This window comes from Agelaius tricolor, unplaced genomic scaffold (assembly GCF_023055355.1).
Source record: "Agelaius tricolor isolate 1412-34295 unplaced genomic scaffold, bAgeTri1.0.p SCAF_9, whole genome shotgun sequence".
NCBI classification, from domain to species: domain Eukaryota; kingdom Metazoa; phylum Chordata; class Aves; order Passeriformes; family Icteridae; genus Agelaius; species Agelaius tricolor.
In genome coordinates this window covers 24607966-24752144 of record NW_027269269.1, presented here as the reverse complement: position 1 = coordinate 24752144, position 144179 = coordinate 24607966, and the positions used below count along the sequence as shown (strand labels likewise).

The window sequence follows — 144179 nt, the reverse complement described above, 5'->3', positions numbered from 1 at the left end:
CTCATTCTGCTAACAGGGCATGCTAACCAAAGCAAGTGTTCTCACAGTAGTATCTGCATAAACATAGTTTAACAACTTAAAGTGCCTGTAGGACAGGAAAGGTCCAAAAAGACTTCTCTGGACATACCAGCATTTGAAAGATGATGCAGGTACTACTGAATTTGGGACTGGGTTTACACTTGTGTGTAAGGTTGTATTTACTGGTGTGTAAAGTTACATTTGAGCACCTCACATGGCCTCCTGATCCTCTCTCTAGTGCTTCAAAGCAGCTTTTTTTCTGAAGTTATCCTCCCCCATCCAATCAACTCCCAGTTTAAGATGGCACAGATTTCTTCTGCGTATAGAAATATCAGCTCCAGTTACCACGGATACTATTTTCTATAATGATTTCCAGGAGGTGTCATCTCCAAGGATGAATCCCTCTCCCAAAAGAGAAAAAAAGCAGCTAGATTTCTCTAGGATATCAAACAGCTACAAACCAGATTTTTCTAAGGCATCTCATAAAATAGATCTTGATGTTATAAAAGAGACAAGAGCACAGTCCTTATCCATACCTGGATCCCAGAGTGACTCAGACAAATGACACTGTTGATTCTTTCCTCCTTAGCCCCATTTTCATTACTGACATGTTGCTAGTAAGGAAATCAGAGGACTGTACAATAATGTATTCCTGTTGTTGGATTGAAAGTTTAAAAGCTTCCCCGTTTGATTAAGTAAATGCAGCAAGCAACGTGCAATCAAGGGCCAAAATATTCCTTGGCCTGCAGCCCAATAAATGAATCCTTAAGGAGCTGGCATCTCACTTCCACACAAATATAGCTCTCTGCTCATTACCAATCCAGTCTGAAATACTGGGGAAGGCTACAGGAAAACAGACACCTGGCAGATGCTAAGTTAGTTTCCTGCATATTGATTTATGCAGCGATACTTCTGAAATCACTAACAAGGGGAGCACAAGCTCTGCAGTGAGCAGCAGCCCCAAGGTGGGCCAGAGGTGCAGAGCAGAGCTCCTACAACAGCCTTGCAAGCCCTACAGGTAGGATAGCGAGATCTTCAGTGCCACAATAGCAACATGGGGTTTTGACTGACATCCACTTCACACCCATTGGCAGGCGGTCCTCCCCCACAGTGCAAAGGGGCTGGAGTCCATTTTTAACCTGCTTTTTCCCTTCCCCTGTTTGATGTTGAGAGATGGGCCCACAGCAAGGGCAGCTACTGTCCTTACAGAAGCCCAAAAGCTCCAGCCTACCTAGCTTTCCTCATCACTTGGGTCATATCTACAACAAGGCACATTAACCTTTTCCTGCATGGGATAGACCCCTTCCTTTATAGGCAAATTCCCTTTCTCTTCTATCATTCTGTCCTACAGTTTCAGCTTACCAGAAAGCGGGAACCCACACATCCCTCATAAGCAAATCTCTGGTGACCCTGGCATCCGAACCCCACATCATCTACAGCATCACTAGACATCTGCCTTTGCAATGCTTGTCCTGCCCTCTCAGCTTATATCTCCTTGGAATCAAACTTGGCCTCCACGAAGGAATGGCTGCAAAGACAGAAACTGGGACATTTATGGAAATAGTCATCAAGCATGAAAGCTTCAATAGTTCAATATTTCACTGGTGAGCAGGATTGCCTCCCAAAATAGTCTCAACATTATTCAGGTGTGCTCTTTCTCTTTCACACTGTACCTTTATTTCTGTACTTCTGTTTGTGTGCAGCACCAAGCACACTATGGCTGACATCAGGTTTGGTATTCCTAGGCTCTACAGTTGTAGAAATAAAGAATGTGATATGCCTAACTGAAGGTGTGATCCAGGCTATAAATTATACAGTCTTGTCAAAACTGAATTAATCATGTACCTTTCACCACTCAGCTGTACTCTACCCATTAATTCATCTCCACCAAATGTATTCTAGTGTTACAAATAACTCATCGGTTTCAAAGGCATTTCTCCCCAAACTATCCTCACTCAGGACAGACAAGATTCAGATTCAGCCTTGGGCAAGTGATGCTTTTCTAGGCATAAAAACCCTGTACAACAAAAACCCTCTCATCTTTAATGCCTGGTGGTTGTGAAGGGATAGAAATAGGAGCCTCATGTTATTAGGGAAGGGCAGCTCCCAGCTGCACAAAGGGGACACATGTCCTGAAAAGACTCGAGATTTTAATGCTATGACTTCTCTGCATAGAAATGCATTTGAGTAATTTTTAAATGGTTGCACAGATAATTCCCTTTGAATTCTACACAGTTGGATTCATTGAAATGGAGGCAACTTTGTTCACAGTAGTAGTATTGTTGTAGTTGTGAATTCTTTAGGCTGTAGCTGAGACAACATTTCTAGGGAAAGGAATTAATTTTTATTAGATCACTAAGAGATGAAAAAAAAATCAGATAATCTTTTGCAAAGCCTTCAAGATTAAAAATAAATCTTTGGATCTGAACATTAGGGAGGCAAGGAGGAAGAATTTTTCCAAACAACATTTTAAATTCACTACTATTATTCCAAGGTTGGGTTTTTTTTCCCCAGCAGTAGGCATGCAGTGGGCTAAAAGGTTATCAGGGCTTCTTCAAGATGAGCCACATAAACAACTTGTACTCCAGGATACATTAGCAACAACTCCCTTGTCAACTCATTCCAAAACAAAGCTTACCTGGCATGCAACTTGCTCCCATCCCCACACCACACCACAGCAAAGTCTTTCCAGCTGACAGCTGGCACCTGCAGTTCACTCTTAGATGAGAGAACAAGTAAGAACAAAAGAAAACTTTTGCTGCTGGAGTTTTGCAACTTTCTTTTGTTGGTTTGTTTTTTTTCCCTAGCTGTTTCTAAAAAAAAAGGAGAGAAAAAAAAAAGATAAAAATTAATTCAACAAGTGATGACATGAATAGAAGTATTATGAACTGAAGAGGCTGGAAGAAAAGCTAAAGCAGCAGAATGTCGCAGCTTCAGCTGGAAGGAAGCCAGGATTGCCAGCCCAAACTTCCTCAGCAGTTGGAAAGTACATAACATACACAGTTGAATGTTTCTCCAAAAGAGAACAAGCCCAGAACTCCCTAACCTTCAGAAGAAGCAAAATGGGCTGTTTCTTAGGGTTAGTAATGGCATGAAGAGCAACACTTGTTACAGTAACAATGTGCCATTAGGAGGGAAAGGCAAGAGGGCTTAATTTGGGAAGATCATTTAAGTGTGCCCGCAGGCAAACGGAGCCAAAAGCTTTTTGGCCTCTTCCAAACGTAAGATATTAGCAGTCACTGCTAACTTTGCATCCATTGGGATCTATGGGCATTTTAACACCACAAAGAAGGGAAGAAAATCTCTCATTCAATATCATCTTTGAGCTGAATTAAACTCTAGGAGGCCCACTGGAGACAGGCAAAGGTAGAGGCAAAAATCATTTCCCTCAGTGCTCTAGAGCTCAAAAAACTTTTTAGGCTAACTGGGAAAGCACTGCCCCAGTTTGGGGCTTAGACAGGTCTGCACAGGCTATTCAGATCAGTCACTAGTGAGTGTCAAATAGGCACAGTGAAACAAGGCAGAGCAAAGTTCCCATCAGCACATCGCAAGAGAAGGCACTTACCCGCCCTTTACAGAAGCAGATAGTGTAGTAAAGTTTATCTGGGATGGAAGAACATCAAAACCTATAAGAGTCAAGCCTTTTTTTAATTTACTTTTACTGCTTTTTAAGCAGACCTGCTGTCACCGGAGGATGACCCAACACAGTGCCACAACTGGCCCTGTTTATATAATAATAACCATCAGCAGGGCTGCAAAGGAAAACTTTGAGGCCCTGCCACTTGCCTCTATTAACAGCATTTCCTCATTTAGCTCTCACAAGTTTCCTAGCAACATCCTTGCATTGCACATTAACACATTCATTAGATTTTGCACAAGCACCTGTAGAATAGTCAGAGCTGAAAAACTTTGCTTTCATGCTGACTCAGAGGGGAAATCAATTTGCTTCAAGAAGCAAACCCTTTCAGGGCAGCAAAGGCTACCACCACGCTTATGACATGCTTGTGAAGCCTTGAAGCTCCTAGTGAAGGAAGAGCCCACTGCATTCAATTTCATTATTGGTATTTTCCATGTAGGAAAGCAAGGGATAATCCTCTCCCTGCAGCTTTCAAAGAAGGCAAATGTCGATACACAGCATAATGCTCTGAATAACACAGAAAGAAGTCCAAGCAGCCAGAGAGGCAGACTGCACAAAAGGTCAAAATGTACAATAATTCACTGCTACACAACCTGTGTCAAACTCTCCATGTGTCTAATACCTGCCTATTGAGGCAGATGGATGCTACCCTTTTTTCTCATTGCCTGTGACAGTGGCTTTCTTGCCCATAGCAGCTAGTTGACTGATTGACCCTCCCCAGCACCATCTCAATGAATCCATAATGCAGGAAGGACTTGTCCCAGTCTGCCAGGTGGGTTCAAATTTCACACTTTGTGCACCCACAGTGTCTGCACAGGGAAATGGGGATTCACCAAGTGCCCAGAGCAAAATCTCAGTAACTATCGGGAATGAGAAAATCATCCTTGTTAAATCTCACTTGCAGCAGTGACAGAGGGAAAAATAACACCCTGGGCTGGGGCAGGGCAGAAATCATGCCAAGTTCCTCATACCATTAATGTATACAAGCACCTCCCAGGAGTAGCAGCAGCATTTACCTACCACATTTGCTCTGTGAGCACCACAGAGCTGTGTGACTGACTTGGCCTGAAATGACTTGGAGGCTCCTAGACAAACAAGGAGCATTTGGGACATCCCTAAAGATGATCTGGAGGGTTTGGAGGTCACAATATTCCCAGTCCTCTTCACCCTGCACTCCCATTTCCCTTCTCTGCAGCAGTAAGTTGAACTGCAATTTTTCACTTGTCTGAAAAGTGATTTGAAGCACGCTTTGAAGCCCAGGTGTACCCCACATCCTGCCCTGATGAAGCTTCATGCACTGGAGACACACTGGTGTGAGAAAATTGCCTTGAGCCAAAATGCACACTTCGGGGACAGCACTTTGCTTTTGAGGCAAACACAGCCTCATCTTGCCTGCTGCCTAAAAAGTGGTCATGATAAGCATCCCAATTTCCTGCTGCCTTTCAAATGGGGTCCCCAGCCCTGGTAAAAGCTAATGCCGGTGTGCAGAGCTCCTCCAGACTCGGAGGGAAGCTGGTGCCCTGCAGGGCCATACCCTGTAGCAGGGAAGCGGCAGGGAGCTGGAGCAAAGCCACTGCTGGGAAGTGTGCATCTCTCTGATTAATGCTCTCAGGCTGCCTGTTGACAAAAGCAGCAAGAGGATTTGTAATGCCTAAGCTTATCATCATCACGCTCTGAGAAAATCCTTTGCTGAGAAGCAGCGTAAATAAGTAAAGTTTTACAAGTTAGTGGACTCTCTTAATTGAGTAGCCCTTGTAAATTAATAACATTGAAGTAAATGTGCAAAGACTTTGCTGACTTTCTAAAAGATGTCTAATAAGGTCCAGGTTTACTAAAGTGCCCAAAGGAGCAGGTCCCCAAACTTTTTTGTAATTTGTTGAGACACTAATGATAGTTAACTTCTAGTGGTTTATTCAAGAACATGAGTATGAGGACAGCAGAACCATCAGTAAGTCTTCCCTCCCAACACAGCCAAGCACCAATCCTTCTATTCCTACTATCTGCAGTCCTACAGGAAAGGGTGTGGGGGGCATCTCTCCTTCCTTCACATGGGTCCATTGAAAACCATCCTTGGAGCACCTTTCAGAGCCAAAGTGAAAAGCTCAGAGGTATCTTTGTGTACCACTGCTCCTGCCTGAGGGCTTCATATCTCACATCCTTCTATCCTGAGCAAATGTGTTTAATAGTTTAGTCCTGGTAGCTAAAACATGAAAAAATACTTTGTTTCCATTTCTCTTGTACTTTTTGCTTTGCTTTCTCCCATTCCAGATATTAACAGCTTGGTTTCCCTGAGAAGCTGTGGTTGGGTGAATAATGCAGACTGAATATATTTTTTTTATTTCTTTGAAGGAACTTTGTCTTTCTTTGTTCATGGACACTGACAGCAGTTCCTGCTACTGCATTGACTGTTTGAATCTATTAGGTCACCCCCACTGTATTTATTTTGACTTTAATGGCTGTGAATATTCACATGTCCTCAGTCATGCTGATCAGAGCTTGCCTACCCATAAAATTGTGCTGGTGTAACACACATTTAGTGGAAGCTCTCCCGACTTTGCTTGTACTCTACAGGATTGAGAAAAGCTTATGATGATCCAAGTTAAGTCTGTAAGGAAATTATGAATTAAAAAGCAGATGTAAAACACTTTTAGACTAACATGGGAGAGCTCAGGGAGAGGCTTGTGGTGCTTTAATTAAACCAGGGTAAGGCTGTGAGTGAGAAAGGCCTCAGGTAATGAAGAGGTGCCTTCCCTCAGGTTCAGCCATGCCAGTGGAAGAGCAGATGTACCTCAGTGTCATCAGAACGGCTGATGTGAGCTAAGCTTGAGGTTTGTGCACAGCTTGGATGAGGGAGGGAAACTTGAACAGCTTCCCCAGCAGATTGTGCTGGGCTGGCAACTTCCAACAGGGTAGCAGTGCCTGGGAGTTGGGACAGCCATCCTTTCAGCACCATGGGGCCCTTGTGTGCTTGTGTTAAAATGACTTAAACTGGCCATCCCTTTCTAAGTTGTGGACAGTTTTGGTCAATGAAATACACGTGATTTGTGGAAAAAAATACCAGAGCAGCCCTCACGTGGGCACCTCTCTCAGCATGAGACAGCCCCAGCTCAGGCAGTGGCCTATACATGGCAGAAGTGCATTCCCACTTCATGCAGCATGATCAGCACCATGCAAACACACATCCCTCTTCACACAGGGCTGGGAGGCTGCTTCCCATGCTCACAGCTCCTTAAGCTCTTCCAAAAAGGAAATGGATGCTAGGACCCATGGAGCAGTGATACCTACTGGGTTCTGGCCTCCTATAAATTCACTCACTCAGAAACTCACCACCCAGAGGGCAGGTAGACCTGCTGTTACCGCAGACAGCAAGCATTTTCTGCAGCCTGGTTACACTCAGTCCAGCAATCTCTAGGACTCTTGACTGGGACCTCTTGAAGGTGGTATAGCAAAGGAAAAATGAATGGACATGGGGACAGGGATTGATATCTGAGCCAGGCTTTTCATAGCCCCCAAATCCCATTCCCTTTGCCCTCTTACACATTGGATATGTGCAGTAAGCTCCAGATCAAGCAGAAAGTGAGAGAGAAGGGCTTGTTTCCAAAAAACCAAGTCTTCCACAACACAAAACAACATCCCTTTTTTCCCTGACCACAAGAGAGAAGAACAAGCAGTGCTGTGACCTTTTGAGGAGTATGGAGTAGGATGGGGATGAGGGACACAGTGCACAAGACCATGGCACTGTTCTCTCAGGGGTCAGCTGAGCTTTGGTGGACACACAGCCACCACAATGCACCAATTGCTGCAGATCAGAGGGGCTGTCACTGGCCAACAATAACTCAGCTTTCTTTTGCACAAATAGGTGCAGTGGACAAGAGACAGTGACTGTGTTGCTGCCTCCTACAACCTCCTGGCCTGGGTAACCTTGTGCCTAGACCAACCCCGGAGCTTCGAACTTGCTGGGGCAGGGTAAAGAACCTGATGGTGCCATCACAGCTACCAAAAGATCTGCTGCAGGCAGGTTGTTATCCCTTAAGGAGTGGCTTGGCCCTCACAAAACCATCCTTCTTTTTCCTCCTCTCTGCTCTTCTCTCTGAGTCCCTGGTCTCTTCTCTGCTTCTTGGTGCAGCACAGCTCATGATCCATTCCCCAGAGGAGTCCCAGAGGAGCACTCCTCCACTGAGCCCAGCATAGAAATCAGGAGTGAGACCTTCAACACCACAACAGGATGTGCAATCTATGTGTTCAAAACAGGAGAAAAATATCCCTTTTATCCTACCAGAAGCTAAACTTACTTCTGAGCTTCTCAAGCTAGAGACACCATGCCATGGCAAGGTCTTGTTCTTAATATTTAAATATGAGTAACATGCCCTTGGCAAGTAAGTGCCTGTCTCGTAGAACAAAGAGATTTTTTTGCCAATCATCAAGCAGAGGTGAAATTTTACTTGCATGCATCCCCAAGATAGCACAAAAAATGCTCCTGAACTTTGGGCCATATTTAAGTGTTAAAGCCAGCTCTCTGCAAGTGGAATTCTATTCCAGGTTCATGGCATTTGCACACTTACAAATTGATGTGCCACAGAAGAGCACAGAGGACATGATGTTAAAGGAAATACACACTCACAAAGCATCCACATTGTGCAGCTGCATTGTGCATTATTAGACTGGCTTCTCATTTTATTAAATCAGATCACTGCAGAAAAGAAAGAGCTCAGATGCGATGGTCTAAAGAAACATCAAATATGAAAGTTGCTTGTTTAAGAAAAAAAAAGCATGAAAGCTGCTGATAAATCCCACAAAATTGACTGGTATATGAAAACATTCAAGTAAGTAGATATAAAGGTGAAGGAAATGGTGAGAAACAGCGGCTAAGATGCTCATAGACAAAAAAAAAAAAATAAGATAAAGAAGCAACTCAGTAGTGCTTGTCTCCTCCCTGAGGAGCTCAAGAAAGCCCCAGAGCTCCTCACAGCCTTACGCTTCAGGTAACCAGGACCCTAAGCCAAGCCAGATCCCAGGGCTGTCCTAGTTCTCATGCAAGCCCAGCCATGCCACTTGCTGCTGGTTAGATCCCCTGCTTGGCTTGTTTGGGGAACAGGTCCTTGATGTCCTTTTGCTGGATCTTGGTGCAAGGCAACTGTGGCATGAGCAGGTGACACAGGTCAGACTCTTCTGCTCACAGCCATCCAGTCCCCCACAGCCCCTGCCAGGAAAGCAAATCAGATCTACCCAGGAAAGTGAGGCACCACGCTTCCCCAGTTTTCATGCTACCAGCTGGTCTAATTTCTCTTGACATTTCTTCTGTAACAGCAACTGCAATGTGTCAGGATTAATTAAGCCAAGCAGTGGGCAAGTCTCAAAGGAGAACACACATCTTCCATGACCTACCCCCACCTAAAAGCCAAGGAGTTTTTCCTGCCGTGGGGATGGAAGGGAAAAGGGAGAAGGAAGCAGGGATGGTGAGGTATCGTCCAGTGGAAGAAGCACAGTGAGCAGCTTGAACTGCTGGTTCAGATGAACACCAGCACAGCTACAGCACTCCAGCTCAGAGCAAGCACCTTGGGCCTGGTTATTTAGTCATTCAGACAGACCCCAGAAGATTTTGCAAGGTGTGCATCAGAGGTCTGGCACACAATTAAGGCTACTTCTCCCCAAATCTGAACATGGCACGGAGTTTGTTGGAAGATTGCCAGTGAGAAGGTCAGAGATGAGTGTGTGCCTGTGGTCTGGAGACAGGGCTGACCCTCCATTCACAGCCCAAATCCAAATGGTGGCCTAGCAGTGAGGAGCACAGCTATGCTTCCCAGTTTCAGGCTGGGAAGGAAGATGGATCCCCAGTATAACTAAAAAGCAACACATCTGGTAACAACACCACAAGACATTAAGTGCACAGCAGCTGCTTTTTGTGAAGTCAATGCTCCCTTCCTGGCTGTGGCCAGGAGAGGGGTTTGCACCAGAGCCTATGCAGCAGCAAAGGATGCTCCTCCCTCTGGATAGGTGCAATAGCAAAGCAGTGGCACAGTATGCAGCCATTTCCCGGGGGCCCCTTTTCCAGCTGGAAGGCAAGACATGGATCAGCCCCTCAGCTTAGTGGGTCTCAGTGGCAGTCATCTTGTCCACTAACAAGAGAATATGACACTTGGAAATGCTGGGATGTTCTCACTTCCCCTTCTTTTTAATTGCTTCTTTCAGCTCCAGCCCTGCTTCCACACCTTTCATGCTTCCAGTAGTCAGATGAGGAGCCATAGCTAGTCTCCTCTGTGCTTTCAGCATTAATTCACACAAGCTGAGCTCTGTCATTTTCATCAAGTGGTAGGTGGCTCAGTAATAAGAGACATTCCCACAATTATCATAATGTTTTCAGGCAGGAAAGGTATATTTTAGTTATAAAAAGAAGCTGTCTCAGTAACTGGTACTACACGTAAGATAGAGATGTCATAACATCCTTTACAGACATAATTACCTAAATACTAGTGTTGGTTGATTATCAGAAATCCTGATCCGTGAATCAGCCTTCCGCTCGACTCAGTCTGCGTGATGTTGTATGTCAGTGTCTGGATAACGGTGGAAATACTGCACTGAATGTCTTCTAATTTTAGCAACGATTTACATTTGTCCAAAATACTTTAACGACAGTATATTTATTATCATGCTCTTAAAATTAATCTCCTCATCAGAGACCACCAAGAGAGATTGCTGCATGACCAAGGAGGCTAACTATATATACAACAATGAAGAATACATTGCAAGACCTGAAACTTACTAGTTAAAATTGTTTATTAATAACTTTCAAGAATCTACTGGGAGAAAAACAGGATTGAGACACAATTCATTTACAGAAAAAATAATGTTATATAAGCACTGCACCATTGAGCCCACTTTACTAGGTAGTAATACCAGAACAACAATCTCTAAGCTGTGTTGTACAGATGTTACAATGCAGGGTGTTAAAGGGTTTGACCTTATTTGATATACTCTGCATTCTTCAAGTGCTAAGACAAAGTCTCAGATGAGATACTCCACCATACTTCCGCTCCTTTTCTATCAAAATAAGGAAAACTATTTGGTAGAAGGTACACCAATCAAGCCAGGTTGGGCACAGAAAATGATGTTTTTTTTCTATACATGCTGTTCTTGCAAACATCCAAAGCCATGGATTCTCTCTCTGAAACACTCTTGATGTATATTGGCCTATACATTATGAATACATATTATTATAAGGGTGTATACAACCCTTTCCAGTAAATCTCTCATGCTCAGACATCTCTAGATATACCTGGACTGCAAAATTCAAGCCTGGCTCCAAATCTAAGTCCTTCCCTGCCCCACCATGTCTGTCAGGTTCATAATGAAGAGGCACTATATCTCCAGAGACATGGCATAAAATTCTCAAGGTCACTGTTTGTCCTTAGGCATACTCCATCTGCATCCACACCCCACAGCTTACTGCACTTTAAGCCTGTCCACATTGTAAGTGGTTTTCTAATACCATCCATAATTTTGCACCCAGTTGGCATGTGGAAGGCTATATTAAGCCCAGACGATTAATGCTGTCTTTGCTAAGAAGCAAGAAAATAGTCTCTGTGCTATTATACTTTGTCAGCTTTCCCAAACACTTCAGGCAACTAATTCTGAGGACTTTTTGACTGAATAGACATAAAATACATCCTTCCCCTCCAGTTGCTTTTTAGCTGCTTTAGGTTAATTTTGTATTGCAATCTCAGCAGTCATTGGCAAGAGCGTGTTCTGCTACCCACCAGGCACTTGAGGAAATTTATGAAGACAGCCAGGTACCATTTCTTCTGGTCATCCTTGGTGGGTTTACATGCCAGCATATTGTATATGAACATCAAATTCCTCTTTGTCATGAGAAGCTCCCTGGATCTGTCCATGGGGAGCTGTTTTGGAGCAGATATAGTGGTCATTGCCTTCAACAGACACAGGAAGAAAATGTGGTCATCAGTACATATGAAGCTGGAGGGAGGCCACCTGGAAAGAAAACTCTAGGAAATCCATCAGAGCAAAGTCAGGAGAAGAAGTCATTTATAAGATAGACAGGGTGGGCAAAAAGGTTTCCCTTTTGCAAGGGGGAAGACATTTATATATACATTTATACATTCTTGACTTCTGGGATTAAATGTTTTGTGAAAATACCCTTCAGAAGACATTCCGACTCAAGACTCAGCTCCCAAACACTTTCTACATTCTTATGGTGTGAAATAAGGTGGAAGGACTGGTCTTAAACACTAAACTGATATTATTCCCAGGGAATTGGAGATTATTCTGTGGCATCCACCTTTTCCAGCTGCTTGCTTTTGTTATTGACTGACATGGTGCACACCAAGGTGAGGTTTGTAATTCAGGAGTGAGAAGAACTATGCATACTCACAGATAGTGTGAGATGTGGCTGTCTGGACTGTGGGTACCTGCATGTGACCTTGGGGCCAAATGTCTCCTTTCAGTCAACAGAAAAGGAGTCAATGCAGGCTGCAGACTCTGAAGAGCCACTCAACCCATCAGCTATGTCTACTGCGTCTAACAAGAGCAGCACAACTCTCCAATGCACCACCTGCATTGACTGGATCTCTGCTGATCTCTGCAGTGTCACAGCTTTCCACATACCCGCACTTTAGCAATGCAGTTGGAGGTAAATCTTGCTGTCAGTAAGAATTTTTGGAAATTCACTCACTGCCAGATTCTAAGTCACTGAATATTCAGTTGGCCTTGCCTTAATGTTGTGGTCTGCTTTTCTTGTAGCTTGCTCTAGCCTTAGGTATCTGCCTTCAAAGTGTCAATTGCAAACACAACATGCCCTGATATCAAATAGGTAGGTTATTCTTTTGCAGACTCAGATTGCCTTATAACATCATAATCAGTGAGACTTTAATTTCTCTGACTCATATCATCCAGGTAATGGGGCTTCAGCAATTTTGAACAAAAACCAGTCTGAGGGCAATCAATCAGATCATTGATTTCTATGCACAAAATGAGATGTTGCTCAACTGCAACATTTTGACTTCCACTAAGTAGGAGATGCAGTGGTACAGAAGTGAGAACTGAATGTTTAAACTCCTCACTGTAGATAAATTGTCTCAGCAGCATTTTTCCTGTCCACAGAGTTACCATCTCTTAACCAATAAGCACTTACTGTACAGACACTGCATTTTGCTGGCTGCCTTCCCACGAGATTTGTGAATAGGTAGTTCCAATGGTCCAAGCTCCTCACCTGGAACAGAGAGGGTGATGATGAAAGCTGCTTTCAAATCAGTTCAATCCCTCTGGGATCAAATGACATTTGGAGACAGAAGACCTTCTGTTACATCAGACAGAACGAACTTACCTGTTTTACTGTGGTTTACGATGTCAGTGCAGCCATGTGCAGAGCACAACCAACAAAACCACTGCACCACCATTTCACCAGGAATGCTAGAATCTGTGTTAGCTCCTTGGCACATGACCCTCAAAAAGGCCAGTGAATAGTGGAGGTTTAAATCTTATCTCTCTGCATCTGCTCTGAAGTTGCTGCTTTTTGTTATGGAGAGACCTAGCATCACACTTTCTACAGCATCCAAATGACTAAATTTTCCAGTACTGGACAATGAAATCTCTGATAAGGCTGAGTTGCCCATGCAGAAAACAAGTAAAGAACAGTAAAGATATCATTCTCTTGCTATGTAAGATATTCTAACATCAGAAGGGATAATGTCTTTCTCATTCCTGACACATTTTGAACTGGCAAAGAAGTCCAGGGACCCATCTCTCCTCTTGTTGGATGGATTGCAGGGCCAAATTCTCAGGTCAGGAGCTTAATGGTGGGAGCTCCTGGGGGATCAGGTATTTCATGCCTGAAGACTATTGCCTTCACCAGTCTCATAAATAACACAATAGGAACTTCAGTAAGATAGACTGTATCTTTTTCTTGAGGCACAAAATCACACACAGTTCCATGATTTATACAAATGCAGAGCAGCCATTTGCCTTGTAAGACAGATGAACATTATGGAGATCTTTTCTCACCTGTTGTTGAAAGCTGAAAGGCAATCTACTACACAATCAATAGTAAGGCTTTGCCAAAGAAGGAGGAAATAGTCTCTCCTCCATATCCTGACTGGAGAGGGCAATATACTGACAAGGTGGATTATGACAATGAAACACTGGAATAGCTGCTCAGGTGGGGAGGTGTGGAGCCTCTACCCCACAGATGCTTTGGGAAGTGGTTTTACATCTGTCAGGAAGGACACTAGTGAAGCTGTTGCCATCTTTTGAAGGAGAATTGATTAGCCTAACTTCCCAAAATCTGTGAAGGCCTACAGTTCAGTAAAAGCTACAGTATCTGGTCAGGAGCAAGGCCCCACAGGCAGGCATTGTTAAGCCAGGCCAGACAAGATGGTTGACACATTAATATGAGGCCCCCAGCTCACACTGCACTGACTTCTGCACTGCAAAACATCTGCAGAAGACAACAAGAATTCAGATATGAAGAAAAGCAGGACTTGTTCTTGATATTCAAATAGCAAGAAGCTCCTATGGTTTGGGCAGAAGAAAGCACTCTGTCTCATACAAAGACATTGCAAAATCCTTCACTTGAGTTACTTGATGCAAAATATCTCTGCTCATTCGTGCTGGAGCAGCTAAATTAAGTGTGTTGCTTTCTATAAATCCTTCCTGTTGTCAGTGGGTTGCCTTTTACTTATGGCCATTGTCCCTTTTGTTGCTACCAAGGAAAGAAACATAACAGAGAGCTTTTGTTTAATGAGCCATCACATTTAAACATCATTTGTCTCAGTTGTTTTCCTTTTCTCATCTACCTTTGCTCATTAAACTCCACCCTGCTTGGCTGTTAACAGCATAATCATGGGGAGCAATAGCATCACGAGATTCCTTGTACCAGCGTGATGCTGCTACCCCTGCTGCTTTCCCCCATTCACCAGCTCTGATGGGGCTGTGGTTGCCTAGCATTACAGCCAGGGTAGCAGCAGCTTCAGAGCCAGCTTACTCTGAAGGCTGAACAGCTGGAACTGTACTTCCCCATATGGAGCAAGGTTTCAGATGGATTTTCTTGGTGCTGCCTGTGACGTTCACCTTGTCCTTCTGCCCGTCTGTTGCAGCCAGTTGCCAGCCCCTTGCCTCTGCAGAGGTCAGAGGGCAAGGGAAAGGGCCATCAGTCTGCTCTGTACAGATGGCATGTCAGCTGTGGCAACATTCACTGGGGACAGGGACAAAAAAAGTGAGGCAGAAGAGTGGCATTTGTGCCCCTCTGCAGAGCTGCTGCAGGAGAGTCTACAGCATAAAGGTTCTCTTGTGCTTCTTTCCCTATCCAGGAACTTCAGCAATCCTAACCCAGGCAACCTAAGCCAAGCAAGCAGGGGAAGCAGTAACAGGGCAAGGCTTTGGGATAAGGGAGCTACTTGTTCCAGTCATTGTATGACTGCAGAGATCATAGCCAGAGCTAGAGTGAGCAAAGACAAACGTCATTTCCACAGTTCTTCATCTGTGTGCCAACATATGAGCCAAAAAATTCCCCTTACATCTCTGAACTTCTTTCTTAGTCAGTTTTGGGGAGGAAGGGTACACCCATTGACTCTTACCATGGCTCATTTTAGCATGAAGAACTGTAATGAAACTCAGACTCAGTCTGTTATTTACCTCTGGCTTACGCTGCAAACTCTTCTCAGCTGCCCAGCACAGGAACATTCGGATCCTGATGGATGCCACTAGGTATCTGTGAGGGTAGTACTAGGACCAGAAAGCTGCAGCAGTATCCTGCAGTACCTGTTGCTTGTCATGTTACCTGCAGGAAGGAATACGTGATGAGTTTAGCCTGCAGCTCACAGCAGCCAAGTCCAGGAACTGGTGGTGGGAGATACCAACTGTGGAGCTGTCACTCTTCTGCCTCATGGGCAAACAGCTGAGTCTGGAATAGCCATGAGTGGGACAGTGACCCCACAGTGCTAACACAGGCCTTGCTAACCCTGTCAGGAAGGCGGTCCTCAAAGAAAGCGTCCTTCCATCTGCATCACCATTAGCTGGCTCTATCACGTTTCTTGCCTATACCAGACAGATTGAGGGTTTGCATGGGATCTTATCAGAGGATAAATCAAAAACCTGAAGTTCATTAAAACAGGGAAGAGTGGATACAAGGAAGACATTTCTGAGAGCATATTGTAAGATCAAATCCCTGCAGAGACGGTCAAATTTGAATATTCTTCCCAGACCATTAGGAATACTCAGTCGACCCTGTAACCTGATGTTAACCCAGTGGAAAGGTTAACATCAACCTCAAATAAAGTCCACATGCCAGTCCTCCAGTCCTCAACCTTCCTGTGAGCTGAAGGCAGCCAGGACAGAAAATATTCACACATTTGGATGTGCAGATTCCCATTCTATATGAAGTCACTTGGTGCAAGCAACTCTGCCTTGACCCCTGGGTAACACTGAGCCCCTTTTCTTAGGCTGAATTGGCCATTACAACTACCAGGATCACAAGGAAAAGTATTCCTATGGCAGAATGAGGAACCAAGGGGCAGAACTTTTCTAATGGGTGGCAATTGTGCTTCTTTTTCAGCACCAAAATCACGCCACATATACATGCACACACAGTGCTGGGCCCATCTTTCTCAACTAGACAAGTTGTGGCTACTTTCTGCAGACAGCTCAGCCTCAGCAAGTCAGAGCTGAACACCTACTTTTCCAAGGCTTAACCCAGTGAGCACTGAGAATGGGGCTCAACCTCTTTCATAGTGCAAGACCACTCTAGACTTACAGAGAAGAAGAGTTGCAACTCCTCCATACTCACCTAATGTTGCTGATCTTCATCTCTCCTTTATGCACTCACCCAGATTGGAAAAAACTCTACCAGCCTTCTTAAATATTCGGTGTACCTTTCCTTCTCAGGAAAAAATGGCACTTTCATAACATCATGTCCAACTGGCACAGCACAGCTAATTTCTCTTTTATGAAGGGCTTGATCCAGAGCCAGTGCAGTCTCTCTTGCTCCTCTTTGATTCTTATTGTCCAGACCCAACTCATTCTTCTCAAGCTAAGCTCTTTATTCAGCAATACCCTCTATTTAGTCAGTGCAGGGAAATTTTACCAGTATAAACTAGGTTATGAGATTGAAAACTAAATAGTTTTACTGGTGAATATATGGATAGAAACTCCTTTGCCCCTTTGTTTTAGTGATGTTTTGGAAGAGGCTTAAATTAAACCAAAAAGTCATTTATTCTAAAAGAATGTCTGCAGGGGACATAAACCAATAGTGCCTTAATTATGCCTGTATGCTCATTTTGATTGCTTTAATGTTTCTAATTACAGTGTTAACACTTCTCCCATTTGACAAGCAGGGAAGACAATTTGGCTCAACCAAGGAAGCTGGAGCATGGGTTATGGGAGATGTACATCACCTTCCAGAATGGCTTGCTCCTGCCAGCTTGGAAAGAAAGGATGCTCTCATTGGCATTCTGTTATTTCAGCTTGTTCTTCCGTTGGGGCACTGATGGGGTAGTATTTCCAATGACAATGCAGTGGCAATGAAAATGCTGCTATTGCCACTTTTGGCAAGAAAACTTTGTGGACATTTTCAGAATCATAGAAAACACAGTTGAAAGAAACTGCAAAGAATGATCTCTGCTTTCCTTGTGGGAGAAGACAAGATTCAGTGTGTTCATCCAAACTTCTCTATAGGCAGAAGGCCTCGAGCCATTTATTCCTGTGCTTAATTACTGTACCATTAGTAAAGGCTTCTTAATGTCTAACGAGATCTTCCTTCTGCTTAAGCCAATTACATATTGTCCTATCCCCCTGGAGACACAGCACTGATTATTACTTCAAAGCATGTTAAGGCCAATACAAATTTAACAGCAAAGGCTGGATTGTGAGTATCTCAAGACTGAAACTTACATACCTTTGGATGAAAGCCATTGCCTGGACAATTTTTAAGGGGTCTCCATAGATAAGTGCTAAAAAACTTCACTACAGAAAATTTTAATCCAATTTGTTTAGATGGAAGAAAAGGATGGGAGCTTTTAACTATTGCCTGTAAAAACATGCTCTTCTTACATCCAGAAGAATGCTAATTCAGATCCCTTAATAAAATAATCTGAACTATAATGTAATTGGTAAGCAGTAGATGATATTTATATCTTAGTAAACTTAATCAATGTATTGAATGCAGGAAGGGCTTCTAGTCTCTCAGCTCTAAGATTGCACTGCCCAAGATTCAGACACAGCCCCATGATCAGACAAGGTTTTTGTCACCATGTTATTCACTGCTGAGCCAAGACAACCCATCTAAAACAGTAACAAGGGCAAGAGAAAGAAAAAAACCCACAGAATTCAATAAAGTAATGCTTCAGATAACTGTAATCACTCTCTTTGTAATCAGTTCCACCTCATTTTTAGTCTCAGATTTAGAGGTCAAGTCCTCTGAAGTCAACATTTCTTTCCTGGTTCATTATCTAATGCCCTCTTTGACCACATCCCAAGAAAGTTGCCAGTATCCATCCTGTCCGTTTCACCCATCATCCTAGATCACCTGTCTGCAGCATCTGGCTCCCCCTGCTCCCAGGAGAGCACATCTGGTCTGATTTCTGTAGGCACCGAGACTGGTCCAGGTTTTCCAGGAACAGTAGGTATTCAGAGCCACGTGCAGCATGCCCTTCTCCAATCCCTACAGATTAGAACATTCATGAAAGTTAAAATAAATTACCAAAGATGAGAAATGAGTGCATGGTAAAGCATGTTAAGCCCTGCATAAATATAGGGAGATAAAGAGACCTTTGCTTTGCTTTTGTTTAATTGTCACCATAGTAAACCATGGCCATTTTCCTTGTGTATCAGAGCCCCCACACAGAAGTTAAATGCACTTCAACTTCTGCACATTACCTCACACCTCACACTAATTTGTTGCAACTCCCCATGTAAACAAGCCCTCCGAGGACTGTTTTTTTCCTCTCTCATGTGATGGTTCACTTTGTCACAAAGTGAAATGCATTGGAGAAAACCATTTGCAGTGAATTTTCCCTCAGTTGTGCCTGGAGTGACATCTTTGTTGTGAATTGCTGCAAAGCTTCTCCCTCTGCCTAACCTTATCTGTTTTGCTTTTTTTCTCTTTCACACGCCTATATTAGAACAGCTTACAACTAGTAAAGAACCATCCCTCTACCAGGCAGAGAGGGAACTGCTGGCCTGGTCTACAGGTGAGGTGCAGAGATGATCTAGGGAGATTAACTGCTGGGCTAAGGATCACACAGGCTGTCTACATCTGAGCATAGAAAACATCTAAACCCAGACCTCTTCTGTCCCTGGAAATATATTTTCTTTAGTCAATGAGTTTCTTCAAACCTCAGGATCATGCCAATTTTGTGGGAAAGAAAAAACCAAAAATTACTGCCATCTGCATGACTCCCATCAGGGGACAAATCTTTCCCTCTCCCTCTCCCTCTTGTATTCCATCCTCCCTTTTTACTTAAGAGCAGTAGGAGACCTTCACATTAAGATACTGAACCCATCACAGTTAGAATAGACAAAGTGAAAAGGGAGGTGATGGAGGCTGAGACAATGTATTTTTAGTCATTTCGATGAATTATGGAGATGTGAAGCTGATAATTTATTGAAGAAGGGAAACGGGGGACTCTATGTAAATGTTTTCAGATGAATAATTAATGTGCCTTTCTAGCATCAGGGGGTCTTTAATTAAAGCCTCTGTTAAACAAGGGAAGGCAGACAGGCCTGGCTCCTTGCAGCAGCTAATTGCACCTTTCCCATGTACAGCTACAATTCAGAGACAAAGTATCATTTGCACAAATAAAGAAGGACAGATCCTACCTAGGGTGAGTGGTGGGAGGCTGTAGAGGCCAGCTGAGTGACCCCAGGGCTGAGGTGGTCTGCACCACATTTTAAATTAGCTTGGTATACAGGCCAAATAAGGGGGTGTGCGGAAGGGAGGGTGAAGAGGGTATTGTGGCCACAAGGCTTTGAGGAATGCAGAAAGCCCCTCACAACCATCTGTGGAATACAGCCTCTTCAAGAGGGACCTATTGCCAGGGTTATCCAGGGTCTTGCTGTCACTGCGTGATAGATTTGCCTTCCAAAATCCTGTTCCATATCATGCCTGCCTCCCTGTTCCAATGCCAGGAATGGGTTCACAGCAGAGAGGAACACAGCAATGAGGCACAGCTCGCAGGATGGAGCAAAAAGGCAAACTGGGGTCTTCTCAGTACCCAGCTGCTGTCCTTATGCCCAATATCCTCCGCAGGCACCACTCCCTCAGCTGAACTTCACGTCTGGACCCTTCATTCCTTCTGGGGTTTCACAGCTGATGGAGACAGGATTGGATGAAGGTTCCTTGTGGACTTCAGCCAGAACACACCATCCCCTCTCTCTCATGCCATGTGATAGTGAGACCAAATTTCAGCCCTCTGCCTTACAAGGACTGGGCCTCCCAGAAGGTCTGTGATTATTTTCCAAGAGAACGTATAAAACCATAATAGTTTCAGGAACTAGAATGAGACAATTAAGGAATTACAAAACCAGTCCCAGTTAATATTTCTGAGGACCTTCTAATACAATCCCAAATTTTACTTATTTAACTGCCATAGGAACAGCAGGGAAACTTCCAAACAGGGAAATAAGTCTTGTTTTCCTTGAGAATGTTATCTAAACTAGACACAGATTAATTCTTTTTGACACCTTGGCAAAGAAACAATCCCACTTTTTTCATTCATCTTTATCTCCAGTAACATTCCTGGTAACATTACAAATGAGGGAAAAATAGTCAGCTGAAACTTTATTTTTAACAGAAAGGGTTAAATCTAAGGTAGGCTAAACAGGTTCCCAAAGCAAATATTTCCAAGTAGAGAAGCTAATAACACTTCTCTTTCCTGCACTGCTGAAGGCTGGCCTGAAGGCGACCTTGAGGGGTTACCTAGTCTGTGCTGGTCATCTGTGAAGGAGGTTTGCTTATCCTGTTGCCCCCACTTTCTGAAGCCATACTTGAGGCACTCCCTTTCAGGAAACTTCGAGCAGAAAGACAATGTGGAAAACACCTCTTCAAGAAAAGTCTCACTTATTTCTGCAAACATCTTGGTTTTCAGGAAAGCCCCGAATCTTCGTTATTGAGAGTATGTGTCTTCTGTTTGCCCACACCAATGCTCTTGGTGAGGCAAACCAATGCCTGACATGCCTGCGAGCTCAGCGAAGATTTACTGACTGCTGTGCTTTGCGGAGGCAAGCGCTGCCAGAAGGTCCCGGAGGCTGCCGCACTCCGAGGCCCTGCGAGCAGCTACGAGGCTCTGCTGCTCTCTGCTGGGAAATGCGGGCAGAGCCCCAGCTGCAGGAAGGGCAGCGGGAAGAACTGCATTTGCCGGCACATAAACACTCAGAGCCACCTGTATAGGCACAGACACTGGGTACAGGTGTCTCCTCTTCAACATCGCTGCCAGAAGTACGCCCACACCAAAGTTTGCTGGTACAGGAGCAGTCTGGATGCAAATCCGCAGCCCCAGACACCTCTCTTCCACCTGCAGTCCAGCCCTCTATCTCATGCACGAGCTGGCTTTCTCCACTCTCTTGCACTAACACCTGCTCTCCTCCCACCCGTTTTTTTTTTCTCAAAACCCTCTGGATCGAGAGCAGAACAATTAACCCACCACTGAGGTAAGGAACCAACGTGCAGGGCAACCTCATGACCCCACAGAGTCCGATCAGGACACAGATGAGCAGAGATGTCTCTCCAAGGACCCCAGGCCTCTGCCTCACAGCCTGGGGGTTTTTTTTTGATCATTGTTCCGTGACCTGAAGCTGCTCTTTGTTCACCAGAGGTCAGGAAGGCTTTAACTATGTCTGGCCATACCTGTACAAAAGCACAGGTCAGATAGTTTTGGGGCTGCAGTGTACAGAGAACAACGAGGCCCTGGCTGTGGGTATCGACTGGGCTGCCGCAGTTCATGGATCATGTGGCAGGTGAGCTCCCTGCTCCGGCCACCAACTTCAGCCAGGGGGAAACCCCAGCTTTGGACAGCAAATCCCACACAAAGAAGAGGAACAAATCTCCCAGCATGGCGCTGACCGAGGCCCTCTGCCCCTTTAAGCAATGACATTTAAATTTGCTGATATGTTTCATCCCATGCATCTCATTACGATTTTCAAGCAGCGGATGAGGCGACCAGAATTTGAGATAGGCACTTTCAGGATTTGGCTATTATATACATATATTTACAGCTCAATAAAATAAGAAGAAATATTCAAAGTAAACAGACTATGGAAAGTGATTTCTTCCAACTCTCCACTGCAGACTTGCAAGAAACCAATCAAAGAGGCTCAAGAGTGGTTTGAGCATAATTTATTAACCCAAAAGGAGCCGCATTGTTAACCAACATTATTTATAGTGAGCAGCTCAACCATCTCTGCTGAACAACTGTGCAATACTGCAGGGACAAATGCAGTGAGTTACTACAGAGATAGGACAAAACCAGCAGCATGTCTTTGTTACAGCTGTTAGAAAAAGCGTCCCCAGGAGACAGACACTGAATCTCTAATGGCTATCTTATTTCTCTGACAATTTATTTAAGTTTTAACTTAACAGCAGGAATGATAGCCACAGTTACACAGTGACTCCCAATAAAGGAGTGTATTGCTAATCTGCAGCTGGTGTTTTCTTATTTATTTCAAAGTCTTTAAGTTCCAGACTTAGCATATGGTGCCATATAAATAATGATATAATAATATGCTTTTGCTTTCCATGTGCCTGTGTAGAAAAAAGCCATGTGATTTATCTTACATGAGCGTTGTATTTAAGGCATTATTTTGCTCAGAATTTTTAATGCATTTAAAATGCATCTTCTTTTTTTTTTAATCTGTTCTTTTGAAAGAATAAACAGAGCAGTGATGTTTATTTAATAGAGTCATTCATCTTACTTCCCTGTGCAAAATCCTAGCTTTCCAGACCCAGCAGCCAGATCCCTGCAGTAGGCAGTGGGGTTGGAAATGGAGAGATCTGCTGTTTACCAATGAGGCACAGATGAAAGGAACACATGGGGCTCGAGATTTACCCACAGCATGACACTATCTGAAACCAGCAGGCAGCTGAGAACTGCTTAGTTCCGTCCAGTAGAGGATAGAGAGGAGAAACCCATGGGAGAAGTCCTGCAGGGAGTCATGCTGCGGAGAACACAGCTCTGGGATGGCTCAGCGCACAACCACCGTAATACACAACTGATATCAAGATGCCTCCTTCAGATAAAACTGTATCAGCAGTTACAAAAAGCCGGCAGTCCCATGCTGTCTGGAACCATCACTGTCACATGGAGGAATGGGAGATGCAAGAAGGGATCAGAGAGGGAATGACCTGGCATCTCATGAGTGCAAACAGCAGTGCTCCAGTGCAAGAGGATCTGAGTGGTCAGCGTGGCTGAGGATATGGACAGCACTGTCATGAACCTGGCACTGGAGTAGTAAGGAAGCTGTTTCTCTTAAAAGGCCAATGGCATAACCTGAAAAACACACACAAAGTGAACTGCTCTGAATGGAAGTGACATCTGTAAGTTTAGAACAGCTTTTGAAGTCCTGTATCTCCCCTCCTCTCATCCCCATAAGCCCCCATGGCATTTTCAGCCAGTTGTTTCAAACCCAGCTCTTGTCAGACTGGAGCATGAACCAGAATATGTCAGAAACTTGTTACTGTGGTAACACAGCAGAGCTTTTATCTTTCTCCTTTCATCTCCTCTTTGGGGAAAACTGGCAGTCTGTTTATTTGCTTTTTCTGACGAAGTTCATCACACAGAACACAAACTGTCTGGATCTGTGTAACACTGAGGACAGGAGAAAGTACCTCTCACATCAATGTACATGGAAATATTCCTCTTGGCACTCTAATACCCTACCTCTTGCTTCCCTGCTTTTCTGCACAAGCTATTTGACATGTCCTTTTCCAGGACTGAGACCAGAACCAGACCCAGAGACAGGATGAGGGCCAGGGCCAGGCATCACCACCAGTGACATCCTGGCCCATATCAGGAATTGTGTGAGCAGCAGGACCAGGGCAGTGATTGTCCCCCTGTACTCAGCCCTGGGGAGCCCACTCCTCAAATCCTGTCTCTTCTGAATCGAGCCCACTTCTGGGGGCCTTCACTACAAGGCATTGAGGTGGTGGACAGAGTCCAGAGAAGGCAATGGAGCTGGTGAAGGGTTTGGAGCACAAGTCCTTTAAGGAGCGGCTGAGGGAGCTGGGGGATGCTCAGCCTGGAGGAAAGGAGGTTCAGGGGGTTTTATCCCTCTCTCCAACCACCTGTAAGCAGACTGTAGCCAGGTGGGGGTTGGTCTCTTCTGCCAGGCAACCAGCGATGGAAGAAAAGGATACAGTCTTAAGCTGTGCCAGGGGAGGCTTAGGTTAGACATTAGGAAGAATTTCTTCACAGAAAACATGATTAGACATTGGAATGGGCTGCCCAGGGAGGTGGTGGAGCTACCGTCCCTGGAAATGATTAAGCAAAGATCGGACATGGCACTTACTGCCATGGTCCAGCAGGCATCGTAGCGCTCGGTGATCAGCTGGACTCGTGGATCTTTTCCCACTGATGAACTCCGGGATTCCCGCCCCGCCGCCCTGGAACTCCGCCCCGGAACTCCGCCCTCACCCAAGATGGCCGCGCGGCCCTCAGCCGCCCGCGTGACGCCGGCCGCGCCGCGCGCCGAGGCACGTGACGGCCGTTACCCTGGCAACCGCCGCGGCTTCCCGCGCCCACCCACCCACCTCTCCCCCGGCTACGGCGAGTGGCGAGCGGCAGAAAGAGCCGGCGTAGGCGGGGGGCGAAGCGCCCCCTGCCCTTCCCTGCAGACCCGGGGGCAGGTGAGGGAGAGCCCCGGCCGGGAACTGCTCCCCCCGCTTCCCGGGCTGCACCGCCCGGCCCGGCCCGGCCTCCCACCGCCTCTCTTCTGCTCGGAGCGAACCCCGTTGTCAACAGGAACAGCGCCCTCCCTCCCAGTTCCAGGAGGGTGAGCGCAGCTGCTGCTCCCCCTCGGTCCTCCCCCAGCACCCCGCTTCAGGCAACATTGCAGCAGCCGGGACTCGGGATGGGAGAAAGAAACAGGGCCGGACTGCCCGCACTCAGTCACAGGTCTAGGGATGGGAGTGAGGGGCATGGACACAGCACAGTCCACGGCCAGCTGCTCAAGGGGTAGATGGGCAAGCCCAACCAAATTTCAGCTGCTGCTGTCAGGGAGCAAACCTGGAGGTGCACCAAGCAGGGAATGAGGCAGGAGCTGAGGGCAGCCACAGTGCAGGCAGCGCACACATCAGAGGGGTCACCAACAGTCACAGGCAAGGAAAGGTCATGGGTCAGGTCTGGGATCCATCCAAGGGACTTCCATAGACACAAAGCTACCTAGTATATACACTCAGAGTCACCCTAGGAAGACTAGTCAGCGAGGATCAGGCACAGATACAACTGCTGAATAGTTCAGTTCTGAAGGCTTGGGCCGAAGCTTAAGTAGATTTCCTGTGATCATGTAGAAGGTGCAGGTGGAGCCAGTCACAGAAATAAACCCTGTTAGTGCATGCTATAAGTGTACATATTACTCCATCTTCTGCAGCATATTTATTTGCAGAGGATGGAGTAATATGCTATGTCTAGTCTGTGGAGGTAGATGTTTTAAATACTCTTGTTCTTTATCTGCTAAATATTGTAGCAAGGGTTCGATCATCATTCAGAATCTGAAGTGGAGGAATCTGAGGACCACACACCCATAGTTGAATCCCCACCATCACTGGATGACTTACGTGGCGTGGAAACACCAGCATCTGCAGCCCAGCCGTCTGTAGTGGAATTGCCAGTACCTGCAGACCAGCTGGCTGTCAAGAAGCCACCACATTCTGAGCACCACTTCCAGCTCATTGTATAGTCTGCATCCAGGGAAATCTCACCTGAGATCAGATCACCTGTGGGTGAACTTCCAGGTTTCAAAGTCAAGATGCACACCTCTGAATCCACACAGGATGGCAGTAACACCGTTGAGGCTGTGTTGTCAGCAGCAGAGATTGCATTTGAATCATTGGAGAATCCAGAGGATTTTGGAGACCCCTATCAAGTTGCCATGAATTATGTGGAGGAACATAAAATTCTACAGATATTTCAGGTGAAATACATATTTCTTATCTTCTTCCAGAGGCTTACATGAGGAGCTTGGCCTAAAGTTAGCTTGAATCAAATTATCCCTTCCCCAGATCCCTCCTTGTCCTGTGCTGTCTTAAGTATTGACTTAAGAAAAAGCAGTAGAAAAGGACCCTAGATCATCTTTGGTGTCTGAAGAGATTCTTGCTTTTTAAAATGCAGATGGCATTGGAACAGGAAGTGCACCCATCTATCCAAAGATCAATAATTCTTTCCTCCTGTTTGTCTCTGTCTCAGGATATCACAGAAAAACTGCTGATCCACAAGCCTGATGACCCCTTGCAGTTCATATTGCTGGAGGTAGGATGCCTTGCTGGGGCTCTGTGGAGACAGGGTCAGCTTTGCAGAGCACACCAGAGTCATGGTCAGCCCAGGACTGTTTCCCTGACTGTGTGTCTGCTGTCCTGGGAGGAAGAAAAGCACAGGCAGCAGCAGAGGGCCTGGGGCACAAGGGACCATGTGTGTCCTGAGAGGAAGGAAAGGTATGGGAGGGTGGGGGAAGAATGGGGTGAGTGTGCCCTGGAATTACCTGAGAGGTGAGGGAAGCTTAATGACAGAGATCTCTGTGACCCTTCTCTAGCTGCCTCTATCCCAAACTGGGAGGGAGCACTTTTTCTGCCCACACCCCCCTATTCAAGAGAGCTGTCTCTGCTGATCCTGAAGGGTATTAAAACACAGGTAATTCAAAGTCAGTGAAGTAAGACAATAGTTGGGAGTGAGTTAGAAGTGTGGATTGCTTCTTGGGAGGAGGAGGAGAAGGTTAGAAGAAAGAAAGCAGAGAGAGGAAAAGAGTGCCTTCATTGCCCTCCAGTCAGTCAGGAGAGGCACTATCTTTGAAGTTTGCTGCTGCGTTCATGGTGCACTAAGCACAAAACCTCCAGAGGAATGGCAGGGTGGGTTCTGGGCATCAGTGGGAAAGCAAATAAGCTCCCAAGTGACTCTTTTCCTTTTCCTTTTGCCCAGGTGCAGTCTATGATAAATGCCAGGCAAGCAGAACCAGAGAAACTATCGGAATAGAACGAAGATGTGTAGGTGTTTGTAGAAGAGGGCTTGTGCACTCCTTTTGGCCCCCATTGACCTTGCTGTTGTGGTATTGCCACACCATGCCTTCACAGCACTGTGTAGTCATTAGCAATAACTTGGAAAATATCTGTTTGTCTGTCTCTTGCCTGGTTTCTCTGTTTTGTATGCTTGTGCTTCTCCTTGGGTTTAAATCCTGCATCCAAGTTTTGGTTTGGAATCACAGACTGAGATCTAAGTGTACATGGATCTGCATACACATATGGCACATCTTGAAGAGGCAGGTCTGCTGAACTTCTAGGAATATAAATGCATAAATCTCATATTTAGGCCAATCCACACTCTGCCTCTCTGTGCAGAGAAACCTCACAGCTCAGACAATGCAAGGACTAAAGCAAGTAGAGTTAAAAAGCAGCCCTGGACAACTCACAGCATTCTTTTCTCATGCTGCATTGGTGGCTTACTGTGTCCAGTTATGCAGCTGCACCAATGCCTATCTTGTACTTTGATAGTTTGTGTCTGGGCTTTCCCACTGCCCCCAGAGCTCCTCTAGTGCAAGATGCTGTCTCTCTGCCTCTTCATACAGCTGTCTCACCCTTAATCACCCCTGCTGGACACTGATCACTCTGCTTTTTGGGGTGGTCCTGCCTGTATCATTGTAAGTACAGTGTATAACCAGAACAGTAAAGCAACAGTTGCACACACCCTTTATGCTTTCAGGACACATTGTCTCTCAGGAATGTGGGAGGTGAATAAAAGCAAACAAACCAAAACCAAGCACTGCTAGCCCAGAGAATTAAGAGTCAAGGTACATTTCGCAAGCACATCCTTTGAACTGTGTTTGATTTTTGAAACAATTACAATTCTAATTTTCATACTATCCAAGTGTCTGCTTCTACCCTGTAAAAAATTTTTTTTTCTTTCTTTTTCTTGTCTCTTGCCTGACAATTATTGAAAATGCGCAACAGAGCATACTGTTACTTTGGCTTAATAGATTGTCTTATATGCAGATGTCAGAAAGGGTTTTTATGTCACTACAGGCTTTTCTCTTTTTTAGGCAAGTGCTCTAATTTCCTGATGAATGGTGGTGTATTCCCAAATGACTGTTTCTATGGCTATGAAAAGAGCACCATAAAAACTTACATCTATCTATTTTTAAAAAAACAATGTATGATGATTGGGTTGTGTGATTCTACACAACACAGCTTGGGCACCAAAAGTCTGGGAATAACAGAGGGGAAGTATTTGGCATAAAAATTCCATGTGTGAGATGAGTTTCATTTCTATCTGAATTTCTCAAAAAGGATCAGTTAACTCTTTAACATTAACAGTTATGTGATTCAAGATTGAAAACAGGTAAGCACCCCTGTCATTCATAGGGAAGGGAGTTTTTCAAGGTTATTGTGGGCCTAAAGATGGCTCAAGATTCAGATTAAATCTTCATTGGTTTTATAAAAATTTAATGTAGACTTAAGCATCTAGGTGCCACTGCAGCAGTGAGATACTTTTGAAATCCCTACTTATCTCCAGCAACTGGAAAAATCTGACAGTGAGAATCTGAGATTGATCTGCTTACAAATTCTTGACCAAAAATGTATCAGGCTGAAAAACAATGCATCCACACCCTGTCCTAATGTATCTCTGTGGAACAGGACATGTATGGAAGATGAAGATAGTGTTTGAAGCCTTCTCATCTCTATGGTCATTTGTCAGCACATTGTCCCAGGAGATGGAGAAGCTGACATGTCTTTGAATTTTGTTGTAGAGCAGGATTAGGATGCCTTGGGGTACAGCCTTCACTGTGTATTTCCTGCCTCTGTCATTTGGGTATTGCAGTTCCTTGTTGTCTTTTGCTTACAAAAAGCTTTTGACCTGTAATATGTTCTCAGACGATAAGTATATGCCTTCAACTTCATGTCAGCATTAAGGGAGTTATGCAAGGGAAGATCCTTAATTCCTCTCTCAGGTAGGTTAAAACGAGCAGTCTTCTTACAGGTGACAGAAGTTTTGCAAGAGAGGCTCTACCCTGTATTCCTCAGTAATCTCAGGGCCACAATTTTCCTTTGGTGGCCTGGCCACCTCATCTCATGCTAACAAAGTTACTGTATGGCAGCAAGAATTCCTCCCCAGTACACATAAGAGAGAGCATCTGTCTTGACTATTTCTCAGAAAAGAGAAACAGTGTTTTCTGTTCTTTTCTTTCTATTAAGGAGAGGTCCTTCTCCATTGAGGAGCAGTTTTCTAGAGATGAATGAGGCTGTACCCAGGACAAGCTCTGTGGGCCTGGAGTTGGCATGTGTAGATGGCATGAGACTGGGGAAGGCAGTGGGCCAAGGAAAATCCTTCAGCATTCAGAGTTTGGGGGGATATAATCTCTGAGCAAGGACTTAAATCAGAAATGTCACTTCCTTTACCTCAAGCCTCTTGGATGATCTAACTTTATTTTATAAAAACAAAAAAGCATCCTCTAAAATGTTTGCAAATTACAGTGTTTAAGGTAGTGTCACACAGCTGTATTTTTTGATCTACTTCAGTATTATTCTGAGAAATACACTCTAGCTCTAGAAAAAAATCTACTTCACATTAAGGCACTGCTGTTTGTATATAAGGCTTTTCTGTGCTGAAGAAAAGAAGAAAAGTTATATTTTAAATGAAAACTTTTACTGTAGCCTTAATTCCAGAGTGACTGTCCCTTTTCCACAATTTCTTTCCAAAACCATTGGATCCTTATTTCTTCTTTGTAAGTGGACATTTATCAACATGACATTAAACTGTCATTAAATTTCTTGCCTTGAGTGCTCAGAAGGAATTAGCAGTTCCTCGTGTGTAACCGAAACTCTTCCATATAAGTCCTTACAGCACACTAGTCACAGCACATTTGAATGCCCTCCAGAGTGCTAAGCAACGTGACTAACATCTGCTGTTTGCTCTTTCTCCTCTCCACAAGGGAAATGGCTGTGCACTGAAGTGCATTCTTCTAGAAAGGGTTGGTTTAGGGTTTTTACCACACCTGTGTATCTCTGTGTACTTCCAATGGATAAGTCATAAAGTGGAAGGTGTGGAAGTTGGAGGTAGTTTGTAGTTCCCATGGATGATTCCTCTGCAGTATGAGCTGGGTACTGAGAAAATGCATTCTTTTCAAGGGAGAGATTTTTTTGTTCATCCGTGGACAGGCACAGAGGTGCAACACCCATCTAATCTGCCAAATGGCATGGTCTGATGGTGCCCAGACTGTTTCTGTTGTGAACCTTGTGCTCCTCCAGAGGCAGGACACAGAGGAGCCAATCAGGAGGAAAGTGTAGTCCCTGTAAAATAGGTCTCTTGGACCAAAACATCAGTTTCTTTTTTCTGCCATCTCTGTATGGAACTTGAAAAGACTCAGCTGCCCCAAGCAATACTGAAATTGCCTGTGTACTGCTTCTAACCAATGGAGGAAAAAAAGTTGTAACAGCTGATTAAAAATCCTTTGAAAAGTTCACACAGCCTCTGCTCTTGTTCTTAGGTGCAGGGCACAGGCAAGATCTCCCTTCAATGGGCAGCTGCTTACAGCATGAGACATTTCATTGTGACTCACTGGATATGAATCACTGCTATATAACACCAACTTTAAGCTAGTTGAATGCCATTGATTTCAAAGTTTCACAATCATGTGGAACTCATAGTAGGCAGTAGCAACTGCTTTCATGTCTGAAATGGAAGAAAATAACCTCTGGGTAAAGTCCAACAAAGAGCTTAGCTAAAGAGAGCTCCTCCAGGCTGAAGACTGGAGAATGTGCTTGGAAAGAGAATATACTGAGGCAAATTGATCAAACCCTGTCTGACATGCCTCCAGGTTGTATTCCAGAGAAAGCTTCTCTTGACCATTCTTTCATCCAGATAAATGCAGGAAAAAATGAATAAACATTTCCTTAAGGTCAGGAATTATTATCCATGGCTGCATTCCTTTTTTGGGGACTGTCCTTATGGACAACACTGATGCAGCAGCATCACCAAAAGCTCACGGCCGCAGTTTGACATAGAATAATGAAAAGAAGAACTTCGAGTTCTTGAAGAGACGTGGATTGGATGAATATTCCTTCATCATCTCCTGGAGAAAGGCAGTGGCCTGGAATGTCACTGCAGAACAGATTAATTCAGGCAAAGCAGATGGAAGAGATTTCTGTATATATAATTCAACACTGGAAACTGACTGTGGACATCCCAGTAGTTGGTCTGTTTTAGAAATTCCTGGTATGAATGAATGGTGTGGCTCTTCTCCCTCAAGGCTATCATCTCAATTCCCCATGCAACTCCTCTCACAGATGGGAGTAGCTCACCCTCCTTTGTCACAGACCCTATTGTTCTCAAGCACTAGGAAGGAAATCTCCATGGCTTATTCATCCAGGAGTCTGGGGTAAACTATCTTCCAGGGCAGAAAAGAGGAAGAACTGCTGGTGTCATGTCATAAACTGCGCTGAAATAATACCAGGAAAGAAACAAACAATGAGATGGACTCATTTTCTTTTTGACTTTGTTACTTTGAGACCAAAATGAGCATCTTTGTCATTGTCATTAAAGAGGCAAGAGGTGGAGGGACATACAGCTGCACAGAGCCAGAGTTATGAAGGTGCACAGCTATCTACTGCAGTTCTCAAAATTAAAAGGGAAGCATTGTAGCTAAGGGAGGGCAACTCTCAGTTTACACTTGCCATGAAAACTTCACCATAAACTTAAAAGTCTTTAAGGCAAATACCTTATTTAGAATCTTGTGGTCCAACCTTAAAAATTATTATTAACTGGGAGACAGGATCCATGTTAGGGTTAGGGAGTTGGTAAGGAAAAGAGATGACCTCTGTCCTTCCTCCTTCCTGTTCCTCAGCTTAACTTCTAGCATAAAACAGGAAATGGGTGAATAAAGGATGTCTAATACTGCAGTTGTTTGTTAATGGAAAAAACAGATGTCATACCAGCCTTTGAAGAAAAACAGTTCCCACCTTGAGGAGCTTTTGGAGTTTAGACAGGTGAGTAGACATTAGAGGGAAGGCTGTATTGCATGCAGGCAAATGGTCAGAGACTCAAAGGTTTTTAACAGTGTCTCAAATTTACATAAACATCATGAACACAACAGTCTCTCTGAAGAGCAGATCGATTCCAGCTCAATCCCAGTATTGTTTATACTATATATATATATATATATATATATATATATTAAAGTATACCGTGGGTCTAGCATATTATCCTGCCTCCCTGCAAGGAGCTTCAGTGAAGGACAGCATTGCCAGTTTGCTGAAACCCCACAGTATTGAAAGCAAGCACTGCCCATTGGAGAACCCAGCTTTTGGCCCTTTTGTCTGAATCCTTGGTAGTGTAAGACAGCTATCTTGAGAGACTCCTTGACCATGATGTGATGCCATGATGAAAATATATGTTTGCCTTGGTGGATGGGAGCACACATGGGAGAAGTTTAGCAACAGCTCCCCACGTTTTGCCCCGTTAGATGATTAAATCTTTGTAAATGAAGAGCAAAACCCTTTAGAAAGGTAGAAGCTGAGCAAACATTTCCTAATTAGCTTCCATAGACCTCTTAGTAGTTGTTCTAAGCCTTCCTGGCTTTTCAGAAGTCACGTGTGGAAAAACAGTGTTGGAGTACCAGGTTAAAGAGCATCTTGAACTAAAAAATAAAACCAGAATAAAGCATAATCTTGCCGATGTGTGCCCATGAGAGGGCAGCACAGACCGGCTGAGCCTTTGCTAAAGGCTAGTCAGAGGCATGAGTTTACATCCCATGGAGGAGCTACAAGCAGAGGCAAAAAGATCTGTGTAGAAGGGCTAGAGGGCCTAAAGCACAAGCTCATCCATCGGCCACCTGAAACTGAAACCCAGGTGCAGCAGCTCGGTACAGGCTTGGCTGGGTCAGACCCCAGGTGCACGGCAGGGTCTGAATCTCACAGATTTCTCAGGGAAGTTTCCCGTTAGATACTGGAACCTTGAAAGAGCTTCAGTGGAAGAATTTTGGACAGTGCCAACAGTTCTGTTAAGGCAATGAGTCGGTGTGTGAGACATCAACCACACCCTTTCCAAGGCAGAGGCTGTCACCCCAGGAGCACTATAAACTTGCCCCAGGCGGGTGCTATTTATTTCCATCACGGTGTTGCACCAGCCAACACCCCTCTGCTGCTCCCGCTCCTCCCACTGCCAAGACTGCTGTGATGCAGCTCTAATTGATCGTCCTCCTTCTTTCTGCTGGGTGCTCCAGCCCTCTGGCAAGGTGGATGGTGGAAAAGCTGAGATAAGTGAGACATATGCTTGCAGCAAGTGTTTTGGAAACTGGGTACTGACAGGCAACCATATGTAGATGGCAGTGCTCCACTGCCAGCCCTTTGTGGCCTCCTGCATCAGATGCAGCTAATGCAGAGGAGGCAAGCAGTGGGTTTGGGAGGAATGAGGTATCCCCAAACACTCTTCAACAATAAGCTGGAATCAATGTGTACAAGTTTCTTTGGCACCTTGCAAACAAGCAGTAAACATTCCCAAACAAGATCGCTTCTTTGAAGCGTGTTGTGGCTCATGACTGACAGAGGGGATTTTGGAGGAGAGGTTTTTAACCATCAGCAAGAACAATGCAGTCACTAGATCCAGACAGAACAGCTTGTTCCCAGTCTGTTAGGGGAAACTCAACTGAACCAACAGTAGTAAAGGACCATCATAGTGCCAAGCCTGTTTGGGAGCAGGATTGCATCCTAATGGCTGTATTGACACTGACATATGCCACCTTTCAGAGGCCAGGTTTCATAACCAAGAGCAATACAGAGACACTGTCTAGCAGATCTTCCCTGGACAGCCTTTCAAAGAAGCTATCTAAAAGGCAAGCAGAAAATGTCTGCCTTCTGAAAAGTATTTTCTCCTGCCAAAGATCTCTGCAAATCCCAGGCAATCATTTGCCAAGGCATAATGAGATTTCTATCCTCCTATGAGCCTTGCCTGTGAGCTTCTCCCCTATAAAGACAGGCTGCCAGAGGTCAGGTTGTTCAGCTTGAAGAAGATAAGGCTTAGGGGAAACCTCATTGTAGCCTTCCAGTACAAGGGACTTATAAAAAGGAGGGAGAAGGACTTTTTTATATGAGCAGGTAGTGATAGGAGAAGAGGCAATAGCTTGAAACTGAAAGAGGGCAGGTTTAGATTACATGTTAGGAAAAAATTCTTTACTCAGAGGGTGGTGAGGCACTGGAACAAGTTGCCCAGAGAAATTGTGGATGCCCCATCCATGGAAGTGTTCAAGGCCAGGCTGGATGGGGCTCTGAGCAACTTAATCTAGTGAGTGGCATCCCTGCCCAGGGCAGGAGGGTCAGAACTAGATGATCTTTAAGGTCCCTTCCAACCCAAACCATTCTATGATTCCCTGATTCTATGGTTGCCTGTGGCCAGGCTCCACTTCAGAGTGGGCTGGTCTGCCCTCATCTGAAGATGAGATGCAAGAGAGCACCGTGTCCCTTTTACTGGCCCTTTTATGCCCTCAAGGGTGTTGGCTGTGGAGCGTCACTCTTGGGCTTGGCTCCCCTTCCCTGCCAGGAGAAACTACTGCTGGTGATAGGGGAGTCAGGGCAGAGCTTGACCTCTGCACTCTCCCATGCTCCTCCGTGCTTATTTTAGCTTCTGGTTCTTGTGTGTACAAAAATGTGACCTGTGGGTTGCTGAAAGACCTGGGTGAGATCAGCAGCTCTAAGATGCAAATCCTTTGGGTCTGGATTTTCCTCTGCAGAAACTGGCGTTGGGCATGTGTTGAGGGTCTCCTACAAATTCCCTTCGTAGTCAGCATAGTAAGAGACATCCTTAGGGTGAGATTTAGAGCCCAAATCTCTCTCAGTGAGTACAAGAAGGCACCCTGAGGGTGTCCTTTATTAAGTAGTAGCAGCCAATAAAGATTAATCTTTACAAGAATCCACTACTTCTCCATGCTTTTGGGTTGAGACCACTGAGGAGGGGAGCAAGAGCATCTGGTCTAATTGTCAGCAGTGGAGTACCAAAATTGAATTTGTTATTGCCTTTACCCACACATGCAAATATCACGATGAATACTAGCCCAAACCTCCCTGGGGAAGCAGTTCCCTGCCTGACCTCAGTTCTTTACCAGACAGCAGCTTTCTCCAAGTTGTTTGTCCTTTCTGCTTGCTCACATTCAGGAGAAACATTCTCTTCTGAAAAGCTGAAAGTACAAATTTTCATGCAATCTCATGATTGCAGTAGCTTGGGCTTTACACAACTACCCAAAATTGCAAGCTTTAATGATACTGAAATACAGATGTGGTTATGAGCTCATGAATAAAGCTACCCTACAAAATTGGAAAGATAAGGTGCATCCCTCTCCTAACCCAAAATATTTTAAAAAACCCAGTCCTTGAGAGTGTGCCCTATAAGCACTCTTCTTAGGAATGAAGAGTGCAATGCCATATTCATGGCTAAATGCAAAACCCCAGGATTGCCAGCATCACAGAGGTGCTTGTATCTGTGTTCTCTGTAACACTCTTTGCCAAGGTAGCTGAGGTTTCAGACAGAAGTTACTGACTGCAAAGTTACTGACTGCATTCCACATCATACTAAATATGTACATGTATATAAATATATACAGTTCTGCTTTTCAGCCTATATGTTTGCAGGTTTAGCTGGGGTGGCCAGCCCAGTGGCCCGGTGGTTTATCCTAACCCACTATAATTAGCCCGTGGCTGTTGCTCATGGTATGCCATTTGTCTCCCCACACTCAGCACTGTTTGGTAAACAATTTCAGAGACAGAGTTGCTCTCCCTGATCTCACTAGGTGGTGTTCACTTATTTATTCTCTGCACCCCTCCTCTCTTTTGAGGTTGAGAGGTATAGAAGTGGCAAAAAAGGGCAAAAATGTTGCCAAAAGGGGGAGGCAGCTGTAGCAAAAGACAGGACTCCACTGGGGAGGCGGGATGCGAGGCTGGCAGGAGGCCAGGCCAGCTGCAAACCCAAGAGGCACCGTGGACATCTGTCCCCCACCGCCTGCATCCTCACCCCCTGTGCAGGGGCACTGAGCTGGGAGAGGAGGCAGCCATTAGGAATTCCCTTCTACTCCGAGGAGGAGCTGGCTCCCAGCCATGGCACGTGGAGGGCTTGGGTGGCAGACACAAGCTTCAAACCCAAATCTGGCCCAGGGAAGGAAGGTCAAACTGCGGACTGGGAAGCAGCTGTTCACAGCCCTCCTGGGAATGCAGGAGCAAAGCTGGGTGGCAGGAATTGGGGCTGGGGCTACTGGGAGCAGTGCCCTCAAGAAGGAGGCTGCTGACCCAGCTGATGAGGTCGAGACTCTCCCAGGAAAGGTGGCAGCCTCTCCAATCATGGGCAGCCCCTCTGCAGCACGCTGCAAGAGGGATGCTTGGCTTTACTCTCAGCAGTGCTGCCATGAACTTGCCACCGTATACTGGAGAGGCAATCATTAAAAAAGTCCCCTCCCTGGGACAAACAGACAGTGTGTGTCAAGCTGAACCTGTGCATGGGAGCACAGGCTTGGCCAACACTGAAGCCACGCTGGTAGGGACAAGGGATTTCCCAAGCCTGGTCCCTCAGCTGTGAGCTTTGATCTCAATGTGCAACACCCCAAATGCAGTCAGGAGCTTCCTGCTCACGGATGGCAGCAGCTCTGTCATGACACTGGCATGAGGGGGTCACAGAGATGACTCATGGGAGTCTGCTACTTTGACCACAAGCTCCTTTTCCTCTCTGTATGCTCCCTCCCTCCCTAATTCCTCCCTCTCATATTATCTCAGCCTTAAATCATTATTTCCATGCTATGAAGAGAAGAAATTCAAAGGATTCAGGAAGGTGGGAAAGTATTCTGAGAGGTGAAGAGTGGAACCAACACACTGGAACTAACCATAACATCTAATCAGCCCTTCTCAGCAGCTTTGGGCATCCTCTAGCATGCCTTCCATACCAATTTTGAATAAACACAGCATACTTTATGACAGGCATGTTCTAACTTTGCCCTGTCACCCACTGACAATAACAAAATGATAGATCTCTTGAGAAATCCATTTTCCACCTCCATCTGAAAATAGGCCAGGCTGTGGCCTCAGCATCTGACCATCCCTGCAGATGAAACCCCAAATGGCAGCATGTCTTCACTCCCAAGTCCCACTTTGCCTTTAACTTACTCGCAGCAGAGGTGTGCACGTATGTGCACACATGTGGCTGGATACACAAAGTACACACGTGTATGGGTTTGTGCCTGTGCACATACACACGTCTGGTTCTGTGCAGGGTCTGCACACTCAGCAGTCTGGAGCTTTCCCATGTGCAAGAGCTTGCACAAATGTGTGGGTCTGGCTGTATAGAAGTGTTGGTCCATCTGAAATAGGCCAGCACAAACACAGTCCTACAGGGGAGGCTAAAACATACTGGAGGTATCCCTGTGGGAATGGGGGCTTTCCAGCCTGGCTTGTCAGCCCCACTGTGCTCCCTCCCCAGACAAGGTCTCTGTCTGACCCTCTGCTCTGCACAGGCATTCATGTAAACTCATAGTCTCACCTTGTTGGCACACACCAAAAGAAGTTCAAAGAAACAAACAAAACCCCCATTCCAAGCCTCTCCTTTCCTATATCAAATTTCTCTCCAGAGATCATAAAAAATATTCTTACCCAGATTCTAAACCACAGATTAGCAAACTGTAAGAGCCAAATGGTGACAGCAGCTGAAGGGTGACCACCGCCCAGTCCAGCCTGACCCACTCTTCCAGCCCAAACAAGGATTCACTCTAACAGCTTTTTGCAGTGCCCTGGACAGGGCTACAGAGCTGCAACTGCTCAGCTGCATCTGGGTTCTCTTCCAGCAGCTACTTTCAGTTCTGGTGATTGGCAAGACTATGAACTTCACTGCCAGCTTCCCCTTCCCTCTCCTCTCTTTCCTCGTTTTGTTTTCCCAAGACAGCATTTCCACAGTTGCAGCCTCTTTTCTCCTCCCAGCTGAGATGTGATGGAGTGTTTTACCATGGCAGACTTTTGTCTAATCACTGCCCCAAGATCAGCCCAACTGTGATGCTCAGGAGATGGATGCACTGCTTTTTCCCCTGCCAGCTGCTCTTGGTGTCCAACAACAATGATGTGAGCCTGCCTTCTTAGAGCCCAGGGCACCAGCTGGTGTGAAACACCTGGTCCCACCAGCATTGCCAAAATACGGGGTGGCAACTGCACCAAAATAGACTGCATGGGTTTTAGGGAGCAAAATTAGTGGGCAAGGAGGTCTGAGTCATTTAAGTCTAGACAAATCTGCATCTGTATTCTTGAGGACCCAAGGGACTATTTTCTTGTCCCTTTCTAGTAGATCAGGCTGGCTGCAATCGATGTGTCTCCTTTTGCTTATGGCTGTGGGACCTCATGGAACTGGAAATTCCAAAAGTACTGTCCTTTCTTCAGGGTTAAATCTCACACAGACCTCATGGGACAGCGGGATCTCTCTTCAGTTGTCTACAAGTACCAAGAAATCCATAAGACCCTTTAGTGAACCACTGCTCACTAATTTCAAACAAAATATTTGCCAGGATTGTCACCAATAGGAAGGACATATAGATGTTATTTTCGTGCTTGTTTTTTGACTTGTGATGGGCTCTAACATCATGGAACTCCCATTACCTTTCCCAAGCCTGTTATTTATTTGCCTGGTTTTTGCATCAGCAGATGAAGAACAAGTACAACCACCTGTGCTTTTGACAGATTTTGTTCAAGGCACCAGTAATGTGAATCTTGAATTTTGGCAAAGTTGTGCTGGAATGGGGGTGAGAGGGGAAGGTGAGAGACATTCCTTTTCTGTTGTTGTTCCTCAGCCTTAGCTGTTCTCAGTTCATCAGAGGCCAATTAATACATATATCTGTTCTTCATTTTGCTCTGTCTTAATAGGACTGACTACATGAAAAATCCAGAGTGCTCAAGGAAATGAAATATTCTCCCCACTTTTCATGTCATCCACAGTGTCCTGCAGAGTAGCCAACACTTACACTTCTGTTTCCAAAAAAAATCCCAAGCTGAATGAAATGCAAATGGATCCAACCCAAACAACTGGATCATTCCTGTGCTACATAATTAAATGAAAACATGAAAATTAATTTACTTTATTTTTCTATTCAATGCATTCTTCTTGTACCTACGTTCAAAGAGTGACCCAGCAATCCTTGTGTATTTACGTCCTTCCAACTTGCCCATCCTCTTTAAAGTTCAAGTGCCTCATATGAGTGACTCACTCATCCACCCTTTTGAGAGTATAAGAATAGAAATTCTTTAAAGCTTTGTGTTTTCAGCACAACGACATTCCGATATGATCTAAGAATCACAGAGACACCCTTCGGTCCCAGGAGGACTGGGGAACAGGTTTGGCTAGAAAAAAAAAAGTTTTCCTCATGTGATGGGCACCCCACCAATCACACAGCACGCTCCTCAGCAAACTGGGCTCTTTAAAGGGCAGCGGAGGTGGGAGAAAGGGGCCTTTTCAGCTTTGCAGGTGGGTTGGGATTTCTGCTGGAAGCATCACGAGAAGAGAGCGGTGAGTGCCTTGCTTTGGTCATGGTCTTCCTCTTAAAGAGGCATGCGAGCCAGAAGTGTCTATTAGGAGAAAAGACAGCTCTTATGTTTAATGCTTTTTTATTTTAGTCCCTGGACTGTGTTTGGTACGTGGGAGTCTGGTACCTGGATAAGGTTAAGTGCATGAAATTATTAAGTATTTCATTTTTCTTACCTCAGGCTGTGTCTTCTCTACGGCTATTTTAATTTGTTTCATATTTTTTCTCCTAAAGACTGGGGAGAAGGGAATGGAAAAATTAAATCTGTTGTAAATCTGAGTGTTAAAAGAAAAAAAAAGGAAAAATTGTTGTAGAGGAAGACAAATCTTGTAGTTCCCCCTCACTTGTGAAAATAGGAAAGTTAAAAAAACCTGCTTGTTTTGGCTGTGCTGAATTAATATAGGAGAGAGGAAAAACCTACCTCCCAGCTCTACTTACAAGGTAATTATGCTTGATGATGATTTACCAGCCACACAGGCTGTTCACACAGGCTTCATTTCATAGCAATCTCTTTGAAAGGAAACTTAATTAGTCTGTGACCCCTGCTTGATGCTGAGCTATGTTTTTGCTTTATTTTTCTCCTCTGGTAGCACAAAATAATTGTCTGCCTCTTCCATTTCTGAGTGTGGTTGACTCCTAGCACACAAGAAGTTCTCTGTCAGAGGTGGAGCACTGGGGAAAGTCCAGCAGGGCAGGAGGAGTGCATGAGTTTGTGTCCACTGGAGATGTTTGCTTTGAAATAAGTAAACAAATGATGAACTGACATTTGTAAAACATTCAGCTTCTTACAGTGGAGTTCAAGCGATTCATCATTAACATATTAAATTACTTCCTCTTAAAAACTGTGTAATTCTTGAGGTGTCCCAAGCCCTTGGTAAATACCTTCTTTTTAAGCCCCTTAGGGGAAAAATTTTCCATCATAACCAATTTAAAAAAACCCCAAAAGTAAGTGTATTGCTGATGCATCAGGGTCCGCAGGCGGTCTGGGTGTGGGCAGGGCTGTGGCTCACGGAGGCTTCCCATGGCACTGGCACTGGCCTTGGCACAGCATCTCTGGCAGCGGTTCCACCTGGGTGACTTCCCTCCATCAGCACCCCAGGGCTAGCCCGGGCACCTTGCTGCTGCCTGCAGAGACATGCTCTCCAGCTGGGCTGGGACAGGAGGGGAGGTGCCCAGGCTCCTGCCCCGGGGCTGTGCGGGCTGGGAGGAGGATTCTGCTGCTGAGCAGCCAGGTTTGCTCAGCTGAACTCGAGTGGGGCAGACCCCGTGAGTCACAAAACAAACGCATCCTTTGTCTCTGCCTCCTTGCACCAGGGCATGAGAATGCAACGCCCTGAGCAGGGACGCTGAGGGAAAGGGAGGTGGCAAGGGGTGATGCGAAGCCCCACCATGCAAGCCCCACCACCATGCTGAGAAACCTCCAGGAGCAGGATGTAAAGCCAATGATGCTCACAGGGATGTTTTGGGATGTCCTTTGTCACAGTGTTTGACAGCTAGCACAAAACACAAGGCAATCAAAATGCCACCTGGTTTGTGTTGGGCAATGCCAAGTGAATTCTTATCTATTGGGTTTTTTGGCTAGAGATGGAGTAGAGGCAGGCTAAGAACGGGAAATTAATCTGTAAGGCCACTGAAATCCTGTCCCAGTGATATATAGAAACAGGGTGTGGAGGCTTCAAAAGATTGACCAGCTCAGTATGTCTGAGGGGTGCACAACAGACCCTAAATTCCATTTGAATCTGGGAATTGTTGCCAGAAGAGTGTCCTTTCAAAGCCTGCATGAGGTTATCACCCAAAACACAAGGGCAGAAGCCAGCCTCTGCAGAAAGGAGCTTCTTTTTTGTCTCCCACGGTTGTGCTGAGGATCTCAGATGTACTGAGAGTAAAGGAAGTGAGGGGAGGTCAAGAAAGCTTCAAGGGCATGGAAATAATAGATTGTCTGCAGCTTGTGGGGTACCAGGGGGAGGCAAGGCTACTGCTTTTCCTGGGCTCTGGCAGGCTCAGCTGGACCCCCATGAGGGTTAGGAGTGTTTTGGGCATGTGAGGGGAGAGGAGGGGGGAGAAGTTACAACCGGTTGTACTGCTTGTGACCAGTGTGTCAGGAAGAGTAAGAAGTATGTGCTCAGGAGGGACACAGGGGTTTTTGGTACAACGAGATCAACAGACGCCTTTCCAAAACTGCTTAGAGCATGGAGCAAAGTCTGTGGCAGTGATAATTGAATACCTCAGACCTAGATAGGTCACACCTAAATTACAAGGTTTCTAGGATGTGCTGAGGAACACCAGGTCAAGGTTGAAATTCCAGGACCTGGCTGCCTTCTTAGTGGAAGTTTTGGATAAAGGTTGCAGGTGAAGCTCCAGTTTCCTCAGGGGTTTCCTTGAAGCCCCAGGAAACTGCATCTGTGTCATAAAACTAATTTTAACAAGCCCAAGAAGAAGGCTTCTCTACCTCCAAATGCATTTGTGCCTGTGGGCAGAGGCTGCTGGCAGCTGTGTCTCTGGGGCTTGGTGGAGGGCTGCCCACCACTGTCACACCCAGGGGTGCCTGTGAGTTGTCTCTGTGCACAGCCTGCCTCAGGCATGCCAGCCAAGCTTGCCTCATGCCTCTGTAGTCATGCACCTGTGCCTAGTGCTGTGCAATGCACTCTTGCTAAACACAGCTCACCTCTGAGGCATGAGGAGCAGTGGAAAGCTCTTGGTCTCCCACAGCTTTTCCTCTGGGACATGTTAGAGGATTGGCTCTCCAGCTGCCCAGCTCTTGTCATGGCCTTGGAGCACCTGCCTGGTCTCTCATTGCTGATGGTGATACTGGACCACCTGCAAGGGAGAGGAGGTCAGACAAGGGGTTGACCCATGTGGCACAGGTTAATAAAGTGGACACCAAGAAATGAGCTCTTTTGGCACCAATCGCTTGGAGGCAGAGGGATAATTCATAGAAATATGGCAACAGTGGGGTTTTTTAGGTCTACAGTACAACCTTTTTTCCTTCCCTTTTCCTCATCTTGGTCTCTCTGCTTCCCCCTGCACTGCAATCCCATTGAACTTAGTTAAGGTATGGGAGAACCCTAGGTTGTCTGGAAGCTTGCCATTTTCCCGCTGATACCTGTGGTGGTGACTCTGTCCAGCTTTCCTCACAACCATAGCAGCCTTGGAGGTGGGCTCACCCCAAGACAAGGGGCTTGCTTTCTCCAGCTAATGTAACTGCAATAATACCTGCCCAAGGGGAGACAGGAGTGAGCCAGGTTCTGCCTGCCAAGGAGGAGAAGAAAGCCAGCTTGTGGAGAGGCAAGAGTTTGGGCTGGATGGACTACAAGGTGTCAGTGCTGTTGCTACCCTGAACAGGGTAACACATTCAACCTTGCTTTATACAGTGCAACTGGAGCAGACCGACATTTCCATGTAGCAGTCAGAGTTCAAGTGCCTCTGTTCAAGTAGGAAAGAGTTCCTTGCTTTTTGGATTGCTGCCTGGCTTGCAATGTCCCTTAGATGGCAATAACTAAAAGGTTTTTTAACATCTCTGGAGTTTGCAGCACACAGGTCCATGAGCCAGGCAGTGGTCTCTTCAGCTCTCAGATGAGTGGGAGACCAGGATTCATCTTAGGTTGGGCAGACTCAGCAGTGTTGTATTACAGAACACATGGCTGAACATTGCTCAGATTTAACCTGCAAGACAGCCCCGGACACCTGGGTTTGTCAGGAAGTTTGGCAGGGACAGAGATTCAGGTTGACCTCGCGAGCCTGCCATTTTCAAATACAGAGCCATACAGTTTGATGTGTACTGGGTCTGGCTTCCAAACACCCAGCTGGGACTAAAAAGTCTTCTCAACTTAAAAATAATGGCCACATATTATTAAAAAATTCCTACACACGCTATCATACAAAAATACTTAGGCACTGCTGATATAATGGTGAGAGCACTGGGGATGTCTGCATGCCTAACCTTCAAACCACTGCAGAGAGAGTGGTACCAAGTGCTTGGTTTTTCATCTGTCACTGTTGGAGGTCCTGCATACCCCAAAAAGGGCAGCTAAGGAGCCAGGAGGTAGTATCTTTAGAGACATCTCACAATGTTCTGTTCCTCAGAAAGCTCCCCTTCCTTGACAGCTTTGTCTGCTCATATATTCCAACATCTTCTTTGAAGAACCAGGAAGTCAGTGGCCCCAGCAAAAGAGAGGCACAAGTGCAGGTACTCAGGCAGAAGAAGGACGTTCAAGCAGCTTTTGCTCAAGCTGGGCTCACCGCAGCCTTTCTTTCCTGGTTTATATTTTCTTAACCACCTGGTAAATGCAGTTGTCTCAGGGTTAGGGTTTTTTCCCCTTACCCTCTCCATGCACATATGCTCTATCCCTTTCAAAGAAAAACTTGGTGAGCTCTGGTGTCTGAGCTTCTTTCTCCAAGAGATCTCACACCTCTGACTGATGCCTTTATGCTGCTCTCTCTGGAAGGAGATGAATTTGATGCAGGGCACCTGACTCTAGACTGCAGGATATAAACACTCTTAGGAATTCAGTGGGAATGCCACTTGGCCTGGCTCCCATGAGCCAGCTGCAACCTGAGCTGTCCCTCCCTCCTTCTCTTCCTCCCTCACACCTGACTTGGGGCACTCAGCTCCCATTCCCAGCATGGGTGGGAGATGGGGCTGCTCGTAGCAAAGCCCTGTGCTGAAGGTGTATGTGGGATACAGCCAGAGCACCGTGGTTACCAGTTCAGTCCCATGGTGGTGCTGGTCAAAATGGCCCAGGATAGGAATAGGGGTGAAGTGAGGGTGCTGAATTTGTTCCCTCTCCATCCAGATGGAGCTGGTGTTTCTGGCCAGGCAGAAATGACACACCATGAGCGGAGGTTGTTGTGAGTGCTGTTGTGAGGATGAAAATCCTCATCAAAAGGGAGCTGAAGACACCAGCTGTCCCCAAAGTGGTCCCAGTCTTCTGTAGCTCCAATATCAGGGAGAGTTTGAGTTAGCAGATTAACACCTGGAGAGGTCCCCTCTGAAACTACTATAAAGCAAGGGATGGGAGGTGTACAGACAGGCTGGCAAGTTCTGTCTGTCCTTCTCCCCATGGATAATTTGTATTTCTGAGTGAAGCATATTGTACCGGTGATTTAACTGAAGACTGTATTTATTGTTTTCTAGGTTGCATGAAGAATTAAAGATGGCGAAAAGTGATGATTGTGTGCACATCTTGCAGGGTCTGTTAGTCTTTGGGAATGTGGTCATTGGGGTAAGTGAAGTGGAGCAAGTATGGGTGGAGGCTTCCTTCCAGTATGACACTTCTTAAAACAGCAGTTCTCCCTCTTCACTTGTGAGATCCACACATACGTGGTCCAGTAAAGCATGAGAGAAGAGGATAAGGAGAGCTGTCCTAATGATCAGTTGGGTGGGAAAGGGACAGCAGGAACAAATCCACAATACCAAGATGGGTGCTAGGGGAAAAGCCTTAGAACTGTCAGCAGGAGCAGACCAACATTTTTCCAGCCACCTCCCTCCATACAGTAATGGAATGGTTCTGTTCATTCTTTCTTAATATCCTCAAGTCCTGGGCCTGACCTCTCAGATCAAGGCTGGGTGAGATTTGCCTGCAATTCTTCTCTAAGTCCCAATACAAGAGATTGTAGAGCTGGGCAGAGGGAGTTGGGTAGCTCCCACTTGGCAGGAAGTTGAATTAAAGGAAAGCAGTCTACACCTGTTTCTGTCTTTGCTATTTCTTTGGGGAACCATGAACTAATGGGTTTCTTGTGCCTCCCAGATGTGCGGCATTGCCCTGACAGCAGAGTGTATCTATGTTGTGTCTAACCCCCATGGTGCCTACCCTCTGCTGAAAGCCACAGAAAACAGTGACATCCACGCTGCCGCCTGGATTGGCATCTTTGTTGGCCTTGCACTCTTTGCCCTGTCTATCCTTGGTATCATTGGAGTCATCAAGGCCAGCAGGACCTTGCTGTTGGTGGTAAGTGTAGCAAAATTTACTTTCCTACTGCTGCCAAACTGAACAAACGCTGCCTTAGAGTCCCTGGTCACCTTGGGAAACAACCAATGAGCAAAGACAGCTTTTATACTGATAAGGAGCCAAAGGTTCTTCTTGGTCATAGCTGTGGTGTCCCAGAAAGTGACTCCTGTGAAGACTCATGCCCAAGAAGCTCCTGAACCAGGCTGAGGGAATAAATGGAGATAGTAACAGTGAAGGTTTGACTGGCTTGACCCTGACCTTGCCCTGAAGCAATGTAGGAGCACTTGTGCAATCAGATATAGCTGGGATGTGGTTTAGATCCTTGTTTCTCCCCACCCCTTACTGGTTTTCAGCTGTCATGCACTATTCAGTTTAGGAGATGATAAGTAATGACTTCTGTACAAGGCATTAGTAAGTGTCAGGATACCAAATATGGGTGCAATGAAGAACATAAGACATCAGCAGGCAGGCAGAAATTACAGGGGAGGGGACAGAGCTTTGGAAAAGCCAAAACAATGTTAAGATGTGGACCATTCTCTGTACAATATCTTACTTAGTCATTTAGTATGGCAGTGGCAAAACTTAATTGGTGTTTGCATTAACGAGGGATAGAGATGAAAACTCTGAAATGAGCTCTCTTACTGTGGGGTTGCAGACTGTCTGTACAGGGAATATGCCAGAAAACAGCTGAGGAAACAGAATTCCCTTAACTCTGAATTTTGGTGCCTCAGCTGAAACCCAAGGCTCTGGTTTAGGATATATGAGAGGGTACAAGGGACAGAAGCTGAGGTAAGTAGGAAAAAAATGCTTTAAATCAGAGAAGAACATTATAAAATGTGGGACGAAGAGCAGATACATGAAATCTCCAAAGAAAATATGGAAACTGTCAAAGGAATTATACTGGAAAGGGAAACAAAAGAGTGAAAGAGACTATGAGAGGTGACCCTTGTAATCTGTTTCCATGAAAGATCTTTGCTCACAATGTAAGAGTGTTCAGGAAATCTGATGATGAAAAATCAGGGCAATCTGAATGATGCCCTAAGCTGCACCTTCCCTTTCCCCAAAGTACAATCTCTCCTGCTAGGAGTGAGCAGCTTCCTGCTGAAAAGCTTAGAGCTGGTAAGTGGAAGTGAAAGGAGGACACATGACACAAACATAGGTTGCTAATGGAACACAACAAAGAAAAGGACAAAGTATTTTCTGTGGAGGCAGGGTAGTCTTAATGCCATGAGGTTCTGATGAAATCTTGTCTGTGAGATGGAGAACAATTGCAGTCATTCACCTTCAAGAAAGCAGATTGCAGATTGGAACAAGTGCTGGGAAGGGCTATGAGAACATTCAGGCTGGGTGAGAGGGAATATGATAGCCTGGCCACCTTTGCATCAAGCAGGGTTTCTGGCTTAATCTTGAAAAAAATGCTGAACAGTTTCTCCAAGAACTAATTCTGCTCTTTCTCCCACAGTACATCATTCTGATGCTGATCACTTTTGCATTTGAAATGGCTTCTAGCATCACAGCAGCAACTCACCAAGACTCAGTGAGTATTTCTTTTCTCATGTATTCTTTTAACTTTGCTGGGAAACACAAGTTCTAGGGCACACAGTCACCCTGTTCAGTGTAGTAAATGTGATAATATGGTGTAAACTCACAGGACTACTGCTGAGCAGAAGACAACCCCACAAGGAAAAACTCCAACATTATTGTTCTAATCAAAGAAATAGCTTTGTTTTGAACATAGTTCTGTTATTTTTAACATTTTAAAATGTTTAACACCTTGTGGTTAAGGAAATAATAGCATGGGTCAGTTGAATCATCAATACAGTGTTTAGTCTTTCAGCTACCGACTGATTAATCTATCATACACAGAGAAGAAAATCTTCAGCTTTGCCCCAGGCAGTGTTACTGGTGAGGGAAAGATTACATGGATTATTTGAGATACTCTGGGGAGGGATATTATTTGTGGTGCTTTAGTTCCAACATACCAAATGCAATCCATAGCTTCTGCACAGCTCTTGTGATATACATCTAGTAGTGCCTGCTTGAGATCTTCATCTTTGTTGCTCCTGCTCCTCAAATCCAGCTCTTTATTCTCATATGTAAAACCAGAGGAGAAGCAACATTCCTGTTCTCCAGCAGGACTCTGAAACAAGAAAACAAACCCTCCCCAAATAAACCTGGATTTGCTTTACATGGCCACTTATTTACATAGTTTCTGCATTTTTCTCTGTTGTTTTGGTTTTGGTTTTTTTTCTGTAGCAGACTCCAAATGTCCTCCTGAAGCAAATGCTGGAGAGATATCAGAAGTCAGACCCAAACAATAACAGTGACAATGAGGTCACAAAGACATGGGATGAACTCATGCGTCAGGTAACAATACTGAAAAGTCACTAATTACTAAATGCTCTGCAAGCCTGGAATTTCAAGTCCTCCTTGGGGCTGCTGGATAATAAAGAGGATAGCACCTGCCTTGAACCTTAAAGAAAGTTCTGGCACACTCCCCCTTTAGCTCGTTTATCAGACGGCAGACTGTCAAAGGCAGGCACTTCAAAAATCTCCCCCATAAATCTGTGATTAATGCCTAACCAGTGTGCTGACATGTGCAGGGCTGTGACCTGGGCCCACAGAGACCTTTCCCTTCTGTGTCCCTGCAGAACCACTGCTGTGGGGTGAATGGCCCCTCCGACTGGCAGAATTACACGTCTGCCTTCCGCGACACGCACAGCGACGCCGACTACCCCTGGCCACGGGCATGCTGCGTGCTGGATGCAGAAGGGCTCCCTGTCAACCTTGATGGCTGCAAACTTGGAGTGTCTGGCTACTATAACAGCAATGTAAGATCGTCTCTGCTTTTTCCACTTAGCATACATCAGTGCCTTGCTGGAAGGGAAAGAAACTTTTCTCCTTCACAGTAAGCTACAGGTGTTCAGAAGCTTTCTGGAGGAGAAGAAATGCCTGTAGAGTCCTGGCTATGTTGCTGAACAGGACAGGAATTTTTTTTTAGGATAAAGTCTTTCCTGATGGAGAGAAAAATCTCCCAAGCCACTGGTAAGAAGTGACATCTCTAACATGTGGATGGACAGTAGCTAAATCAAACTTAGCCCAAATATGAGAGTATACAATATGAGTAGGCAAATCAGCAATTCTCCTCCTCAAGGAACCACTTTTCAGTAGACCATTATGTCCTATTCACTAGGCTGCTGGGTCATGAGCATCAGCTTCTGCACTAGCTTGCATTTCTAGAAGGCATTCAAGCTTCCAAATTTTCTTGACACTTCTTGATTCTGGAGGTCAATTCTGTGTCAACTGTGTTTGGTTATCTAAGTGTACTTGGCAAGTGATGGCACAGCAAGTCGTCCTTGAAGTGTGTGAAATGGGTCTACTTTGTGTTTGGAGCCAGAAACAGGTAGGTTATCTGCAAGTTGACAATAAGCCGTGTAGCTCTAGCTTGGTTTTTTGAGACCCTCTGAGCTACCCAAATTTCAGTAGGAGAGGAGCATGCCACCATGCCACCTCAGTCTCTCTCAGGGGTGGATAAGTTTGTCACCTTGCAGAGCAGGGTCATTGCTGGTGTTGAGTCATTCCCGGTTGTCTTTCAGGGTTGTTACGATGCTATGTCTGGGCCAGTGAACACACATGCCTGGGGTGTTGCCTGGTTTGGCTTTGCCATCCTCTGCTGGACTGTAAGTACTTAATATTTGCCTTTATTTCCTCTTCCCTTCTCTTCTCTTGCTATTCCACACCCAGCTGGGTGGAGGTGGATGACAGGACTGACGCATTTAAAATGTCCATAGTTTATCGTCATTCATTCATCACAAATCTGCCTGTAGCCTGCTCCACTAAGGGCTACATTTACAAGTTCCCCTTCATTCTGGCATCCAGAGGTGAGGAATTAGATGGCCTGCCAGCCTGCCATGGCCTGCTGCTACCTGCTGCCATCTCAGCAATACAACACAGCAAACAGAGCTTGCAGATGCTTCTTTGTGAAGGGTATTGGATCATCAAGATAGATAATTGAGCTTGTAGTTTGAAGATTTTGTATGAATGTATTCAGTACTCAGGCCTTAGCAGCTTCATGACAATCCCCAGTGAGCAGAGTGATAGTCAAATAGTTACAGCTGCATGTATCTTCTTTCTTAACTGTGTAGCTTCTGTGCAGATAAAAAACTTTAAGATCCTCTGCCTGAACGGGCTTTGATTTTTTGAGAATTTCTTTTACTCTCTCCTACCAGTAGGACTAAATGGGGCTGGAGGAGGTATGGAGAGCAGGAAATGGGGGGCAGAGAAACTTAATAGTGTTGTTGTTTCAGTTCTGTGTCCTCCTTGGCACCATGTTCTACTGGAGTGGAATTGAATACTGAAGGCCTGGTGTCCTCAGTGCTGTCCTGAAGAGCCATGTGAAACTGCATTTGTTTGTCTCCCACTCCATTCTCTTCAGGCCATGGAGGATTTGAAGTTTTCCCACTACCTCTCCCGTATATACTTTTACCCCTCCAAAAACTTGACACAAAGAACTGATGACTGCAGGAAAGAATCTTCTTATCCCTGCTTTGCCCCTTGTTCTGCAGCCTTAATGTCTCCTGCCTGAAGCACAATCCTTCTTTCACTGTGCAAGAAATCCTGGAGCATAAGATGAGGGGAAAAAAAGTGATCTGCTTTGTTCTCTGATGACATCAGAGAAGAAAATGTCCATTTACATTGGTCCAGAAAAATGTCGCTCTAAAATTAGTTTGAATGTAAATTATAACACTCCAGCAAGGGGTATGGGAGCAAAACTGTAACCTCCTGTGACCAATAAGGACAGATGCTGCAAGGGAAAAGACTGCAGATATCTCTGTTATATTCTACTGATCAACTTCTCTTGCTGGTCTCTGTCACCCTTGCCTTATTCTAAGGCAAATTCTTTGAGCATGTAAGTGTGTCAGCAATAAAAACATGTCACAGATAGACAGTCTGTTGCTAGTCAAGCCCAATAAAAGGCTAGCTTGTTCCTCAGCAGTATGCTGCCTATATGCAAGCCTACCTCCTGCCACTGATGAAACTACTGCATAGGCTCCTACCTTCAGAAGTGCCAGTCCAGGAAAAGCTCCACCTGCTAACAAGCAACTCCTTCAAAAAAGCTGTTATCTATTTTGCACAAGATTTCATACATCTAGGGGCTAGAATTTGTGCAGAACACAGGGGGGTTTTTGCTGTAGTTGCCTTTGCAAATGTGGCTGTTCCATGCTCCTAGTTTATTGTGCTTCTTGCCTTAGCTACCTGTGTGTAAATGGTCACACTCCCTGTGTCATTCCCCTTCCACATCCCTGGATCAGGTAGGACAAATGGCAAATAATGGCAGTGAGTAACTCTTGAGAAAAAATGCAAGGGAGGAGCTAGCTGAACCAAACCCAGTCCTTGCATCAGCACTGGCAGTTTCCACTCAGTTCAATAAAGGCTGTTTACTTTGGCCCAGACTGAGCTGGTGTCTTTCCTAGTGAATGCTTCAGTAGTTAAATGTATTGTGAGAAATGTGCTCATCTGTAGAGTGTTTTAGGGTGAAGCCACTTCCAAAGATGTACTGGTTCATGTCCTGATGCTTGCCATCTGCCTTGATTCTTTGTTTTTGTATATTCACCAAAATACTAATTAAAAAGAAATGGAAGTGAATTTTTTCTCTTGTTCAAGATTGTATCTTTGGGAAGGGAAATAATAAAGGTCTGTGTCTGGGACATGTGGGGCAGGACAATGACAGGCTGTAACATCCTGTAACAGAGATCTTGCTAAAGCACCAAGATGCAGCGTGCTACAGAAACTCAGCAGCCAAATAATTCCTTGCCAGAGTGCTGAGGGAGAGGAGGAGGCACATATAAGGGTGAAGAGACGAGGAAGAAAGGTTGGGTCCCTGCAACACAGAAGGAGCTTTCTGTATGACTGTGTCTTCAGAACTGTCAATCCTCACGGATCAGCCACTCCCCTGGTTCAGTGGTGTGGTGACGGTCTTGGAGACCCTGGACTCTGAAAAATTCCACAAGGAAATTAGTCTTCAGCACTTCTGTTGTGAGACTTGAGTAATGGATTGACCATGCCGACCATTTATGTCAGTGGTTAAGGTTTGGTTTTCTAGGGGGTGAGGGAGAGGTTTGGTGGTAGTGATGTCTTAGGTTTTAGCTTTCGTATTTTTCAGATTCTGTACTGCTTTAGTGTGTAGTTCTGAACTTCATATTAAGGGATGGTAAGCTCTCTTCACAGAATAGCTAGACAAAACAATTCTTTTCTAGCTTGGGACCAAGGACCACTGATCCAAATTTCAGGCCCAAGAGCATAAACTACAGTGGACTGAAGAGAGAAAAACAAGAAAAATGGGACTTCATAACCTAAAGCTATAGTTGGACAATTAACTCCAATATGCAAATGGACCAGAACTTATAAAAGTGAGAGACCCCATGACCAGTTGTCCATTTTTGTGACCATTTTGGTTCATTTTGGGTGTAGCCCTGGCTGGGTTCTTGTACTGCCCAAGGTGCATCCATTGAGGCCTTTTAATAAATACCTACTTTATTCTTTAACTCCATCTAGCCTCTCTTCTAGGTCAGCCTTCACAAGGCACCAGTAGGTTTGGGTGGTTTTGTGTTTATGCTGCCGAGAGCTACAGCAAAACCTAAATGTAAAGAAATCTAAAGAGAATCAGCATCTGCCAAAGTTAGGGAGCAATGGCAAAGACTAGGCTCTCTGCTACTTGCCAGAAACTGCAAATTCCTGCCAACTGCAACAGCAGAGAGGAGAAAAATGGAGCAGGAAGGACACAGCAGGCACAGAGACTCTGTCTTTCTCAGCTGAACACCTCCAATAACTCTTGGTTGTGGATAGCTACCCTCCTGCATAAGGGCCTCTTGCTTGAGTGTTTTCTGAAACTCAAGCAGCTCTGCAAATGGGTGAAACAACTGGGTATGGGACCTTCCAGAGGCTAGTAAGGCATCCTGAATATGGATGTCACTGGACATTCTGCCTGGAGAAAACTGTAGGACCACAGAAGCAGGTCAGATCAAATATTATTTTCCTCCTCTGGTCTTTTGCTTCAGACCTTTCTGCTCCATCTAAGCGTGTTGTGATTAAAGCATCACATTTAATATAGAGGAAAATGCTGCAGGATTTTGAAGGAGAAGAGAAACTGGCAATACTTTAAATAGACTATTGCAGTATTAACTGCTCCAACCAGTTGCAAATGATACCATTGACCTATTACATAAATGGCAGCTAAAGTCAATTCAGTTTGGGCTCTTCAAATTTGCTTTCTGCTTCTTAAGCCTTTCCCTCCCATTGCACTTTAGGATTTGTGTACTAAAAAAATAAAAGCTGTGACCAAGTGAACCAGGCAATGGTGGATCTGTGCAGAAGTTCCAAACATGCCACCGTGCATCCAGAAAAAGTCAGGTTTATCTGCCTGAACTAAGGGGGAAGGAGAGGATTAGACTGATGACAGAATGATGTTGATCAGGGTCATGAAAAATCCTGCTGAAAAATCAGAAAAATCTGTGCTTCTCAAGGTTTATTCCAGCCTCTGAAATTACCTGAGGTGCCAGGGAAAGGGTGAGGAAGGGATGGAGTCTGTGACAGGAATGGTGGTGACCAGGCTTAGGTGTCAACTGAGACTTGTAAAAAAATCCTGGTCATTCTCAGCTGTTTGGATTGTTTCCTGAAGGCATGGATGTATGTGGGCTTCAGAGCAGGCAATATGCATGTGAGCATGAGAACTGCTGGACTAAGACATCCTGCTAAGACACGATGAAGGAAGAAAATGCTGCAGGTGAAAGTCATTTGGTTTGTTTGCAGATTTGCTCTGTGTATTTATTCTCTACAGGTGTGAATATTCACAGTTCTGTCGTGGCAATAAAAACACACTTCAATTCTCTCATGGATCTACCAAATGTATTTTTAGATTACTAACTTACTGCAATACTCCCAGCTCTGAGAAATCAAGAGTCTCGCTGAGAAGCACCCTCTGTTCATAGCTGATGGAGCGCTGTGTCCTCCAATCCAAAAAGAATCCCAAATGCTGCCCTCCCACACACACAGAAATGTAACCTGCAGTTCTTCACACTGCTGAATGTTTGTTGCTGGCAGTACTGAAGGTGTCTGTTCCTTCAGGCAATGGGGCATTGTGGGGCTGCCTTTGTGTATTTTGTGCCTCAACCCTTATTTTTCCAACAAGTTTTCCTGCCCTTTCCTCCTTTCCCCTCACTTCTTCTGCATGAGACCTCTTTGCACAGACCCTTTCAGGCCCTGTTTTTCTTTACTTTGCTGGTTAATGTATGACATAAAATGGCCATTGTGTGCCATACTTATATCTGGCTACCTACCTCACTGGGAAAACTAGGAACCAGGCTGGCAGTGGTGTTCTGTATCTTCTGACCTGGATGATTTATTCCCTTTCCCGCTCACTGCCCTGGCATCTTAGTTTTTCACATTCCTTACAACAGAGACTCATGCCAAGCAAATGTTTATTGGGACCAATGACCTAAAACTAGCTCCTAAATGAATCCTCCTCCTCCCAAACCCTTGGCAGCCCTGCCCTCCTTGGCAACTGGGGAAATCCCCTGCAACGTGTGGTATGCTGGGAACCTCCTGCAAGAGCTCTCCCTGCCATCTCAGGCATCTTCAGGAGATCCTGCTTTGGGAGGAGTGGATTATGACTGCTGAGGGTTGATCCTCAACAGGAAAAAAGGTGAGGGTGTTTCTGACTTGCTTCTGAGGTGAAATTACATCACAGGCAAGGTCATGTGCAGTTCTTGCATGATCACCAGTTGAGATAAACCCTGCAAGAGAGACAAGGGATGAGCAGTGAGCTGCTCTGGCTACACAGGGCTGCTGCCCACTGTGAGCCAATGCAGGACTTCCCTGTTTTTCCCAAAGCAATGCTCACCTTTAGCAGGGTACTGTGGCTGGCACAGAGGCTGGACACTGTAAATCCAAGTCACCCTGTAAATAACCAGCCTAATCCTTTTATACTGTCTGACCCTTGATATTTAAAGTAAATTATCTCACAGTGAAAAAAAAAAAAAAGTAAAGCAGTTTGTGAGCACTATTTTTTCTGATTTCTTCTTCCTCATCCCTGTGAAGGAAGAGCAAAATAAAATGTTACCTGATATTCTTCAGACTGGTTCAACTTAATCCCATGGCTGTTGGATGTTGGGTTTTTTTTTCCTTTTTGGATTTTACTTATCTAGAAACTTCCTCAGTTGAATAATCATGGGTGTTATTCTCCTTTCTCCAGTTCTGGTTGTTCCCATGTTTGTGTGCCTTGTGGTTCTTTCTTAAGCAGCTACAAAGTTTTTTTTGAAGTCATTTCCTCTCACTGAATTCAAATAATTCCTGGTCTTTTCAGATAAGGAATTTAAATGACAGAGAAATGTACCCTCTGCAGCAGATGTGCTATGGAAGAAAACAGGTCCCATTTTAAGATGGATCTGGACCCAAATTGCGAACATAATTTCTAGGAGATGTCTAGGTTTGCAAAATGTAGCTCATCTCACACTGCAGTTTGCTAAAAAGACATACGAAAATATGTTTTATTATGGAGTGAGGCCAACATTCAAGTTTTAACACTCACACTGTGTCTAACTTCTGAGGGCATCAGGACTCTGGCAGATCTGAGCTTTGCAGATCCCATTCATTTCTAATCCTCAACACTGAAACTGTTCATCCTTTACCCTTGTGGTGAGGCACATTCTTTGAATAATTTACCCTGTCCAGATGGAAAATGAACTCAGAAATCTGAGTTCATCTCTCTATTCTTGGCTGTTATGATTCTGTTCTTTTTGTTGGTGGTGCCTTGTGCCAGTCTCCCTTCCCTTCCCTGCACTGCCTGCCTCCCCTTTGCTGCCAGCTGACCTTTAGCCCCATCCAGTGGGATACCAGTGGGATACCAGTGGGATGTCCTGCTGCCCTGAGCTGCTGGACTGCTGGGTTGCAGTGTGGATGTACAAGACACCAGTGTCATATGCTCCTTGGTGCTGGCTAAGGTTGATTCCTGGTGCTGGTTAAGGTTGATTCCAGGTTGGGAACTTGCTTAATCCTGGTTTTGGCTTAGCTGAAAGGATCCAAAATGTTGTGGCTGTGGCTTCCAATACAACCTACACAGGGAGTGCCCTGAGTCAGGCAGGCAAAAGAAACTGGCTGAAAGTGCAAGCACTGCCATGTGTTTAAGCACCCTGATTTAGAGCACAGTGCCAGTGCAGCAGGAGCAGGTCTGCAGTGTCCCTTTGGCCTAATTTCTAATTTTTGTAACCATGGGAATGCTGTGGGGCAGTCTGAGGTTCTCCCCTTGCCTTATGGCCAGGTCATTGTGAGACTCTGTGGCACAAAGAATGGGAAAATACTGGTTCTCATACAGCACTCATAATTGGCTCTGGCTAACAACAGTTCCAGAGTTCAACAAACATGGTTTTCTCTCTCAATTTGTATGCCAGTTGCCATGGTAAGCAGGAAGCACAACCCAGGCATTTTCCTAAAGGGAAACTGAAGTCATGAAGGAGATAGGAAAGGGAGTCAAGCCCTGAGTTCAGCTGCTGAGTAGGAAAAAAAATATTTCATTTAACCTGATGATTCATCTGCCTTTTAGGGAGAACAGTGATCAAGCTGCACTGCAGACACATCCACTGAGGATAAAAGCAAAAAACACTCCTTTTTTTTCCCCTCTCTTTGATCCCAGGATGGAATAAGGGACACATAATAACAAAATTCACTTCCATGCCACAGCTCAAAAATTGGCTCAATGAGAGCCAAGGAACTAAATTAATAATTTGTTTAAGTTCTTGCTTGTCCTTTACAAATCAACAGAAGTGCATATATGATGCACCAGCAGCCTTCATAGTAACTTCTCCTGCTCCAGCCTGGCTTCTGCTGCACAACAACTGGGATCACAAAGTTTTTTCATACTCTACTCTGCATTGCTCTGCATTATCAACGGCAAGGCAGAATTCTGCAGGAGATGTGCTAAATAGGAGGACATGGTTGCACATCACTGAAACTTCAGCCTGGCAGAACTAGCAATGGTAAGAGAAAAGATTATTTTACCCTTGAAAATTTTAAAGCATTTCAGATAACAGTAATTCCATAGAAATCTCCAAGTCCTCACTTCATTTTCAGAGCTGCAGTTGCTCTGCAGCTCCCATAACCTCCAATCAGAAAAGTGTGTGGTCAGGGCCTAACCTTCAGTCCCCACCATCAAAGCCCACACAAACACAGATCAGTGCCCTGGCCACTCACAAAACAAAAGAGGGGCTCAAACTCCGTGTCAGAGGACGACAAAAGCATTTGCACTGTATTCATAAACCAAATCCAGAAAAAAATGAAATGTTCCACAACATCACTAGGGCACAGATCTGTTTTTATAAAAACTCCAGTTTAATCTCATGGCTGAGACCTGGCAAAACATCTTTCTTTTGTGGCTGTTGTTTTCTTTCCTTTTTTTTTTAAACAATCACGAACAGAGGCAGGCAAGTCCACACAGAGGAAAAAAAGCTTAACAAAACTGCAATTCATCAGAGCTAGCAGGAAAAATAATCACAAAACCAGGGCCAGTGGGATGGAGACAGTCCTCTTCATAGTGTCCAGCTTCCAGCCCTTCTCTTGACCTGGCAGCAAATAACATTCAAAGGGGACTAGTGCCTGCAAGCACAAGATCCAAGGTCTGGACTGCTGTATGGAACCCTCAGAAAGTTCCTGCCTTCTGCCATCCTTCCTTTCTGGGGCTGTTAAAGTCCTACTCCATCTCCAGTCGAACTCGGTGGGAAGTTTTCCATTCCTTGCTTGGAGCAGAATTAGTAAGCCTTTACATCAGTTAGGAGCAAGCAAAGGTTAAACAAAATAGGGATCATCCCTAGAGACTTTTATTCTTTTTTTTTCCAGAGATGGAGAGAAGCAAAAAGGACAACTGCAAAACCTGGGCATGCCTGAAAGGTTGTATGTGCTTCAGTAGATTGTCTGCATTTTCAAGGCCTGGGGAGAAGCTTGTGGTGGAAAGCTAAATCAGCCCTTGAACTCTGGTCTCCCCTGGTCTTGTCCCTCCTTTCCCAGGACAAGATCCTTCTCAGGAAGGCACATTCAGGCCTTCTGCCCACCACAGATTAACCAGAACTAATTATCTACTCTGTGGGCAGAAAGCCAACTTGATCTCACACTCTCAGTGCTGCAAATGTAGCAGCAGAAAGCAGTTCCACACATCAGCCCAAGTTTCACAGATGTGTAAAATACTATTTAGGCAATTCCTTCATGTTAATTACATTTTCTTTTTTTAATACATTTACATAGAGTGATCTTTTATATATATATATAAGTAGATATATATATATATATAAAAATTTAAAATATTCACCATTACAGGTGTTTCAGATTCCATAAAGAAAGAAAAAAAAATATTTTGATTGCACCATTTGGACACTGGATGAGGGAAAATGTTGCAGACTTCACAGATGCTCCCTAATACAGACTTAAGTTCCTCTGAAGCTCTAAAGGTGAAACAATAAGTACTTCAGTCTTTCTACAGTGATAGCATGAGATGGACAGACCAAATCCCAGAGGACTGGGGTTTATAAGGTAAAATATAACCTTCATTTCTGTTTACTCTCCTGCCAGTGAGGCAGCTCCCACACAAGCTAACATTATCCATGTCCCTCCCTTCCATCAGGGATTCTCACCTTTGCCAGCTCAGCTATTTCACTCTGAGCTAGTTTAAGGGAAGCTGCACCAACCCTCTGACTACATGGGAAGAGTAAGTGAAATTTACTCACTCTTCTTCCACTTGTAAAAGCCGACAAGCAACACATGCTGGTGATATTTTGTCATGTCTGCCACTGGGGCCATCTGCAAAGTGGGCAATAGCCTTTACTTTTCACAGTCTCAGGAGAATTGAAATGTACTGCAGGGTCTCTGAAGTGATCCTTGTGCAGCTGCAGATGATGAGCCAGTCTTTTTAGGAAGGTCCTTTCAATAATACCAAGAAAAAAACAGCTTTGCTCACCTGGGCCAGACTCATCTCCCATAAATCCAATCTATCCTTCATCATAATGCTTCACAGATAAACAAAGGAAAAACAGAAGCAAAGCCCACAAACAAACAAACAAACAAACAAACAAATAAAAACAATAAAAAACAAACCCAAAACCAAGGAGAAAAAACACAAGAAAGAAGAAAATCCTTTCTTAAAGAAATCAGGTCTGACCCTGAAACTGACATTGGGGATAGCTTGGTAAAGCTGGATCTCAGGAAGCTCCTGCCACCCAGCCAGCACCATTCAGTGGGAGGTGGCATCTGTCTTCTGGCCCTGTCCAACTCCCAGGCTCTGGTCCTTCAAGCTGACTGCAGGTACCAGTATCAGCATGGGTCCATCATCAAAATTTACAGACTCTGCAAAGGCTGAATCTGGAGCTAACAGGGCACCTTGCAACTAAGAACATGCTTTCATCTCGGCAGGACCTGGGACTTTATTTTAAGTGCTGTGGATACATCAGCTGAAGGCTGGAGATGAAAGCGTAGATAAGCAATGGGATCAAGCTACAAAATTGAGATATCATTGCAGCATCTCTGCTTAATTAAAACCCAGGACCCAGATCTGAGTTCAAATTCTGAAATATCCTTAAAAGGTATAGTCTGGATACAGATCTTACTTGAGGCTGATCTTTAATATCAAGTAAAGATTTCTAATAATTTTCTCTTGCAGGAGTTTCACCACTTATGCCAAAAGCAGTATTACTTACTGGAATGCTGTTAAGAGTTGAGACAGTGTATTATATACAAATTGCCAGACCTCATTTCTTGTTCATAGATCAGCTTATATGAGAATAAGGAGGTGAAAAAAATGGTTGTAACATGCCAAGGTTTCATCACATTTTCTTTTCCTTCTGATGCATTACTTTGTGATCTTCTCCCATCTCCCTTCCAGCTGCCTTGGAAGTCAAAACTTCTAGGACCTGAGAGACTATAAGTCCTTGTCCAAAGCAAACTCTTTTGTTGATGCCAAAAAACTGGGCATCATTTCCACAACTTTTGCTTCCTCTAAAGCCTTACCACAATACCTCGTATCACACCTTCCCTTGGTCACTAACCCAGCCATGGTGATTAAAAGCTTTCTCATGAGGCAGTGCCATGTATATGCAGTGTGGAGCTGTGCTAACTATGAGGAGCATGAAGGACTGGAAATTCCCTACTTTTAATAAGAGGCTGCACAGGCATATTATGGTCTGGGAGTAGAATAATGCAATTCTCATGAAGCCGCATATTCTGGGCCTGCTGTCCACAGCTTGCCCAGGTAAAGCATAGGCTGCTGCCTGTGAAAGAACATGGACCCAAACAAGAACTCCAGGCTCTCATCTGGTTTAATAATTTCCTTCAACAAAACTAACAGCACAGACTTAGTTCTCTGCTCTGTTCCCATGTGGTACTGTACACAAATAAAGAGTGCAGTGGGGAGGATCAAAGACTGCAGCTCGTGACGAGGAAAAGCCCTCTTGTTTTTCACATTCCCTTTGGAAATGGAAGGAGAAAATTCTGCTTAAGATGTATTGCTTGCATTTGTGGGCCTATAACTTCTCAAAAATACTCTGGCATATCTCTCCTTTTGCAATCAAAGAGTTCAGAGAAAGTACTGCATGGGGGGGCTCAGGGCCCTCCAGGCACAATGGCACTAATGAAGTGACACAGTCTGTACAGACCAGGAGCTCATGGGGTGAGTTTACTAACCACTGGAAATTGCCAGTACTTCACAAAACAAAGCCCTAAACACACGTCTTTTGGGAAATTCTGGCTGACGCTCATTGTGGTGGCTATAGCACTTCCTAAGAGTTTACTGCTTAAACTATAGCCCATCACAGCCACCTGAGGGCCTGCAGACAGACATCTCCAGGAATGATGGCTCCTGCAAGCACATTACAGGGACAATCTCAGTGCTGGCAGCAACACCTGTGTTCCCATCTCCTCTCTAGTCACCAGTGACACGTAAATTGCAGAGACAGCACAGGCTGTACCTGACTTTGCCATCACCCACAGTCATAGATCAGGCAACAGATGAGCCTGTGGTGAATGCAGAGTTAGAGGCTTTATAAAGGAAGCTTTAATTCTATTCCCATGGCAGCTGTTGCATATCTGAACACATATTTGCCTGTAACATTAATGTTTCCTTCAGGAGAGAGTTTAATTCACTTCAAATCTCCCTCTCAGGACTTGTTCATGATCTGTTCTGCAGTCCCACAAATCATCCTCTTTACCATACTCTTAATCAATCTGAAAGCACTGAGGTCCAGGGAGGTGGCAAGGAGCCACACTCTCAAAGAAACAGTGTAAAATCATAGGAGAGGAAATTTAAATGGAGAAGAAGCACCTGGGGACATGCCACACAACGGCAAGGAAAGACCAAGGGTCAAAGATATGTCAGTCAGGGTACAAGAGGGCAATAGCCCAAGGATGTGGAGATAAGGAGATCCTCTTGCTTTTGTCTGCTGTTGGCAGTGTGGAGTTCAGCTAGAGACAGCTGCAGAGGTGTCATCTGGCTTTAAGCAATGATGAAAACAGTTGATACTGGCCCTCAGGGTGACCTTGCCTTGGCTTTCAGTGCTTTCAGCCTGAGGGGTCTCCACTGCTGGGCAGCCAGCTGCACACTCATTCCTCATCACACCCATCCTGTGTGCCCAGGGAAGGAGAGACTGAGCACTCAAACTCCTGAGCAAGACCTGGAAGACTGAAAGAACAACTAGGCCTTTCGTGTCTGGCTGCTTTCATTCCAGCCCTTGCACAGGCTGGAAATAGCACATCTCTGATGCAAGGAGAGAGCTGGAGGCAGCGTCTTCAGGTTGTGTGTGTGTTTATCACTGGAACACCCTTGGGTGCCTCACACCCTGTGTGATTTGCTCATGCCAGCTTCACCTTCCTCTTCAGCTATCCCCAGCCTCCTGCACTGTGTATTTACACTGTGTAAATCAGAAAGTCCTTCATTGGAGTCTGGGAAACAATGGTAGGAGTTCCCAAACATCTGGATTTACCTCCTCAGCAGATGTTGTGCCCCTGCACCCTGAGCTGCAGTGTTTTGTAACCATGTTTCCTCTCAGCCCTATATCAAAATTATACAGAGATTTACCTTTCCTTTTTTCCATAGGGAGGATGAGACTTTCACAGAGCTTGTTAGAGAACAGGTGTGAGAAATGCAAGTTCCCTGGGACTGGCTTACCATTAAAAAAAACCAGACAGTGAGGGACTAGGCAGGAGCAACAAGGGGAATGAAAAGCAAGATAAAGATACCATGACCTTCCATAGCAAAAGCCTTGCAGGAAACCATAAAAGATTCAGGTCCATCTTGCACAGAATAGTTTTAACAACAGCAAAATGGTAACAGAGTTGGTCTTGGACACTCCCATTCCAGCCATCACAGAAAAGGAATAGGAGGAGCAGCTGCTACTCAATCTGCCTCCCACTTCGTCCATCCAGGATCACAGAGCGCCTCTGGGGCTGGTAGAAGCAGCTGGTGGAGGTCTCCAGTCTCTGGCCATTCTTGGGGATGGTCATTTTGTTCCGCAGCGTCACCCCCGCGGAGTCGGACAGATCGCCACAAATGGGGCTCAGGGCGGTGCTCTGAGTGGGGCTCCTGATGGGCGACAACAACACCCTGGAGTCTGCTGAGGACGAGGGGTGGTCCATGATGGGGAAAGGGGGACTGAAGAGAATCAGACTCTGGGGCCTCCCGGGCCTAGATCTGTAGGAGGGTTTGGAGAACCCAGATGGCCTCTCTATCTTTGAAGACTGTGGGTTATCTCCAGCTGCCTCCCCGCCAGAGGTGCGCTTTCGGCGCAGAACAGGGGCATCCAGAGCAGGGTGGTGACTGGACTGAGACGGCTCCAGTGGAGAGCCTAGGCTGCTGTGCCAAGGGCAGGCTGAGTCCTTTTGAGCTGGGTCACTGTTTTCTTTCTCTGCTTTGGCTTTCTTCTCTGTCAGCGGGCTCTTGGGGGCCTCCAGATGGCTCCATGCCACCCGTGGAGCTGGCCTGATGGCCTGCTTGGCATCTGATTCCTTCTTCTCAGCAGCTGGAGCAGCATTCTGAGCCTGCAGGGGCTGGGGGATCTGGGTGTACTGAATCTTGGGTGGTATCACAGGCACTGCTCTAGCCTGGCACATCTTAATCATGAAGGAGGTCCTGACTGCTGACACGCTGACGGGGGCAGAGTTACGACGGCCGGTGGTGGCGTGGGCCACTGCCAGGTAGTCCAAGTCTAGATCCATGGGGGCATTGAAACGGGACCCCCAGGGAACACCCCTAGTGGCAGCAGGGCAGTGTGTCGGCAGGGACGGGACAGAATCGCTGCTCTTTACTTCCTTCTGCCCATACAGGAGGTTCCCAGGGGCAGATGGCATGGACAGGCTCTCAAATGTGAAGAAATCTGGGGCTGGGAGGAGTGAATCCAAGTTGAGGGATGAAGGCCTGGTCTTTATTTTGCGAGGTGTTTCTTCACCTTTATTACTCAGCTGTGACTCAGCGGCAGAACACAATGCTTTGGTGACAGTCTCTCCTCCCAGGGCAGTGTCCTGAGAGATGGAGAACTCCTCCTTTGTGTTCTTAGTCTGCAAAGAACTGCCTGGGCTATTTTGGTATGGCAAAGACAACTCAAGCTTTGGGCTCCAAGGGTTTTCTTTGCTCACATGCACTTTCTTTCCCTCTGTCTCCAAAAGAGGGACTCTGGAGGGTCCTGCTTTCTCACCTGGTGCTTTCTCCCTGATAAGGGGATACTCAGCTTTTGGAGGCTCTTCTGAAGGACTTGGGCTGTTCTCATCTTGCATCGCTTTGCCCAAAGCAGAGGGGGACATGGGTTGTGTTTTGGACAGCTCACAAGTCACTGAATGCAGGATGTCACCACAGGGCTGCTGCTGGTCAGGGGCATCTATGAAAGAGAACGGGGTGGCCCACAGACTCAGCACCGTGTCTTTGCTGTCCAGGGAGAGGCTGCGACTGAAGCGCGGCCTCAGAGAAAGGCTTGTCTCTGCCCTCTGCCTCTGTGGGTGAAACTCCTGGCTCATCTTCTCCTGAATGTCCTTAAAGGTGGGGGAATGGAGAGGGCTTGTAACCCACTGGTGATCCTCCCAAGGCTCCACAAGTTCTAAGCTCTGCACATTATCTGTCCAGGCATCCTCATCATCCTGGTCAGCAGCATCCTGGGTTCTGCTAACAGCATTGCCTTCCTTCCCCTCCTGGATTCCAGCTCCACTCAATGCCTCGGAGGAGAATGTGTCCCTTCCGTCAGTAGTCATTATCTCATGTTTCTCCCTCTCAGTCTGGACTCTGGTAAGACCATCCTTTTCCCTCTGGAGCTGGTAAGTGCCATCTTTTTCTTTCCCTGATTCTGGACATGCTCCTTTGGAACAAGATAATCCATCACTAGTGGCAATCTCACTAAATTCTGATTGACCATGAAGTGTCCAGTCCGGGATAGGAGTGAGACATTCACTCCTGCTCTCCCCCATTGACTGGTGGTTCTTTGGAGTGGCTGAGCCTGTTGGAAGAGTGCCCAGCTTGGGAAGGGCTGAAGCAGCACCCTCCTGTGCAACTTCATCAGACTGGCAGCTGGGGAGGCTGTCTCGTTGCTCCATGCCACTGGCACCAAATAAAGGCACCTGAGTTATCTGTGGTGCTCTGCTTTCAGATTTCTGCTCAGCAGGTGTTGGACTCTGCCCTGGGCCAGAGCAAAGACTATCTGTTTGTTCTGAAGAGGAGGATTCGGAAATTGGGCTTGTCTTGGGAACAGCTGCTGGCAAGAGCAAGAGCTCCTCTTCAGGTTCAATGATTTTCAGTTCCTGCTGTATCTCTGGCCACAGTGGTTCTAGAAGGGCATTCGATGGGTCCTCCTCAGTCTGAAAAACAAAGGAAATGCCATCACCTGGGAACTCACAACTTCCTAGTAAATACCCCTCCATTTTCCCCAAACAGCCCTCCTAGAATAGCCAGGCTCCTGGATGAGCACACTCATGGGTACAGAAACACAGACACACAGACTGCTACCAGTTCAAGGAAGAAAATGCATCTATAAACAAGTGGGTTTATGGAGGAGAAGGTCTGAGGTGCAGCCAAAAGGAGGCCTGGACAGACATACTGAAATATGTGAGCTGAATGAGTAGCTGGAATGTTCCAGCCCATTTCTCAGCAATTCCCATTCAGGCTCGCTTGGCCTTGCCAGAGAAAATGCATTCCCAAACTGCACACAAACTCGAATGAATAATCTATTCAAGGAGATACGCCAACAGATCTTTAAATAGCTGTCCAGAGATGAGTATCGCTGTAAGGAACTTGGTGAAAAGGCTTTGCCAGAGATACAGAGGAGGCAAAAAATAGTAAGAATTAAAAAAATAAAATTGTGTGTAGAGAATAGGAGTAAAAAGGACTGTTCAGGCTGTCCAGGACAAATGGGACAGCAAAAATAGAAGGGGAATTCAGAGACCACGGGTCAAAATGTTCAGACATCCGGACAATCTCACATCTGGAGAGTCTCAGAGCAGACAGATGGTACAGACTGAAATTCTACAGTTACAGGAAAAGATGACCAAAAGGGGACAGCAGGTAGTTACATAAAGGTAAATCGCCACATGGTGATTTCACAGAAGTGAAATAAATCAGTTCATGGCCAATTATTGGTGCTGCTTGGCCTAAGTTACAGACTGAGTTTTCACAACTACAGACACACAATGAAACTTTAAACAACCTCCCAGCCACCACCATGACATGGTCCCCCACCTTTCTCATGCCTTCTTCCTTACCACATCTCTTAGGCGTGATCCTTCTTCTGTCTTAGCCATCTCAACCTCCTGTTGGTCACTGCTGCCTCCTGAGGAGACATCCTTCATCTTGAGCTGTCCGTGCTCTGCTTTGTCTGCTGGGAGAGGTCCCTTATGGAACTCTGAAGCTGGTGTTTGTTCCAAGGTGGGACTCTGCTCTGAGGACTGCTGGGGGCTGCTGGTGCTGCTTGTGCAGCTGCCTTGCCCACATGTCTCCTGATTTCCTGCTGCTGGCTGTGGCGTTTCCAGGGACTCAGGTTTCCCACCTGCCACCAGCTCCTCAGGATGAGAGCCTGGATCAGAAACACAAACAAATGTAACTACTTGAGACTGAAACTTGTGCCCTGGGACAAAGCAGTGCTGCCAAGAGCCAACACCAACTAACAAAGCTAGGGAGCTCCCTCCAGGCACAACCAGATGTTTCTGGGAGGTCACCCACCTCCCCAGGCTCCTCACTGCAGTAAGCACCACCCTGACCTGCTATCAAGCCAACACCCACCCTGCTATGGGTTAGTTTCTTTCCTGCCACAAGCTCAAGCTGGAGAAACCTCCACACCACCAAGCTGCAGGGCACTTCCAGCAGCCCAGCTGAGGATCCATACTCCCCTCCTTAACACAACTTACCTCTGGGTGCTGCCAATGGCAGAGCTGGCCCTGGCTGTTTCTCCTTGTGCTCTGCTGCCTGCTCTGTCCTTGTGTGGGTCCCTGGCTCCAGAGCAGAGGGGCTCGTGCTCTCCACCAGAGAAGACAGCTCCTCTAGACTGGAAAGGGAATGCTTCTCCTTGGTGGGCAGGCGGCAGGGTGTGCTGTTGGTGCTGATGACTGCCGATACCCTCAGCGGGACAGAGACGGCAAATGGCTCCGAGATGTTCAGGGCTTTCCTCTGGTGATGAGGAGAGGCCTCCAAGGGAAAGAGGCTGCTTGGGAAACCTGACTTGGTGGCTGTTTCAGAGGTGTAGAACATGAGCACTCCTTTGGCTGAAGTCTGCTCATTTTCAGCATCCTCTGCTACCCGGAAAACCTTCAGCTGCTCCGGGGGTGACTTCACCTGCAGTGTCCGGGGAAGACCTCTCTCCCCACCCAGCTCTGAACTTCCTTTGGCCCCCATGGCAGATCCTTCCCGCTCCCACTCATTCTGCTTGCTGAGGTCATATGAGCTGCCTGTGCCTCCTGTCCGTATCTTGGTGGGAACAAAGAATCCTCCAGTAGTCACTGACCGTTTGAACCTGCTTTTGTCATCCTCCCCTAGAAACGGGAACAGAGGAGCAAGTCAGTGGGAAGCAAAGAACTAGCAAACAAACTTCCTCTGTGAGGAGCCCTCCTCAATCCCTCCCGGGATGAGTCCTGCCCTGCTGAACACTCACATTTATCCAGATAGATGAAGCCAAGTAGCACTGAAGGCTTTCTATGCTCTAGCCTAGGGCTTCCTTCAAAACAGGCAGGCAGCACAGGACTGAATGCTCTCCAGTGGAAGCCAGCTCAGGCTTTTATTAGACACCCTTCTCCATCCAATGCAGCCCAGTCTAGGGCTATCACATAGTGCCCACAATGCACACGCCAGCCTTTGTCACCTTTTTGTAAGCCTTTTTCACCTACAAATGGGATTTTTGTGCCCAGAATAACCAAGAAAGAAATCAAAGCAGTCCAACTGCCAAGAAAGGTGCAGCTAAACACAGAGGTAACTCTCAGGTGGATGCACTGAGATAACACAGGAAAGAATAAAAAATGCACGCACACAGAGGTGGGGACACACGTCAGCAGCCATGGCATAAGTACAGGAAGATACACAACCTGGTGAGATAGACACAGACTGCCCATCCATTGAGGGTGGTGAGACTCTGGAACAGGCTGTCCACAGCAGCTGTGGATACCCCATCCCTGGAAGTGTTCAAGGCTTGCTCAAGTGTCGGTACCACCTGGTGCAGTGGAAGGTGTCCCTGCCTGTGGCAGGGGTTTTGGAACTAGAAGATTTCTAAAGTCCCTTTCAACCCAAACTATTCTGTGATTCTGTGATCCATGCTGCTGAAAATGTAGAGCTGCAATCCTTCCCCCTTACAGTACAGGCAGGCTAGGGATGTCTCACCTTCCACTGGCAGGGAGCACAACGAGTCCATGCTCTTTGCAGGCCGGATAGTTGCTTTTTCTGTAGAAAAAGAGTTTTAGAAGCAGGTATCAGATCCTGTGGCTTTGCAGGCTTCAGGCCATAAAGATCAAAGGCTGCATACATATAGATAGGCATGCCAGGCAGACATTTTCCATTTCCAAGCATTCCCCCATGTATCTACACCACATGGCTTATTACCCACAACACTTGTCCACACAGCTGGGGATCTGCTAGTGCTGACAACAGCTTTGCACCTGCTGGACATGTGGAGAGCTATACTTAACCCAGCCAGACAACACCACCTCCACTCTGAAGCAGTTAAGCATCCCCAAAGCTGCCATGTGCCACTCCCCTCCCCAACTTAGTCAGCCTATTGGTTGTGGGGGACTTTTTAACTAAACAGACATAAATGCCTTATCACCTCTCATTCCTGATAGCAAATGTTGGGTTATTTTTACGTTGCACTCCCAGCTCTTTTGCTGATGTGAACATACCCTGCCTCCAGCAAGAACTCTGGGAAATTTCTGAGGGCAGTGAGAGACCTATTTTGCTGGCCATGCTCACTGGACTTGCTTGTCCAGAAACAAGCTGTCATTTGTTACTATACACTCTACAGGTCTGTTCCTGAGAGGGTTTGGAAGCTTGTAGCTGTTACTGCTGTGAAAAAGGAAGGGAGGTGGAGAAATGTAGCTGGCAAGGAAGACAAGTGAGTCTCTGGCAGCCCAGAAAGGGTCCATGGAGATCTGGAAAATGTCTGGAAGTAAAGTTTGCTGTTTACAGAGTTGCACAAAGTAGGTAAAGCAGAAAGTCAGCAGGCTTGTTGGACTTCATTTGTTTATATAATTGAGGCTTCTGGCTCTGACTCTCACAAGAGCATAGGAGAAACTCCAGCTACTTTTTACATTTATATGGCATCCTGGCTTTTTACTTTCATAGGACGTGATGTCTTGAGCGCTGTTTCGGCTTTCCAGGAGGAACAGAATTCAAGCTGGGGAACTGTGTAAGTCACATTTTATGTGACTTACAGATTTGTGTGCACAGACTCAAGCTATGCTAAAGCATGTGATGAGTTTCAGCAGCAACTTTGTCTGCTCCCTCACATGAGGCCGTAAGCAGAGAGCACTGAAAAATGTAACACAGGAGCACAGAAAGGCACTGCTTCAGTGCTGAAAACTCTGCACAAGGCTGTGCATCTGCGTGTCCTCCTGGTGAAAATGTCCAGCCCTCCGTCACTCAGCTCTGTCCTTGGAACAAGGCTCAGCCTCCACGATCACTGGGGCTGCCATCATTCCTGGGCCTCCTTGGGTTAGTGCTATTTTGGGACAGAGTATTCCTTATCAAAGTGAGAAGGCGATCCCGTGATCAATATAGGATAGAGAGCTATTTTGAAGTCTGTCACGGCCACACTGTGTGAGGCCATCTGTACATTCAAAATATGAGGAAGGCAGGGGTCCAAAAAGAGCTGGATCCAGCATTTGGCTTCACACTCATTTCTGATCCAACTACAGCCTCTCCTATATGTGGTGGTAGCTAATGATGCCAATATTAAATGTTTTATTTGAAGTTCTACAATGTTAGGCAGTGGTCCTCCAAACACCAGCTCCTGAAGTCATGAGGTTATATAAAGAAAAAATCCACTTTCATCTCCCTATAGAAAACAATTCCTTGACTTGGAGATACCAAAAAAAATCTGGAACATATAAACCCAAAACATTTCTTTATAAATTCAAAATAAAAGGGCATGCTTTCTTTTTAAGAATGTGATTACTTTTGAGTCAAGTTCATGATTTTTAGAGCTTGAGTCATCATTTCTTAACACTGAGAACTGGCACTGCCATGTGATTTTCTAGGAAGCAGAGTGTTTAAGAGATTGCAGCCCAGGAGAGGTTAGAACTTGGGATTACAGCCAGAAGAAAACACAACTTCTCTCTTGTAAATTCTGCAAAAGCAATGGCTTCCCTCAAAGTGCTGAGAGACAGAGCTGAAGGCACTCCTGGTGCCTCATTTTTCAAAAGACACTGAATGCAGTTGGTTCTTTAAAGTCCTTTAGTGTAAGGACAGCCTGGAAGGACAGCCTAGAAAGACAGCCATTCACCCAGTGCCACATAATGAGCCTCAGGAGACAGAGACTGGCTGGGCTGGAACAGTGGACTAATCCAAACCTACACATTTCCTAGTCCCCAGACTTGACAGCTGGACAACAGGAGCCTGTTTATCAGATGCCAACATGCAATATTTACTGTAGCTATCTGTCCAATCCTCCTGGAAGGGTGTTTCTTGCCATCACAGGAAAATGAGATGGGCATGAAACCAGGCAACAAGGAGAACCCCATTAGACTATCTCAAGCCTATGGCATTAGTGGCAAGTGGATACAGGCTGTCCCATGCTACCAACAACACAGGAGAAAGCCTCAGAGAGAAATATTCAGCTGTAAAGTGTGTTCTTACCAGAGAGCTTCTGTGCCCTTACAAAGACACTCCCATTTCGACTCAGTTTAGACTTTGATTCTGAGCCAGAACGGCCCAAATTAAATATTGACTTCCATTTCTTGGACTTGGTGGATAATTTCCTCCTGTAAGAAAAAAAGGCTCAGATGGTCACCAAACCTTAGAGACTTTTGCCTTTTTAATGCCCTCCAAAGGCCTCTGAGCTGTCTCCCCTCAACACTTTCTATTTTTTTCTTCTCACACCTCTTTTAACTCTAAAGCATGCAAAGCATAGCCATACAACCAACCCTTGTTGGCTGCATAGGTAGCAATCACGCTGTAAATGATTTATCTGTACTGCTGATTTAACTATTTCATGGATGGAAAGACACCTAAGCCTTCAGATAGTTAGTTCTGGCATCATGCTACAGCAACAGTGATTGAGCAATCAACCATGCTTGTCTCCAGAAAAGAGTGGTTTTCAAAGCTCAGACTATCCTGAAATAAAGCAAAAGAAATTGCTTTTTTAACAGGCTTTAATGACACAATGTATGATAAACTCCAGGGAACTGATGTAACTGGTACCATTTCTCAGTGCACAAAGTTATGCTTTAAAGACCATGTCTTATGACAAAAATAAAGGGATTCCTTAATGAGAACTAGCTATTAATGCTTCTCAGGCCAACCTTAATTTAATCACAGGTGTTATATATTCATGTGCAAGTATAATGTACTAACCAAACAGGAGGAGGTTTAAGGGAATTAAACCAATTTCTCATAACCCTCAGAAGAAGTGGGACACCAGTTCCCTGAGTCTCTTTGGAAATCCCAGCTTTTGCAGAAAGGAGCTTCTTGTCCTAATGCAATTTTTTCCTTGTATACATATTTCTTTGTGAAGATCTGTTTCACTTCATTCTCATTCTGACTCCTCCTTCAACCTCCCCATCTTTCAGAGCAAGAATTCTCTTAGCTCCCTGTGCTGCTCTCCATATTGGACTTTCTAACCCCATATTTCTACTTTTCTTTCTGATCAATACACAGAGAAGTACAAATCAGTCCTTCAAAGGGGATTAATATTTGGGGATAGGACTTCTCAAATGAGAAAGGAGAAGACACTCTAGAGGGACAAACATATTTTTGTCTTAAGCTGGTTATCCTCTTGCCAGTGTTCTCTTAGATGACTACTTTATGCTTCAATATATCAAGTGCCAATAAATATCTTTGTTCTGGTGCTTTCTGGGTCAGTAGATTAATGAGCTTCCTGCTGTAGAGGCTATAATCTATCTGAACCAGGCAGTAGAGTGGCCATATATTAACAGTTAGATAGACCAATAGATAAATACTTATTCTGGGCAGCTGTGCCGACAACTGCAGCAACCTCAGCTGCAATCAGACTCTTCTCCTGGCATAGACGTAGCTGGCATAGGTGCCACTATGTAAATGTCTCTCCATGCTGGGAGTGAAAATGAACCTTCCTGCTTGGCTGAAATTGCAGAGGAACCAGGAGAATGAAGAATCTGGAGCAGGTCAGTGGCACCAGGCATGCCCTGGACCAGCCACCAGCAGGTGGAACTCGTAGATGAGCTGTGCCCCAACGTGCTCCATGCTTATCCCCTGTTTAGCCAACTTCTGAGCTGGCACAAGGATGTAGACAACTCATTCCTCCTGCAGGAGGACTGTGAGGTTCTGCCCTGATGGAGAGAGGAGAGCTAGTGAAGCTATGAACCCAGCACCTGAAATACTTCTCAGGAGTAGCTCTGCCTCTTTTGAGGACACTGAATTTTCTTTGTGTAGTGGCAGTAGATTCAGATGAGTGCAGGTGTGGGGGTATCACATTAACAAAAGAATCATGCCCAATCACACTGGGGAACCTGCACTTTTCTGTTTGTGCTTTACACTCCTCTTGTCACTTACTTGCTGTCAGGAAGGTCAACAACTGTGTGGAAGAGGGACCCAATTACAGGAACAATTTCAGGCAAGCTGTTCTCTCTCCTCTCCTTCCGAGCAGGATGGGATGCAGACAGACTCCGTGCCTGGGCTTCTTCCAGGCTCACCAGTTTCATTGGCAGGGAGGCCGAGGGGAGGGTCAAACTTTTCACAACTGATGCGCTCTCTGAAAAACAAGAAAATACATTCCAGCCTGGGGTGAGGAGAAATAAGAGCAAGAGCTTCATGACTTTATTTAACTGGAACATCTCCTGTGGAGGGGGGAAAGAAGTGGCACGTGCAGGGAGAAAGGCTTTTTGTCAGATAAGCCTTTCAGCTCCCCAGCAACCTTATCCATCTGAGAACATTCCCAGCAGGGGCTATGCTTGCCAGCCAAAGGCTGTGTTGTGGGGATTTGCTTCCTCTGCTGCAGACACTTCTGTGTGAAGGAGGTGTCTCTGAAAACAACCAGGATTCACACATTCCCTTTACTCCTCCCTCACTCCCTTCCTCCATCTCACCCCCACCCTCCCTCAGTTTTGGAGCAGTTCACTCCCTGATCTCAATTTGGTTCTTTCTCTCACTTCCACATCTTTCTCCTTGTCTTGTTGCAGGATGGGGGATTGTTCTAAAAACCAGCATTACTTTAACTTTTTAATCCATTTCAGGGACACAGAAAGCAGTCTCACTAATAGCCCAAAGTGTCTGTTTGTGGGGGCAGGGGCAAAGCCATGTTAAGGTAAAGATGGGCAGAATGAACTGACACAGGGCTGCAGAGCAGAAAGGTGGATATTGCCTGAGTACTGAAGGTATCAGAAGTCTTTTGAGTGTGTAAAATGGGAAGGTGCATATTTCTGCAATTATGTGAGGTCACCGTGGATCCATGTTTTCTCACTTCCCAGTCTTTGCCAACAAAACCATCACTAAACAGCAAAATCAGCATCTCTGGAAACTATTGATGTCCCAGGAAAAAATACATCTCTTTTATAAAATGTCCACAGGAACAAGATAAAAGTTTTTGGAGCACAAGATTAATTTTTTTTTCCAGGAGTGCCTGGGAGTGTGACCTCTGACTTGGGTGGAAATAGTGGCCGCAGGGCAGGTATTGTTGGTATGAGGAATTGTAACTGGGGGAATCTGACAGAAGAGCTGAGACTGTGGCTGATGGACTTATAGAGAAAGTTTAGACCAATATTGAGAATCAATCAGGTGGTTCTTCCTTTTGGAGAAAGGGTTAAGCCACAGGCGATCATGCAAAGGATGAGACATAAGGCAACCTGAGAAAACACTAAAGGAGGCCAGTATTGAGAAAGAAAATGTTGAAGATAGGGATGAAGAAGACAAGAGTAATGCGATATTGGGCTCAAGGTGTCTTTGGGGAAGTCTGTGCTGATAGCAAGGGTTCTGTGCTTGTAATGTTAGTTGAAGGGAGAGATGAATGACATAGCAAGTGACACGGGAAGTGGCTCAGGGAGGTTGCTACCAATGTTCTCTGCAGAGCTGGCTTTCCTGTTGTTGTTGAAGATCTGATCCACGTGGTTCAGGATGAACTCGATCACCAACTGCTGCACTCGCACCTCCAGGAAAGCTGCATCCCCATTGCAGCCAACTGCCTCAATCTCCTTTGACCTGCATGAGCAAAGAGGGGTACCAGTAGTGAGCATTGCCACACACAGCCCCTGGCAAGGACAGACCAGATTTCTTCCTGCAAGCAAGGCAACTGGGATGATTTCCCCACTCTTGCTGTACCTCTTCCTCTCCTTCCCTCACAGGCCCTCATCTCCTCTTTGTCTTTTCACTCTTTTAAAAATTATTTTCTTTGATTTCTTTGCCATCTCTGCTACTTCCTTTCCTGAATGTGTTATTTTCCCCACATGGCTTTTACATTTTCAGCAGGTAAAACTGTGACTCAGTTCCATTCTTCTCTCTTTTTCCTATTTTAGCTATGTCAAGGCTGGGCCTGAAAGACAACACAGGAGCCTTCAAAGGCTGCTTCTACTTAGTGCTTCAATGACCTCTCAGTGAAATCCCTTAGACCCTGCTCAGGTCTTCCCCATGCCAATTTCTTCAATACTTCACCATGTGCCCTAATAGTCTCTTTTCTGCGCCCCCTGTGCTCCCACATTCTCAATCTTGCTCTCAGCAAAGGAATATTCCTTATCTTGACATGCCTAAGTGTTGCTGTGCTGAATTATCTTTGGGCAATGGATCCTTTGTAAAGTTAATGACTGGTGTGTTAGATAACAGCTTGGGGCATTGCCAAGAGGATAACCCTGTAAGGAGACTGCAGTTGCATTGCTTGCTCCTTTCTTTTCCTCCCTGGGACTTGTACTTATTAAAGATTGCAAAGGAAAAACAGACTTCATTTTTTTTTTTTTTGACAAGGACAGATGTTAGAATGAAAATGTCTCAGTAGTAAAGTCCCAATTTATGGTATTCAATAGAGTCAACATTTGATTCATTTTCCGAACCTGCTCTGGCATTTTTGGGATTCAGAAGGGTGAGATAACTCTTTAGAGCATGCTTTTCAGGCCTATATCTCTCTAGCCAACCTTCTCTGCCAGCCCAGGGCTACCCTGATGGCTCTGCCATCACCCCTCTCCTGCCCAGCTGCAGTCCTGCACTCTCCTTGCATAGTTCATTCCTCTAAATACAGGGGTATTGGATGGATGGAAAGGGAATTTTGACAAGATACAAAATATTTAATTTTTCTTTTCCATATGCTATTTTTCCTTGTTCTGCTTAGCTCTACAACATAGCAGCCAAACCCCTGCCTGCATCTAATCCAGGCTTCTTCACAGCAGAGTGCCAGGCATAACAAACATGAAAAACTAGCTGGTGGTCTTGAGATCTGACACTGGCTGCCATTTCAAGCCCAGCAAGCTCATCTCAATTTTGCACAAGCAGATCTGGGAACAGGTCTCTAATATTATTGCCCTGTTTTTCTCCCTTCTGATCCTTGCTGTCTCTCACTGCCCTGCTGCAGAAGCACTGGCACCATCAAAAATGTCATTAACATTCCCAAGTGATGAGTTAAGTCCCCATTTCTAAATCTATGCTAAACTTGCAAATAACAACTTTTTTTTAATAAGAAACACACAAACCCACAAGCTTCCTTGGACGCTGGCAGTAAAACCTTAGATTATTCAACCTGGAAGAAAAGCTGTTTGCTCTGCTATGCTCTTCCCTTTAGTTGCTCAGCTTTTCCGCATCTCTGCATTTCCCTCAGGTCATTAAGCTCAGATGCTGCCACTCCCCTTGGAACTCAGCATGGTGCTCTGGATTAGAGGAACCTCTACCGTACCTGAGGAGATTTGGAGCCCACACCAAGGCCAGGTTTCTGGTGTGCATGTTGGTCATGTTGCTGAAGGAGGCCAGGTGAGTCAGGTGCTTGATCAGGTATTCCAACGTCCTGCAGTGGTTTCACACAAAGAGAGAAAAATGTGTCACGTTACCAGGGCCTGCCTGCTGGGAGAGCGAGGCTCAGAGCTAGCCCTGTCCCCTCCCCAGGTGTCTGCAATGGCACCACAGAGCCCATGGGGCAGAGGAGACACAGCACCAGCATCTGCATGGGATGGCAGTCAATACCTGAACAGCTGAGCTCCAGCTGGGGCGGCCAAGGGTGGGGCATGAACCAAACTATCCTTAGCATGATGGGAGCAAAGAACACGGGAGATGGGTGGAAGAGGGAATGGCATGATGCAAAGGCTGAGCTCAAGCACCTCCAGCAGATCATCTTCTCCTTACCACACCCAGGACACTGCCCAAGGGTGCCACAGTGCTCATACTTGGAGAAGGAGGATGGTAAGACTGCAGCAGGGACACCTTGTTCTGTCTCTAACAAAGGTTTGTTCAATGATATTTAAATGCCCAGATAAATTGTTGCCAGATTTGGAAATGGTGAGTCAGCTTTTGGAAATTGATTTCTGGAAATGAATCCTAGAGCTATTTCAGGCACTATTCCCTGATGAGGGTGAGGTCACCAAGCTGATCCTCAGCACCTCTGTGGACACAATCTTACCTGTAATGTGATGGTGGGAGCTCCTGGATGACATTTTGAATTCGTGACAGCTGCTCGTCCTCGGGGAAGCGCGACACTGCTTCCTGCAGGGACACAAGGAAACAGTAGACCCTGGCAATGGACTCAGGGGAAAAGAAAGAGGGATAAGAAGGGTCACACAAGACACCCTGTCTCAGAGGGAATGCTCTCTTGTTACCCTGCAGAGCTATTGGAAGAAGAAGTTTCTTTGTGTCCCCAGCACAGCAGAGATTTCCTGCACTGTTATTCCATGTCTCAGCACACCATGCCCAGACATTCAGATATGGTGGTCAGTATTTATGGGAGAGGGGCAATCAAGGACTTAGACCTTCAATTACAAATTACAGGGGGTTTTTTGGTTTGTGTTGGTTTGTTTTGCTTTGCTTTTCATGGGGTATTTTTTTGATTCTTTTCACTTTTTTTAAATTGTGTAATGATGGATGAAATAAAAAGAGAGGAGAAAGAGAGAAGTGAAAATAATGGAAAAAGCAAAAAGCAATGACACCCCCAAAAATAACCTCTTAAAACATGTTTTTCAAGCTGTGTTATGAGAATACCTTGGATATACATGTTCTGTATTCTTCAAAATAAACAATATTTTGACTGTCATAACAACATAGCTGAGGGGATTATTTTTGTGGGTTTGCATCTTTCATGATGGAAGAAGCCATAGCAGAATCCCTGCCCAGCAGATTAATAAATTCTTATACTCAGGCTTAGACAGAATCAAAGTTATACATCTCAGTCTTGAGCAAATCTCTACAGACCAAGAGCTCAGAGAGCCATGAGGAGCTTTTGTCAGCATTCCTAGGAGTTCACTGCATTGACATTCATCTGTTCAGCTATTCCCTTTCAATATTTCTGCTGGGGGAGGACAAGCAGTTCAAACAGTGCACAACTGTCTGGGAACCTCCTCCTACCCACCCGACTGCCGCTGGAGTTTGGAGCAAGTTCAAAGGAAGATGCTGTGACCCACACAGCCAGTACAAGCTTTGCCTCCAGACAGATGTGAGCTCCACCATGGGAGGAAAGGAAGGAAGCAACCCTTCCCAAGCCATCCATCACTTAAACATCATGAACCTGAAATTACCAGCGACTGCCAGAGAAGCATCTTCCTGCAGTAGCCACTACAGCACCCCCCGTGACGATGCTACCACCGCTGCTTTTGTCACTGCCCTCTTCCCTGCAGATCACTTCTCACCTGCAACCAGCACCTAACCAAACACTGCCAGTTTCCAGGCCAGAGAAGTGATGGCAGATCAAAACAAGTGAGCTCACTAGTTAGGGATATATGAGATGCGCATGTATTTGGTTTGCCCAAACTAAAGGCAGGTTAACTCCTTCTAGTGATTTTACAAATGTCTATGTGTTGGAATGTTGGGGGACACAAGACAGATGATGGGCTTTGGACCTGGTTAACATAAGAGATTTGATAACAGGATGCCTTGGCAAAAGCAAACGGAACTTTGAAAATTAGACCTGGATTGCAAGAAGATTAAATCAAACGGGTTTACCAGAAAAAGAAAATCCCATTAAACTCTGCAAGCAAGACATGTTATTATGTGCATAAGTTTGTGTATGTGATTTTAACCTAATCATTGTAGTACACATTACTAATCTCCCTGAAATAGTATATAAGTATTTGTATCCCACAATAAAATCAGATTCTGATCACTGAGTCAGTCTCTCCGTCTCTCTCCATCGCCAATATCTATGGTGCCTTAAAAAAGAAGCCCAGAAATCTGAAGCATAAGAGCTCTTGTAATCTTAATACAAAGTTTCCAGTTGAATAGCCTTGTCCAAAAATGGAGACTGAGAGAAATAAAAACTTTAACTGGTGCACCTTAGATTTCAACTAGATTGTACAGAATATTTTCTCCCCTGGTGCATATTTTCATTCCCATATTCAACCTTCGGGTCTCAAAGACCTAATGATTAGACAGCAAGTGAATACCAGCTTCTCTGAGGTCATGACCTGTTCAGTCCTCCAAGCCACATGTCTGACCCACACATTTGTGACCTGAGGAGCCCTCCAAAACTGCAGATTACAGCAGCAGAATACAAAATTCAAGGAAAAACCAATAATTCAATTTCTTGCATATCTGTTCATCATGGTATGGATTTATGCCATTTAAGATTTTTTTTTAACTCCGCTAGTGATTCTGGGAGTCCACAATTCATGAGCCCTGGTTAACAAGTGGAATACAGTCCAGAGAGAGAAGGTAAGCTTGGCCTCCTAGAGCTGGTCCCTCTATGCCCAGGCTAGAACAAGCCAAGCAGAGTCAACTTATCTGTCCTGAGAAACAACCATCCATCACTAGGATACAAGATGGCAATCGTTTGGCAAAAATTCATAGCCAGTGAGGTCATGACTGGAATGTTACACCTGTGAACTTGACATAGTGATGACCAAAAGGACAACCCTTCCCTACTCATAAAGAATTTGACTTTCCTTAGACAGAAATCTCTGAATCACTGTGGTGACTCAAAGTGCAGCCTATCCCAGCTCGGAGCCAGCTCTGGCTCAGTCAGGCTGGGATTAGTATGTGTTCTTTATTCCAACCAGCACTCGTCTGCTGAGGTACAGCTGCCACTGTTCCCTGCTCAGACACCCCACGCACACACACGCTCCTAGGGGGTTTTCTGCTCCTTGGGGAATTGGTCTTTCTTCTTTCTTTCCTCCTAGTATCTGACTGTGCTTCCTGTCAGCTGGGTTACCAATTATAAATCCCTTCTGAGCAGGCTTACATGAATAATGGATTTTGTGGCTAAGTGGAAAAACTGAAAAGCCAGAGATTTAAAAAAACCAACCTTTTAGGTCAACCCAAAGTGATAACATTTTGGGAGGATGGCATAAGATTTTAGAAAACAACTGTTCAAGGCTGACCAAAAGCATCACACTCAAACATTAGTTACAGAAATGATAATTAAAATTTGGAACTATTTAACCCTTTTCTGAAAGACATTTTCTGTAAGTTAGATGTGTTGATGTAACATTGAAACATTTGCTTTAGAAAATACTTGTAAAAGAAACACTCAGACAGTTACAGAAATGTTTTCCCTTTTGTTTTTGAATAAAGCTATTTACCAAATGTATCTACTGAAAATCTGCAAGTCATCATCCCAAAACTTCACTTTTCAGCAAACATTCTTTCCTAAAAGAAGTTTCCATCTAAATCTTAATGTTTCCTTTAGAGCATTTTTTCTTCCATAAATCAGTAGTGATAGCCAGGAAGACACCGGCCAAATAGCTCCAACAAGAATGAGACTCATCAGTTACAGTGAATGGTTGAATGATACCCTGTATTTTCAAGATCCTATTCATCCTGACTGTCTCCAGCAATCCTACCTCATATCCTCAAAATCCTTATATCCTGAGGATACAGGTCAATTTTTCAAATCTGTTCAGGATTTTCCCTGAAGATTTGACTCTACATCACCTTGAAACAAAGACCAATCTTACTTAAAATTTGGAACAGCAAGACACCTGACATTACTGCACGGCTGTCAGGCAGCACAGCAAGCCACTCCCACCCCAAAATCCCCAGCAGAGTCATGTCCCTAACAGCTACCTGACTTCTTACAGCGAGTTCCTGCTTGGCTGGTCCCATCTGGCTTTGCCCCACAGCAAGCACCCCTTGCACTGACACCTCTTTCCAAAACAGGCAACAGGGAGACTTTGGAGAGCATCTCCTTGTGAGGACCCCATGGATCTCTCCCAGTGCCTCCTGTCCCACAGCAGTGTCATTTGGAAGTGCTTGATTCAGGATAGAGGCAACTCAGATAGCAACACCTGATTTTGCAGAACTTCTTCTCTGCAACATCTGACATTTTTGGCAATGGCTGTCACCTCCTCCTCCCAGCAAATGGGAAAGAGCAGGATGACAGAAATTCTTAACAAAGGACGGATGTTTCTAACACTGAGAAAACAATCTTTCCCATCCCCCACACCAGTTATCTTAAGAAGTTGGTAAATTCTTTTAGCTGGACGTGCATACCTTCAGCATGCAAGATTTCAGCCTCAATGATGGAATGTAAATTTGCTGGTGTCATAAAAAACTGAAAGTAGATTTAGAGAGCTAAGAAACACGCAGCTTTAATAACAAGCATAGCTTGCTGTGCCACCTTTTAATAAAATATTATCTGTCATCAAAATTAGCCAAGTCTCTTAAAAATTCAGGCTTTGTGGTCTTATATTTCTGCTCCCCCGCAGTCTGCTCCTAAGCTCCAACTGTATCCACATATAATCTATGGCTGTTTTCCAGAATCAAGTAACTACTCTTTGAATTGTAATCTCTTTAAACAAAGTTAGAGATTTCTGCTTGGCCAGCTGCCACTTTCCTCTGCCATTTGTATTTATAATGTCATCATGATGGACCCGATATGCCGTATCTGGCATAACCAGTATCCTCATCTGCAGCCCTACAAACAGTATGAAAAGTGTGACAGATGCAGAAATGTTGGTGCTTTACACATGGGCTGGGCAATCAATTTGTGCAGGTGTCAGGGACAGTTGGAGGGACAGGGATCAGGAAACCTCACCCCTGTGATTATGATCACAAGCCCAGGTGAGCCAGAAGACTCAGTGATGGACAGTAATGAGGAAAAGAAAGAGAATTAGTAGTGCTGGGAGGAGGTGCACAATGGGGATAAAAAGAGGCAGCAGAGAAGTAATGCTCAAAGTGAAAAAATGAGCAAGATGAAGGGGAGGAAACAGCAGACAAACTGAGAGAAATAAACATGAAATGGTGAAAAGAAACAAGGACAGGGAAAGAGAGCCAACACAAGATGAGAAGGGAAGAGCACTGAGAAGTGTTTATATGGATAGATGCACCAGAAGCCAGGACATTGGAGTGAATCCCAAACAGCTGTCATGGAGGAATCTGCAGCACATCCACACTGCTGGAGAGAACAAGAACAGCCAAGGGTCTTACCGTGAATTTCTTGTAGAGCTCATAAGTGAGGAGAGGGTTGGGCAGTTCCCTGAAGTACAGCTTGCAGAGTGACCCCACACAGTGGATGTCCTGGAGGTAAACTTCCCTTGTCAAATCTGGGCATTGGTCAGAAACAAACTCTTGTCTGAAACAATATGGAACCATAACAATATGGGTGAATAAGAGCTGTAGCAGGCCAGTACTCCACCCTCGTTTACAGCTAGAGAAAAAACAAATGGGAAAGCAGAGATGTCTCTTCAGGCTAGCCCAGATTGCGTCCCAAGTTCAGGGCCTGAGGTTTCAATTAGTCTCCATTATCCCAAATGCAGGGAGCAGACCTCAAACTGATATAAAGAGATTGCTTTGTCCCAAAGTGAGAGAGAGCAACTCAGTATTTGCACTGAGACCCTCCCTGCCTTTCCCATTAATAGATGCAGAGGGAGACATAAGTTTTTTTGAGCTAATCCCTAAAATGTTGTTTTCCCCTGTTAGCAACTTCAAAGACAGTTTATCTTCTGCATCAGTGTGGAGCTCTGTTGGCCACAGTCTGTACCTGAGGGACTAGCACCAAAAAGGTACTGAGCAATGTCCCTGACACTCCCAAACATTGCCCTTACCTCAACTTCTGTATGTTGGATGTCACTCCTGAGAGCCGGTAGATCCCATCCACGATGCCATGAGTCTCAATGAACTCCGCACAGCTCTTCAGCACATAAGGGACTACGAGAGGAGAGCAAAGCAAGATGTCCAGTGAATACACACTGACAGCTCCCACAAGTCACCACAGAGGAAACAGTTCCATGAAAAAACAGCAGAGGCTCTCTGTGGATGCAGGGAAGGGTACAGCAATGAAAGAAATACAGGGCAAATCAAAAATAGCCCCTGCAAAGTGGCCATGAGGATATGCTGTGGTTGTGCCATGCAACGCTCATTGACATGTGGCAATGACTGACCCTGAAGTCACAGTAACATAGCAGAAAGAAAGGTAGGGTTTCCCTCTCTTCATTTTTCTTCCAAAATAAAATAAAATAAGCTTTTTCATTCTAATTGAAAGCATGTGGTAAAGCTTGAGGTCCTGGGAACCTCCACCCTCCTCAGTATAGAGCTCCAGCCTTGCTGAATTGTGCCAAAAGGTCTCATTGGCTTGGATAAAAATCAGAGAAGCATTCACACTTCCATATAAGCCTACATACCCACAGTTTAGTGCTCATAAATCCCACTGAGGGGGTATAAAGTTCAAATATTGACTAGATCTGCACACTGACAAAACCTGACATCGGCTTCAAAAGAACTCCATCAGCATAACTAGACAAAGACTTAACCAGTCTTAAAGCTGAGAGGAGCCTGAGGCACAACATTTACATCCAGACTTGGACCCAAAGTATATGTTTATTTTTTCCCCATTATATAGGTATAAGAACCCCCCATTCTCTTGGTCAGATCAAGGCTCCCTGTCCCCAGTACTATAACAACCCAAGCTATAACAATAACAGTAAGAAAGCCCTTCCTTATTAGGTGCTAGAAACTACTGTGTATTTAATGCAATGCTTCACACAGCCATAGGCACAAAAGTCAGTAAATGCACAAGTCAAAAGTTCCCTGCTGTAATGCTGACTCTGCTGCACTGCACATTTCAAAAGCTGTATGGAGCGAAACCAGCTAAGCCATAGATTTAACCGGAAAGCCAGGCATAGCAATTACTGCATCTTTGTGACACCCCGGAGACAATGCCTCTGGCTGGACCTTCCCTAAGTCCTTCTGCTCAAAGTTCAGGACTATAATGACATATTAACATGTGCTTCATCAGATGGCATCCAAAGACAGCCCTCCAACGACAGCCTGAACAAAAACAGTTAATACATTATTATTTTTCTTTATTTTATTATTTCTCATGGGAGCCACTGAGGCCAGAGCCAGCTTATGGGTGGACCTGTCCTTGCCAAGCACTGCAGGACACAGGCTCTGATGAGAAGGGCTCCAAGCTTGCACCACCTCAGGGACACACTGCTACTGAGCCAGTCAGTCAGGGAAGGGCTGCACTTCTGCCTCCTGACTTGCTGAGGGAAGTAAAGAAGAAGTCCTTTCATGTGTCCCTTCTCTTGTCATTTGGCCAACCCAAACGCAGGCGTGCACAAAGTCCCAGTGATTACTTGGAAGCCTGAATGGTCCAAACAGACTAATTTTTCTCAGCCAAAGGAGCTTCTCCAAAACACCAGGGAAAAATTGACTTTATGGGTTTTTTGAGGAGGCACTCATAACATGGGTACATTGGTCATGGTGTGTCACACTCAAAGCCCTTGTGCTGATTTTCAAGACCCTCAAACTGTTGGGCAGAGCTCATGGCACAGGCCCTAAGCCTAAACAGTATTCATGAAACCATGGAATTGCAAAGAGAACAGCTGAAGTCTAGAGAGTGAAAGCTTTGTCCACAACAGTCACAGAGCTATGGTATTCTCTCCTCATGGACTTTGGAGGGGAAGGTGCAGCAGAGCCTTCCAGAAAGGAAAGAACCTGGGAAGCATTCCTTTCAGTGCATGCAACACCTACTTGCTATGTGCACTGAATGGTGTGGAAGGAGACAGAGCAAAAAAAAGAAGCACTAAATTTCTTTAATAATATTCCAAGAAAAGTCCAAGTGACACATCAAAAAAAGAGGACCTTCCTATCTCTGAGTAAGTCCTGATTAACTGCATTAGGGAACTCAGATCATATGATGAAGAGAATGCTAAAAAAAAAGAGAAAGATAAATTACTTCAGGCCTCATTTCCATTTCTGGAAAATCAGGCTTTAACATCTTTATGGCAGAAGCTATGCATACATGGCATATTAAAATTTCCTTCTTGGTAGGGGTCTTGGAATAAATGACATGTAACCAGCAAAAATGAAAGTTAGGCAGATCCATGTCCATCTCAGATCTGTCTGGGTGAGGGAATAGAAACCATTGAACTCCATGCAACCCAAAGAATTAGTTGAACAGAAAAAATATTTGATCACGACAGCCACATGACAAGGTTTGTCTAAAGGTTAACAGTCTTTCATGGAGACAAGCCTCATATGATGGTGCCTGGCTGCCAAAAAGTGGGGTACATGCACAAAGCATGCTTTATTAGATACTTTTTAAAACCTCAGTATTAAGAATAAGAAAACCAACTAAAAATGCAGATAGCGATGTTTGTTGTGACTAATTTGATCTCTTGAAAGTAAGACCTATTAAATCACACAGTTTTTTGGCTGAGTTCTAAGTTTCCTTGGAGTAAATTAGGTCAAGAGGCCTCAGGCAGGTAAGCAAACCCCCTATACAGAAGAAGAGAGGCTAGATCCGTCTGTTGAGGACGGGTAAGCAAAAAACACAGGCCTGAGGGGAACAATCTGTAGCAAAGGTATAAAATTCAACCCATTTTTAAAAGTAGGTGAAAACTGCACAGCAGAGACAATCTATAGATTGCAAATAGGCAATATACACTGAGCTCTGCCCGTATCTCTTACTGCAGCCCTGCATTTCTCCTTGCTTTTCCAACCCTGGGCTTCTCACATATCTCTGCCAGTGCCCTTCACTCATCATGTAGAAGATTTCCTGCCATACCAGGTCTTTGGCTCATAGGAAGAGAAACAGTCCATTATGCCAAAACTTGTGGCAGGTTTGTGATGTCAAAAAAAAAAATCCCATAGAGGACACTTTTCACTTGCAAGTGAAAATTACAGACTTCGACCTCAGATTCCTGGAGGTGAAGGGACTACATCGACTTCCTGCAAATCAAGCCCCTAAATGCAGCACTTGTATGGAACTGGAGCACAATAAATGTTTTCTTTGAGCAGGACCTGTAGCTCTGGCGTTCCTGAGCAGCTCTGATCTCTACAAAGCTTAGCCTTTTGGGCTTTTGGGAGTGGTGAGGTTAGTGCAGCAGTGAGCAGCTCTCTCCCACTTCCAGGAGTTTCTGAGCTGGTAGGATTATTTCAGACGTGGCTCCTGATGAACTGAGGCTGGGAACAACCCTGAATGGAGGAAGGTACAGGCTCTGGCATGTGCTTTACAACAGGTCTCTATCAGAGTCACAGGGCTGGGTGTCTCCCAAAGGAAGATCAGACGTGGATGGGGATTTGCAGCAGGGGCTGTACGTGCAGGCACAGAAAGGAGATGGGGGGCAGGGAGTCCAGTCTTGACACTCCTATAATTAACACTGTGCTGGAAGCTTAGGAGGCTTAGGAGCTGGAAGGGGCAGCTGGTGTCACACAGACCCTGCTTGTTCTGCCAGACAGCCAAACTGTCCTCATTTAAAACTACAATAGAAACCAGATGGAGGAGGACGAGAGAGCATGGAGCAAGGCACCAGTCAGAAGGGAAATTGAGTTATAAACACTCTGCACACAAAAGACAATACTTCTCTTCCCCTAGACAAAAATAAACCAGAAGGGCAGTCACAGTAACTCGTTCCACTCTCACTGGGTATCACCTCCAAGTTCAGTGTGCACCTTCACCAGGGTCTTTTCCAAGACAACAGCCATGCCACCTCCTTTACAGGTGTCTGCCAATCTCGCTGGGTCAGGCACCACTTCTCCTCCTTCTGATCCCCACAGCTCCCAGTGGCAGCAGTGGGCACTGAAATTCCCACCTCACTGCCCTGCTGGCTATCCCTTCTCCTGTCCCTTCCCAGCCATGGTGCTGCCACCCACCAAACCTCCCCACCAGCAAGCAAGGTGCCCATTCTTTGCCAGCCTGACAAAGGCTTCATCTGGCACTGGACTGAGCACTTTGGATCCCCAAGCAGCCCAAGCTGGAGAGGTCGCTAAGAAAAGAGGGAGTGACCCCATCCAGTGACCAGTGGGAGGATGGCATCCTGGCCTCCCACCAAAGCCAGCAAAGGGCAAGGAGGATGCTGGTCCAGAAGGAGATGCAGGCAATATCCTGTAGCTTTCAGTGCCACCTTCCAGAATAAACTCTGAGTGTCCGTGGGGTACAGAGGGACTCAGGGAGGAGGTTGCTGAGTCAAACACCCTACCCAGTCAGTGTGAATAGTGCCCAGTTAGACAGTAAGTCAGCTAACCTGGACTTGGCCATGTGGTCAGGGTGCACTGCACTGAGCTGGACTGAATAGCACACACACTGAATTTGCTACTTTATCCTTCTGTTATTTTCTCAGACTACTCCTTGTAAGGATAAGCACTGGTGACAGACATGCTCAGGGCCTCCTTGGTAGTTGGTTTCTGCCACATGGTGGAGGTTTTATGTCCTCTCTAATTTTATTTTAATTTTAGTTCAGCTATTGGGAGAATAAATGAAAACCTTTCATTTCACCTGGAACACCAACTTTTTGATTTTTGACTTGCAGGAAATAGTTTGGATTTTTTTTTCATGTCTCCCAACTATGAATCCTGCACCATAAAAAAAAAAGTTTTAGACATTTTTATTTCATTATAAATATGATGAAATAAAAATCATGGTTGATTTGTTATACTTATGTATAACAAAACCAAAATTTGGGTTTGTTATACATAAGTATTTTTTAAAATTGTCTTCAATTACCCTCAATAGTAGTGCATGCTTCATATCATGCTATGTCAATACCACAACAATAAAGGTCAAAAGTCTCCTGTTTCAATTTAAATGACTAAAATAGGAAATACTTCCTTTTAAAAAGTATTTCAGTCTGTACTGAGCAAGAGTTGTTATTTTGTACAAAATAATAATGAAACAGAACAAACTAGTATATTCAGTTGGCCTCCTAACCACAGGAAAGGAACAACATTGTACAAATGGCAACATACTTGATCATCAGTATCTCTGATATGATATTTTTCTGCATTTCCTGACTTTCTACTGTAAATCACGAGTTTTAAAGCTGATTCACTATATTTTTTTTTCTTTTTTGCTGACATGGCCCGAATTTCACTAGGCATAAGGTTGGTTGAGAAACAGACTTGAGAGCAGATGAAACAGTGCTCTCCTCCCTGCAGCTTACCCAAGCCCTGGTGCAGCACATCAGTCACAACACCAGATTTTCTCCCAGTGCATTGCCCGAACCAGTGGCAGCTAAGGATAAATCCTGCCTTTCCACTTTCCCTTCCGCTATCTCCTTGCCAGCAGCAGCCAGGGATGGAAGGGACCACAGCATCCAAAATCCATGCAGAGGGTCTCTCCTGCTCAGAGATTAAATTGGCAGAGCTGGGAAAGGGGATGGTTTGCCCTGTCAGGACATTAATGCTACAAGGACAAAGCTTCAGTTTCCAGGATGTCTGTGCATACTTTTCACCAGCACTAAATTCATTTTACAGAAAAAAAAAAAAAAAAAAAATTCCAGTGTTGAATTTGGCTGTTAGCTGTGGCCAAGCTGCCACAACCCCTCCAGACACACACACACCTGTATTTGAACAGCATGAGACAGTAAATAGCATCCAACAGGCTTAAAAACAAACCAGCTTGGTTTGTACAATTCACCTTGGCTTTTCTCCTTTAGTTGCCATAAACACAGTTTAAAAGGATGAATGGTTGGCACCAAGGTGATCCTGTCCACATGGACAGCACAATTTATTCACTGTGTAAGTCACACACTTCATGTGTTTTTTCCCCTCAGCTTCGGTGAGAAATGGCCCTGCAATGTCACAAAGGTTATCACAACAGTGCCATTCCCTGTGATGAAAGCACTGTCCTGTCACAGTTGTGATTTGGTGGGCAAAAATGTAGGAAAAACAGATCTCAAATCTGTCAGATGCTGCGAGCCATCACCCTCCATGGCCTGCGTGGGAAGTGGAAACACTGAGTGCTGTTTGGGATGTGCCCTTCTGATTTCAAGCACACACATTTCGACACAAGCTCCCTGCCTGGGAGTTTGAGTGAAGCCAATGGCACCACCATCAAGGATTTTTTTTTCCCCCATTGATATTGTACCCAGCTTACATCTAACATATCTAAATAAGACATGTAGGAACACCTGATTTTCAAGAGCAGATCTGACAACTGTGATGTTTGAAGCAGGAATGAAAAAGCCCTTGGCAGACCCAGCCAGCTTACAGACAGCACACATCAAAGAAAGCCTAAGAGAAAGCACTGCCAAAGCAGCCAGTGAATGCTGACTCTCAGCCCCGGCAGTCACTATGCCCCTCTGAAATGTGACTTCACCTTGACATAGCTGCAAATTCTGTCACGCAGGCACTTTTGAAAGAGGTTGTACTAAATACTAGAATAGTTTTGTTAGGAAAACATCCTGCTGAGAATTTCCTGCAAAAAAAGGACCAGATAACAGAACAGGATATCTCCACTCCTAGCTTTTATGACTCTGTGGTACAACCACCTCGGAAAACAGTGGCTCAGGTTCTGCATGGCAGGTCAATGAGCTGTGCACGTCCTCAGCTAACCATTCAAATCCTAACAACCCTGATCCACAGCAGATTAGGGTGGATATTGTACAGCATTTTGTTTACCACATCACAAGCAATCAGGATAAATAATTCTGGAGATGGGAGTAACTGGACAACTTATGCTGTGTCTGGGAATGGACTTGGGTATAAGTATAGAAAACATCAGAATAGGTGCATGTAATGAATTTGGAGCTGCATGTAGTGAATTGACCTCTGTCTTGGTAAATGCCTAGATACTGTGATGATAAGCAAGCTGTAAGACAGGAATTCTGCCATGGACCTCGATTCTGGTGACAGGTACTAAAACCAGTAACAAATCCAAAGGCTGCACCAGCTGATGGAGTGCAGGAGAAGGGCGATGCCAATGCTGCAGCTCAAGGGAGCTGGGAGAAGCAACTTGCCAGGGAAGAGCCCAGGTAAGTGTTGGGTGATGGGAAGGAAAGCCAGCAATGTAGGCTTCATCTGAAGTCTCTTGAGAGCCTACTGTCTTTCATCCAGATTGATAAACAAGCTCATGGCATGTTTTCTGTATCATGCTTTCCTTTCTTCTTCTGCTCTCCTCTTAAGCATAGAAATCCATGCCACGCTAATCCACTAACTTCTGGCAACAAAACTGCATGGACTCCATAAGTTCCTTCCTCCTCTCACCAGATTTTGATCTACATGTTTTCATTTACAAGAGCTTCAGAAGAAATTTAAAAATCAAGCACATCTTTTACTGGGCCTGCCACCTGATATAGACCTGCTCATTTTCTTACAGTCCCAAAATTACTCTGGAGGCAACCTGTAAGCTTTAACACATGCTCCTTGACTGTTGTAAGGGTGTAGAACCCAAAATCTCCCTTGACACTTTGAGATTCCTGCATGGGATTATTAGGATTCCAGAATCAGAGGAGCAGCAAATCAAGGGGATCAATGCTCCCTACCTGAGTGTCAGTGTTAGTTTGTCCCTTAGTTCTTTTCTACTTGGACTCTAGTGTGCTAGGCAATAGGGATTCCAGGTTTCTCTTTATAATACAGACTTTTGGGGCTGTTAGAAGGAAATTCTGAGTGCTTAGGTCTTGGTGTGCACCTGAAAAATACCAGTGACTAGGTAAACAGTTTTGAAGTCCTTTGTACTGTGCCCTTCACAAACACCATCTCCATACACTGAAATCTGTAGCAATCCTCAGAGGATATGGAATCTGCCTGCAGTTTCTGTGCTGCCCTGTAATGATCTCCTACTGCTTGACAGGTCGTTACTTCACTTTTGTAGTGATGGCATGGTGGTGACAAAGCAACTAATTCCCAAATAAATGCTATTGGAAGGCTGCAGAAGAGACAGGATGAAGCAAGGAACTGGGCTATTATCTCAGGAACACCCTTGCTACAGCAAAGTGGGCTGCTCTGCAGTTCACTCTGCTATTCTTTTCCAGGAAATTTCTGGAATGTGCAATTTTCCTTCAAATGTGCAAGGAGAGGATGGAGGTCCACCAGCACTCATGGTTCTCCTTCCATGCTTGCCACACATTCATACATGACAGCCACTCCCAAGCTTTAAAGCACACATCCAGCTGTGCCAGCTAACTCAGGATGTCAGTGCCAATGAGCTCAGGTGTGTAAAAGGGAGAACAGGGGCCCATCACCCCACTGAGAGCCCAGGTTATCATTCAGTAGCAAGGTACAAACTAACAGAGAAGCTGGTCCTGGACCAAGCTCTCATGTGAAAGAAAAATGGCTGAATCTCACAGAACTTACTTATATCTTCTCCCTTCTTTTTCTTTTGCCCTCTGTCACACTGACGGACTGATGCAGACTGACACTAGGTTATGCAGCAATGTTCTTTCACTCAGGCCTCTCCCTGATCTTGCCTCTAGGGCTCTCCTAGTCAGGAGTGGTACAGCAATTTCCAGAGGTTATTCCAAATGGGCTGTTTTACAGACAGTCAACAACTTAGGGCAAAGAGCAGGAGAAATTGCTGAGGATCATTACATATCACGGGCAGACAGATGAGGAGCCTGAATGCAAACCCATAACGGCTGCAAATGAGAAGTGAAAGGCAAATGAAAACAGACTTTTGCTAAAAAGTAAATAAGGCTTTATGATGTCAGTCTGATTGAAAACAAACATGCAAAGGCACTAGCAATAATCAAGCATTATAATTTGTAGCCAAGCAGCATCAAATCCATTCCATCTTTGCTCAGTTGCTGAGCATATATTTAGACTGAGTGCTTTCATTGCCAGGTTGCCTGGGCCTGACCCAAAGAAACACACTTATACAAAAAAATCCCATTGGACTCATCAGTATGTTCCACAAAAGAAAATAAGATCAATTTGTTCTACACCCTCTCACCTTTTACTGTGACATGCAAATACTAGCAAAGGAGGTATACAAATGATAGAAGCATTTTCACCAGCTTTACAGGAGCACAAAATGATGGTGTGAGTTTCAGCACAGAGTGGAGAATTAAGACTTCTGCTGGCAGTGGAAGGTCACCTAGAAATGCTCCCCTCAACCCTGCTCAGAGGAGGCTGAAAACAGGTCAGTATTTCTTTGGAGAGGATTAAGATGTGGGTGACTGGGATTGATGATGTTTTTCAGGTGAAACAAGGTGCTGTTCTACCCATCCTAAGTCATGCCCTAGGATTACGATCACAACAGTCTGTGGGCTCAGTTTCCGGGTCTGAGAAACATGGGGAAAATTCTGCCAGAAGCAGCATCTGATCAGACACACATAACTCTACACAAAAATAAATGCATATATCAGCAAATAAATGTGTATACAGACATATACAGAAGTAAATATATTTTTACACATACAGCTATATTTGTTTATGTATGTATGTGTGTGCATGTGTGAGGTTTCGTGTGCATTACCAGGAAATTCTTCTTAGAGAAACAGATGGGTTTTATTGAGTTGTCAATCAAAGCCTAAAAAAGTCAAGAGATGTGAAAGTCATGCTAGGCCAATGTCATAGGTTTGGGGGACACATCATGACATGCTGGTCCTCTTGCTTGTTGCTGCTGAGGGCTTTGCTGGGTGAAGCATTCACCCACAGCCAAGGAAAGCTGTTGGTCTGGGGGACTGTTCCTCAAGCATGCATGGACATCTGCATCAGCAAGTCCAGAGCCAGTCTCAATGGACTGGTTTCACTCAGCAGTTTAGTTAAGAAGGGCAGCCCATGGGATATGGATCATGTTGGCTACACCTTTTCATCTTCAGAGGCTGCAGTACTCTAAAGTGTATTCTTACAGTTGTGCTCACAAGGATTTTGTTTTCCTTTCCATACACCAGGGAGGGTAAAGAGCTCAAGAAAAAGCTGCTGAGCAGCCTGGCTCAAACATCTGCATGTGGTGCTGCTCCTTCAGGGCTTCTTGCAGAAACAGCAGGGAGCACAGCACTGCTCCATCTGCCAGCCTTGTGGCACATCAGTGCTCACATATGTTGCAAGAGGGCAGCTTGCTCGCTCTCCAGAGCTGAGAGAATCAGCAAGGACAGCAAAGGAGGCAGAACAACATTTGCAGATGGGGTCACAATGCCCCCCAGCCCTCCAGAGGCTGAGCTGGGCTAGGATTGTTTAGAATGTTTCCTGCCATGCTGCTTGTGTCTGTCCACCTCCACCTCAGGACGTCAGCACACAACTACTGAGATGCACCCAGAGGACAAGGAATGGTTTCTCCAAGGCTAAGCTGCAGGGACTGGATCTCTGCAACTGCCTGCCAGAGGTGGAAGGGCATCAGAAATAGAAACTAATTCTGTCAGACGGTCAGTGATGAAAGGAGGCACAATGTTGCTTTTAAAGACACTAGTAAAAGTGGAAAAGAAATAAAGCTGAATAAAATATTCAGCATGATGGTATCTCCTTACTTCTCAAGAAGGCTTCCATCCCCTCACCTAGTAAGGACAAGTCAGGAAAGATATCCATCTACACAACACTTTATACTCACAAGGCCCTTCTGCTCCCAGTGGTAGCACTGTCCCCATGTCTTTCTGCACAAAAAATCCTCCACAGGGGATACAAGCCTCTCACTCCCTTCACCTCTCAATAAATATGCATGCCAGGGGTTATCAAACTAAGGGTCATTCTCAGTGCTAACAATAGGAAAAAACCTAATATCAAGCAGTTACTAAAGCAGTAAAGCTAATCACTTGGCAATTGTGTTCCTCGGTTTCCAAGCCCCCAACAGATTCCTGATAAATTCCATATTTCACACTTTATTTTGTTTTCCATTTTGCAAAGGGCAGGCTCTGAAGCTGTACGAAGAAAAACAGCTTTCCTGCTCCCCCTCCCCCACTTTTTTTCCCCCCCATGCTATCTGTGCTCCAAGTCAGGCCAGGTAGTGCTTATCATTTCCTCTGCACAGCAAACACCAGGGTGCATGCGTTTCCTGCTGGCTGGTCCTAAACTGCGAGCTGACATTGTTTTCAGGGCCCCCCTCTCTCAGAGGCAGGAGCAGCTCTGCTGCACAGCTCTTCCTGTTGATGTCAGGCTCCTCTTCCTCCTAAAGCAAATGGGCTTCCTGATGGCATCTGTGTCCTTTTCCATGAGGACTAGCAGGAACCATTTTCCTACCCAATGGCAGGGAAAAGAAAAAAAATAGTACTGGAGAAAGAGATGTAATAGGGAGGAGCAGGGGTGGATGGTTTTTTTCCATACTTTTTCCATACTTTTTTTCCAAGTAGTCTTGGAGAACATCTGGGGTCCCTCTCAATGAGGAGGAGGGAGAAGAGATAAGAGGTCAAAACAATACAGTTATGTCTTAGGGATGCTGGTATTTGCAAGTAACAAATAAGAAAATCACTTATTAGCAGAGAACATCAGAGACTAATTACAGCTGCCGATTTCCCACTGCTAAGGAATGCAAACTCACAATAGAACAGCTACAGCCACAGCCCCTGCGTTCCAGCAGCACTGTCATAAGCTGTGGGAAATGCCAAGACCTTTACACCAGACTACTGCCTTCCTTTTTATTCTCTCAAATGGAGGAATCAGTACCACTGCCAGTGCTGTTTCATCAGCAGTGGAGAAAATGGGTGACGAATGCGCAGAACACAGCTCACACCGAGCTGAATCACTTCAGCTCCACAGACTGCCACTGTGTGTGTCACTGCCACAGCAGAGAAGAGGAAACCTAACCAGACATCATTTCAGGCCTCCTCCAGCCCATGGTATTCAAGGTTTGCATTGTCCCATTAGAGAAGCCAATGGGCTTGTCCCATCTCCCACCAGGAAGTCTGCAGTTTGCTGCACAGTGTAAGAAACAGACATGGAGCCTGTGGCTACAGGGACACACAGCAGGGCAGAGGGTGAGGAGCACAGCCAGAGGGTAACAGTGCTGCCTGCCTTTCACAGGCTTTCAGCCACAGGGGTCCCATGGCCTCCCTCACAGAGCAAGGAGTTGGGTCCCCTTAGGACATGCACCCCAGTAGGAAAGGGTTTCCTTTTGACTGGGGAAATAGAACCCCCCCAATAGAACCCCCCAGGTATATTTTCTATACCACATCCATACCACTGTAGCCAAACAGGTGGGGTGGGGAGGGTGTTTACTAAGGAGTGCACAGTAATAACCAGAATAGGACCTGTCCCTTAGCAGACTGTCTAGAACTAGTGCTCCTAATGGTCCTCTGGGATGAGTCACAGGTGTATGTCAATAAAATAAAATATATTGTTATAATGTGATTTGCTCCTTTTTTTTCCTATCTGTGGCCTAGTCACCTTCCTGTGACACTGCAGTAACTAAGCAAAGGACTATACCTCCAATTTCTGCCCATAAATTGCCACAGAGGCCAACAAAATTATTCCAGCTGTACGCAGCTATCGTCAGCAGCAGATGTGGCCCCAAGTCTGGCAGAGCCAGCAGAGCTGAAAGAGAGTGAACTGGTGCTTCGTTTTTCCTCACCAGAAGAAATTCTTACTCAAGGTGCAGTTGCAAAATCTTAAAGGCTGGTGAGGGTGTAAGACGCAAAGGAAAAAAAGCCCAAATACATCCTCCCAGCAGGAGCTGGCCAGGGCTGCTGAAATTGGCAGTGCTGACCCTGGAGCAAGCATTCCCAGGCACGGAGGGTGTGTCCCCCATGGCTGGAGCCGTGCCAGTGCTCACACACCACAGCGGGATGGGGGACCAGGAGCTGCTGCAGGAGCAAAACCGCCCTTGGCTGGAGGGTGGCACAGGAGACACAGACCCCACCGAGCCCACATCTTCCTGCCGCCCTCTCCCCCTCTCCAAGCACCGCCTGCTATTCGTGAATGAATTACCTCAATCCCTTTTAAGCAGTGTACTGACCAGGAAAAGGGCGTGGGGATTATGAATGGAAAAATCCTTGAGTCTTTCAGCCCTGCAGTGTGGCTACAGTTACAAGGAAAACAGGATACCAAGCGGCATATGGGGAGGAGGAAGAAAAAAGGAGCAGAAACTCTAATGACCTGCAGGGATTAACTGGGGAGGAAGAACAAAGTGCTGGTGGTGAATAGGCACAGCTGGCCCAATGACCAGGAGAGAAATGAAGGGACACAGCAGTGGTCTGCACAGGGGAGGCACAACATCGAGGGAAAGAGCTGTTTCTGGGTGATCAAGGGCTTGTAGACATGAGTGAATGTAACTGTGAGAGGGTATTACAGAGTAGGGAAAACCTCCTAACACTGAGACATAGTATCATGAAGAATTGCCTTCTCAGGGACAGGGTGGGAGGCAGGCTTCCTGGATATTCAAAATCCATCAGGAGGTTACTCTGAACGGAATGGTTCTGCACTGGCCACTGAGACAAAGCCAGAACCATCTCACCAGCCTTCCCATGTCATTATCAGGTGATGCCTTTTAAGCCACAGAAAGATTCCCTGGAAGAGTTTGCTGTGTTAAAGGAAAGCATAAGTGCCAGCACTCACTACAGCAAGGGACGACCATAACCAGCAGCTGGAGTTTAAATTGGATACTAGAGCATGTGGGAAGAAAGGCCACTTGAAAATCATCCAGCTGAAAGATTTTCCAGTAGGAAAGTGTGTGTTTCACAAAAATCAAAATGTTTCACCACAATGCATAGATTCTGTTCAATTTTTCAACCAAACACTAAGATACACTCTTTCTAGAAGGTGAAATATATTTACTCCTTTATTGTTATTTTTAACTTAATTAAACCTTTTGGAGAATTTTTATTTAGGGGTAGTTTCTCCTCTTTTATTCCAGTTCTGGATGAAAGGAAGTCGTGTGGTAGGGGAAGATGGAGTACAGTACAGTGCAAAAGAGGAACCAGCTTTAATGGTCATTGAGTGATATCATCAATGCCTGCCTAGTGTTTGCTCCTCTCTGTACACTTCTGAGGATGGCAGCACTGTTCCTTGCAAGCTGAAGCCCAGGATATTGCATGTGTTTCTTGTCAATGAATGAGAAAAAAGGAGGTGAATGTCCTATGGTTTGCTTTTCAACCCTCAGGACACAAAAACCCCCTCATTTGAAATCTTGCTTGTATGTCACGTCCCCCATTGTGAGGATAAAAACCTCAGCACAGCCTCACAAAATGTGCTTTGCTTATGTCAGCAAAAATCTAAGCCCTCAGCAAGGAGTCATGAATTAACAGAGGATAAGGATCATTCTCATCCCATAGGTGCAAACAGGAGGAACAGAAATTTTTTGGCAGCCTGAGTCATGTACTGAGATAGTGGAAGACCTAAGGTTAAGAGACAGTTTTCTTGTATCTCAACTCCTGGCAAACAGAAACTTACCTTCAAAAATTCAGAAGTTGGTAAAGCATGCAGAAATTGCAACTGGTTTGTCAGAATCACTGACCCATAAAGTTGAGTTGAAAATCTCACACAAATGTGTTTTTCTGGAAGAGGATCAAGTTGCCCCAAGCTTCCACCAAACCAGAAAGAATCTTCCTAACAAAAGTCCTATCCTAAACCTGAGCATACAGGCTAAAACCTCAGGAGATTTGAATCAGAAATCGCAGATCAGATGGTCAGAGAAACCTTTTGTGTTGTTTGTCCTAGAAGTCAGTTGGTGCCATAAGACCAGACTTCAGTAGCCCTTTTCCTGGGAATGTTTGGAATTGGTCCTGTGCTTTGTGGCTTGGTGTCACTTCTATAATTCTTTTCTTTTTTTCCTCTTGAATGGTTGTGTCATAGCTTAATACCACAATAATAGCAAGACTGTATCAAGGGGTCATCTATGGAGAAACTGCAATATTTCTGATCATTTCAGGGAAGGGAAGTTGGGGGTGGGGGGTGGGTGAAGAGAGGCCTGAATTCCTTGCAAAAGATGCTCTTTCTATTTACATATCAGTTATACCACACTTCTTGCCTTCCTTCTTGCCTTCCTCCATCTCTTCAGCTACCCATTGTTTTCTTTTTTTTACCTTTCATTTTAATTTCACAGCACACTCAGTTTTCAGCATAACTTTCTTTCCCTGGAATTCAGACTCAAGCCCCACCTTTGGGACCTGGATGGAGGTTTAAAATCCCTCCCCAGCAAAAAGGCACTTGGATCTGGCATTTACAATTCAGGCCCATATCTTCCAACTGCAGCTCTAAACTGCATCAAAGACTTTTGTTCCTAGCTTTTGTTCCCAGCCCTTGTTCCCTTCTCTGTTCCCTTGAAATGTCAGCAAACATGACGGCTTTGTTGGTGCCGTCAGGGTGGTCTGCCCGCTTCCCACGCCGGCCATGCGGATTGGCCAGCCATGGAGCAGTCAGCAGTTCACTGGGTGTCTCCTCTAGGATGTTGTTGTTCCTCACACCAAAGCAGTGGCCTGAAGCAGCAACACTGCCATGAAATCAACAGAAAACAAATCCACCTCCAGCTGCCCTGGCTGGCACAAGGATGCGCAGACTGTTCCAAACCAGCAGCTGCTGATGCTACCAGGCACACAGGAAAACCATGCTGGGGGCTCAGTGCTCTCCTTGGATATTGGGATGAGTATCCATCCCTTCAGACACATTCCCTGCTTTGTCTGGAGGAAGAGTTCAAATATATGCCTTACTGCTGCCTCCTGAGCCAACTGACTGCAGGGCTATCAGAACTCAGATCTCATGGCTGTTCTAGCTCTGTTGACTTCTCTCAAATCCAAGGGTAGGTGTGTCAGGGTAGGGATAGGGTGGCCAGGCATATCCTGCCCCAGACACCTCCTTAGATGCCCCCAGGACTGCTCTGAGATGACCTGGGACCTTCCTGAGCCATGTTGCTCCCTGTAAGATTGCCAGAGAGTCTGTGCTGAGCCGAGCAGGCTCTGCCTGACCTCAGGGAACGGCCCGTAAAATGTGTCTGCCTGCTGTCACAGCATCCCAGGGCAGAGCTCTCGGAAGGAAAGGGGAAAATAAGCTGAGGCAACTAGCAACCACAGGCCATTTCTTTCTGCCCCATCACAGGAAACATTTTTAGCCTGCACTCCCCAGTAAGAGTTGCCCTAGAATTGCTCCTCGGCTCACCTGAAGTGTTTGTACTAAAAGGGATCTTCAGGGCTTCCAGGGCTTTTGTCCTGCTCTCTCTCTGCTTTGCCCACCAATATGCTGCAAAATTTTCATGGCTCTCAGTTGTTCTGAAATAACATGTTTGGCTTCAGCCTGAGAAGGCTGAGCAGCGCTGCTCTACTGAACTTTCCTGGGAAGCATTACGGTGAGGATGTGATCCAATTTAGGAATGAGCTGAGGCTCTTCCTGCTCTCTGCTCTGCATCTCTCAGGTTCAGTTGATATTCTCCTATCACAATGCTCTTTCCCACTCTTTATTTTCCATTAATTGCCTTCAATTACAGAAAAAGGGACCCTGGCCAAAGAGGAATTTTTGCTGCAAGTCTCACAAAAGATCATATTTCTCTGCAGCTTAGTTTCATTCAAGGAAGGTCATTCTGTGTCTAGCACACTCAAATCAGACAATGCCTTGTCTTCAGGTCTCCAAAACCTCCTATCCAGACACTGTCATCGAAGCTTTCAACTTGGACACTCCTCTGATCCATATCCAACCTCACCAAGAGTTTCTCAGTAATCTGAGAAGAGTTCTAGGCCAACGCTACCTACTTCTTTTGGAGCTGATGGCACCACTGCCTTCAATGTCAAATGCAGCAAATTACAACAGTCTACCTTCTGTTGACAAATCCACCTAAAATTTGATTCTTTTTTTTCATTCTTTGCATCAGTTGAGTTCTGGTGCATTCCTTGGACATCCTTGGAATTAAGTCATGGCTCACTCTGGTAGTAACAGGGAAAGTGTGGATGTTGTAGAAACACCTTGTCACAAGGGAGATTTGCAAGTATCCCCATCACACAGAAGTTGCCTTTGATCTGCTGTTTCACTAACCTAAATCATAAGCCCCTTTATGGCTGGGAATACTTTCTGTACATTCAGAGCTGAGTACTTCCATACCAGCTGGCTGCAGTATCCCAGATTTATACTAGTATCACTGAGGTCAGAGGCTGGCCCCATGCCATGCAGGCTGTGCCTCAGGAAGAGCTCAGTGGTAAAAGGCAGCATGCTGAAATGGAGGCAAGGAGTCAGAGGGCTACAAGGTGCTGGAGAAACCTTTCAGAGCCACAGTAACAAAATGAAGACACTCTTCTTCTGACAGCAAGAAAATCCCTTAAACTGCTTGTGTCCCACTGCAAGAGACTCCGTGTATGGAGTGCTTGAAAGGACACACGGAGTGATGAGAGCTCCGTGCTAGGGAAGGCTCGTGGCACAACATACAGACAAAGGGTTTGCTCCTAACTGGATCCCTTGGCTTGCACAGCCCTGCTCCATCCAACTTTGCCACACTGCTCTGCACAGCCCCTTCTACTCCACAGCTTCACACATCAGAGGATGCCGGGCAGGGGACACTCAGTGAGGCCAGCTGTGCCTCTGGCCCACCTGAGCAGTGGATGAAAGGAGTTACAAGGAAACACATCAATACAAATCCATGAGGAGCAGATGTAGCTGCCAAGGCCTAAAGAACAGTGCCCTCGTCCCCTAGGCACAGATGGCCCCATGTAGAGACTGGTTTCACACACAGCATTCAGGTCATCCCAGTTTCTAAGAGAGCTCTGAGCAGAGACAGGAGATAGTTGTATGGATCCTACACATAAAGCACTTCCCTTGATCTGAAATGCTGGGCATGATGGCATGATTCAGCTGCATAACCTGGTTCATAAATCAGTTTGCTTTGCAGAATGCAAGCAGATATTTGGGGGGATGATGTCCTGTTGGACTAGGAATGGAAGGGGAGATGGCAAAGTGGGTGGGAGTCACAGTCAGGTGTACACAGGCAAGCTTGTCCTGCTCAGAGAAAACTAAGGAAAAGTTGCAAAAGATAGTGGTGTTCTCAGGAAATCCAGTTTTGAATCTGGCTTGCCTCACCCTGACCTGAGACTCCTTTATAAATTACATCAGGAAGGCAGCACTGGCCAACAGAACACAACAGCTAATCATAAAATGTGAAGAATATCTATTATGTGCTCAGCTAGTGACATTTTAAAGCCTATAATTTTTTGCATCTGCAGTCTCCTGGCCTGTAGTATTTATTCTCTTTTCCCTTGGAGCCAAGCTAGAGACAGACTCAGATAAAAATCCTGAGATGAACACCCTGTATTTCAGGGAAATTGAAGTCAGGCGTCTGTACTTCAAATTCAGCCCTGATCAGAGCAATCTGAGAAGAGTAGGTTCAAGAAATGAACAGGGCTTCAGAGAGGCATCTTCATCTCTCATTTTGGCCAAGACACAGCAAAGGCTCCAGAGAGCTCCAGAGTGTAATCTAGCAGGCTTCTGAGATATGCAAAACTCAAATCCAACCCAAGTCAGCTTTGTGGGCCTCTAGACCTTTGCAGACAACAGGCACAAGGTCTGTTTCTTCTGACTTCAGGTTTTGTTGGGGAAATTTCTTAACTTCAGTTTGGTAGCACTTGGGTAACATCCATCCTCCTTTACACAAAAGCCTGGGCACTCCTGATAGGAACCTTTAGAGAGGGTTTGAAAAAAAGCCATTGGAAAAACACAAATTCAGGAAACAGGAATGCTATAACCTTGCTAGTGCAAAGGCAAAAGCCATTGTGTGCACACAAATTTGGAAGCAGCAATGGCAAAAAACTTTGAAGGAAAACAGCAGTGATTTTTATTATTGCCTTATATGAGTTCGGAATGTTGCAAAGTTAAACAAAGCAATTATAAAGCTGGGTATTTAAAAATACCTAATGTTTCACAGTCTTCTTTGAGATGAATCAGGTATCCAAACATCTGGGGATTGCAACATCCATCAGGAAACACAGACAGATGAGACACATCAAGACAGGAAGGTTTAGGGCTGCCATCGGAGAGACAAGGAACAGCAGGAGATTCCCGCAGCTTCTTTTGGGTCAGAAATGTTAGCTCTACATGAATGTGTACACTAAACAAAAAGAGGAAGAAAAAGAGAGAGCTAAAAAAGGTTTTTGCAAGTCTCCTGCTGTTCTGTGTCTTTCTCACTTTGCTCTGATCTCTCTGTACATGTCACTGGCTGGCAGGATGACTGCTTCCTGATTCATGATTTCATATTTAATTCTTTCTATATAAAAAGAATTTAAAGGAAATTATTACAAATAGTTTGGCCACACTGCATCAAGTCACTGGAAACTATTTCTTTATCCCTGACATTCTCTTTTTCTTTTTCCCTTCTTTATTATTTTTTCCCCTTTAAGAGAAAAGCTAGATGCTTTCCTAAACACTTTCCAGACTTGAGCTATTCACAGATTGCATGTGGAAGGCAAATACAGCCCAGGCTTGGAAGAAAGACTCCCTCATGCTGGTCACCCCAGTAGCTTGGGGCATTGCAGGCGGTGTCCTCAGCAGTGTTTCCTTTCAGAGGGCTGTGGCTGCATGAAAATGCTTTGGGTGTAGCAATCCTGTGCTCATCCCACAGGCACTTCATGAAAGAGGCAACTGTTCCATGTTGGGAATTCAGAGAAACCTCTGGCCAGCAGTGGCTGCTGGAGGCACCCTGATTAAAGCCCCATTGTTTTGCCCACTCCAGCTAAATTGCTCCCTGATGAAGCCCCCGTCTGTCCAGTGGTTTGGGGAGAAGTAAATAAGTAAATAAAGTTGTTGCTGGGAATAACAAAGACTGGAGGAAGCAAGGAAAGAGGAAGCAACCAAAGAAAAAATACTTTAATGCACTACATTTCTCAAAGGCATATGTCCAGGAATTGGGTTTCTGGACTGTGTTTCTTTTGTCTTTCTGACTCCTGGATCTTGCTGTACTAAGGGCTTTGAGACACTAACAAACACTTTGCAAACACAAGAAGGGGTGTTGCAGGAAAAGGGCGTTGAGATTCATACTTAATCAAACTTCCTTACATTTTGATAGCTACAGTACTGCTGTACAAGTCCATCATCTCTTTGCCTTTGCAGTTCCCCACAGCCAACAAAGCTGAGCCACACTTCAGGCCATGACCTGTATCCTGATTTTAGTATATGGCTGACCTGTTTCAGAGAGAAGAAAACTCCAGGCTAAGTTCATATTCTTGCACAGGTGTGTCTCGAAGGGGGATGAACTGAATGATCTTAAAAGCAGGACCTTGCTGGACACTGTAAAATCAGAGAAGTTTTGATTCATAGCACAGGCTTCCAAAGCAAAGGAAGCTGAAGCACCACATCCTTCAGCAGGTGATGAAGATGAGCACATTTAAACACTGAGAGCTTATCCAAGCAAGGCAAAGCTGCTCTTGTCCACATCCATAGACTTTGGAACTAGTCAGAGACTGAAGCTCATTTTAACATCAGTTAGGCACCAAAAGGGGAATGAAAAAATGTAGTTAGCTGATTTAAAAAACCCATCACTTGCAATGTAGTAACTCAATGCCATCTCCTTTGCACTTCATAAAACCCAGCTTGTTCCAAGAGCTGAAACAAGTCAGAAATTATTCTTTTACCAATTGCTCTGTCTCACTTTTGGGTAAATATCTGGAAGAGGAGTTTTGTATAACAAGCGTGGTCAACACTTTGAGCATGTTCCTGTCTATTCTTCAGCTGTCTGTACCCAGAACAGTGTCTCTTCCTCTGTAACACCCCCACTAACAAAGCTGCCACGATGTTGAATTTTCTTCCCACTTACAGCCCTCTCTCTTCCACCATTCATTAGCAGTCTCCATTTGTTCCAATACAGTCAGTTTTGCCCTCAGACTAGTTTTTCCAGCCGTCACCTCCTCCCTTTCAAGCATGTTGGAATTTCCTCACGTGCTTTTCTCCATACTACTTTTGCCCTTATTCCCTTTTCCCATTCATTTCCTCCAGTATCCTTTTCCATTTCTCTGCCACACTTCTTTCCTCCCAGCTGTTTCTTTGGATGCATTATCATTAGCTTCTATCCATAAATTAAGGTTGGGCCTGGTCCCAAAACCAGAAAAAATCAAAGTTGCTTCAGGCAACTTGTAAGGGGCAGTCCTATCCATGAGTCAGTAATGAACCCATCCATGGTGTGCAAAGGGAAAGCTGTGTTATTGCATATTCTCCCTTCTAAATCAGAGACTATAAAATGAAGCCTTGCAGAAATTCTTCGTAGCGTTTTTTATTTTTCTGCTTGGTTTCATTTCTTTTTTTTTTTTTTTTTTTTTTTGCAAGATTAGCAGAAGCAGCCTGGCCAAGCTCCAGTCTAGGATAATCTCTTCTGCTATTTCAGATCCATGCTGAATTGTTTTTTCCATTTCCTAAGCCCAGAGGTTAGATGGTAAATGGCTGTCATGTTCTCTTCAAAGCTGAATTGTCATGTTTTGGGGCAGAAGCTTTGCCAAGTCAGAACGAAGCATTCTGGGCACGTGATGCCACCCTGGTGCTCCTCACACCTCCCTCAGAGGCTCTTGGTATTGAACCTGCTGAGACCGGCAAGCTGGGTGAGTCCAATCCTTCCCTGCCCTCACTCTCACCCAACGTGTAACTCCCCAGAGCTGCAAGAGCCCACTTTTCAGTACTGGGGGATGAAAACAGCTAGGACTCTTCCCATTTAATAACTACAATAATGGGAACTTTGCACCAAAAAGAAGGTGATACCAGCATAATTTAATCACTGAGGGAGGTAAGATGTGGAAAAAGAACGAATGCCCTACGGTCTCTCATTGAGCCAGGCAGCGGCAGGAGCAGAGCTTGCCACAGCCTGTGGCATGCCATGGATGGGACTCCTGCCACCTCCTTCATGCAGTTCAAACTCCAGTCTGAGCAATTCAGCCCTCACTGGTGCACAAATGCTGGAATGCAAAGAGAAAAGAAAAAGGTGTGCTTTTATGCTGCTTACATCTCCAGCAGGTCACCAAACTGGATGAGGGATACAGGTAGCCAAGCTGAGGCTGCAAAATCTCCCTCCACAGGTGAGCACCCATGTTCCCTTGTAGCCACCAGCCCTGCCTCAGCACAGGGCATAGAGTGGGTGGCACTGCCTGGGGTGCACACTGAGCTCTTCCCGATATTTCAGACAACTGTGCTGCTGGTAGCTCACGAAAGCACTCAGCCAAAACTGCTGACACGTGTCAAATTCCCCAAGCAGCGTTACCGGGCCAGCCAAGGGAGTTTGAGGAGCCATCTGGCCAGGGACACGGAGCCCACGTGTCAGGGAGTGGCCTCTTGCTCCCAGGGCTGGGATAATTGGACATTGTTCAGCATCTGAATTGTCGCTCTGTTGGCTGTGGGCTTGTCTGGTAGGGACGAGCTAATTACCATGCAAACTGCTGAGGGGAGGAGAGGGTCAGGGATGGCCCTCCCGCTTCGTCTGCCCCACAACAAACAGGAGGGTTTTGTGCCCCCACAGCGCCCTGAAGCAGAGAGGGGAGAATGGGTGGGAAAGCAGAGGTGAAGGGAGAAGCCTCTTGAACGCTTCCCATTCAAACACAAACATGGGACCCCTGTCAAACCTGGGAGCGGATTTGCCTGCCATACACAGAGTTTTGTTTGCAGTCAGTTCCTTGGGAACGAGCAAGCAGCCGTCAAACTTGCCCAGAGATCTCAAAGCTCATGGTGCCACGCTTGTTACCTTCCCTTCCTTGTCCCACATCAGCCAAGGTGCTGTTTTTCACCACCACAGCCCAGCCAAAGAGCTGAAGGTACTGCAGAGACAGGGCTGCACTGAAAGTCCCAGCCTCCACCCTGCCATCATCACAAGGTAAAGTCAGCAGCGCTGCTGCTGCCAGCCACTCTTGAAGGAGGCAGGACTGGGGAAAAGGATAGGAATAAGGCATGTTACAAGCTACAATATCTTTCCTTAACCACAAGAATTGATATCAGGTGCACCTGCACTGTTCCTTGAATCACAACTACTCAAAATCTTTTCATACCCTGAAAGCATGCTCTGTCAAGAGGCAGGAACACATTTTTCTAATTTTTCCATTCTCCTAAAGAAAACATGCACGTGTCTTTCCCCTTTTTCTACCAAAGCTCAATTAGATTTGCTTCACAGGTATATAATGTTGTAAAGAAAAGCCTTGCAGTCACCCTTTGTCCATCTGCTAAATCCTTCCACCATCCTGCAGCGAGTTCAAATCTGCAGTGAGAGATGCATGAAAATCCCAAACAGGGAACCATCATTAGGGCAGGGATATGCCTCTAAAGCCCTTAGGATCCAGAGCTGCAGTTCACATCTGTTTAATGCCCAAAAGCTAACATCAATAATTTAATGAGTGCCTTACGTCCTGAAATATTTCACAAACTGCAAAAACAAGACTCACTCCACCCACCTCTAGGCTGGGAGGTGGCAGCTGTTGAGCCAGGCAGAGCAGCACTACGTGACAGTTTAGGACACTGGATAAAAAACAAATCCTAGCTCCAGCAGAAATTGCTTCTGCAAAGAAAAAGACACAGCACAACATGTGCATCTGTAAAAGAGACCCTATGCTCTAGGAAAGAAAAAGATAAACCAGGCATTTTTTAAAATATTGGGGTCCTTGTTTTACCATGTGCCCAAATGGTAACATTTCCCCAAATGATGCCTAGACAGCAGCTTGACAGAGCTGATACTACGCTTGCCATCTTCTGAATGACCCACCCCATTCCTGTAGCAGATTTTTTTGGGCCACTCCCATGCAAGCACTAACCAGACATAAAAATCTGCTTGGGGTGTAATTGCTGCAAGCGTGGCTTAAAGCTGAGCAGCAGCACACTTACAGAGCTGCCATGCTGAGGGGCCTCACTAGTATCCAGTTAATCTCCTCAAATCTCATTATTGCAGCAGAGTGACAGATGGGTGTTTTAGCAGGATAGAAATTAGGACTAATTAGGACTCCTAGGCCTCCTTTGTGTTTGTCACATCAGCTCCTCCCCGCCTCAAGCAGGTTTGTGAGCAGTGATGGAGGGCTGCCTCTAGCACCATGTTCTGCCTGCCACCCCGAGGAGGACAGCAGGCACTGGGTCACCTACACCCACCTGATCTACAGACGGGGCTGCAGGGGATTCCATTCCTTATCTAGGTTCTGGCAAGTCTGGAGGGTGACCCCAAACTGAAGTTACTGGGATATGGAACTGAATTTCCTGGCTCAGCTCCCATTTGTGGCTTTATGCAGCGAACCTTAGGCAGCAGTGTGTAAGTCACTATCAAGCCAGGAGGGAAGAATGATGGACCCAATGGATCAAGACCAGCTCTTCTCATTTACTGCTCCTAAGCCTGCCTTGGGCACAGAGCTTGATGTATTGACTTTGGCAACATGTGCATACTGCCATCCTGGCAATAAAGTTATCAAAATGGAGAGAGAGGGGGAGGGTAGCACAGGAGGAGGTAAAAAAAACCAGCTAAGCAGGGGGAACTGAAAACACTTGAGAGAAGGGAGAATCCTCCATGCCCCCTCTGGACCCCTGCACCATCACCTCAGGCCAAACCCCATACTCTTCTTAGAGATTCCAGGACATTTGTTTTAACTTTTTTCTTTTTTTTTTTTTTTTTTCTGCATTCCTTCTTGTTGTACTTCTGGTTTTCAGTCAGGACTGGAATGGAGAGAACAGGATTACAGAAGGAAGTCTGTTGCTCTATTTTTCTGGCTTGATTAGAAGCAGAAGATGCAATAAATCTCACAAGAGAGTTTGTTCTCATTTAGCCTCTCATGTATCTGAAATTACCTGACCAGAACAAGGGTAAGGAAAATGCACTACCAATTGGAGCACACTGAGAAGATAAAAACAGAAAGAGCAAAATGGTGAAGCTGTTTCCCTCTCTGATTTTACACAAAGAAAGTAAACAATTCAGTCCCACTGACAGCTTATTTATTTCACATAAATTGCAGCAGAGATGCAAGGGCTCAAGAAGGAAGCTCACCCTGCCTGATCACACCTCTGAACCTCCTGAGGTGTGACTGCCACCACCAGCAGCAGCAACACAATGGGAGAAGAACAGAAAAACCAGCACTAGTTGCATGGGCAGCAAAGGGTTTCCACATGCTGGATGGCTCTGTTGTGCTGCCAAGCTGCCTGTCTGCAACAGGACTGATGGTCACATTCACTGCTGAAATGGTAAATGCAGAATGCATCAAATGTATCAAAAATATCCCAACTGAAATATTCAGCTGCAGATAAACACACAGACACATACAGACACTCTTCCTCCCAGTGTTCTGTCTGCTAAATCAGCATTTTTTGATGAGCCAGTGAATATAGATGGTGAGTACAGGCACAGATCCAGCCTGGATTCTCAGCCTTGCATCCCATGTGTATAGAAAATTTATGAGCATGTTCAGCATCTTTCAGGTAAAAACACAGTATCAATGCCACTGTGCTTAGTGAACACCAGCCAGGGCATCCTTAAATGAAGTTTGTATCAGAGAAGCTGACCTGGTCTCCTGTCTGATGCTCTTCAGGAAATAAATTACACAACTTAGTTATATCAGGAATATCTCCTGGCCATTTGGATGTTCAATCCCCGTTCTAGAGGTGCAGGTATATCTCCTCTAACCATTTCCTCATGTCATAGTATCTAATGACATGACAAAACAAAATACATTCACCTTCCCAGACTGGCGAGAGCAAATAAAGGGCATGAGATTTAAAGCGAGTTTTGCATTGGGTTTGGCGTTTATTTTTTGTTCTTTCTTTAACTCCTCTGTACTTTATAGAACTAAACAAAGCCTCCTGTTCCAGATGATCAATCTTCGCGCTGCTCCTGGCCCCGGAGAGCACAGGAGATAATAGCATTTCCAAAGGCATTTAGTTAGCTGAGCCCTGAGTGTAGAAGAGGGCAGTGAGGAGCTGGAGACAAATTGCTATGCACCCAAGTCAGCTGCTCAGGGCATATTTCTAAGAACAGCGGACACAGCTGAGAATCCAGCAAAGGGATGTGAGTTTCCCCTCCCCTTGCTCGATCCCTGTGCTGGAGATGTAACACAGCTTCTGCTTCCCTTGTTCCCAGTGCCTTTCTGCTCTCCCTTGTTGCCATAGAGGCTGGTATCTGGGACTTGAAATGTGATGCTCCACTTGTGAGAGTGGGTGGAGAAAAAGCAAGGTTTGCATTATTAATAATTTCCCCTACTGTATCCATTTTGACAGCAAAGTTTCTCACTCTCCAGTCTGCTGGACATGCTTTGGGAGAAAGGAGTTTGGCCACAATGCCCTGGTTCTGTGCACTGTGGCTTTGGGGGAGGAGAGGGGGACAAACACCACCTGAGAAAGGTGTGCTGCTTCAATGCATTTTTTGTAGACTTTCTATTAAGCCAAAGCTCTGCATGGCTTTTAGAAGATGCAGCAGAGCAGTGTATTATATAAATTAATTTATTCGGGCTGACCAGCAGCAAAACTTCAGAAACCATTAAAGAACTGGGGCTCTTTTATGAAAAGACAATTCCTTTTGGGTATTAACCAGGGCAGAAAGAGCATTAAGCAAGGTAGAAAGGATCCTTTACAATGTCCTGATTGCACGTTACTTATTGATTGAATTGCCAGCAAAAACAGGAATACCAAGGAAAATCTCTGCTAGTAACTGCATAGATTACTAAGAACATCAGAAGAGTTAGGAGGTGAGTTGCCAGCAGGTTGAGGGAGGTGATCCTTCCCCTCTGCTCAGCACTGCTGAGCCCACAGCTGGAGTCCTGTGTCCAGCTCTGGGCTCCACAGTACAAGAAGGACTTGCTGGAGCAAGCTCAGCTCAGAGCCACAGAGATGATTAAAGGACTTGAGCATCTCTCATGTGAGGAGAGGCCAGGATCATCTTTTCCTGTATAACAGAAGGATCAGGAAGGATCTATCATTGTTTATGAAGACCTGCTGGAAGGGAATGAAGAAAAGGGAGCAAGTCTATTCTCAGCTGTACCTATTGACAATACAAGATACATAAATTAAAAACCAGGAGATTCCATCTGAACACAATATTTTTTTACTCTGATGGTAGTCTGAGGCTGGATCAGTTTGCTCACAGAGGTTATATCCAAAATTCTGTGGAGATATTCAAAATTCAACTGGACACAGTCTTGGGCAACTGGCTCAAGCTGACCCTGCTTGAGCAGAGGGTTTGGTCTAGTTAATCTCAAGAAGTCCCTGCTCAGAAATTCTGTGATTCTGTAACATTTTCTACTACTGTTAAGGTAACTCTTCCTACATGGACATTAACTCACCTAAGTTGAGGCAGCCATGCAGCCAACTTGACATTGCCTGGAACTGAGTCTGTCACACCCATCATCAGCTGGTGACACCAGGATGGAAGAAGGCTGGTTTGAACCTAGGCCAGGCGGCTGCTCCCAGATGGGAACACAGCAACTGAGCTGCAGTAACTGAAGGCAACTGCAAAAAGCATGAGTTTTGCTCTTCCACTTTTGATGCACTGTTAAAATCAAAAGGGCCCCCACTCAGGTGAAAATGGGGAATCTAATCTAGGTTCAGGGTCCTATTCAAGGCAGGGGGTAGAAACAGAAGAGGACTGGCACTTTCCTGTGCACTTAATGTGCCACAAGACTTGTAGCATTAGGGACTGAACTCCTCGCTGTCGCACACAGAGGGAGCAGGGATCTGGCACTTGAGTGAGTGTGAAGGTCAGTACTGGTAGCTATAACTTCATTGTATGCAAAGGCCCCAGCATCTGACAAAAAGGTAGATTTTAAGTCCATGGTTAAGTACTTTCATATCTGCAATCACACTGGTTGCAGAAGATCAGAAAGTCTGCTTGTGGTTTCAGATAAAGGTAGAAAACAGAGTCTACATTATTGAATTAAGTATGAAAGTTATAATAATACAGTCAGCACAGTTGCACAATGTAATTTCATTTAACAATAAATTCAATTTATGCTACACTGTTCTCTGTGTGCATTGTAAACATACTGCAGATTTTTTTGCTTGGGGTTTTTTGTGGGTTTTTTTGTTTCATTGGTTTGTTTTGGGTTTTTGTTGTTGTTGACAATGCAAAACACATTAACTAAAGTTATCAGCAGAGAAGCTGAAGGCTCTGGCATGCAAGCAAAGGACAGCTGAGGCTTGAGGCTCTGGGAATGTATGGAAAGGAGCCACTGGTAGGCGGCTAGGAACACTAGTTGCCCTTGAAATAACCAGCAGTGCAGCCATTTAGCAGCCTTTGCATTTCAATAAGATATCTGTAGGTTGCCATGTCAGAGCTCTAAGTGTATCTGGCACCCTGCTGGTGGTGCTGGACTGGAGGCAGATGCTGGTAGCTCTCCATCCTTTAATCACCCTCCAGACAGAGATCCAGTCCAAGCCATGATGTGGGCAGTCAATCTGACAGCCACTCCACCCCAGCTCTTCAGAGCAGGGCTGCTTATACCATCACTGACAGGCTGTTTTCATTTCCCTTATTACCGTTAAAGGAGAAACACTGCAACATACATTTTTGGCACAACCCTGGCTGCCAGCAAATGTTGCTGCTGTAGAACTGCATCATATATGCCAAGCCCAAGTTACAGATGCTTTCTGAGCTCTCCAAACTAGAACCAGGCCTGCACCAAAGCTTGGGACCCAAGCACCCCTGACCAATGGGGGCCTCCCAGACTTGCCCATCACTTGCTAGATCAGCCTGTGTTGCACATCCACCCTGTGCAATTCCAGTGTTTCATCCAGTACAGCTGTTTCCCTGAACCTTTGAGAGCTGTGACACCACAAGCAGTGGAGTCCCCACTCCTTGGTTTCCAAGTTCAGATGAAATCAGCTGCTACCAACAAAGAGAAAACATTTGCTAAATCAAAATACGTGTCCTAACCTAAGATCTGCAGGCAAGATGTGATTCATGCTGTTTGCAGGGGGTGGGGGAGAAGGCAGGATCAAAGTGGGGCTCAGTGCATGCAAACCACACATCTGTCTCCTGCAGTGCTCAGTAAGGGAAATGTAAAGCAGCAGGCAACATGCAAGAGTTCTCTGCTAATCACACAGTGCTAGCAATGGAAAGTCAATACAGAACAAGGAGCTGAGCATGCAACATGAATGTTAAACAACAGTAACACTGTGCCACAGAGACACAAAAATCCAGGTCCCAGGAACCAGAAACAGATTGAGGAAGTAACACAAACATAATCCAAAACAAGAAGGAACAGCAAAGTAACAGAAGCAAACAGATGGCTTCTGTTCCCGTTGTTCCCAGTGTCTTTTTCCTCTCACTTGTTGCCATAGAGGCTGGTATCTGGGACTCAAAATGTGAAGCACCACTTGTGACAGAGGGTGGAGAAAATGCAAGAATTTACATTATTAATAATTTCCTCCACAGTATCCATTTTGGCAGCAAAGCTGCTCATCTCTTGTCCACTGGACACGCTTTGGCAGACACTGAAAGGCCAAGGAGCTGTCTTCGCTCAAAGCCCAGCCTAGCTCCTCCACCTGCCAATACATGTACTCAGCTCTCAGACCCCGCTGCCACAGCTCTCCTTCCCTGTACAATAACACAATCCCACTTCTTTCCCCCCAAAACTTCAGAGTTCAACTGTCCCTTCTGCTCCTGTCACACGGATGAGGGGATGCAGCCTTAAATATCCACACAGCCTGCATGACTAGAGCCAGGAATAGACCCCACAGAGTGCAGGCCACGTGGCCTCCCAGCATATCAGCAGTGTGAAAATGTGGATCAGACCCCAGAGCACACCACACACACAAAGAAAGAGGACTAGAGCATTTCTGAGCCAGCCCAAGAGGCCGTTCTTGTCCTGTTCTCCTCCCAGCCCCTGCCACTTCCTTCCTTGAATGGAGACAAGTGTTTGCATAGCCACAGAGTAAGGTAGGTCAGGAAAGAAATCTAGATTGAAGGCAATTTGGCTCCACAAAAAGGTTTCTTTTCAGCTTGATCAGTTCTTGAGACAGAAATCCCCAGTGCCACAGTTTCTAATTTTGAGAGAGGGATGAATGCAGCTCTTCATTCTTCTGCAGCAGATTAAATGAGCGTGTGGCATTTTCATTTTTCCACCGGGACTTTAAAAAAAAATAAATAAAAGCTTTGTCTTTTTCCTCCAGTTTGCCTTTAATGATTCTTCAGCAGTTTTCCCAGGACTTGTTGCATGCAGCACTAACCAAAAGCACCTACCCAAAAGTATGGGCATGCCTTCACTTTGAAATATCACTACAGAAAAGATGGCTTAAAAAAATGTCCCAAGTGAACACAAATGCAGTCTTGGTTGGCACACACTTATTTGTGCTATGGACTTGCATGCACCCTCATGCTCATCCCAGCATGCTCCTATCCCAAAAGAAATGCCAGGGTGAGGAAAGAAAGCCACAGGGCCCAGAAAAGCTGTTTCACATCTGTGTAGCAGGTTTAATGATTGACTCAAAGGGAGTCTGTTCTTGAAGCAAGAAAATTTTTTCCCGAGTGACAGGTCTCCTTATCCAGTCATGTATGGACAAGGCAGCTTCACAGTGAAAAGCATGATGACAAAACCACTGTGCAGAGGACAGGGTGCTTAAGGGGCTGTACCAAAACAAGCAAGAAGTATCCAAGCCCACCTTTCCTTTGTACCCAGCACATTACTGCTGAATTATTATTGCTGCTTTCCCTCTGAACTACCTGCCTATGCTACAGCAAAGTCTTTGCCTACTGCACCTCTCAGATGCATTGAAGAACCTGCCTGTAGAGCCAGGGCTGGCCAGAGCCAACAGATTTTTGAGACCACTAAAAGCCAATAAAGCTGCATCAGCTGAATAGATAGGAAGGGGTTTGGGTGCTACAGGGTCAGGGTGAGAGCTGTTGAGGGAGCTGTGGGGAGTGTGGGAGGGGGCTGAGGGGAAAAGCTGAGCTCATTGCATCCCAATCAGACAACATCAGGCAGGAAACAGATGTGGAAGAAACCACAGAGGGGTACAGCAACAGCAGAATTAACTCTCCAGCAAATAGGGGAATCTCAGACACACAGAGATGACCTGCACCATAAGAACAAGGCATCAAGTCTGAGGTCTGGCTTTATGCACACCTGGTAGCACCTCTTAGCCTAATATCTAGACACCAGCATACCAAAAAACCACAGGAAACATTCAGCCTTTTTCCAAGTTCTACCTGGCTCTAAGCATATGAAGCAAAGGTAGGTCTGGATTGCTAGAAGTTCCTATACAAAAGACTCGATTGTCTTTTACCATCACAATCCAATTCTTGTAGATGCTGTGTGCATTTCCATTTTAAAGAGTGGAAGTTGTATGTGGCTGTATATCTGAAATCCCAGCTTGAATTTCCACAGTGAGAAGCACTGGGAATATTAAAATTTCTTTTGATTTAGCTCCTCTCACTTTAACAGCTTTGACTCTTATAACAGCCTCCTGTTACAATACTTTTGTGATATAACCAGAAGCAAGACTGTTCTTTGTGACTGTTTTCTTAAGCAGTTCAGACTGTCCTGCCCCAGCTAAAGATGGTGCACAAACTTGTGCCTTGTCTTCTCTGCTGGCCCATTCGTCACCAGAAAATTACACTGTTGTTATTGCAGTAACTGAGAGCCTGATGTGCAACTCCCACTGACTTCAGCAGAGGCACAATGCATTTTTCTCCTCTGGAAACCAAGCTGGTTATCAAGAGGCCAGAACATGACTTTAATGTTAATCCTTCAAGACTATTATCTGTTAGCCCCATTACACTGATACATTTCAATAAAGTTTGGCACAGTAAAAAGTTTTAGTAAAGGGCCATTAGTACTCACTGCATGGATGGCTATCCATGTCCAAAGTCTGGGCATGGACACTGCTTTCTAGTGAAGCTTTTATATTCCAAAAGATCACTTGCCTTCAAGTATGGACTCAGTGCTGGAAGTGACACAGGAGGGACTACATAAAATTACACAACTTTTCCTCATTGGTACTGCCAGCCACCATTCCTTTATGTCTGATGTGAGCTTGTCCTCATACACGCTGCTATTTAAGCCATTGTTTGATAATTATGGTGAGGAGGAAGAGAAGTTTATTTTCCCCCGAGTTTCTAGCCCTCTTACCAAAGAAAGACTTGAAAACATAACCCAGATGCACACTGAAGTTTTGGAAAACAGAAAGCGGACAAAGAACCCAGCAAAGATTTTATGTGGTGGTTTTTGTGGCCTGAGTCATGATTTTAAATGCTTGTGTGCACTGATAGCAGTCTGCCCCCATAAGAAGTGTGACCAGTGTCTGTGCAGAGACTGCCAGCAGGAAAAGGCCAAGTAGGGTCAAATGTGGTACTGACAGGAACTGACTTGAAACACAGTAAATTCAACACATCTGAGTGTCCAACCAGCCACCAGACATCCACATCTGCCCATCACCACTGACCTGTGTCAGATCTGAAAGAATCAACTTGAGGCTAAAGGCTTTGTATCACGTTTTTGGCTCCTGAGCTGCTTCACTGTACCTGCTAAAGTCTTCCTATTTGATCTTTTTTAAATACTTGGTAGCTCTGCTGCAGCTTTTATTGTATTATCATAAAGTTCTTTCTAAGTGAGGCTTAGGTACACGGATCTGGTAAGGGAGACAGCGAGATCTTTGGCTGTCTCTGAAGAGAACCATAGCCAGTCATTAAAGAGTTACATGGGAAGAGAGGAAATGCTGATACCTTTAGCAGAATATAATTCTCTCCACTGGAATTTGGCAAGAACACAGGGACTAAGGTCCTTACAGAAAGCACAAGCTGCTCATCAACAACCGCAGGCATGTAGGGACTCAAGTTGTGCCTCTCCTCCACAAAGCATCGTGCAAGTAGTGCAGCATCCCCTAGCTGTAAAGGTCATGTACTAACCCCGAGGGGAAAATTCCAAATTGAATCGTCTTCACTAGCCTTGACCACCCCCTGTGCTCCCTTGGCCAGCACCAGCAAAGCAGGTCTCAGCCTCTCCTTGCCTGTGCAGCTCCAGTCTCACACAACAGCACTGCAGGATGGCCTAAAGCAAACCTGAGCACGGAAAGCACAACCAATATGACTCACGTCCTGCCGGGCCCACAGCATCTTCCTTACAGTTAACCCTTCTGGGTACACTTTAAAACCTGCTTGCAGAAAGGCCCACAACAAAATGTTTGCTGGACAGCAGCCAAAAAGCTCTCCTGCTCCTCACCACTCTCAGATATCAGGAACAGTCTTAGAACTTCATTGCTTCTCAGTAGGGAACAACCTGAGCCTGCATCCCACCAGTTAAACACACAGCACTGAGAAGAAATCAAAGCAGAGAGAAAGCTACAGCTTCATGTCCCTATAAAATCTGCTGCCTACAGGAGCACTGACTTGTCACTGGAAATAATTCTTAGCAGAACAATTCAACTCTCCCCAAGTCAACCATCTCTCATACCCTGAATGCTCTTTTAATTTGGTTGCAAGTTTGTGATGTCCTGGTGACATCTCAACCTTCCTTTTTTCCCTAAGACATCACTTCAGCATTCTTGGTCATTCCTATTTATCCTGAGAGTCCTACTACCAACAAAATTAATATCTCTAATATTTTAATTTTTTCCCCTTGTCCTGATGAATTGGAACTTCCAATCCAACTTAACTTACACCCTTACCAATTAACCTACAACAACTGTGTCCTTCATTTCTGGATCCCACAGCACTGGGCAATGGGATGTGCTACTGAACAAACAGCAGTACTGCAGAAAGGAAAGGAACTTCCTACTCTCCCCACTGCTCCTCAGCATGGAGAGATAAGGGAGAGATAAGTACATTGGAACTGTGAACCATGCCACAAATTAGATTTGAGAAAATGTCCTTCCTTCTTGTTCTCAAAAGACTACTAAAAAAAAAAAAAAAAAAAGACGGGATTTTAGGTAATAGATTTTGCTCATCTGGCCTAATTTCAACTGCAGTTAGTATGTTTTTGCCTTTAAAATTCCCCTTGCTGCTTCAAGTGAATATACTGTCTGTGCCCGCCTTCCCTGCATTGTTTTCCAGTGCTCCTGTAAACAGCTGTAAATAGTTCCTTCACCACAGAGGTCCATGGTAGCACTGGATGGAATTTATCTGTCTACACCTCACACTGGCAAAGGGACATCAGCTCATTAAGTCTGTTATTTTTTTGACACTTAATTCAATTGCTGTTAAGAGCTATGTAAGTTAAAAGATTCAGCACCTGTTGCAGACAAACCACAATGCAATTGAATGGCTGGTTTTCCCCCATACCTAAATAAATGCACATATATAACAGTTCATCTTAGTGATACATTTACTGCCCTCTTCACTGTGCAATGGAAAGTACTCCTGTTATGCAGCCTATCCGTCTGCCAGTGTGGTTCCACACTGCACTTCATCAGCCATGCTCATCAGCAAATGAAAGACCTGATTGTACAGCTCTGCCTGTACAAAGCTGACATTGCTGCTAGAAGTCTTTTTTTTTCCCCTGAAATAACCTGACATTGGTAAAATTGGTCAATTCAAATTGGAACATCACGCTAAATCGGGATCATAATGCTAACATCACAGATGGTAACAGGCATGTATTTATTTTTTCCTCTTGCTAAACTGCAGGTCCTTCTGCTGGCCAAACTCACAACCACTTCTCTTGTCATTCAACTCACTTTAAGAAAAAATGTTCTGCTACTTCCCTCATCAAGGACTGACCATTTCAAACTCAGGGCCCCGTTATTTATTGGAGTTACCTCTTGTCTGAGCTACTGTGTTCTCGTTCAGTACCTGGGAGCATGAAGGTCAAGGGGAGAAGGAGTGAAAGCCAACAGGCAGGGTGGTGAACGTGTTAGCTCAGATGTCTCCAACACCACACACCGTACTCCACCCGATAACCCAGTCTCTGTCCTGTCTCCATCCAGCAGTCCAAGGACAACATTTGAACTGTACTGGAGTCCAGTTCCTCCCCAGAGTCCTCCAAAATTCTGTTGTCATGGACTTAAGGTGGATTTTGAAATCCTGGAGGAGGCAACACTGAGCACCATTCAGATTTCCAAACCTGACTCGCTAAACGCCTGTTACTCCCTTCCACTGCCAGGCAGATGGGAGAGGGCATCACGACTGATGTCAGGCTGTCTTTTACACACTTAGGCAGCCCGAGAACCCCAGCCCAGTCCTTTCCACACACACAGCACTACTCATGCAAGGGTCATGCAGATGCATCACCAAAGCAATCTTCCGACCGCTCATTCATTGTGAGTAATGGGGCAGTGACTCCGCTTCCCAGGGATAAGTCAGCTCCAGGCTGTCTAACCCTTAGCTTTTGGAAAGGTCTGGTTTGCAGTCCTGCCAGTAAGAACAGGGGGACACGCGCTTGGCTTTTCTGCAACCAGAGCGAGAATAAAGAAGCATTTACCATCCTGCCCAGAGCTCTCCAGATACTCCGTCAGGTCGCAGCCGAACGCGCTCGCGGCTCCCTTCCTCTTGAGTTTCTGTTTGGCTCCCTTGTTCTTCATGAGGTTAGTCCCAAAAGAGGTTCACCCCCCTCCTGCCTTGCCCCCCTCCCCCCGGCCTCACGCTGGGCGACAAAATTCTTGCTCTTCTCCTCAGACCACCGCCCGTGTCCCGCTCCCAGGGAGCAACATCGGGGGTCCCGTACAGCGTCCAGCCAGAGAAGTAAACATTAATCCCCACCAGATGTTGGGCTGCTCCTGTGGCAGAAGAAGGTCAGGGCGAGAGGAGGCTCCACAGCCCGCAGCAGCAGCGATCATAGCCTGAGCCCAGAAGGGTTCTCATCAGAGGCAAGTGGGTGGTGGATGGGTGCCCGCATCAGAGCTGGCAAGTTGGGGGCAGGAGATGGTGGGGGGACGTCTTTTCCCTCAGCGCAATCCCGGGACCCTCCACAGCCACCTTCTGCGTTTCGTCAGTCGCGCTGTCGCCACTTCCAGCAGAAGGCGTCCCAGTCTGGTCGTGCTCCCCTTGGCTTTCGGAGGAGACTGGAAGTTCAAACGGACTAATGAAAAGGGACTGGGGAAGAGTCTGCACAAGGCTCCTCTTTGGCTCCCCCCCCTTCCCCTCCTCCTGCTTTGGACAGTTGGAGGAATGAGAAACCAGCTTCCTGTCCTGACTCCCGCTCACTCGCTCTCTCCTTTCCCCGTTTTACAAATCCTAGGATAATCCAGCTCAAAAAAATGCTGAAAGGAAGTTAGCTGAGGAGGGGGGCGGAGGACGCTTTTTGGCAGTAAAGTGGTGTGTGTGTGTGTGTGTGTGTGTGTGTGTGTGTGTGTGTGTGTGTGTGAGCGAGGGCTGAGGGAAGGCGGGCAGAGGAGTTGGGGGAGCAGGGATGGGGATGGGGGAAGGAAGAGGGAAGATTTGCCCCGGCAGATAGCGGACTGCCCGGCACGAAACCCCTGGCGCGTCGGGCGCTCCCTGCTCTGCAGCCCGCAGCCCGGCAAGGGCCGGGCAGGCTCCGGCGAGGAGCGGAGAGGCCGGCAGCCTCTCCAATAAATCTCTGCCTCTGCTCGCCGAGTCCTTCGCTGCGAGGCGCCTTCCTGCCCTCCAACGTGACTCTGTCACTGCGGGATCTGCCTTCCTCTGCAGAGGTGCGGGATGGAGCTGCTGAAGTGCAAGGAGGGGACCGAGAGTTGGGGAATTAAAAGAGAGGGGGAAGGAGGGAAACCTGCAGCTCCCTCCTCCCCGGCAAGCAGAAACAGATGCTCTCCGGGCATCCGAGTTCGCATACTTTCGAGTCAGCTCCCAAAAAAGGTTCCCCCTGACCAACAAAGGGATTTAGATAAGGAGCTGAAATGACTCAGTACAGCAAGAAGGGAAATGGGACAGGTCTGCCTTCAGGCCCTGAGCCTTGTCTGTGTCGTTGCCCCTTTCACCCCACAAACACTTTTCTGGTCTAGTTTTCAGTACACACAGATGTCAGCTCATTAGAGCAGTTCCTTGCACTTACCTCACATTTTTCATCCCAGAAATTCAGATTTCTTTACAGGACTGGGTATGCCCACCAGCATACCCAGGGAGACAAAATTACTTCTCCTAAGGCTTCACTGACCCCTCTTACTCTGTGCCAAATGTAGCTGTATGGGTCAGGGTTAAAAAATGAACAAACAAATGAAAAACAGTATGTTATAGCTTTTCACTAAAAATCAGGCCAAGGACAAGGAAAGTAGCTTTGGTTTGGAGGAAAATTGGCCAGGAAATGGGGCGAAGGACACACTTAACCCACCTCCCTTCACAAGCCTTGGTTCTGCATTTTCATGGGGCAGAGGAACCCCTCTGCAAACTCACCACCTCACTCACTTGAGATTAATTTTTCAGAGAAATCAAGCTCTGTCTGAGATCTGACCTCTGCCAAAATCAGTTCAGGTTCTGTTGGTATAGTGACTTTTTTTTTCCCTTTAGAAGTGTTGGATGTTACCACTTCACACATAAGAAAAAATACCAAGGGACCTGGTGATGGACCTTGCCCAATTATAGCTCCGATTGTGCAGTTTATCACTGCAATTATCATAATTATCCCCATTTTACAGCTTGATGCCTGACAGGTTGAGGGGAAAGTGATTTGCAGAATGTCATAGAGATGTCTGGCCTGTCACCTCCCTGCCTTCTGCTCCCACTCACAGGCTAAGGAGGAAAACTCAGCTCTCACCACCAGACCGGTGGTTGTTCTCAGGAACCCTCAGTCCTCATGAAACACTCAGAACTTCCTTGAATTTATTCTGAGCTTCTCACAGCACCTTGATGTCGAGTCAGAGCATGGGATCCCTCTCTGCACCGGCGTGCCGCCAAAGCCATCGCGTGCCACGGCGCATCCTGCCTGCCTGCCAAGGGCTCACTTCACACAGCTCACACAGACAGCAGGACGCTCAGACCTGTGTGCCTTGCCAGACCTTCCTCCCCCTGTCTGGGTGCCTGGGAGATGCAGCCCTGTCCCAGCCCCCTCAGGGAGGAGGCATGTCCTGCTGCACCAGCCAGCCCTTTCCCACATGGCTGAGTCCCCACACAGGACCAGCAGGGAGAGAACAGGTTCAGTGTGGTGAGTAACCACACCAAGTTCTTTGAAGTCCTGAACTCCCCTCTGCAGACCCCCCTTCCCTCCCTTCCTGAGCTGAACAAGGTGTTTAATCTCACTGTGCTGGTCTCCTCCACTGCTCTACATCAGATGGAGGTCACATCTCTAATAGGGTCTATGTCCACCTGTACTTTCCTCTGGTGACCCCCTACATCACACTCCTGCCCCATCTCCATTGCCCTCCCTCATCTTAGATATGGTTTCTCTACTCCTCTCTTGCAAATCTATCCAAACAGAATGTCTTCAGAAGAGAATGCCTCCATTTTAAAATAAATAAATAAATAAATAAATAAATAAATAAATAAATTCAATAAATAAAATCACCCTCTACATGAGTAAAGCTTCCTTATGTCACCAGTGAGGGAGTTCTGGCCCCAGGGGTGGGGGAGAACCCTGTGCAGCGTGGATCCCCTCCCCTTCCTTGTACAGCCCTGCTCCAAGGCTCACAGTCCCAGAGCATGGGCACTCAGCAGCACTGCTGGGTCAGCACATCACCCTCACCCCGTGGTGTTTATTTCAGCCCAGCAGGCATTTTCAGCTGGAAGTACCATTTCTTGGTGCCATCTTTGGAAGCCATGGTGGTGGGTCCTGCTGGCTGATGAATACTGCAGAAATTAGGTGCTGCCATTTCATTTTGGTTATCTGGGGTCTGTGGTCTGCTGCCCTGATCCCAGCCAGGACTCTGGACCCTGAGTATCCAGTGCCAGATGGCAGGACCCACCAGCAGCCATCATCACCATGATACCCTAGTGGGGAAAGCAGAGACTGCCACCTCCATAACAAGAAAGAACAGTATTTGAAGCACAATAGAGGGAAGAGACACTAGAAACAAAACAGGCAATATTCCCACTTTATTCACAGAAGCTCTTTCAGATGCTGTAGGTTTGCTGTCCAGCTCCTTGTTCCCATGGAGGGAAGAGAGCTGAAGAAAGGAAATGGCATGGCAAGCTGGGTGAAAGAGGTGTGTGCTGCAGTGAGAGAAAGAAACCATGAGGAGCTCCAGGAGAGCTCTTGCCAGGCAGGCTGGGCTACAGGGGTGGCTCTTCCCGGGCCAGGACAAGAGGACAGAGGGGAGGTCGCTACAGGAGTGCCCAGAGAGCCTGTGGCCAAGAGGAGGGAGAAGGAGGAGGAGGAGAAGGAGGAGGAGGAGGAGAAGGTCAGGCAAGGTGAGCGGGAGCCAAACAAGGGAGGCTTTACAAATAAAGCACTTCATATCGGAGCCTGAAATCAGTGCTGAGCCAAGGGATTTTTCTGAGGGAAAGGGCTGATGTTCTCCAGAGAGGAAAAAATAGGAAATCTGGATTTGCGCAACCCAGGAGGCAGGGCTGTGAGCTAGCTTGAGTGAGCAGGGCTGAGGAGCGAGCCAGTGTCTCTCCTGTGAAAGCTTCCACAGACAAATTCAAGCAAACCTGGAGAGGAAAAGTTCTCAGGCAAGAAGTACAGAAAACAAAACGGAATTCAAGGTTGAAACAACTGGAAAAGAAGGGGGAAATTCTCTCCATCCTAAAAAAAAAAATAGAAAAAGAGAAAAGTGAGTGCAGAATAGGAGCAACAGCAAGCCAAACCAGGGTTCTCATAGCAGCTATCCCTCTGTAGAGATTCCTTCCTCAGTCTGCCAACATGTGCAGAGATGTGCCCCCACAGCGCCACAGCCCGAGTCTGAAAGCCATGACAATGCCTTCAATTCCCTCCTTTTGAACCTGTAAATATGGGTCAGGATTTTAAGTCAGTTACAAAGGCCTCCCTGCCAGCGAGGGCCACAGGTTCACACAGGAAGGTGGGGCACCTTCCCAGCCCACTTCACTGCTGATCTGCCATGCCTCAGCCGCCCTTCAGCTTGAGAACGGATGTGGTGAGCCAGCCTCGTGTGTGAATGAGCACAGCATGGATGATGACTTTACAGTTCTGTACAGTTCTCTCCGCTCTCACAGACAAGGTATGGGTGACACCAGGAGCACTCCAAGGGCCTGGGGAACAAGCTTTGGCCATTAGGTCTAAGTATTTCTTCCCCTTCCACTAAGAGCTGGGGGCTGTGGCTGAGGTGTTGCACAGGCTATTTCTGGGCACCCATCTCTCCCCTCCCTGCTGCATTTCCTTCATTGTGTTTGAGCTCTTTCCTATCTGTGGCCTTTAAATCTCCACCGATCTGCCAGGCGCCACTCAGCACAGAGGAGGGGGGGAGGCAGACTCAGAGAGGGGGAGATCTGAACCCCTAAAAATAGCCCTGCCGAGTACGTCTGTTTTCCTGACACAGACGGTTCATTGTTAGACTCTGACACGCCAGTTCACCCTCCCTTCCCACCCCTCAGCACACTCTCTTTCCTCTCCTGCCCCTCTCCAGAGCAGTTTCCTGTCTACTCCCATCTCTGTGGCCAAAGCTGGAGTGTATTGTGAAGCTGAAGGCTGGCGTGGAGTCTTTTGTTTCTCTGAGTACATTTTGGACCACAGACTATGGGGTTGATCCTTGTCACAGGGCACCTACCACTCTTGGTTCCTATTTTCACCCATTCCCAGCCACACAAGCCCTGTCTCCTCAGCTCCCAGCTCCCTTTTTGCCTTCCACCCTCTTGACCTACACCCTGACATACCTTGTTCTGTGTGTGTCTCTGCCCTATGCAACTATTTGTTCAGCTACTTTGCAGATCCCAGCACCCCAGGAAGAAATGGAGGAGGCACCCCACACATGCTACAAGTCTCCTTGCTGCTGGCTGCCTGCCCATGACATGACAGTGTAACCAGGGGCAGGAGGTTTGGTGGTGGACTTGGCAGTGCTGGGTTAACATTTGGATTCAATGATCTTAAAGGTCTTTTCCAACCTACATGGTTTTAAGTACCCCAGTATAACATGATAATTCAGTATGACCATACAGAGCACAGCTACAAAACATGCAACTATGTTTTTAGCCAGATTGCCTTCTCTCACTGTTCCCAGTCCTTTCAGAGATGTCTTGGATATAGAAAACAGGATGAGGAACATATCTCCATTCCCTAACTCAGAGCACAAACTTTTTTGAACCATGATATTTGCCTAATTCTGTGTTTGTCCAGCATCTAGCACAGAGGATCTCTAATTCTTGACTGGAGTCTCCAACTGTTCATTATTTAAACAACATGAAGACCATTATAGAAAGGCTTTATGTCCCCCTGTGTAAAACTCTATTGCAAGCTCAGTAATATATGACAGTATTGTAAAACAAACATTCAGAGAAAAGAAATCTATCAGACAAGCCACACAGCTAGCAAAAGCTTCCTTCATCTCAGAGGCATGATCTGAACCTCCTCCCAGCATCTTACCAGCAGGATGACCCATTTGGTGAGGCAGGAAGACCACAAAACTTCCACGATAGAGACATTCCAAAGTCACACAGGCCTTTTTGAGAGCATCCTGCCAGCAAATTTTTAAAAAACTTCGAAGAGACAGCTGGCAACTTTATGCTAAGTACAAGCAAGGTAGTGTGTCACAGAGGGTGATTCCTTTAACACATTGCCTCACTGCAAATATCAACCATAAGGATTCCCACCAAGCCAGGAAATGGTTTTGCCTGCTTCTTTTGTGCCCAAACAGCTAACCAAAGAGGCCTGCAGAAATTAAAAAACTCGCTTAAAATGACACTGTGACTGCATAGCACAGCAAAAGGCCCAATCAGCTAGACCTGTGAACATGGGGAATGTCTTAACCATAAGGCCATTTCTTCTCATGTCTTACCAGTCTGTGAATACAACTGATAATCAGAATTTTCATCACAGATGGAGTCTCTAGGAGCTGAGAAAACTCAATTGGGGAAGAAAATCCTGAGGAGCTCTATCTAGCTCTCCTTTCAGATACCCCTTGCTTTGTCACTTTTTGGCAGCTTTACTACCACAGCCTAAGAGATAGAAGGAGAGTTTCAAGCATCAGTCTCTTCCTCCACATTTGCAACTCACTGGTTTCGTGGCAGTTTCCCCAGCCCTTTAGCCTATAAACACTGTTCTAACAGTCATGAAAAATCTGTTAAGCCAGGGGCCTATAATAAAAAAAAAAAAGAAACTATTTTATCTCTCCTGTCCTCAGTTCTGCCAAACAGCAGCATTGGTAGCAGCACTCTGTAAAAAATCCCACGTGCATAATTTCTGATTAGCCCAGCTCACCACCACACAGAGGACACTGAAACCAGCACCCACTTCACTGCCTGTATTTCCACTTTCAGATGTACCTCCCTTATCATCCTTTCTGCTAATCATGTTGCTACAGGAGAAGGAAGTTATGGGTTAACATGACTGCATAAAAACAGCAGCCTTGCATTATTTTAATGGTGATTCAAGGCTAAGGGCTGAGAATTAATCTCTATTGTAAGGACTAAGCTGAAAGGGGGAAAGGAAGCAGGTTTAGGGGTTCACTCCAGTCACTCCAGCAATCGCCCGTTTTGGTCACTTTCTGTAGAAGATAAGGGCTGTTTCATAATAATCTTTTTGTTGTTGTTGTTGGAAATAAAAACCCCAACAAATAGCTCAGGGGACACTTACTATTTTAGGGATAAAAGGTAGCCTGTTACATGCTATTTTTAAAAGTCACTTAAAACCTGACTTCTTTTATTCTGAGGTCTTCTCTTGATCACTTGCATGAATCATCTATTGTATGAGAGACTTACATCTTGTTTTAGCACAAGCTTTCAACTAAGGTTCCTTTATTTGTGCCTGAACATCCAGCATAAAGATGAAGAATTCTTCCTGTGAAGAATTACCAGCTATGATGGTGCTCTTCAGCTAGGACAGTGTGCTGCTTCTGTCTGTTTCTAACAGGGCAAAGCATGATTTGGTGGCAGGAAGGGGGAAGAGAGGAAATACAAGTTTGCAAAAGCCACACGTTCTCTTTGCAGACACCTCTAACGAGGGCTGGCAGCTGTGAGGGGTAGGGAGTGCTGGCAGCTGTGTCAGGCAAGGCCAGGTGTTCCTGCATGTGGCAGGCCCCTGGCACATTTGTTGTTTCTTATTTCTGCTTGCTGAGCTACATCCCTGTAGGAAATGCTCTGGTGGGTCTGCACAAATGATCTCCTATTGTCTTCTCTGCAAGGCCGATCATATTCCCTCTTCCTTCATGTTTTTTTCTTCCTGCTTCACACCACATCTCTCTTCATAGTCAGGCATGCCCCTAGGTTAAGTGGAAAAACAACTTGCCTTTCTACTTGCCCTCAAATGCTGAAGGTACTGAGCAGGAAAATCAGCTCTGTGGGGAGATTCCTTCTGCCTGAGTGTCCCCTAGCTCAGGATGTGTAAAATTAAATCCCTCCATATACTACCTCAGGAAAAGCCATGTTTCTCCTTTAACATTTCCTTACCTGTGCCCTGGCTGTTCTAGTGGGATGTGATTTCTGTGGGGATATGCCAAGTTAAGGAGGATGTTTTTAAACTTCTTTAGCACATTTGTTTTCTCTTTTCCTTTGCTTTCAGAAATGTCACCAGCTCTGCAGTGCTGTCAGCAAAATTATTTAGTTTGAATCCTACTGAGTCTCAACACCTCCAATCAAAGGTGGCACAAATTTCTCTTCTTTCCATCACAGGTCAAAAGGGCTTGGCTTGCCTTCATTCTGACACCTCCTTGCCTAAATCTGTAGCTCAGATTATTTCCTGACTAATGCTGAAGTTAGAGTGGGTGTAAATTATAGCAGAAACTACTCAGAAGACTTCAGGCTAAAACTGGTTATATTCTCTTTGTGCTTTGCAATTACTTACTCAGCTTAACAGGCTGCTTTCAACTTTTATGGCTAGTGTAGCATTGTTGTGGCTGGCCAAGAGGACTGGGACATCTAGAGAGCCCTCTCCTGTGTAACTGGAGTGCCTACAGCAGGACTGGTGCCTTTTCTGTAGACTAGCAGAGCGGGTTTGTCATCTTTAGAGTAAGCTTTGGCTAGGAAGCCTGGCTCCCTAATGCTGCCCTGCTATATTTAGACCCTCTTCTGGTGTGCCCACCCAGTGCTGTTCCCCTTGTTTGTTTCCTACCAAACAATGAGACCTGAAAGAATTGCTTGGAAAGGGGCCAAGGCTCTTGCAAACGAAACTGTCAGGCGGCCAAGCTTTGCAATGGGCCCCTTGTAACACACTGTACTGAGAAATGGGAAGCAATTGTGCCTCTTCACTCCAACCTCCACCATGGGCTCTTTCCCCTTGCTAAGAGCTCTGTGGTGTGACCCTGCCCCAGAGACTGTGTTTGAGGAGGTGTCAGAGGACACGGGGCAGGGGGTGAATGCCAAGAGACAGCAAATCAGGATGGCAAGGAGCAATGTAAGATCTGCTCTGTGTTCTCCCTCACCCCTAATCCTGTACTCCTGCCAGAGCGCATTTTAGAAGCAGGTTGTTCCTGGAAAACTTTTGCTATCTCTGCCCTGATTGTAGCAGGAGCTGCTCATGTACATATAGGGTTACAGGTGTGGTCAGATGCCTTTCTCCCTCACCCCATTGTTCTTTTCTGTGCTCTTGTGGTGTTTGGCCACCGTTCTCTGCTACAGCAGCACTGGAAGGGGAGAGAAAAGGCAGCCCCAGCCCTACTGGTGTGCAGAGCAAGAACAAGATTACTTCTGCTTGTTTTAAACAAATGGAGCCAAATTAAAAAACAAAGAGGGGGAGAAACAAATAAACAAACAAACAAAAAAGCCATATAGGGAGAAGAGAGAATGAAAGTGTTTTTAAGACCGAGAGGTCTGCCTAATCCACAGCAGCCTAAATGATGAGAACCTGGAAATCACAGATTTGCATCCAAAATGGATTTGTTCCATTACCTTAAGTTCCAACTTTGCTGCTTCTAATGGGCCTCTGAGCCAAAATATCTCTAGCCAGAAAAGGACATGTGTATCCCTGAGGGAGATTCCAGGAACATCCTTCAGCTGGATCAGGTTTGGGTCTTCCTTTAAACCCATGAGCACTAGAGAGATTTTCTTGGGGAAGAAAAAAAACCAAAAAAAAGTGCCAACATTTCCAACTGTGTAAAAAGGTGCTGAGTACCAGAATGATGGCAAAATTTACAGAACGAGAAAGACTAGCTAGAAAAGTATCTGCCTAAACCACACAGACATCTGCTAGTCCTGCCTTAGAGGAGGGGTATAAATCTCTTGTGAGGAGGAGGGCAGGAGTGAATGTGACCCCAGTGCCAGTGTCATAATCTCAGTCCACTGATCACCCCATACACACAATTCTCTGGCAAATTTAAGAGATGCTGGGACAAATCCAATGGTTTGAGTTATATAGCATCTTCTTGTAACAATACCAAGTATTTCCAATTGAAAATGGAACAAACTTTTAAGAACAGCTTAGGGGAACACATGCTGTCAGGAAAAATGCAGCTGGGGCAAAAATAAGTAGATAATAGTATTTTGAGACCATGAGCACACAGCACTGATTCATGGGCTTCGTAGGAGAGCAGTCTTGTGGAGAATCTGTATATGAATGGAGGGTACAGGGAACTGTACCAAGTGCTACAATCCATGTTTTACGGGTAAATAAGTAAAAGGGAGAAATTCATGCATCAAGAAGAGGCTGCATTTCAGACTGACCCCTAGCAGACAGGTTCTATAGGATATAGTATGCAAGACCCTACAGTGTTGCACTTCAACATATCACAGAAGATAATTTGAGTAACTCAAAGGCCTCCAATAAAACTGAGTCAATTGGGAATTGCCTTTGTCTAGGAGATAAGGGAGTTATTAGAAAACCCAGTATGTGTTGTGTTTTCTGGATTGTAATGTTATTGTCACACAGGAACTGCTGTAAATTCCCAGCTCCTGGTGTTAGGAGGTTTCTTGTAAGACTCAGATTTCAGGATAAATCACTACCAAACAAACTACAGCAGTCATTAGTGCATAGAGAAATTTTAAAGATACGAGCCCAAAACCTTGGAAAATTTTGAATATCAAGCTGAGAAAAAAAGGCCTGTCTCTGTAGCAGCTCCTGATTTAGTGCACACAGGCTGGACAAGAAATCTGTGATCTTGGTTTGTGTTGCAATAGAGAAGGAGGTTATTTCATACTTGCTGTTTATTGCAGAACACAGACCCACTGTGTTCAGTGACTAAAGATCATTTATGGAGCCTTAACAGTCAACAGGAAATTATATTCACATTTTGCCAAATCACTTTATCATTATGCCATTTTGAAAAGACTGTTCATCTATTTCAGTGGTTGCTTAGGAGATGTGACAGGGATTGGTCTGCAGCCACATCCTTTTCTGACTCTCCAAGACAGCACTGAAGCCCCTTACCTATAAGAAAGCTGCTGGGCAACCGCTTGAATTACCAGGGAGATTTTGTGCTTGGGGTCCTTTTGTGACCTGTTGCGGCAGCACAGTCAGGTAGACAAGTCCTGAGCTCCAGCTGAACATTAAATGGAAAAGGTTGCCAGCAGGGAGAATCAGAAGAACATGGATTAATAACATCGTGAGAAGCTCAGGGATGGCAATGAAATAGCTGCTGAGGTAGTGCAAATTGTTTGAGGAACATGCAACAAAAACCTGTGTTTGGTGATTGCAGAATGGGTCCTGTTGTGGGAGGAGCCTCTTGCAGAAACTTCTGTTCAGATGTGAAATGAGTAGACCAATGGGAGGACTGCTGGGACTGCAACCATAGCTGGTTTGGGGTTTTTTAATTGTGTTTTTAGCTTTTAAATTGAATGGTCCTTCCTTTAAGAAAATGAAGCTGTTTAAGAAATCAATGGGAAATTTTGTGTATTAAAGGCCTAATCTCTCACCAGCAATGTGAGGTAAGTCACCAGTGAAAAAACTAGAAAAATCTGCTGAAGTCCAAGAGCTCCTTTCCCTACAATTTGCAGACTTCTTCTGGAAGTTCTGGGAGGTTTTCTTAAGTTTATTAATTATTTATTTATTTTTGTTTTTATTCAAGAACTACTGCTCTTATCAGCACTACAAAGTTCCTAGCATGTTGGAAAACCAAGGAAGACTAGATTTTCTTCTTCCGTCTCACCATAAGTGAGGCTAGAAAGGCTGAGATCTATTAGCTCTAAAACCTTGTAAGACATATGAACCAAAATGAAACAATTAAATGCACACCTACAGATACTATTTCCTTTCCTTACTAAATCATTGTTATCAGCTTCTATGTCCTGCACAACTATTGGGTAGCTCCATTATCAAAATAAAAAGTAGAATTTAAATGCTGTCTCTCTGCATCTTAATTGAATTCCAATTTTTTATCTAAAAATAGCTTGACACTAGTCAAAGTAAAAAAAAAAAAAAATTATCACAAAAATAAGCAAAGCCATTTGCTATTTTCTAACATAAGGAAATGCAAATTGTGGATTTGAATAAAAGTGAGTGATTAGATTGTTCTATTTACATGTGCAGAGAGCCCAGTCTAGCAAAAAATTACCAAATTTAGAGGAAGGGCTATATTTAGTTTCAAATCAGGATGTTTTAATTGCCAGCTAACAGGAAGCAACCTTTTTAGTTCAGTTTGTTTTCGGCAATTTTTATGGAGTTTTAGAAATAACTACAAATATGAAGCATAATTAAAATAGATTACACCAATCATCCATTTTTTGCTATCTGATATTTTTAAAGCACACCATCTCAAACAATCATATATCAGTCATGTGGAAACTACAAATGCTTTTCTAAGATATCCCAATTTGTGCCAACTCACAGTTATCTCCCTTTTAAACTATCTAGGCTACCCACAAATTAGTTTGAGCTAGATCATCTCTTTTCAGGTTAACCTTTGCAATAAATAACATGATTTCTCACATGTTTCCTGGCTTTGCTCATTCTTTACGTCCAGAGAAGAAGTAGATAGCAGTGGAGACCCCCAACACTCAGTATGTGCTTGGCAGCCTCCAAACAAAAGAGAAAAAATTACAAAACACCATTTTTTCTGTTCACTCTAGGCTAACACTAGCTCCTGCTTATTACAGGCATGTGAAACCACAGCCACACAATACCTGAGGGTTAGGAACACTTTTTGAACTCACTGTGAAATGCCAGAGCACCTGAGCCCAGCTCTTGCATCAGGGGTAGTTAGGTGCTGCATTTCCAGGGGACCTTGGAGTCTCTGTCACCCTCTGAGTCCTCCTGCTCTGCCCTTTCCGGGTACAATGTTTCCCAGAGTTCAGCTTTTTGTGCTGTCCTTGGGTTCCCAGAGCCCGTTTGGAGACTGCAGAACAATAGCAATTGCTGAAAATATGAAATCAGAGAAAAAAAACATCTTGGTAAAACACTCACACACTGGGAGTAGGATATAAAAATAAGATGTGACAGCTCAGCTCTGGGGCCCCAGGATCTATAGGTTGTGGATAAAAATGGCTTCTATTTTTCTTCTGGAGTCTTACCTCTTGTTGTGCTTCTGAAAAATGCCAATAAGGAGACAAATCCTCTTTGTCATCTCTCCTAGGAAGTACATTCCTCCTGTGCCAATACCATCACACCTTCTATTACCATAAAGCATCCTTCTCCCTCCTTTTATTTGGCTTCTAATCTCAGTGAATAATTTTGCCATGAATTGTTTATTCAGCAAATCTCACTTCTTTTTCTATTTTTGGAGTATCCCAGAGCAGATTGAAATTTCCTCAGATTCTTTATTATCTTAGGCTATCTGGCAAGTTTTCTGCAGTTTCTTCCTCTTGTCCATGGATTGACTGTGAACTTTGACTAGTTGTGGTTTCAGGCATTTGGGCCAGCTGTGATGAGTGAGACCACGTGGCCTGAGAAAAATCAAGAGCACAGTCTCATGCTAATGTTTGATTATAAAAAGATCATTATTATTAATTCAGGTGCTGTTAACTTTTATACCTGTATCTTTCACTTAAGGAAGATGCTGAAGGGAGAAAGATTTAAGTATAAGACTGCAGGCTATTAAAGGGGAATAACTTTTTTATTATATTCAGAACAGGAGACAACCTCAGATCTAAACTTCAGAGAGAGCGATGATAACAGAGAAATTGCATTGTCAAGCTGCCAAAAAGCTGCTTCATTTCATTGCTATCCTGGGGCACCCTCATGCTCTCCATGTCCCCATCCCTGCCCCAGTAATCTGTTGTGCGGTTGCTGGAGGCAAGTGGGGCAGGTAGTGACACAGGGATAAGCTCAAAATGATCCTTCTTTTAAATACTGGGTGGGTGTGGGTAAGGAAATCCCATGAGAGGGTGTCCCAGGGTTGGTGTAGTAGGAAGGAGGGCTCTTTGAAGGGAAGTGCTTCGCTTGGCTGGCCTCTGCTGGGGTGTGCTGGCCACACCTTGCTCTGATGAGAGATTTGGTGCAAAGCTCTGGCTTATGCTCGCTCCTGTCATCCCTGAGCTCCTTTGTTTACCTACTGAGTGAGGGAAGGAGAGGCAGGGGGTGGAGAGGAAAAGCAACATGGTTTCTTTGGACAGGCACTGTCCAAGAGCCAGAGCACTTTGTGGAAAAAGAGGAAAACAAGGGAGCTCCACCCTTTTACCACTGAAACGTCTCAACCACATCCCAAACCTCGGCTAGCTAGAGATTCCTTCCTCACACTGAGAAACAGAAAGGGAGCCAGGAGAAGTGGGATGTACAGGGACCCAGAGATATTTTTAAACATGCTGGAGGTCTGATTGCATAGTTTTGGCCTGGTTTTGTTGGCACAGGGCCGTTTCTTTACTGGTTTGGATAGAGCACGCTTGCTGAGGAGGCCCTCCTCATGTGTCAAGATGAAATTTTCTGGCTGGAGAGACAGCTTTGGGGATGGGTAACCAGACCCAGCAGCTTCCTTAACCATGCTTGTTCTGCAGCCTGTTTTGTCCAGGAGACCCTCCTCTCAGACTTGCTGCTCCATGTAATAAAGCAGGACTGCCAGAGAGGATCTGCTGTGGGCCTTGACACAGTGTCTTCAGATGAGGACTTGGGGCCGGCCAGCCTTTCCTTCCCACACAGATCGTGGCTGTGCCACAGCCAGAGCCTCCATTCCCTGTATGGGAGGCAGACAGCCACCATGCCAGGCTGGACCAGACCCTCTGTCCTCACAGAGCTCTGCCTCAGGGCCTCTTACCAGCTTGCCAGCCACGAAAGAGGAGCACAGGAGGAGGGAATTGAGGAGCAACCAGTTAGGGACATGAGCCATGACTAAACTTTGCATGCAAGTGTTTGTGGAAAATGGACAGGGAAAGAGCTGAGGCTGTACTCAGGGGGGCAGCTTGGGTGCCTTATGCCTTTCAGAAGTGCCACTGCTAAATGAGAAGGTCAGAGCCAGATGATTAAATCCTCCTGACTAGGCTGTGGAGGGAGGCTCTGCACTCATTGTACTTGATCATTCTTGATCCAGTGGGAGATGATGACAAGGAACTGAAGGCAGGAGAGGCCCAGACACTTCCCCACACATAGCTGATCTCAGCCCATGTCATGCTGTGGTGATGTGTTATGTTGCGGTGATGTGGGACATCCTGTGACACAGCTTGTGACAAAGCCAAGAAAGTTTAAAAGTGCTAAAGAAGAAAAGCTTTGCTGTGTTTATTTTTGGTAAAAACAGGAAGGATGCTGGTGAGGCTAAAAAGAGCCCAAGCCATGTCCTTCCAGAAGCCTACACCTAACAAAATGTATTTTCCAACACATGGTAAAGGCAAGAGCTCATCCTTTACCTAACAGCTTTCATGGAGAAAGCATTCAGTTAGATGGGAATTTCTTCACCTCCTGTTGAGAAACAACCCTATCTGGGTGGTAAAAGAGCTGTCATTTAAACCTGAAGATAACAAAAAGACGCACACATCTGAGAAATCAAACTTATGGTAGGTAGGATTTCAAAGGATTACTGTCCAGAGTAACAGTGCCCTAGGCCTCTCCTGAGGAAGGAAACACAGGACTTGTAGTTAAAACTCTTCATTAGGGGCTTCAGTGTGCAGCTCATCTGCAAGGCAGCACCTCCATCACTTCCAGATTAAGCTGCTTGAAGGAGTAAGCTGCTCTTGTGGGTTTTGTTATATGCAGAGGAATCCTTGATCCAAATGCTTATCATGATTTTTGTGCTTTGTGTACCAATGCTGCTAGAGCTGCAGTCCTAAGCTAAGGACTCCTCAGTTTTCCTTACTGATTTTGGTTTTAAAGTAACTAAAACTTGCCAAGAGAGAACAAAGGAATAATATAGCCTCATTTTCTGATAAATTAACTTTTTCTCCTATGGATCTATATTAGTTTTTTCTTTCATAAATGGTTCAAGCAGGTAGATTTAATTTTTGAACAATATCATAGTTAGTAGCTGTTAGTAACACCTGATCCTGCCTCTTTGGGCAAAGTACCCGTTTAGAAATCCTTGTGTCTGCAGTAACTAAAGTCCCTTAATTCAATCACTTGTCTACCATTTTCCTCTGAAATAAAATTACAATCTGCTCTGACACGGCTGGTGCAGCCGGAGCAGCACGTAGGGCCCTCCATCACTTGACGCTGGAGGCATTTGTGGGATTTGGGACACAGTTTGACATCTAGTGGTAACGTGTGGTATAATCCCAGAGCTCGTACAGCGAGTGCAAGGGTCACAGTCCTGCATCAGCAAGGGTGAGGTATGTGCTTGTGTGCTGCGTCTTCTTATCCTGCACTCACTTTTGACCAAGGCAGAAAAACAGCCAAGAGTAGACCCAGGTCACATTTCATCCAGAAAAGAAACAACTTTTAAGATTTGTGTTTTGATCTCTTTGCTTATGATCCCTTAGTCCATTATGCAACAGCAGGTCTTAACGCAAGTAAAACAAGAGAATATGTGCAAATAGTTAATTCTGAAGTCTGGCAGGAGGCTGAATTTAAATAAATTTAGGGTATTTCAGCTTCAGGTTTGATTGGTGCCATTAATGATTGCAACCAGGAGAGTCTTCATAGCTGTTCTGCTGCTGGGAACTGAATAATGATGCACTAATAGAAGCATCTTTATTAAAAGAAAACATAGGGAAGAGCAAAATTATTCAGGTGATTTGAGCAGCAGCCTGAAGGAACACTCCTGGAGGGTTACAAAAAATTGAAAAGTGCTTTATTTTTTTTCTTCTCTACATTTCCTACAATCAGAATGGGGAAGTATCATAATCTCTTCAGAAACATGATTTTAGCCTAACCTATAATCAAAATCTCATGGGGAAATTGCACGCTGTCAAAAGTTTGGCCAGTTTCTCAGCTTGGACTGCAAGGAGTAGCTCCTTTGAGCTTGCAAAATCTACTCCTTCCCACTGAAAGCAACCTGTGCGGACAGTGGCCAGGCAGTTTCTCTGTCTGCCTGGAAACATTAGATTAACATGTATACAGGGGTTAGTAACAATTTACCAGGGATTAATTTGACCCACTGTGTACAGCTGCTGAAACAAAAAGAATAAATGTTAATTAGAAAATATATTATGTATATACATTGTATATAGATATACACATATATATATATTTTTATATATAAGAGTTCTGAAGCCTTTTCTTTTCTCCTAACTGCAGTCAAGAGCTCCTCAGGACAGGAATTATCTCTGTCTGCTAGGAGGGTGCCACGAACATTTGTGGCACAACAAAAACAGGGTAGTGTTTCTTCTAGAAACCAGGTGCAACCACAGAAAGAAGAGAAAATCCAGCAGAAACAGGAGCTTGGCCAGTGACATCCCTAGTGTTTTCTGGTTGGTGGTGATGATGAAAGAAAATTTTGTGGGTGATAAGCTTACACATGTGTAATGTGACAGAGGTTTAAAGGAAAACTATCAAACAAGAATAGTGAAAGATCATTCATAATCAAGATACTACCATCCATGTGAAAGTATATAGAGTTCCTCTGAAGGGAGGGAGTGAAAAACAGAAGAAATATGGCCATTACTTCATAAAAGAACTTGTAGCCTTCTCCTAGATATCCCATCTTTGCCATCAGCCTGTGAAGCTGCATGTCCATCTCCAAGACTGGGAACAGCCAGTGAAATCCCAATTGAGGACTACTGCAAGGAGCACAAGCACAGAAAAACTCTAAAATTTTTAAGCATTCTTTAGAAAGTGTATAAATCTATGTTAACCCATTATGAGTACTCTTAACAAGTTTCCATTAATATATATTGTTTTAAATAACACATTAATATTTTGGAGAGTGGCAACTCAGATGAACAGAGAAAACCCTATATAGGAGAAAGTTGAAAAGACAATGGCCATGTCTTTGGTCTCCCAACACATAACAACTAAATCTTATCTTGTTAGTATGATCTTGATGATAATGATAACCAGTGCTGCTCTTGCTTTGTATGGTATTGTTCCCTTAAACATGTGTTGCATTTTGCTGTGACTGTACATTATGTTAAAACAAAATGACAGGGGAAGTCTTTATTGAAATTTATAAAATACTGGTGGAGATGTATGCTGCACTCCCCAAGGTAAGAACTGTTGTGGTCTTAGTCTTCAAAACAGGAGGAAGAAATAGGGTTTTTGTCCCTGTGTATGGGAGTTCTTCCTTCCCCTTTCTCCTCCCATTATGTCTCCTCTAACAGTCCTGCAGTCCTGTCAGCTGGAAGGTGAAATTCTGAAAACTCAGGTGAGTGCTGGTTTCTGCTGTGCAGAGAGGGGATCCTGATCCTAATGTTTTACACCACAAATCTCTCAGCCTTAAGGGCATGCTGTATTCCCTGCACAATATCAGCTTTCTGTTCTCTTGCTCCTCAGCACCTTGCTCTCTCTGCTCCCGTTCCTGCACATTTAAACAAGCACCAGTTCATTTGCTGTGGAGAAATGGCTGAAAGAAGTCACATATCTCAGTGCATCAGCAGCTCTGATGCCCTTTTGCAGACACAACAGAGCAAGGATTTCTGCAATTTGTTTCTGGGTACTGTTCCTATTTATCAGCAATGACTCTTCCTGTCACTGCCTCAGTCCCTGTGAGCCCACAGAGGCCATGCAAGGCGCAGAGCCAGGCTGGCAGGGTACACAGCAGCCAGTGACCACGACTCACTGTGCTTACAGCAACCAGCAGGAGCCCCGGCATCGCCACAGCTTCAACACAAAGCAAGCAGCCAGGACAGAGCTGCCCGCGTATTCCTGGGCAACAGTTTCCTTCACAAGCCAGCTCTCAGACACTCATACTTTGCAGCAGTGCAGCTCAGAGGCAGAGCCCACGCAGAGGCACTGGAGGAGCAGCCCCCTGGCAGGTGCCCTCCTCACGCAATGCCTTTGCAGAGCGGGTGCCATTCTTGCACTAGCTGGGACCTGTGCCCGCCACGTGCCTGGCCATCCTACCCCTGAGGTACCATCCTGCATCCTCTAAACTGCAGCAGCTCCAGGGCTGGAGCTCAAAATATTTTCCCTGACAGATTTTCAAAGGAAATGTCAGGGGAGAATTCGTCTCCCCCAGCTGTGCAATGCCTACGTCAGACCTTGACATCTACAATATCTCTTTTTATAATCAGCCACAACTAACAGGCTCTTGAAGGGCATGGTTCATTTCTTTTTGCTGACTATAAAGGAGGTCCACAATGATCAGCCTAGATGCAAACATCTGCATTCAGTCAAGGGAGGGAGATGAATTCCATCCCAGTGCCCAAAATTTTTTGGAAGCTCTAAACATTTAACCCCATTGCTTAACATTCAGAAATTATTTCGCATTTTTTAGGCTGGAAGCATTTCTCTCTTTTTTCTGGCAAGCTCAGTCTTTCTCTTCTTGCACGCTTTGAAAAAAAGAAAAATCTTGGCATCACCTCAGACTAAAATGGTGGATGCTAGTTAATTGTCTAACAAAATTGATTGATTAATTTTTTATCTATCTATTTATAAAACTCTCTTAACGCTATGAAGTGCTATAGAAATGCCATATTGTCGTCAATAATTAATGAAGTAACATCTGGTGGGCACAAAGATGGATCACTGTCCCACAAATAAGGGTACACTGTGTTAACTTAAATGCTATTTTTAGGTAAGTGAAGCTCATTACAAGCCTCCACAAAACAGTTTTGTCTAAAGAATGGTCCTTGCCTCAGAGCTTTTATTGTTGTTCTTGCTGCAGCTCAAATAAAATAGTAGCCCAACACTTTGTTTTCATCAGGATTATTATAAATATACTTCCCACTTTCTCCATTCTGCTCAGTTTCTGGAGCCACTCCAGCAACTGGGATACCTGGTCTCCTGCCAATGCTCCATTGAGCAGCTGTCCTGTGAGCCTCTCCAGTCCCCTCCCCAAGAGGTAACTTCTGTGAGTGTGTGTATGATGCTAATGAGATGCATGTGGCTTCGTTTGATAAGTTCAGAGAAATGTGTTGTGCATTTGGGTTCCCACCGATCCCTCCTTTTCAAGGCTGCAGGAAGTAAATCAGTCATGTTTTAAATGATCCCACGCTCCAGCTGCTGCAGATTTGGAAATTGTTAATGAATGCTGCTCACAGCGTTATCTGCTTGTGACCATATGGCTCTGTGGGGAGAAACTTCCATCCCAAAGTATTCTGTGCACCTTTCTGCCGTTCTGGCAGCACTGCTGGAATGCAGCCATCACCTGGGCTGGAGGGTGACAAACAAAGCTTCTTCGGTAGCCAGTGCATGGCAAGCGGGTGTGAGGGAAAATTTCATTTTTATGGCTTTTACACAGGCCACTGGGGCAAATTTTGCTTTCTGTGCCAGTGTAGAGCAGATCTTAAAAGCCTTGACTCCTAATGATGTGTGGACAGCATCCTGCTTGGCATTATAATGCATGAAATTAATCCTTTTTGATGCTGTATTCTGACTTGGAAACTCTCTGATTCTCTTTTCAAGGCTCAGCAACCTTTGGAACAAATGTCCATTCCTTATCCCTGCATTCCAGTTTCAGAATTCTATCCCCCTGTGTGTGACTAGTGGGAGGCTTTATCATATTGAATATAGACTAGTAAAAAAATATGGGTTAAAAGGGACCTCAAACATTCATTTTACCAATCTTCTGCCCAAAAGAGAATTACCTATATCTGGGCCATTCCTAGCAGATACTTATCTAATGTTACCATGATGGAAACTCACCCATCCAAGACAATCTACTTCAGTGCATCTGTAGCCTGTAATTCCTCTTGCTGCAGTTCATTACATTTCCTTTCCCCAGCAAAAATACAAAGAAAAAAAATCCCATACTTTTTGCAGTGGCCTTTTATGTATTGCAGACTGCACCACATCCTCCTAAAGCAATGTCATTTTCTCTAGCTTAGGCAGTACTCTCTGTCTTTTCTCACACGTCTTGTTTTCTCGACCACTGACCTCTGTTGGCACCCTCCTCCCAGGCTGTGCCCAGCTGATGCACAAACATTTTGAAGTGTGATGCCAGCTGTCTGAATGAGCTCATAGCAATCACCAGTGCTGAAGGATTGCTGCCCAGGCTCTTCACAGGAGTCTAGCCATACATCTTAGTATGGTCTTACACATTTCCCAACAGTGTGACATTGATGATTCACAGCCTTATTTTGATCTGGTGGAAACCCTTCCCACCCACCCCTTTCTCAAACCCCTCTGCACAGAACTGTTACATAGATAGCAACAAACAGTTGCTTTTCAGTATCTAAGGGACTTGCTTCTCTTTGAATGTTGCTGATTTTCCCCTGGGAGAGATAAAAAATCCACTGTAGCTCCCAGATATACCTTAGAGGAGCAATCTCCAAATCATTAAAATTATTACACCAATTTACAAAGCTAATTAAAAATAGATTTCTCCCCATGTGAGGTCCTTTTAACCCGTATATGAAGCTTTCAGCCTATTTTCAGATGAGCCTTGGCCCTCCCTGGCAGGAGGATGGAGCTCACTCCAGCAATGGGAAGGTTGGGAAGGGCTTGGCTTGAACTGCAGCACCCCATGAGTAGGAAAAAGAGTTTTGTCCCCTCTTCTGTGTAAGAGAATACTCTTATCGTTTAGAGGGAGAACACTTTGAAGAGCCCTTTGTTAGAAAACTAAGAGCATGGTTAGCATCTTTTCTTTTGTTGCTTCCTCATGCAATGGAGAGCTGCAATAGTCCCTTTGACATTTCATTGCAAGAAAATTTCAAGGAAAGGCCCCTTTAAGTGTTGTTCCAAAGGCTTCAGAGCGGGTCAACAATAACAGACAGGGATTATTGAACTACAGACTAACAGAGGTGAGTTTGACACAACTGCTGATGTTTGGGTCTGTTTTCTGTCCAGGGGATTTTCCTTCTGAGCAGAGGAGGGTCCAGTCACACAGCTTGCTAGGCTGAAGCAGGGAGACTGAGGTCAGAGAACTCGTCACTGGCCCAGGGGAGGCAGATAACTTCCTAAGGGGCTGCCTCACCATTTTGATGCTGTTAGTGTGCATATGTGGCTGGAGGTGAGTGCTGAGAGGAAGGTCCATAGCAAAAGCAGGCTTGTTCCTCTGTGAGGATGACAGGACAATGCTCTGCACAAAGCAATGGGTGGGTTACTCCTCACAGTAGCATGACCCCACCAAGAACCTCTTACCTGCCTGAGGCCCCTTTCCTCTCCTCCTGCTGCCCAGCCAAGTTCTTTGACCTCCATGTTCCCCTCCCAGCAGAGAAGGAACAGCCCTGCAGCGAAGATGAGGACAAGGCACAATTGTCAGCCTCTGCCACCCGTGTCAGGGTCAGGCCAGCTGACAGACAAGGAACCATTTGAGCTCAAGGCTTTGGCAGGCGAAACGAGCAGTGCTGGGATCGATCACACACAGGCCTGCGGATATTCATCGTGGGTTAGAGGTGTGTCCCCAGAGGATGCTGCTTCACACAAGGGGCATCCCTATCTCAATCTCTGTAAGAGCTGGGGCTGGGGAGAAGACCTGAACTATTTGGAGAAACTTGTAGGAAAGTTAATGCCCTACTGTGTTTAAAAAAAAAAAAGCTGACTTTTTTCTCTCAACAGAAAATCTCTAACTCTTTTAAAATGAAGCTAGTTGCTGATCTAATTCCAAATGCTCTCTGCTTGACTTGAAAGTGATTTCAGCAATGCTTTGATCTACACCCAAAAGCCACTGGGAATAGTACCAACTGCTCAAATAGGCCAAAGCCAAGAAAGGAAAGGATCCCTACACTTAAAATTAAAAAAAGAGCATCCTGGTTCTTAGGCCTCCACCAGATTCACCCTGCAACCAGGCAAGCTCACAGGCTCTTAGGAATGCTTCTGTTGAAAACCAGTAATACCCTCTGGAAGGTCATGTGCTGTTGGGTATGATTTCCTTCTCTTTCTAGATCACTCTATCCAGCCTTCTAATTACAGCTGGCTAGATTATTTTTACAAATAAATTATCCAACTAATTCAAGCCTTTATCCAGCTCATGAATCATTAGCAAACAGACTTCACTTTTTGTTGCTCTTGGTAATTATTTCATGAGTGGTTCATGCAAATAGACTTCATTCAGTGGGGGGTGTCTGCAGTTTGCTCCCTTCTCTCATTCAGGCCGTGTAAGTGGCTCCCTCTCTGATGTGCTGTGCTTTACAGCTCTTGAGCTACATGTCAGAATGCTTTTAATTACAAGATTTCTGCTTCCTAATGCAGAACCCCCCCCGCCACAGCTGTGTCCCAAATGTACATGTCAGACAGAACCCCACTCAGACCCGTCCTCATGAATAAGAAACAAAAGACAGTGGGGGAGGAGTGGAGATGAGCAGCTGTGCAGAATCTGAATAAATATTCACTGATTCCCTTTCTGCAGCATCTGCTGTCTAAGTCTCCTCCTCATGTGCAAATAACACATGAAGTGTGTGCAGGGAGAGCTCAGAGACAGCAGTATGCCACATTTTTCTAGGGACTGGCCCAAAGTTAACAAGTCCTAACCATGTCTCCAGACAGAAATAAAGATCCTTCTGATTATTATAATCCTCATTGCTGCCTCATCCTCACACCTTGTGCTCCAGGCTTCCACAGCCCATCTCCTGGGGACATGCAGCTTATCCAAAGGAGCCAGAGGAATAGCAGAAGTTCTCATGCTAGAGGAGCTCTGTTCGTCATAGCACTCTCTCCTAAAAAATGATCTCACAGATGTGTTCTAAGATGGAGTAAAATAGCTGATGAAACGCCTCATGTTTTCATGTATATTTTGGAAAGAAATTACTTCCTGACTGTGATCCATTTAGACCTTGACACACAGCAATTGTCAGTGGTGGTTGTTTTCACCCACTGGGTTGTTGTGCAAATTCTGTTGTTTTGCACAGGCTAAACTATTCCTTTCCCCCCTGGATTTCTCCCTTATATCCCTTGCTAAACTGTGTTGAATCTGTTCTGATGAGTGATGTGTCTCCTTTGTGTCTATGTATTACTGCCTGTATCCCAATGCAAAAAGAAAATACTTCCCCTTACCCCCAAAAAAACCAACCAAACAAAAACCCAACCAAACAAAAACCCAAAACCAAAAACCAAAGCAAACTAAACAAACAAAAAAAAAAAAAAACAACCAAACAAACAAACAAAAAAACCAAAAAAAAAAACCAAAAAAAACCCAAAAAAAAACAAAACACCACCAAAAAAACCTTGGAATAATCAGTTCACACACAGCCCTCACAGCCCTAAGACCCTAAGACAATTGTTCACAAGATGCTATGAGCCAGCTCCCTGTGGTTCAGTGTTCACATTTTCTGTTTAATGGTGCTCCCCTTTATTTACAACTTTTTATCTGCCATGCCTTGAGGGCTCAGACAGACCTGAACTGCCCTGGCTAGCTTACCTCTGCCCATTAGCCCAGACCTGAGCTTCAGTAAATCTCCTGGATTTTGTTGCCTGTGTACCTCTGCTCAGTGCTGTCCTGGTTTAATTAATTTTTTTTTTGGCAATATACTGGGTCCACCTTGTAGAAAGGCTGGTCTTGTTCCCTGGTGGGAACCTGGACTTCACTCATCACCTTGGGCTGTCAGTAGACTCTGCCTCAATCAGCACCTTGCCTGGTGCTGTGGGACTGTGCCTGGTCAATGAGAGCAGCACCTGGGCTGGGATCACCTCTGTGATAATAATTCCTCCTTTTTGCTTTATGCCATGAACATCCCACTCCAAGGAGCTGTCGCTTATTCACAGCGTTGCACCAGGAGCTCATAGAGTGGCAAAGATGCATACAAATCAAAATGCATACAGATAAAAATGTGTGAAGCTTCTGACTTTGAAATAATATGACTACCTCAAATCTCCTCCACTCAAAAATAACCATAAGTGGCTACCTGTGGCTACCAATGGCTGCCTCTTGTAGATAATCCTACCTTGCTGCTCTTGGAGAATGGTCAAGGTTAAAGCTGTCACCACAGTTGTCCCCCTTATACCCAAACTCGTCAGAGGGGATGAAAAGTTGCTGGAGTATGTCTTACATTTGGAGTATACTCCACTCTCCTGTGGAAGATGGGGGATTTCAGCCTGAGCAGTTGTCAGGGTGACATCTTTCAGCAATGATAAACTTGACAAAGAGAGTGAAGGGCACTATTATAGGCAATTAACCTGATTTCAGACTATATATAGCCCCTATATGCACTGCAGACATTCACTGAGAGATTCCTGCCATGGTGTAGGAATTTCTATAGCACAGTAGCCTTAAGCTGGAGGTGGGAAAGTGTCTTGAGGAAGCAAGGTAGGAGCATGCTGTGCCAAGTTCATCAGTCCATAAAAAGCTATCACATGCAGTTATCTGTTTTAAGAAGCTATTGGGCTCTTTCTGCTTTGAGAGCATTTCATTTATTATCCTGGTTAGAATGAACTGCTAATGCATTCATCAAAGGCTTGCTTTTCTTTTTTTTTTTTTCTGAACAAATACTGAGTTTTCAAAGGAACAAATGCTCATGAGAAATGCTTGTTCCCTTAGAGATTTTAATTCTTCAGAATAAAAGAACTACTTGATTCTTCTCTAATTTTTTGTTTGTTTAGGCTGAGGAACGAGTATTAAAACAAACAAACATTTTTGTATTAAAAATTAAATATCGCATAAAATTGCTTAATATGACTGATGAGAGATGGTCCACATGAAATGAAACAGAAATTATGATTCAGTGATCAAATCTAAATGAAGCAAAATTGCGGGTGGGGGAAACTTTGGAAAAGATTGAAAGCAATATATTTGTAAGGTGATGTCAGGAGTGGAAAACAGGCACCATATTTTGCTATCCCTAATGAAACATAAATGTGTTTGGGGAAAGTTGATGGTAGTTTATAGCTACTGTTCATCAATTTTAGTCAGAGCTCTGGCTGTGAATTTCACAGCCACAGATTCCCTGTTGACATTCTTTTTCAAGACCTTTGGCTTCACTGAATGCAGGTTTTTAAAGTGTTCATTGCAAGGAGTGAAACCAATAGCAGGATTGGAGTCAGCTAAGAAAGCATGACAGATTGAAGAAGCTCTGGCATCAGAGCACTGATTTGGGACCCTGGCAACAGGATCACAGAGCAATTTAATTCAGATTGAAAGGGAGGACTTCAGGATATCATGTGGTCTGATCCCCCACTCTAAGCAGGGTCAGCTATGAGATCAGATTGAGTTGCTCAGGGCTTTGTCTATTCTGGTCTTGGAAACATACAAGGATGGGGACTGCACTTGACCCATCAAACTAATGGTTAGTGACCTGAACCTTATCATCCTGAACCATTTAATCTATTTTATGCATCTGTTTATCTCCTCATGCTCCCACCACAGCACTATCTCCAGTCATAGCAGCAGAGTGTGATGTTTGGAGAGGAGCTGTCTCTAGCCCTGCTGCCTTACTCTAGGATTTGGGTGCATTCACTGTTAAATATTCAGATACTTTGGTGATAAACACGAGCAAGATCAAATAACAGACTGCGAAGTTCTCCCCATTGCTTTGAAATGTGTCAGGTCTAGCAAACTCTTAATCCAGAGGTATTAACATGGAGCCCTAAATTCCTGGGACGTTATTTTTCACATCCCTGTCTGTTAAGCACCTGTGCTGCCTGCTGATAGGTAGGCTGACATCAAACACATGTTGGCTAAAATTCAGAGGCACAATTGTTCTTAACCCCCAAGATACAGTCAGAGTTAAAGATTCATACTTGGTACTTGTAAGTCCATACGAAAAGCTCAGGGCTTGTTATTAGCACACAGGAAAGATCTTTATGTACAGGAGACCTGCTAACAAAAGTGGTGTCCTGACTAAATAACAAAGTTCTGCAAATTTCTCATGTTCATTTCTGTACTCATGGCTATAAAGGAAACTGAGGTTGCTCTCCAGGACTGGATTAGTTCTACACCAATAATGATAACTTCAGCTGACTTTCAATGCCAAAAATAGAGTAAATTACTTGTCATTACTCACACAGCTGCCTGTTTTTATTAGGGCTAACTCCTGAACCATTTGGACCATGCAGTGTGGCTGTGCATCTTCAGTATTGGACTCTGGAGAGGACAACAGACAGCAAGGTGGGTGCAAAGTCATCTTGCTGCCTGTTTCATTGCATATTCTGTGAGACAGGGCTCCTGGTCAGTGAGGGTGTCTAGGAGACACTTGGTGATAATGACAACTGTTATGCTTTTCATTTATTTCTTGTCAATTGGCTCTAGCAGACAGCCTCAGCACATAGCCATACACTCTTTTATCCACGCTGGCATATGCCAAGATAGATGGAGTCAAAGTGCCTGTATGTCTGTAGTCTTCATCCTTAAGTCCTTACAGGAGCAGAAAAACATGGGAGTCAGCAGGAAGGCTGCCAGCATTCAGTCCACAGCTGCCTGTGAGTGTGTCCACACTGCTGCTTTAGGGACACAAGGAAAATGTTCCTTTCAAGTCCAACTGCACCTATTAGGGATCCATGAGATGGCTGAGAAAAGCAGGCCAGAGGTGGCCAGAAGGAGTCAGTGACTGTTGACTTCCTAAAAGTTCTTGATAATTATTTTCCACAGGATATGGTGTAAAAGAGGGTCTCCTCTTAAAATTATTTGTTGAGGTATGACAAACTTTGCTAATGTGTTGCATTCCAGGGGATGATATATCCATAGGGGAAATTTCAGAACATAAAGAAAAAGAGGCATTTATTACCTAGTCTGAGAGCATCTGTACATATTCTGGGTTTCAGGAATTCAGTTTAGCTATACATTTTTATGCTATCATATTTATAATTTTTATGAATGACCCATATATTTTATATTGAAATAAGAATATTTTGTTAAAACAGTTACAGGTGCCTACTGCTAAAGTCCACTTACAGAAATGGTTACTGGCAAAGAAAAGTCCTTTAGCATTCCCTTCTTTAACATA

At 45.2% G+C, this 144179-nt stretch overlaps 2 protein-coding genes across 5 annotated transcripts; one reads left to right on the top strand and one right to left on the bottom strand.

The window, feature by feature from the left end:
* Positions 1-24023: 24023 nt before the first annotated feature.
* Positions 24024-50976, top strand: UPK1B (uroplakin 1B). Of its 4 annotated transcripts, none has more exons than XM_071433317.1 (10): positions 24024-24497; positions 25337-25783; positions 26056-26118; positions 44517-44604; positions 45130-45330; positions 46793-46867; positions 47587-47697; positions 47982-48161; positions 48927-49010; positions 49638-50976. In XM_071433317.1, the coding sequence occupies exons 3-10, from the start codon at positions 26090-26092 to the stop codon at positions 49686-49688; spliced, it is 819 nt and encodes a 272-aa protein (XP_071289418.1). In that variant the 5' UTR covers positions 24024-24497; positions 25337-25783; positions 26056-26089; the 3' UTR covers positions 49689-50976. The 4 variants fall into 4 exon arrangements, with proteins under 4 accessions (XP_071289418.1, XP_071289419.1, XP_071289417.1 ...); XM_071433318.1 differs by having other exon boundaries at positions 24026-24643; positions 47590-47697; XM_071433316.1 differs by having other exon boundaries at positions 24027-24643.
* A 5715-nt stretch (positions 50977-56691) lies between these two features.
* On the bottom strand, positions 56692-116604 carry ARHGAP31 (Rho GTPase activating protein 31). The gene is made up of 12 exons (XM_071433315.1): positions 116449-116604; positions 81160-81262; positions 80543-80687; positions 75591-75673; positions 74874-74981; positions 73053-73198; positions 71558-71756; positions 69665-69789; positions 67196-67255; positions 65737-66357; positions 65095-65405; positions 56692-64194 (listed from the first exon to the last, which is right to left on the bottom strand). The coding sequence occupies exons 1-12, from the start codon at positions 116546-116548 to the stop codon at positions 61750-61752; spliced, it is 4446 nt and encodes a 1481-aa protein (XP_071289416.1). The 5' UTR covers positions 116549-116604; the 3' UTR covers positions 56692-61749.
* Between the last annotated feature and the right edge of the window lie 27575 nt (positions 116605-144179).

Excerpts from the sequence above, each read along its gene's own strand:
- UPK1B (XM_071433317.1), top strand. The coding sequence starts at position 26,090 with ATGACCCCTTGCAGTTCATATTGCTGGAG. Across the intron at positions 46,868-47,586 it reads CAGCAACTCACCAAGACTCA|CAGACTCCAAATGTCCTCCT; the intron begins GTGAGTATTTCT and ends TTTTTTCTGTAG. Across the intron at positions 48,162-48,926 it reads CTGGCTACTATAACAGCAAT|GGTTGTTACGATGCTATGTC; the intron begins GTAAGATCGTCT and ends GTTGTCTTTCAG.
- ARHGAP31 (XM_071433315.1), bottom strand. The coding sequence starts at position 116,548 with ATGAAGAACAAGGGAGCCAAACAGAAACTCAAGAGGAAGGGAGCCGCG. Across the intron at positions 75,674-80,542 it reads AGCTCTACAAGAAATTCACG|GAAGCAGTGTCGCGCTTCCC; the intron begins GTAAGACCCTTG and ends GTGTCCCTGCAG. Across the intron at positions 66,358-67,195 it reads GTGCTCCCTGCCAGTGGAAG|GGGAGGATGACAAAAGCAGG; the intron begins GTGAGACATCCC and ends TCCCGTTTCTAG.